Genomic DNA, 121949 nt, shown 5'->3' on the forward strand with positions numbered 1-121949 from the left:
ACTTACAGTCCTGCAGACTCCATTCATGATAAGTGTCCCATAGAGTGCACCATTTTATCTTTTATACTGTATTTCTACTGTACCTTTTCTATGTTTGGATGCACAAATACCATTGTGTTATAATTGCCTACAGTATTCAGCATATGAAGATGCTGTACAGGCTTGTAGCCTAGGAGCAATAGGCTATATCATGCAGCCCAGGTTTGTAGTAGGCTAGATTATCTAGGTGTGTGTAAGTGCCTCCATTATGTTCCCAGGATGATGCAGTCACCTAATGATGCATTTCTCAGATACATCTCTCCCTATCATTAAGCGGCACATAGCTCTACTGCCTTTTTCAAATGTGTATATTATGTATTTGGAGACAAAGAATGTGGTTTAACCATATCTTTTTTTAAAAAAAATCTCTGTTGACATATAATTATACCAGTAAGTTTCCACATAAATAAATAACCATTGCTCCATAATTTCAGGAAGTTTACTGAATGAATAAACCATAATTCAGTTTTGATCTCTCTCAATGCACTAGCAGTTTGTTCCAAATCTTTATTTTTTCTTTTATTTTATTTAAATTTTTCCCATTTATCCCCTCTCCACCTCCATCCAACCACCTCCCCCCAACAATCACCATACTCTTGTCTGTGTTCATGAGTTCTTCCTCTTTTTCACTTTTTGCTCAATTCCTCTGCCACCCCAGCTGTCAGCCCCTTTCCTTTCCTTTCCTTTTTTCTCTTTTTCCTTCTTTCTTTCTTTCCTTCCTTTTTAAAAAGATTTTATGAGTAATTCCAAAATATGGAATTGGCAGGGCCCAGTACTTGCCTTCCCTGAATCTTAGTCCATATTAAAACTTGTTTCCAAACTCCCATGCTGGGGAAGGGACTTCCTAGGGTCTCCCATCTCACTGGGAGCCAAGAGAGGAAGGTTTCCTTTGTTCTGGGCCTCTGGGCAGCGCTCTCTTCCTTGTCCTCTTCTAGGAGAAAGACAGTGTGCGGGACTCTGGACTACTTGCCCCCAGAAATGATTGAGCAGAAAACATACAGTGAGAAGGTGGATCTGTGGTGCATTGGGGTGCTCTGCTATGAGTTACTGGTGGGAAATCCACCTTTTGAGAGCACCTCCTATTCTGAGACCTACAGACGCATCCTCAAGGTGAGATGGCCACACTGTGATCATCCACAGGGAAACCAGTCAGTGGTGGCTATTGGGTGTGCACAGTCTGGGACACACACCAAGCTTGTCTCTTTAGATCCAGTGTGTTGCAGGAACTTAGAACAGATAGAACATGGACCAAAAAAATTAACCATACTTTTGTTTCTTTTCTGGTCTCATCAGGTTGACTTCAGGATTCCTTCATCAATACCTTTGGGAGCCCAAGACTTGATCAGCAAGCTTCTCAGATACCAGCCTTCAGAGCGGCTGCCATTGGCCCAGATCCTGCAGCACCCCTGGGTGCGGGCCCACTCTCAGAGGGTGATGCCTCCATCTGCTCAGATGGCTTCCTGAGCTCTGTCCTCCCCCGTTTCTGTGTGTTTGTTCGAGTTCTCCTGACCCCACTATCTCATCTGCCTTCAGTTTCTTCTCTTTTAAAATACAACATGTTAATAAAAGGTTAATCATTTTGTACCAGGTCTTTATGGTTGCATAAGTAAGGAGGTCAAAATGATGCCCCACCTGACCCCCAGACATGGTAAATTAACCACTGTCCTTGAAAATTAGTGACTGTTGCCCTGGCTGGTGTAGCTCTGTGGATTGAGTGCCCAAGGGTCACCAGTTTGATTTCCAGTCAGGACACATGCCTGGGTTGCAGGCCAGGTCCCCAGTGTGGGGTATGCAAGAAGCAACCACACATTGATGTCTCCCTCCCTTCTCTAAAAATAAATAAGTACAAATCTTTTTAATAAAAAAAATTAGCGACTGCTTTCTACAGGTAAACACTTTAGTGATATATAACTTACCACTTATAACAGTGACTCCTAGATTCAACTAACCCCCACATTTTCAGGACTAGTCAATACAGGTTCACTTTTCATACTGACATACAACATGCTACCATCTTCGCAATAAAATGTCTCGCTGCACATCAGTGCTACCCAGTTCTCAAATGAATTCACTGGCACCTCCCGGGTGTATCATTTTCTAATTGCTTCAGAATACCCCTAATGATAATAAATGTAACATCTCTTCAGAAACCACACCCTCCTCTTGCAGCAATTGAGGGAGTGTTTTTCCAAACTTCCCGTATTCCTCTCTAACAGTGTCATGTAGCAGTTGTTCTCTTTATCCACAATAAGGTGATGTCACCAGAGTAAACATCTAGACTCCTCAGCTGGGAGATCAAATCTACATTCTGTTCATTGCAGACATCGTTGTAATCACTGTCTCCTGACTAAATACACTGCATATGGTGTTTGCCTTGGTAATATTACTTCCACCACCACACTGTACGCATTCTCTGCCATGTGAAATGTCCAGCAGGTGCAGAAGATAGCCCTGTGATGACCAGACCCCTCATTAAACAAACAATTCAGCCACTCCACTCTCAGATGCACAGCCCCACTGTTGCAGATCTATCATTTAAATGCTCCCAGATATTAGCTCCAGGTTTTTCACCTCCACCTTCAGTGCTTACGTAACTCTGCACTTTCTAGTGTCATCCTCTCTTACCAGTTTTCTTGACTTAATATTTCAATTAAACACTTGGTAATTCCTAAAAATTAGCAGGTCTATAGTTAGGGATCCTGCAGTATTACTCATGTCTGGTGCTAGATAAATTTACATCACTGGGCACATTTTGAACAGTTGATTAGGATGGAAAAACCAACTACAGCCTCAATATTGACTACCAGATGATGTATGTGCCACACTTTACTGTAGGGATTTCTAAGCTCCCCAATAGCTACATAGCTTTCCTCACCAATGACTTCAGACATTCTGTCTCCTATCATAGCCCAATATCATTTAATTTAACAGTAAGGGTCACCCTCACATGAAAAGGAGAATTATGTCTTAGTATAGGCAAATTATTATCGCTGGTGATAGATAACAGGTTTTGAGTGCTAATTAAGTCACATTTCTCCATAACCTCCTTTTATAAATTTTATATTTTATATCTTTATTTTTCTTATAATTTTTCCATTACCATTGTACTCCCCTTGTACTCCCCCTCTCCCCAGCAATCACCACACTGTTGTCCATGTCCATGATATTTATTGATTTTAGAGAGAGGAAGAGAGAGATGTTGATTTGTTGTTTTATTTATTTATGCATTCATTGATTGATTCTTTTTTTTTCCTTTATTGAATTTATTGGGGTGACCCTGGCTATCCAAATTATACAGGTTTCAGGTGAACAGTTCTACAACACATAATCTATAACAATGTATTGTGTTTTCACCACCCCAAGTCAAGCCTCCATCATTGGTTAATTAAAAAAAATTTTTTTCGAGCTTTATTTATTTACTTTTAGAGACAGAGGAAAGAGGGGAGAAAGGCAGGGAGAGAAATATCATTTGGTTGCCTTCCCTATGCACGGGGCAGGGATGGAACCAGCAGCCCAGGTAGTGTGTTGTGGAAAATCCACCCACATGCGGGGAGATAAGGAAGCACAAACTTTATTACCCGGGGGCCCAGAGGGGGTGGTTAACATCCAAATCCTCTGAGCACCGATCCTCACTCTCCAGGGGTTTAAATAGTCCCGGGCTTCCTACCTACGTGGCGAAGCAAGGTTACAGAAGCCGAATGCGGAAGTTAGGTCCAGCTACCTTATATGGGAGACAAAGAGAAAACTCAGGAGGAATTTGCAGAAGCTACAGAGCACAGGAGCTTATCATGGGAGTCTGTGTACAACCTTGAGTAACTGGCCGTTGCTTTGGTTACGACTTGTCAGCTTCTACAGTCCTGTGTGAAACTTTGCAAGTGCTACAGTTATAGAGCATAAGAAACTTTTGGAGTTTTCTTTTCCTGCCACAGTGTCCTGACAGGGATTCGAACTTGCAATCCTTCGCCTTGCGGGACAATGCCTAACCAACTGAGCATCACGGGCCAGAGCATTGGTTGATTCTTGTGTATGTCCTCACGAAACACAACCTCAGCCTACCTGGACGACAGTCTAAACCGAGTTGCCCAGCCAGGGTGGGTGGGGTAAGTCCTAAACACCAGACACCGGCTGCAGCTCCAACTCCCGCTCCCCTGCTGGTGGCATGTAAAGAAAAACTCCTTCACCCAGGAAACTGTGCACCGAGTGTGCGCTCGATCGGCCGCTAGACCAATGATAGTCCAATGTTTCCCCTATGGGGCGGTCCTTCTGGGCGTGGTGCTTATGTCGTCATTTGCGAGCGACCATTCCGTCCACGCCAGCTGTGGGGAGGCGGTCACTGCTGTGGTCTATCCCAGTGGGGCGCTTTGAGAACGATCAGAAGGGAGGCTGCAACGCACCTCCGCCGTTTTGGACGAGCCGTGAAGCCGAGCCGTGGGCAGGGAGTGCGACAGTCAGCCGAGGTCACCCCGAAGGCAGGGGAAAGGAGACGGTCGCGTGAGCCCGCAGGACCCGCCTCGGTCATCGCCTCCCCGGGCCCCTCTCGCTGCACGGGGTCCCGTGATGGCGGCGGCGTGCGTGGATCCGGCGCAGGTGAGTGGACCGTGGTTTGGACATTGTAGCTTCTCTGTGAGTTCGGAGAGGGCTCCTGGGGAAGGGTGGAGGTCAAGTCGGCCATCGAATTTCTCTTTGTTCTTGTCGTTTATTTAAAGTGGAACGGGCTTGTCACTTTAATCTGCAGTCTTAGAGCGCGAGAGGCTGAATATACGAATGGACAGTAGACAGACAAGACAGGAAAATAGAACTTTGACCCACAACCTGCATCCACCTGCCCAGGAAACTAGGCTCTTACATGCAGTGAACAACGTAGGAAGCCAGATCTCCATCTTTAAAGAGTGACTTCGTTAACTGTCAGCCCCAGGTGGTCAGGACTTGATTGATAACAACCCCTTTTTCTAATTTTTTTTTAACCTACTTCCAACTTAAGACTAACCAAAGAAAGTTATATATGCACCCTAACCAGTCATACAGGATGCTCTGTGATTGCATGTCAGAAACTTCGTATTATTTAAACCTAGATCATCTGGTAGTCAGTGTGGAGGTTCTGTTTGGTTTTTCTCTTCTTGTCTACCCGTCCAAAATGTATTCAGCGATGTCAGTTCATCCAGCACCAGAAATGAGTACCATTGCAGGATCCCTGTGTACAGACCAGTTCATTTATTAGGAATTGCCAAGAGTTTAATTGAAATATTAAGTCAAAACTGATAGGGAGGAGGAGGAAGCTAGAAAGCACAGAGAGGTAAGCACTGAAGGCAGAGGTGTAAAACCATGGGCAATTGTCTGGGAGTATTTATATATATTTATTTCTTGTTTTTGTTTTAATAGTTCTGTTGTATTTTTTTTCCCATTACCAGTTATCTTCCTTATACACCCCTGATCTGGGAGCACTTAAATGATAGATCTGCAGTAGTAAGGCTGTGGGTCTGAGAGTGGAGCGGCTGAGTTAATTGTGCTTGATGAGGGGGTCTGGTCATCACAGGGCTGTGATCCTGTATCTGCAGGGCATTTCACATGGAGGAGAATGTGTAGAATGTGGTGGTGGGAGTAACATAAGGCAAACTCCATATGCAGTGTGTTTGGTCAGGAGTCAATGGTGAGAATGATGACTTGAGAGCTGGGGACTTGTCGTGTGGGTTTGGAATCTTTGGTTTTCCCTTTTATGAAATCTTAGCAATAAATTTATTCACTATAGATAAAAAAAGAGCTGGGAACTTTTAGTCACTTTAAGACATGATGCAACTAATATAAAATAAAATTGCATGTCAACTGTAATTGCGGGGTAAAGAAAAGACACAATGTGAAGCCCTCAGCGTGGGGCAGGCACCTAGCAGGACCAATGAGACTCAGGCACATCTGTTATTACCATTACTGATATTATTATTATTGTCATTATTTTCTCATTCTTCTGACATCCTGGAGCCCTTCTTACTGTCTGCATCTCACAATCCACATGCCATTTTCATTGTCTTGTCTCCCTTACCATGGCTTCTGCGTAGGAAGTTTTTCTCCTACACTGTTGTATTATGTCCAAAGCATTGCCCACCTCCCCCTGAACCCAGCACAGAGCTCAGCCCTCAGGAGGTGCTTGCAGCTCTGGGCCTTGATGTCTGCACCTTTACCATGATGCAGAGACGATCGCTGATTCCACCCAGCAGCCCCAGACTAACTCAGCTTCCTCTGTTTGACTTTCCAGTTGTCTGTGAGCTTTGATGATGTGGCCGTGACCTTCACTCAGGAGGAGTGGGGGCAGCTGGACCCAGCCCAGAGGACTCTGTACCAGGAGGTGATGCTGGAGACCTGCAGGCTCCTAGTGTCTCTGGGTGAGTCCTCCCCACCTCTGCCATGTGGGGGTCACCTGCCACTTCCTTATTCCACCCTCTGGCTCAAGACGCAGTGGTCAGGAAGGTTTCAGGAGCCCTCTTTCCTCCTCCCCACAGCCTCAGTCATTTCCTAAACTCACCTTTTGTTGCCTGGTTTCCATGTGTCTCTTGGGCAAGAAACATAGTGTCCCTTTTGATTCCAGAAAGCGGTGGAAGGAAAGGTGGTGTTGTGCGGGACCCAAAGGCAGGATATCCAGTCAGGCCCATGTGGGACTGGTGCAGGAACTGGGAACCACCAGATTCTGCCCAGGCTCTTGGGTCTCTTGTCCTGGCTTCTCTCTCTGGGTCTGCTCGTGCCACGCTATTCAGAATAGCTTTTCTGCTTAGGGAGTTTGTGACAGGGTTGGCCACCTCAGTCCCCGCTCTCTATGGCCCGTTGTCAAGAGTGCCAGGCTTGAGAAACACCAGTTTATGTGGTCTTGTGGTTGAAGATAATCTCAGGACCACTCAGCCCAAGAGAAAGGAGGGCTGAGAATCCAAGGCATGCCTGTTTTTACAGCACTGGAAGTATGATTTGTGTCAATGAGAAGAGATGAAAGAAAATGAAGTGTTTGATATATTTAGGCATTTTATAACAAAATTTTAAAAATTAAAAGGCCGGCATCTGTCCCTGCCGACCTCATCACTCACCTTCACTTACTGTCCTCCAGTTAAGCAGGCTCTTTACTGCTCCCCAAGCACATATCTGCCGCCCGGGGCTGCGCCCCCCCCCCCCCCGCCCCACTCCCGGCTCTGCATTGCTATTCTGTCTGCCTGGAGAGTGTCTTGGGATGTTCAGCCTTTTATAAGATTGTTCCATGTTGGCCCATTCACATCCTCCTCACCAGCTGTTACTTGCCGTGTCACACTTGCTTTCTCTACCACCCTGTTTATATTTCTAAGCCAGTGGTTCTCATTGAGGACAATATTGTTCCCCAGGGGAACTCGGCAGTGTCTGCAGCCATTTATGGTCACAACTGGAATGAGGTTGCTTTGCCCAATGAGTTGGTGGAGCTCTACAGTGCTGCTAAGCATTCTTATCATGCGCAGGACGCACACTCCCTCCCCACCTCCCGGAAGAACAGTTGCCTAGACCTGGGTGTCAGTTGTGCAGAGGGTGAGAAACCCCGTTTCAAGGGTGCATGGGCACTTCCTCAGGGGCATAGAGACACCCTATGGAAGTTGCTCCTTCATTTTATCTCTTTCCTGCCCCCTGCTGGTTGTCGAGAGAAAGTCTGGGTTCAGAGCTGAATCTTGTCCCCCACCTCCCACCTGTTCTAATTTTCCTTTTTCAAAGAGAGAGCCTGCATTGCTGATTTCACTGCTGTACTTATAGGTTGACTTGCCATCAGGGAACGTGACTCTGTTTCCCATTTACCAATGTGATACAGGAGTCCCTTTTTAAAGCAATGTAAGAAAAAGAAAAAGGCCACTTTTAAGAAAAGTGGTTAATAACAGTCACAGCTTGCTCAGGTCCTTGGAGCACTGGCTGCAGGTCAGGCCTGTTCCTGGTACTTCCTGCTCCAGCCACTTAATTCTCAGAGTGCCCAAGGCCTCAGCAAAGTCAAGAAGACTTGGTGGCTGCAGTGAGTCCTTCATATAGCTGAACTTACCCCATGTAAAGCACACATCTTTATTTTTTGAAGCTGTCTTCTGTATTACTTTTTGTAGTAATCCTTTTTTGTGAAATGCTGAAGATGATATTCAGTGTTTCTGTAAATTTCTGTACTGTTACTTAGTTGGATTCCCAATTTTATTATGTTTTAGTAGTTCATGAGTTGCTGAAGTCTCCTGTCACTGAGTCTGCTGCTCCCCCAGCCCCTGTTCCCCGAGGATGAATCTCCTTGCTCGGGTCCCTGCCTCACCACCACTTGGTTTCAGGCCGCTGCCCCACACAAGGGTATTTCCTGTTTCTTCCTTAGTGTGGAATGTTGGGAAGATAAGTGCCTGGAGCCAGAGCCCTGGTATTTCATCTAATTCTGCTGCTTAAAAACTGTGGCATTCATTGGGCAAGTTACTGAGCTTGTGTGTGCCTTAATGTGCTCGTTGGTAAAATGGGGTAATGTATCCACTCCTTAGGAGTGTGGCAAGGCTAAATGGGTGACTTAGGGAAAAGGCTCAGAGCAGTGCCTGGTGTGAGCAGATTATATGCAAGTTAGCAGTTGAAGACCCTGCTGCTATCACTAGTGTTGTACACTTATTGAGATTCTCATCGTCCTCAGGTCTGGACTCAGCACCTTCTGGAGCAGAGTCCTCTAGCTTTGTGGTAACACAGCACAGACAGCAGAGAAAGAAGGTTAGACTTGGGTTTCCATATTGGTTCCACCATTCTCCACTTCTCATGTCTTTGGCAAATCATATTATCTGATGGAGACTTGGGTTCTTCATCTATAAAACAGTGCTGATTATAGCACATACTTCTGGGGATGCTATGAGGAAATCCTGAGAGAGAATCCTTATTTTGCCTCTGGTCTATAGCAGAATCATATAAAACTTAGGGTCTAAAAAAGACCTAGATCAGTGAAAACACATACTTTATTTTCTTTTTTTGTTGTTTTTGCTTATTTTTTCATTGTATTTTTTTCCATTACCATTTATCCCCCCATACCCTCTTCCACCTCCACCTACCCCCTCCCCCTGCACATACCTTGTTATGAATGAAGAGTCAAGCCCTTACAGGTGTGGCTTAGCTGGTTGAGCATCATCCAGCAAAGTGAAAGGTCACCAGTTCGATTCCAGTCTGGGTACATGCCCGGGTTGCGGGTCTGGTGCACAGTTGGGACACATGCAAGAGGCAGCTGATCACTGTTTTCCTCCCTGTTCTCTCCCTCTCTTCCTTTCTCTCTGAAAATAAATAAATCTTTTGTTTTTTGAAAGAAGAAAGCCAATATTTTAAATGTCAGTTGTTTAAATTACTCCATAAATTCATTTTACTTTTGGAACAATATAATGCATTTAAGTTCCCTGTCACAATCCTTTAACTCTTTACATACTAAGTTTTTGACTGAGGATTAAAAACTCCATGTCAGTATGACCTATCTTTGATTCCAGGTCACATGTCATTTTTTGTTTGTGTGGATGGGAGTGGCTTCATTCTGAGGTCTTGTCCACATCCTCAAGGCCCAGACTAGACTGAGAGATTTTATTTCTTTTCACAAAAATCCTCATGTCCTCATTTTTCTCCGTGAACAGGGTATCATGTTCCCAGACATGAGCTGATCCACCAGCTAGAATATGGGCAGGAGCTGCAGATGGCGAAGAAGGATCTGTCCCAAAGCACTTATCCAGGTAGGAGCCAAGATGGGGGCAAACAGAAGACCCTGCAGCCTGGAGACCTTCAGGAAACACTGGCCATGGATTTGGGGAGACTCTTTATGCTACAGGCTTCAGTTTGCTGCTGCATAGTTGAGGATTTTTGCATCAGTGTTCATGAGGGATATTGGCCTGTAGCTTTGTTTTCCTGTAGTGCTTTGGCTTTGGTATCATGATAATGCTGGCCTCTGAGCGAGTTTAGAAGTGTTTTTATGCTTCAGTTTTTTGGAAGGATTTGAGGAGAACTGGTATTCTTTAAAAAAATTTGGTATAATTTGCAAGTGAAGCCATCAGGTCCAAGGTTTTATATTGTTGAGAGATTTTTTTTCAAGATTTTATTTATTAATTTTTAGAAAGAGAGGAAGGGAAGGAGAAAGAGAGGGAGAAAAACATCAGTGTGTGGTTCCTTCTCATACACCCCCAAACTGGGGACCTGGCCTGCAACCCAGTCATGTGCCCTAACTGGGAATCAAACTGGTGACCCTTCGGCAATCAATCCACTGAACTACATTAGCCAGGGCGGGAGATTTTTGATTAATAATTCAATCTCCTTTCCAATTATAGGTCTATTCAGATTTGTATTTCTTCATGAGTTAGTCTTGGTAGGTTTTATGTTTCTAGGAATTTTTCCATGTTATCTAGGCTTATTTGTTGATGTACACTTGTTCATAGTACTCTGTTACACTTATCATTATTATTATTATTATTGTTATTTTATTTCTGAAGAAGTAGAATTGACAGGACTGTCTCTACTTTCATTTCTCATTTTAGTTTTCGAATTTTTTCTTTTTTTTTTGTTAGTTAATCTGGCTAAAATTTTGTCCATTTGTTGATCTGGTCAAAGACCAACTTTTTGGCTTTTAAAACAGTTTTTTAATTGATTTTTTTTATTTTAGAGAGAGAGAAACACCAATCTCTTGTTCCACCTACTTATGCATTCATTGGTTGATTCTTGTGTGCAACCTGAGCGGGAATGGAACCCGCAACCTTGGTGTACAGGACCCTCTAATCAACTGAGCTGCAAATAGGGCTTGTTTTTTAATTTTCTCTATTTTTCTATTCTCCATATCATTATATTTAATATTCATTATTGCCTTCCTTCTGCTAATGAGCTTAGTTTGTTCTTTTCCTACTTCTCTAAATTGTGAAGTTAGATTGTTGATTTGAGTTGTTTCTTTTTAATGTAAGCATATGTAGTGATAAATTTACCTCTTACCACTATTTTCACTGCACCCTGCAAGTTTTGGTGTGTTTTTGTTTTCATTAGAAACAGGTTATATTTGTATATCTTTTTAAATTTATTGAGACTGGGAGTTGGGGGCTTGGTGGAACAGGGAAAATAAAGCACATCTGTAATAGTGTCGACAGTTAAAAATAAATAACAGAAATTTGTTGAGACTTAATCTGTGGCCTAAGATGTGGTCCACCCTGAAAAATGTCCCATGCACACCTGAGAACAATGTGTATGCTATTGTTGTTAGGTAGAATGTTATGCCTGTTTGCTTAAGTTGGTTTACTATGGTAAGCCTTTTATTTTTTTTCTTATCTTTTGTCCAGTTCTATTATTGAGAATGGGGTATTGAAGTCTTCATCTATTATTGTAGAAGTTTCTTTCTCCCTTCAATTCTGGCAGTTTTTGATTTATATATTTTGATTTGCTTTCCTTAAATACATATTTACAATTATGTCTTTTTGTTGTATTATACCTTTTATCAGTACAGTCATGTTCCACATAACATTTTGGTCAATGGTAGACTGTATATACAATGGTGATCTCATAAGATTGTAATCTCAGTTTAATCATTTATACTGTACCTTTTTTATTTTTAGATATGTTTAGGTACATACTTACCATTGTATTAAAATTGCCTACAGTATTCAGTATAGTAACATGCTGTATAGGCTTGAAGCCTAGGAGTAATCTGCTATACCGTGTAGCCTAGGTGCAAATAAAATAGGCTATAACTTCTAGGTTTGTGTAAGTACATGTTTTTGTACAATGACTAAATGGCCTAATGATGCATTTCTCAGAACAAATCCTTTTGGGTATAGAATCTCCTTCATTGTGTCCTGTTATCTCTTTTGATTTATCATCTATTTTTGGCTGATGTTAATACAACTACCACTGCTCTCTGTTGGTTAGTATTTGCATGGAATATCTTTTTACATCCTCTTACTTTCACTCTTTTTGTGTCTTTGGATATAAAGTGAGTCTCTTGTAGATAGCATCTACTTGGATCATGAATTTTTATCAATTCAGCCAATCTCTGCATTTCAATTGGAAAGTTCAATTGGTGTACATTTAAAGTAGTTACTGATATGGAGAGACTTCTGTCATCTTAATATTTGTTTTCTGCATGCATGATAGCTTTTTTGTCTCTCATTTCCTGAATTATTCTTTTCTCTTATGTTTAGTTGTGTTTTTTTGTAATAAAACATTTAAATTCTTTTCTCATTTCTTTTTGCTTATAGTCTCCTATTGCTATTTTCTTGGTGAGATTACATTTCATGTCTTAAAGTTGCAACACTGATTTGCTTTTATACCAACTAAACTTCAGTAACATAAAACAATACTCCTTTACAGCTCTTTTCTCACTCCTTTCAGTTGTTCAAGTCACAAAATTACATCTTTATTGTATGCCAAAAATCTTAAACTAATAACTCCTTTAAATGCAGTAGTCTCTTTATGTAGGAAACTAGATACGGGGTTATGATGTTACAATAATACTAGCTTTTAGATTTAAAAATGTAAAAAGAAAATCTTCTAAATCATGTAGAAAACAAAAAGTGGAGTTAAAAATCAGTTTTACAATGCTAGCTTTTTTTTTTTTAAGATTTTATTTATCTATCCCTAGAGAGGGAAGGGAGGGAGAAGGAGGGAGAGAGAAACATCAATGCGCGGTTGCTGGGGGCCATGGCCCGCAACCCAGACATGCACCCTGACTGGGAATAGAACCTACGATGCCCTGGTTTGCAACCCGCACTCAATCCACTGAGCCACGCCAGCCAGGGCACAATGCTAGCTTTTATAACTGCCTATGTATTTATCTTTGTATGGCTTTGAGTTCCTGTTTAGTGGCCTTTCATTTTCACCCCGCAAGTCTTCCATGAGAATTTCTTGCAAGGCAATTCTAGTGGTAACAATCACTGTCAGCTTTTTTTTTCAATATGTTTATTCATTTTAGAAAGAGGAAGGGGGAGGGAGAGTGACAGAAACATCAGTGTGAGAGAGAAACACTGATTGGTTGTCTCCCATACACACTCTAACTGGAGATTGAGCCTGCAACCTAAGCATGTGCCTGACCAGGAATCAACAGCTCCCAACCTTTTGGTGTATGGGATGACACTCCAACCAATTGAACCACAGCAGCCTGGGCTCCCTCAACTTTTATCTATGGGAATGTTTTAATTTTTCCCTCGCTCTTAAAGGACAGTTTTGCCAGGTGCATGATTCTTGGTTGACAGTTGTTTTCTTATACACTTGAATATATTCACCCACTCCCTTCTGATCTCTCAAGTTTCTGACCAGAACTTTGCTGATAAATTTATCGAAGATTCCTTCTATGTGAAGAGTTGTTTGTTTCATGCATGCTATCAAGATACTCTCTTTATTTTTGGTATTCAAACATTTAATTATAATTTTTCTTAAAGTGAGGCTATTTGAATTTATTTTTCTTGGAGTTCATTTGAGATTCTTGGATGTTTATATTGATACCTTTATTAAAATTTTGGAAGTTTTAAGCCCTTTCTTCAAGTATTCTCTCATAACTTTTCTCTCTTCTGGGAATCCCATCATGAGTTCTCATCCCAGTTCTCTTGATGGTGTGTCACAGGTCTGTTAAGCTCTGGTCACTTCAATCGTTTTTTTGGTTGTCATTGTTAAAGATTTTGTTTTTAAAGAGAGCAGAAGGGAGGGAGAAAGAGAGGGAGAAAAACATCAATGTACGAGAGACATTGATCAGTGGCCCCTCACATGCCCCCAGTTGGGGACCTGGCCTGCAGCCCAGGTATGTGACCTGACTGGGAATCGAACCTGTGACCTTATGGTTTGTGGGGTGACCTTCAACCTCCTGAGCCACACCAGTCAGGACTCTTCAGTCTCTTTTCTGTTCCTCAGATGTGATCATTTTCATTCTCTTGTCTTCAAGTTTGCTGATTTCTTCTTCTTCTTACTCAGAGTTTTCTTTGTGTCCCTCTTGTAATTTTTTTCTCATTTCACTTATTGTACTTTTTCAGAATTTTTTTTTAGGTTTTCTACCTCTTTATTGATATTTCCATTTTGTTTATACATCATTATTTTTACTTCATATCTTCCTTCAGCTCTTTGAACTTCCTTAAGATGGTTTTAAAAAAATCTTTGTCCAGTAGATCTGTATCAGATGTTTTTCAGAGTTTTTGGAGAGTTCCAAACATGAACCATGTCCTCAGGGACTCATTAAACTCCTTGCACGGATGTTGACAATACATGCATGAAATATTTCCAATTTAAGAATTTCACCTGGCATCAAGCTTCAGAGTTTTATCAGCTCCAATTTTATAAACACTGTTGATTGACTAATTACCTACATGACTAGTCTTCTGCCCTCCTTCCATTTTTTTCCAGAAGCCCAGTTACACAGCTCAGTGCCATAACACTGTAATCATATGGTTAGTCTTTCAAGTGTGGATAGGCCTTGAACATAGTGATCTCTTCAGCATAAACTATGTAGGGGCCCAGATGAGTTACCTATCTGCATAAATACCCAATCTGAAATTGACTGTGTCTCTTCTCCAGCACTTCTTCTATTAATCTAGCTACTTCCCTAGGTCTCCCATTCAAGGTGTCAGTGGTCCAAGGACTAGCAAAGAAAGAAAATTTGCCTTGGCTGGTGTGGCGTAGTGGATAGAGTGCCGGCCTGCAAACCAAACAGTTGCTGGTTTGATTCCCAATCAGGGCACATAACTGGGTGGAGGACCAGGTCCCCAGTCAGGGCTGTGCAAGAGATAACCAAACATTGATGTTTCTCTCCCTCTCTTCCCCTGTCTAAAAATAAATAAATAAAATCTTTAAAAAGGAAAGGAAGATATTTTAATCTTGGTATTCAGAGGTAACAAAATGTAACAGAGACACAAGCACTACTTTTGCCCTTTTTTAAATCACTGAAATGCATTTTTTTTTCAATTTGGCATTACTAACAGGCCCTATGTATTGGATTTCTTTAAGGTGAGAAAGGAAAACCCAAGATCACAGAATCTACTACTTTTGAAACTGCCGTGTCTGAGAGAGCCTCACTTCGGGAACTAGGACAAGGAGCTGAATCACCAGAAGACTTCCAGGTGGACCATGACAAGGATCAGAATGGGCCATTGGAATTGGAAGAAGGACAGTTGCAATCAGATACAGATCCACAGAAGGAGAGGCTTCCTAGGAAACAAAGCTCTGAACATGGTGGCTTAGGGACAGCTGATGATGTATGTTCAAGAATTGTGCAGCAGGCAGTTTCTCCAGGAGGTGCTCTACTTGACCGTGACTCACATGAATTTGATAAACATCCCATGGTTCAGGAAGAGGAAAATATCTTTAAATGCAATGAATGTGGGAAAGTGTTTAACAAGAAACGCCTCCTTGCTCGACATGAGAGAATTCACTCTGGAGTGAAGCCCTATGAATGCACAGAGTGTGGGAAAACATTTAGTAAGAGCACTTACCTCCTTCAACACCACATGGTCCACACAGGGGAGAAGCCATATAAGTGCATGGAGTGTGGCAAGGCCTTCAACCGCAAGTCACACCTTACCCAACACCAGCGGATTCACAGTGGTGAGAAGCCCTATAAATGCACTGAATGTGGAAAGGCCTTCACCCATCGCTCCACTTTTGTCTTGCATAACAGGAGCCATACTGGAGAAAAACCCTTTGTTTGCAAAGAATGTGGAAAAGCCTTCCGAGATAGGCCAGGTTTCATTCGACACTACATCATCCACAGTGGTGAGAATCCCTATGAGTGCTTCGAGTGTGGCAAGGTCTTCAAACACAGGTCATACCTCATGTGGCACCAGCAGACTCACACAGGGGAGAAGCCCTATGAGTGCAGTGAGTGTGGGAAGGCCTTCTGTGAGAGTGCAGCCCTCATTCACCACTATGTCATCCATACTGGGGAGAAGCCCTTTGAGTGCCTGGAATGTGGAAAGGCCTTCAACCACAGGTCATACCTCAAGAGGCACCAGCGCATCCACACTGGAGAGAAGCCGTATGTTTGTGGTGAGTGTGGAAAGGCCTTCACCCACTGCTCCACTTTTATCTTGCATAAGAGGGCCCACACTGGAGAGAAACCTTTTGAGTGTAAAGAATGTGGGAAAGCCTTTAGCAATCGGGCAGACCTCATTCGACATTTCAGCATCCACACTGGAGAGAAGCCCTATGAGTGCAGTGAGTGTGGGAAGGCCTTTAACCGCAGGTCAGGCCTCACACGGCACCAGCGGATTCACAGTGGAGAGAAGCCCTATGAGTGCATGGAGTGTGGGAAAACCTTCTGCTGGAGCACTAACCTCATTCGACACTCCATCATCCACACTGGAGAGAAGCCCTATGAATGCAGTGAGTGTGGAAAGGCATTTAGTCGTAGCTCATCCCTCAGTCAGCATCAAAGGGTTCATACTGGGAGAAACCCTGTCAGTGAAACAGAAGTGGGAAGACCCTTTACAAGTGCACAATCCTCAGTCAATCTCCAAGAACTCCTGTTGGGGAAAGACTTTTTGAATGTAAACACTGTGGAAAATGTTTTGCCAGAAGAAACATCTTACTCAGAATCTAATCATTCATACCAAAGAAAAGGCCCACAATATTCTTCCCTGTGAGAAAACTTATTACAAAATACCAGTTGTCATCTAATGAGTTATACTGAAAAATGACCCTACCTAGAGCCTTATTCTGCATCTGAGAATTCATCCAGGAGAGAGACCCAGTCATTATTAGGCACTTAGAAAACCTTCAGCTGTATCTTCTTAGTTTACACTGCAGTGTTATCTCAGGAATTTTTTTTCTCTAAAAAGAAGGGAGAGACTTAGAAGAGGAAATGAACTACAACCAGTTTCTTTCAGACTCCTTGCCATACCTATGACACTTTGTCATAGGTTTCTTAGTTTGGTTGTTAGGAGGAGAATTTTGTTTCCAAGGTAAAGGACCTAGGTTCTTTATGTGTCTTATACATATATTCATTGATGTCTAGTGTCCAGAGAGGTTGACAATGAAGGCAGGTCTGGAAACATTCATTGAACATCTTTGTTCTAAAACATTGTCTCTACTCTTAAGGAGCTTAATTTTTTTGTGAGAAATATGGAGGCATGAATCATCAAATACCCTTCTATGTGAGGTAAGAGTACACATATGAAGGGTCACATTTTATTGCACCAGTTCACATTGTTTAAGGCTTTGATTTTTAAAAAACAAGTCTTTTCACCATGTGTTTTTTTTTTAATTCATTAGTTGTTTTCTTTTTTTCTTTTTTTTAAAGATTTTATTTATTTATTTTTAGAGAGGGAGGGGAGGGAGAAAGAGAGAGAGAGAAAAACATCAATGTGTGGTTGCTTGGGGCCGTGGCCTGCAACCCTGGCATGTGCCCTGGCTGGGAATCGAACGTGCGACAGTTTGATTCGCAGCCCACGCTCACTCAATCCACTGAGCTACACCAGCCAGGGCTCCACCATGTGGTTTTAAAGACCTAATACTTCAGCATATTCTTGGTCCTGTACTGTTGGTTTACTTGATTGCTGTAGTTATATGTAAATTTTTAATTGGGTAAAGTGATTATTCTGTGCATATTTTTTTATTTAAAACTTATTTATCACTCCAAGTTACTTTGAATTTTAGATATGCTTGACTTTTTTTTTAACCAAAAAAATCTTTATCAAATTTTGATAGAAATTGAGTTAAATTGGCAGATCAATTTGTTGAGAATAGGCATCTTTATTTTGTTGGGTCTTCCATTTATATAAGATGGTATGTCTCTACATTTAAGTATCATTTCATTACTTTTTATAAGTTTCAATAACCATTCTTGTACAATTTTTGTAAATTTTTGGTAGTATACAAATATAATGGGTTTTGGATGTTATTTTTGGCATCCTGCAGATTTGCTGAACTATAACCATTTATTTTGATAGAATGCTTGAGATTTTATTGTAGAAGTATAATTTGCAAATAGTTTTATTTCTTTTGATCTGTATATCTTTTTTTTCCTTGTCTTATTGCACTAGTTAGGATTTCCAATATAATGTTGAATAGGAGTTGTGAGACAGATATCCTTACCTGGTTCCTGGTATTAGGGGAAAACATTCAGTTTTTCATCATTAATACGTTGTTAGTCTTAAGGTTTTCTTCATAAAGTTTTCTTACCAAGTTTAGAAGGTTTCCCATATTCCTAATTTGCTGAGTTTTTTTGTTAGTTTGAATTGGTGTTGAGATTTGTCAAATGCTTTTTCTCTGTCAGTCAATACGGCCTTTTTTATTTTTCTGTAGCCTATTGATATGTTTTTAATATTGTATGTATGCTTGGAATAAGCTCCACCTGGTTATAGAGTATAATTATTTTATATATTGCAGTATTCAATATTCTAGTATTTTTATTGAGGAATTTTTCCTTTATTTTCATGAAAGATAATATTTAGGGTTTTTTTATCTTAATTTCATTCTTTCATTTTGTTTGTTTGCTGGTTTTGTACTGTCAATGTCAGATTTTGATGTCTGTTTGATACTGGCCTCTCCCAACATGTGTTGAGAGTTGTTTCTTCTATTGTTTAGAAGACAATATGTAGAATTGGTTTTGTTTTTTTAATGTTTGGTAGCATTCTCCAGTGAACCATTTAGTCCTGGAGGTATCCTTTTGGATGTTTTTAATTATGTATTTATTTTATTTAATATGGATAGAACTATTGAGAGTATCTATTTCATATTGGATGAATTTTCATTGTTTTTTCCTAGAAATTATACCATTTCACCTAAATTTTCTCATTTGCTTTAAGTATTCCTTTATTATTCTTTTGATGGCAGCAGAATTTGTTTATGTACCCTGTTTTATTCCTGATATTGGAAATGTTTTAACTCTTTTTATCTTTGTCAGTCTTGTTAGTATTTATCAATGCTTTGATCATTTTGAAGAACTAGCACTTTATATCAGTTTTTGTTCCATTGTCTTTCTGTTCCTAATTACACTGATTTTCTGATCTTTATTATATTCTTTTTTTTTCTACTTGATTTGGTTGTCTTTTCCTCTGTAGTTTCTAGAGGGGGGTGCTTAGATTATTGACTTGAGATTTTCTTTTCTAACACAAGCATTAAATTGTATAATTCTTCCTCAAGCAAGGCACTGTTTTAGCTTCATCTCACAAGTTTTGATATGTTTTAATTACATTTCATTCAGTTCTAAATGTTTCTTCATTCATGACTGCCTCTCTAAACCAGTCTGGCATATTTCATGCCCTCTTTTTATTATTTGTTTCTAGTTTGTTGTATGTTTCATCCAGCTGTTTAAATTTGTTGTGGTTTGTTTTATTATCCATGATATAGTCTGTCTTGATGAATCTTGTATAAGGCTGCTTGAAAAAAAATATGTTCTACTGTTGTTGAATGGGGTTTCTATAGATGTGAGCACAGTGCTGTTGGTTGATGTTGTTATTCAGATTTTCTGTACCCTTGTTGATTTTCTGTGTTGTATTTCTATCAATAGCTGAAAGATGGCTATTGAAGTCCTGCGGTATATAATTGTGGAATTGTCTTTTCCTCCTTTATGTTCTATCAATTTTTGCTTCACATATTTCAAAGCTCTGTTGTTTGGTGCATACATATTTAGGATCACTATGCCATCTTGGTCTATTGACCCTTTCATCATTCTTTAATGTCACTTTTTGCCCTGTAAATTTTCTTTGCTTTGAATTATACTTTATCTGATGTTAATATAGTCACTATTGCATTTTTTTCATTATTATTTGCATGGTTTATATTTTTCCATAATTTCATTTTCAACCTTATCTATATCATTACATTTGAAATAAGTTTCTGTGAATAGCATATATACTTGGGTCGTGCTTTCTGTTTATCCATTTTACCAATTTCTGGTTTTAAATTTTTTTATTTAGACCACTTAAAATTATTTATGATATGTTAGGGCTTAAGTCTGCCATTTCATGATTTTTGTTTTTGTTCCCTATTTATTGTTCTCCTATTTCTGTTTTGGCTTCCTGTGGGTTACTTTAGTTTTTAGTATTCCATTTGTTATATCTATGATGTTTTTGTGTATGTTTCTTTGTATTTTAGTGATTACTCTAGGTGTTGTATTATACATACATAACTTATCACAACCTCCATCAACATTTTAGCACTTAGAAACCTTACTTTCATTGGGTCCCTTTACATTCTCCATACATTAATGTAATTATTTTCTGTTCATACACCAAGCACTGCATTTGGTGATTTGGTTTCTTTTGCTTCACCTTTTGAACAATTTTTATAAAACTCATGAGAAGTATAGTCTGTTCACCTTTACTTTTATGCATTCCATTGTTTGTTTTTTCTTCTTAAAGTCCCAAGGTTTCTCCCCTTAACATTTCCTTTCTTTTTCACTGACTCCTATACTCTTCTAGGGTAGGTCTTTCTGGTAAAAAAGTTTTGTTTCTCATTTAAAAATGTCTCTATGCCCCTTCATTCTTTCTTTTTTTATGTCCCCTTCATTCTTAAACGATATCATTGTGGGATATAAGATTTCGGAATTAGCCTTCCTGGGTTTCATATGAGAAATCTGCTGCCATTTGATCTGTTGTTTCCTATTAGTGATGCATCCTATAAGGCTGCTTTCGGAGTGTTGTCTTCTTTTTATACAAAGTTCAGAAGTTTGAGTAGAGTATAACCTGGCAGGAAATTTAGAAGGGGTTAATCCTCTTTGGTTAGCTTTTTTAATCTGTTGATTTAGGCCCTTTGCCAAATTTGGGAATGTATTAATTATTAATTCTTCAAATAGTTTTTTCAGCCCCACACTTTCTCCTCCCTTTCAGGGACTTCAGTAACATGAGGTAAATCTCTTGTTTTTGTTTTTCAGCTCCATCTGGCTCCCATCTGTATTTTCCCTCCAATCTATTTTTTGTTGCACAGACTAATTGATTTCAGTTTGTCTTTGTGTGAGCTCACTGATTTCCCTCTCATATCTAATCTGTTGAGATCACCCAGTGAGTTTGCAGTTTGGCTTTTGAATTTTTCCATTGTTTGATTTCTCTTGGGTTCTTTCATACAGCTTCAATTACTTTGCCTACTTTAATGCCAAAGGAGGTCTCAGAGAAAACAGACAAAACCATAGTAGTCCAAAGGCATGGTTCTCTGGAGGAATGGAAGGCCTGCAGTCTCTTATGTCAGTATCTAGAAATATTTCTAAGAACAAATATAACTGGGGATGATCTGCAGATTGTCCAGAGTTGTGTTCTCCAGGGAAGGTTTCTATGTGAAATTCCTTAGCTCTCTGAACCCTGGTACTGCCACACAGGAGAAGGGGTCAGCCCTTTTCCAGGATTAGCCTTCCTCTTTGGGGTCGAACACATACTCCCGTTCCCCAGCTTGTCTAGGATCTCTGTCTTTGTTTTATGCCCCCACTGCTTGGTCTCTAACTTTTCCCTCTTAATTCCCTTCTCTCCTCATAATCAATACCTGTGTTCAAGTTTCTAGTTTCACCTCCAGGCACTTTCTGCCCCACGTGCCCATTGAGCTCTACCCTTCTCTTTCCTCTCACAGACACATTCTGTGTTGCTGGTGTATCTGTTTCTCTTCCTTTCCCTCCATTGACAACCAAAGAATGGCCTTTACCACTGTCACCTGACTTAATTAGGTCTCACAAAGTTCTCTTCTGCCCCTTTCCCTCTCCCACTCCCTACCTCTGATATTGGACCTTTTTACTGCTGCCCCCCTCTCTGACTTAAAGGTCCTTACCTGATTTCTATGAGTTCCTTCCCTTCTCTTTCAGAGGATCTGTGTCTTCCATCCATTGAACCAATGTGCTTCTTAGGCTTCATCCGTGGTCATTGCTTTCTCAATGGTGTGTTCCACAGGTGAGTTAATTCCCTCAAGGTATTTTACTCACAATGATCCACACTTCCCCCAAATCCATATCTCCAGTTGAATGATTCTCATGTCTGTTACCTACTGGTCATCCTTCCACGCCTTCTCCATATTCACATACACTGAGTTTGTGTGTGTGTGTGTGTGTGTGTGTGTGTGTGTGTGTGTGATGTGGCCATGGTGTTAGGTGCATCATCATAATCATAAGAACAAGCAAACGTGGTATTACTTTGTATCAACCACTGATCTGAATGTTTTACACACATCACCTTTTAACAGTTTCAACAACTCTGTGTGGGAGGTAATGTCTCCATTTTATAGATGAGAAAACTTAAGGAACAAAAGCTGAGGAATTTGCCCAAAGTTGTACAATCAATGAGGAAGCATGAGATTAGGGAATGGAGGCCAGTTAGCCACAGAATCCATGCCCTTACCACTTTCTTGTATTCCTTCTCACAGGGTGAGTCTTTGTTTTCCTGGTCACCAATCATTTCTACTGAAACAGACAAACTAATGCTCATATAGCTGTAACTTCTTTTTCTCATTTGACAATACATCTTGGCCATTCCTTCATGTTGAGCGAGGTAAACCAAACTCACTCTTTAATAGCTGCTTAATCTGTTCTTGTATCTCTAGAAAATACAGATATCTGTGTTTGAGGTTGGGAGAAGGCAGGGAAGGGCCAAGGCACATGTTTGGTTTTAGATACTGTGTTTGAGGTACCTGAAAACCATCTCAGTGAATCAAATCCTATTATCTTATGTCTTGTCCAAGCCAGACAGACACCTCGCAGCCATTTTTTCCCATCACCCTGCATCCAGCCACTGTCCCATTTTGTTCATTTACCCTTTTATTTTCCTTAGTAGATACTCAATATGTGTGTTTTAGTGAATGGCCACACACAACACTATGTTTTTATTGTAATGCTTGGATTCCTCACAGAATGCTCATTATACAAAGCTGTGTGTATAGTCAGCACACTATATGATATGATTACCTCTAAGAGAAACTAAACTGGCTTTTATGGCCAGACCTATAAGACATTACAGGTCATAATGAATAATTGTGTTAGAGGGCCTCAAGACTACTCCAGGTTTGATGATTTACTACAAAGACTTCAAGGACTCAACATATTATCTTACTCAACAGCTATGATTTACTACAGCAAAAGAAGAAAAAGCAAACAGTCATGGAAAAAGTCTCAAGGACTGAAGTCCAGAGGAAATCAGGGACAAGCTTTAGGAGTTCTGAGTACTTAATTTAAGCTTCATCGATGAATTATGACAGTATGTGTGAAATGTCTACTAGGGAAGCTTATTAGAAACTGAGTGCCCCAGGATTTTATTGGGCAATCTTTGGCACATAGCCAAGATTCTAGACCTGCACAAGATAGCAGGTCCCTGGCATATACCACATTGTTTACCCAAACAATAGGCACACTGAGCCATTCACCCTTTCTGGGAATGGTGGGAAACCTAAGGCTCAAAACTCCACCCAGGGCAAACTGAACCTCAAAGGATAGCAGACTGGGGCCTGCTATGTTAACTCTTCATTGAGACTAGAATGGTACTAAAATGTTGAATAAATTCAGATGCCTAACAAGTATTAAATGCAGCTTGCTACAACAAAAAATAAGTCATAGCTTTGAGGCAAAGGCTTATATACGTGTAAACCATTATAGCTAAAACAATCAGTTAAGTCACAGTGGAAATTCTTACCAAGCAGTTAGGATTTAATTTATAGTGAAGACAAAGTACAGAGAATGGTGATGAAGGACCTTGTTTTTCATGTCTGCAAGTGATTCAACTAGCAAATATCCCCTTTGCCATTATTTCTACAAATATGTAATGGCCAGGTTAATGCTATATATGTTTCCATTGCAAAGACGTTAATGATTTCAGATTTACTCTTTGTTCCTGCTGTTGAAACTTGTTGCCTTTGCAAGAAAGAAAAAAAAATTAAAGACTATGGGGTCATAACAATTCCTGTATCATTAAATGTGCATAAATTGAGATTAAAGAGTGTGTTGTTGCAGGCTTAGTCACATTCATGGACATTGGTGTGAGTTTCACTAGGAGGGTCCTCTACAGAGAGAGACGTGGTGCTGAAGACCTATGGGAACCTGGCCTCTGGGTGCAGCTCCCCTTTGTAGTCACCCTCTCACCTACAGGTGGCCTTCTCTGTCTCCATTGTGGGAAGCTGGCATGCCTCCAGAGTGCTCACTGATGTCATCCTTGTGTTTTGAGAGTTAAAATTATGTAATGTTTGCTTAGGGGTGTGTTCCAAATCTTGTAATTGAATGGTCTCAGCTAAATTGTAAATGGCCAGTGACAAGAGCCTTGGCCCTCCATTCAGACTACCTGGCTATACATCCTGGCCTTGTTCTTGTTTTAGCACCTGGCGCCTTATTCATACTGGAGACTGCTCCTCACAGGCTAGATGATTGCTAGAGGTAGCAAAGACTTCCCCATGAACATGTCTTTTACATGCAAACCAACAATCCAGAGCCCACAGTCCTCACCTACCTCCTTTCATGATCTCACATGTGGAGCCACTATCCTTGCCCTAATCAATCCTGGGTCATGTATCAAGCAACTAGGGGACTCAGGTGGTCTTTCTGGGGCTGGTCAAGGTCAGTTTTTCCTTGGAATGTGTAACATTTGAGCAACTGAGGCCTGTTCAGTTAATACTTTAGTGCACAGTCTAACTCCCTGGCCCTTAGCCTAGACTCTGTTACAGCAAAACAATCATTTTGTAACCGGAAAAGACACCGGCGTTCAGGCTGCTTGTCACTACCAAATCCAATAAGCAGTGACAGCGATTGAATCTTCCACGGGCGCTTTATTCAGATGGCCTGCGATCCGAGAAGATGGCAGGTTCATACCCTAACAAACCATCTTGCCTTCTCTTTCCTGGCCAGATTTTTTTTTTTTAAGGGGAGTGGGGGAGGACAAGCAAGGTGCAGTGAGGGCTTTGAAATTCAGGGAGGATTAGGTGAGCCAAGCTGCAGCATTCCGGTTCTTGGCAGTTAGCTGTTCCCAAGGGGTGGGGTGGTTACACAAAAGGCCCGGATGCCTTCAACATGTCCCCAGGCAGTAATCTCTAGCCAGTGCCCCAGGAGGTCTCCTGTCTTCCCAGGAGCTAGGAAGGGCCTTATCTGTAGTTTCTGAAACAAAAGCTTTAACATAGGCATTACTTGCTAGACTTACAACTTTTTACCTTAAGCTAAAATTCTCTTAAGTCTTGAGTCCCCTATCACTTCCATGGGCTTTAATTACATGCAGCACCCAGAGTGCTCTTTTTAAAACAAATCAGATGACACTACCACGTGGCTCAAAGCCCTTTGATGGCTACTTGTTTCACATTTCTCATTTTAAATAATTTCTTGCCCTGGCTGGTGTAGCTCAGTGGATTGAGTGCAGGCCTGAGAACCAAAGGGTCCCAAGTTGATTCCCCATCTGGGCATCTGCCTGGGTTGCGGGCCAGGTTCCCAGTAGAGGCGAGCGGAAGGCAACCACCCACTGTTTCTCCTTCCCTTCTCTCTGTACATATAAAAACTAAAAAAAAGTAATAATTTCTTATCTTCAATTACAGTTGGCATGCAATACCGTTCATTTTAGTTGTACAGTATGAACTATTTTCTTCTGTTCGTGATTCTCTGCATTCAGGGCCTTGCTTGCGGGGGGTGGGGCAGGGGACACTGCTCTTCGCAGGGTAGCCAATTCTTAGAGACAACAAACTACTTAGGGGCTACAATGCCATCCTTCACATGGAATTTAAACAATCCAAAGTCCCTAACTGGAACCACTTCCTGCTTCGGACTCATAACACTTAAAGAGACAATATTCTTCGGTCCTGGTCCTTCCAGGGCCTGGTACCAGACAGATAGGGAAGACCCTATTCCCCAAAAGTCGGCGAAAGTATTCAACTACCCAGTTCTGTTTCCCCTGCCCTATTTTGCCTTTCTCGTAGGAAAACCCGACAAAGGTTCTGGACCAAGAGGTCAAGGTCTGAGAGTTTGGTGAAGTGTCGGGGCGGGACTTCTGGCGTTCGTTTGACTGTTACGTTCCAAGAGAATCGGGAGCCCAGGGTTGATTCCGGGGCTTTGCACCCGCCAGGGCTCCGGGAGAAGGTCTTTGCCTCCTGAGTCTCGATTGCTCTTCCCCTTGTTCCCCCAGAGTGCCCACAGTGAAGAGGCAGGTCTGACACGGCGATGCAGGCTTCGAAGGAGAAGATGTACTTAGTTAGCGACACACGGTGGTAAGACAAAACTACATAACCCAGGAGGCTGCTCGGCGCGTGTCTGCGCGGGCACTGGGCCAATCACGGCCCAAGAAAAGGCCGTTTCCTGTGGACCGCGCCGACTGGGGAGGGACCTCCTGTTCCTCTGATAAACGTCATCTTCCTGGGCCTAGTCGCTCTTTCCTGGCTGTGGGATCTGGAGCGATGGTTTCCTGGGCCGGCAGCGGGAAGGCGCGACCCGTGAGCGCCCGCCGGGACCCCCACCTCGGTCCCTGCAGCCCTGAAGCGACGCCGTGAGCCTCCTGTGCGTCATACACGGGGAAACTGGATTCCGAGTGCGTCCGTCAGCCGCCGTCACCCGCTCTTGACGGTTGCCTGAGGCGGTGGGAACTACCTAGGTCGCCGCCTCCCCGGACCCCGCTACGTCCACAGGGTCGCGTCATGGCGGCTGCGTGCTTAGACCCGGCGCCGGTGCGTGGGCGATGGTTTGGGCATTGCTGGTTCTTAAGGGGTTCTTGGGCAGGATGGACCCTAAGTCAGCCATTGGATTCCTCTTTGTCCTTTTCGTTTATTTATAACAGTGTCGCGTCTGTGACATGTTTTCAGTCAGTGGGCGGAGAACGAATGATAGTTCCTTTCCGGGGCTCCCATCACGTCCGTAAATCCTGACGCCACTTTAATCTGCAAGTCCGTACCCCGCCCCCAGCCGACCTCTGACCTTCCGGGTCGTTGTTTTGCGGGCACGCGATCCTCACCGTGGCCTCGTCATCTTCCATTCCCTGCCTATGACCGTGCACTGGCCTTTGCCTGGAGACTCTTCCAATGTCTCTGCAGGGCCTTGTGGCTTCTACCCAGATGTCACCTATTTTGAGAAGGCCCGTTCTGGCGAGGTGGCTCAGTTGGTTAGAGCGTTGTGGGAGCAAAGAGAGAACAACCAAAAAGCATTGAGTCCTTTATGTAGGCTGACAGGCAGGCATAATATGTCATCTCACTTCATCTTCAATCCTCAGAGCTGAGTTCTGTTATCACTGCTTCGGACAAGAACTACCTGAGGCCCAAATTCACCGTGGTCCTTAAGTGGCCGAAACTAATAACTAGTATGTGACTTCAGCAGTCTGTATTTTTACCCTCTTTTCTAGAAACAGTGTATAGGGAGGCCTGCAGCTAATACATAAAGTAAACTTTGCAAACCCAGCTAGATTCCTTCCCATAGATGCTCTTGAGCATGAATAGGGGGCATGCATTTCTGCAGGTGGAAGTGGGTGGACAGAAAGAAGGTATATTGCTAGTTTAAGGAGTTCTCAGAGGATCTGTGAGGGTACCACAGCCCCTGTGTGCTCTCCTCTTCACCATCTGCTCAGACATGCTCTGGGAGTGCCAGACTGTATGGTCATTTGCTGAATGTTCCATGCTCAGCCAGGGTAGATATCACCCTGTTCTGATTTCGTAGCTTCTGTACACAGTTTGCATTGTCTTCAGCAGCTCCTGTCCCTGGTCCTAAAGTATTCTTTCTTCAGGAATACAAGCTGTCAGGACTCAGGTAGAATAAAGAAATGATGGCTCGTTGAGGATGCTCCCTGGGATTCTGCAGGGTGCAGAATGGGAGCTGTTCCTGCCACTTCCCAATCAGGTACCACCACTTCAGGTAACTCTCCTGTGAGGTGGATGAGTGGTCATGAGTCTGTTCTTCTGTCCATGTCCACAGAAATATTTTTCATGGTGGCTGTGATGAATGGAACTGAGAAGTTTATTTGAAGTGGTTTCCATCTTCATCAACTGTGGTTTTACTTTGGTAATGGAGGAGTGTCAGGGTTATGACATTAGACTATGGACTAGAAGGACATGTGTTCAAATTTTGCCTCTGCTCATGACACATGTAAACTTTGGGTGAATGGTAGAGCTCCCTGGACTGCAGGTCTCTGACGGGCATGAAGATAATGATGGTATTGACTTCATAGGCTGTGACCAGTCACCCCATTGTTTCTTTTACAAATATACATATATTTTTAATTCTTTTTTTAAGATTTTATTTATTTTTAGAGAGAGGGGAAGGGAGGGAGAAAGAGAGGAAGAGAAACCTAGACATGTGAGAGAAACATCAATCTGTCGCCTCTCACATGCCCTGGACTGCAGCCCAGGCATGTGCCTTGATTGGGAAGTGAACTAGTATCCTTTTGGTTCACAAGCCAGGACTCAATCCACTGAACCATGCCAACCAGGGCTATATTTTAATTCTTATAACTTGTTGCTCAGTGAGAATTACTGTGTTGATCCAGAATCAAGGTTCTGAGAAATGAAGGGCAGTCCCATGTTCACTTTGGAGGCAAGTGTTGATTTTGAAAATGTTACATTTACATCTCAACATAATTTCAGAGTCAGGGACTTCCAGATACTTTAACGCACCAGAGAGAAAGCCCTCAGCACGAGGCAGGCACACAGTAAGGACCAGTGAGTGTTAAGTGCAGTTGCTGTAATTATTATTGGTATTTTTTTCGTTATTAATATCCATTTCCATTCCTTCGACATCTCAGAGTCCTCACCATTCTGTGCTTCACAGTCCACATAGGATGGTCCTGATCCAGTGTCCTTTCCATTGGCTCCACATAATATGCTTCTGTCTCCTATCCAGCTGTCAACAGTGCAAAGCAGTGTCTGCCTCCCTGAGCCCAGCACAGGGCTCCACCCTCAGGAGGTGTTTGGTCTCTCTGCACCTTTTACGTTGAGAGGTACATCTCTGAGCTAATCCAGTAGTCCCAAGACCAATACTGCTGCCTCTTTTTGATTTTCCAGGTGTCTGTGACCTTCGAGGATGTGGTTGTGACCTTCACCCGTGAGGAGTGGGGGCAGTTGGACCTGGCCCAGAGGACCCTGTACCAGGAGGTGATGCTGGAGACCTGCACGCTCCTGGTGTCTCTGGGTGAGTCCTCCCTAGCTCTGCCAAGTAGAGGACCTGTTACCTCCTTCATTTTGCCCTCTGTCTCCAGGCCTGGCTGGTCAAGAAGGCCTCTGTAGTCTGCCTACCCTCCAACCTCCAGCTTCAGTCATATTGGGCAAAAGACATAATTTGCCCTTTGGTCACAGCCAAAGGATAAGGATGTGTTGGGAGGAAGGGGGGTGCCTCACAGAATGCAAAGGCAGACGTTCCAGCTGGGCTCATTGAGGGACTGGCATAGGGACTTAGAGGAGCATGATCTTGTTCTGGCTTATCCCTGTGGGTCAGCTTCTGTCACTGTCTTTTCACAATGGCTTTTTCTGACCCAGCTGTTTTATAGAAGGAAGTGGTAACCCAGACATTTCTCGTCTCTGCTTCTTTCTGTATATTTTCATTGTTTCTCTCCACTCATTTAATTCTCCCAGCATGCTCCTCGGCAAGTAAGGAAAATAGGGCCATTGCAGTGAGTCTCTTGTAAAGCTTAATCTAGTCAATTTAAGAGGTACATCTTCACTGAAAAGCTCTGCATTTTTTGATATACAGTCTTTTTTTGTGTGTGAAATATTGATAATAGATGATATTTGACATTTGTGCAAATGTCTCAATTTGAACAAATCACTATGTGGAATTCCCAATTTTTATTTATTTATTTTTTAAATTACCTATTTATGTATGTATATATGTATTTTTAATCCTCACCTGAGTATATGGCCACTGATTTTAGAGGAAAGGAGAGAGAGAAACATTGATGTGAGAGAGAAACATCAGTCGCCTCCTGTACGTGCCATGACCAAGATTGAACTTGCAACCTAACCTTTTGGTGCATAGTACAATGCTCCGACCAATTGACCCACTTGGCCAGATCCCCAATTTTTATTTTTAGTGGTTCTTGAAATGCTGAAGTCTGACCTCCATAAGTCTGCCCTTTCCTCTGCACCCTGTGTCCTGAGAATTGAATTCTCTTGCTCACACTCTCCTCTTACCACCACAGCCTACTTGGTCTGAGCCTGCTGTCCCTATACAGGAGTGTTCTCCATTTCCTCCTTACCGTAGCACTTTGAAGATGAGGTTCTGGTACCCAACTTTTGGTGTCTAGTCCTGCTTTGCTACTTTTGAGCTGTGTGTTCCTGGGCAAGATACTGAAGCCTTCTGGGCTTCAGTTATCTCATAGGTAAAATGAGATAATACAGTATTGCTTCACAGGGTGTTGCGCGTGGGTCACCGGCTAGCAGTGACCACGGCACACTGTGGATGGCTCGACAATACGCGAGAAAAAACACACATGCACAGAGACAAACCAGTTTCTGTGGGGAAGTAGGGACAGAATGGCCACCCCCCCTAGTGGGGAGCGTGCCGATTTACAGTCCATACCTGCTTTTATTAGGCTCATTTTGCATAATAACTCAGGTAACGTACAATACTCATTAGGGGAAGTAAGGAATATAGAAAACAAAGAGCTCTGCCGGTCTATTGAGTTGGGGGTCAAAGAGCTGTAAGGCTGAGGAACAAACTAGCTTCCTCCTAAGACCCTCCTCATTCAACTGAGAGCATTCTTGAACAAAGAAGGTTTCACAGTAATTTACATGTTCTTTCTTAGGCCTGATCACCCCCGGGAAATCCGCACTTCCCAGTACCGAGCTGTACTTCCCCGTCATTGTTTCAGGCTTAGGTGGAGCGCAGGGAACTAAGGCCACCGAGAGATAAGGAGATTTTCTTCCGGACGCTGAGAACTCAGACTTTGTCAAAGCCGAGGAGTGAGGGTCCATCACCCCCCTTTTGCTGCAGCCCCCCCAAGTCCTTCTTTTGGGGGCCCTCCCAAAGTGATCGTGCCTGGCTTGGGTTGTTCCCCCGTGGGGAATCTTACCCGTCTTTGGCTAACCAACCAAGCTTTTTTGGGGTTCAGCAGCAGAAACAGCATTCCTGCCAGGAAGATAAGCTTTTGTCTCCTTGCCGGCTCACGGTTCCAAGGGCGTTCCCTTAGCCTTAGCCTAGGCGGGGGTTTCAGTTTCTGATACCAGTCAGGGCGGTTCCCAACAACAGGGCTGTTTTGAAAGTAAATGTCTTAGAACAATACCTGGTGATACCTTGCTGTGTGCAGGGTTAGCACTTGTGACCCCTGCTGCTCACTACTCTTAATGATCTCATCATTGTCCTCATTGTCATGGCCATCAATCTCACTTGGATTCAGCATTTTCTAGAACAGTGTTGTATGGCTTTGTATTTAAGTAGGCCAGATGCCACAGATGGCTAGACCCTGGTTTCCATCTCAGCTGTGGCATTTATTATTTCATGATTTCAACCAATCACTTTATCCGCCTGAGCCTTGGTTTCTTCATGTATAAAATGGTGCTGAGCACGTTATGTACTTCATGTGGATACTGTACAGAAAACCTAAAATGGAACTTTTCATGGAAGGAAGAATAATACAACATTTTGCTTATTACAGCCTGAAAAATTACATAGATCAATGAAGACTCCTTGTTTCTGAATGAAAAGACTTGATATTTTAAATGTCTTTTTTTTTTTCTAAATTAGTGCCTATATTAAATTCCATTTAAAATTTTTTTTTAATTTGCTTAGCGCAGACACTGGGATATGTTATATCCTATACATGGTAATTGTTTTTTAAAGGCTGTTTTTACAACTGTTTTACATTAACATTAAAATCAAGAGGAAGGTATAGAGATTTCTCATAAACCCTTTGCCTCCCCACATTATCAACATTCCCACGAGAGTGGTACATTTGTTAAAGCTGATGAACCTACACTGACACATTATAATCACCCAAAGTCCACAGTTTACGTTAGGGTTCACTCTTGCTATTTTACATTCTGTGGGTTTGGACAAATGTATAATGAATGACATGTATCCATCCTTACAATATCATACACAGTATTTTTGCTGCAGTAAACATCCTGTTTGCCCTGTATATTCGTATTTGCTCCTCCACCAACACCTGGCAACCAGTGATCTTTTTATTGACTCCATTTGTGTTTTCCAAATTGTAATATAGTTTCAGATTGGCTTCTTTCACTGAGTAATATGTATTTAAGATTCCTCCATGTCTTTTCATGGCTCGATAACTCATTTCTTTTCAGCTTTGAGTAGTATTCCATTGTGTGGATGTACAATATCCTTTATCCATTTACCTACTGAAGAACATGTCTGTTGCTTCCAAGTTTTAGCAGTTATGAATAAAGCTGCTATAAATGTCCATGTGCAGGTTTTTTTGTGCCTGGTAATGTGTTTTAAATTTCAAATTCCACTAGTTTATTATTGGTATATAGGAAAGCCATTGACTTTAAAAAACTATGGAACACTTCATGAATTTGTGTGTCATCCTTGCACAGGGGCCATGCCAACCTTCTGTGTGTCATTCCAGCAATTGACTTTTGTATGTTAATCTTGTATCCTGCAACTTTGCTATAATTGCTTATTAGTTCTAGAAGTCTTTCATTGATTATTTTGAATTTTCTGTGTATATGATCTTGTCATCTGCCAATAAAGACAGTTTTAGCCCTGGCTGGCGTAGCTCAGTGGATTGAGCGCAGGCTGTGAACCAAAGTGTCGCAGGTTTGATTCCCAGTAAGGCACATGTCTGGGTTGCAGGTCACAGCCCCCAGCAACCGCACATTGATGTTTCTCTCTCTCTCTTTCTCCCTCCCTTCCCTCTCTAAAAATAAATAAATAAAATTTAAAAAAAAGTTTTATTTCTTACTTTCCAATCTGAATACGTTTTATTCCATGTTCTTGTCTTACTTCATTAGCTGGTATTTTCAGTACAATGTTGAAAACCTGTGCTGATAAAAGATATCCTTGCCTTTTTCTTGATCTTAGTGGGACAGCTTCAAGTTTCTTACCTTTAAGTGGGATATTAGCTGTAGGGGTTTCTGTAGATGTTCTTTATCAATTTAAGGAATTTCCTCTCTATTCCTAGTTTGCTGAGAGTTGTTGTCTTTTTTTTTTAATGGAATAGATGTTGGGTTTTATCAAATGCTTTTCTGCATCTATTGATATGTTTGTATGATCTTTTTTTCACCTGTTGGTGTGATGGATTACATTAACTGATTTTCGAATGTTGAGCCAAGTTTGTATCTCCGGGATAAATTCTACTTGGTTGTGGTGTATAATGTTTTTATACATTGTTGGGTTTGAATTGCTAATATTTTTGTGGAGGATTTTTTTGCATCTATATTCATGAGAGATATTGCATTTTTCCTGAATGTCTTTATCTGGTTTTGGTATTAGAGTAATGCTGGCTTCCTAGATAGAGTCTGGAAATATCCCTTCTGCTTCTGTCTCTGGAAGAGATTCTAGGGAATTGGTATAGTTTCTTCCTTTAGTGTATTGTAGAATTCATCAGTGAACCCATCCGAGCTAGTACTTTTTCTTTTGGAAAGTTTTGATTATTCCATTTCCTTAGCAGATATAGCCCTATTAAGATTGTCTGTTTCTTCTTGTGTGAATTTTAGCAGATTGTGTCATTCATGTAATTGGTTTCATTTCATCTTGGTTATCAAATTTGTAAGCATGGAGTTGTTAATAGTATTTTAATATTCGTTTAATGTCCATATGACCTGTAGTGATGCCCCCTCTTTCGTCGCTGATATTAGGAATTTGTGTTCTCTTTCTTTTTTTTTTTCTTAGTCTCTCTAGAAGCTTACCAATGCTATTGATCTTTTCAGAGAACCAGCTTCTGGTTTTACTGATTTTTTTTTTCTATTAATTTCTTGTTTTCAATTTCACTGATTTCTGTTCTAATTCTTACTTTTCTGTACTGTTTACTTTGTATTTAATTTGTTCTTGCTTTTCTAAGGTAGAAATTTATATAATTGACTTTAGATTTTTCTTTTAAAAAATATGCATTTAGTACTATAAATTTTCCTCTAAGTATTGCTTTCAGTACATCTCAAAAGTTTTGCTAAGTTATATTTTCATTTAGTTCAAAATATTGTTTTACTTTCTTGAGATTGCTTCGTAGACTCATTTGTTATTTGGAAGCATGTTGCTTAATCTCCATGTATTTGGAGAATTTCAAGTTATCTTTCCCTTATTGATTTCTAATTAATTCCTTTGTGGTCTGAGAGAAGACATTGTGTGAGTTCTATTCTTTCAAAAATCTGTTAAGGTGTGTTTTATGGACCAGAATATGATCTGTCACGGTAAACATTTCATGTGAGCTTGAGATGAATGTATATTCTGCGGTTGGATAAAGTAGTCTGTAGCTGTCAGTTATATCCAATTAATTGATGTATTGATTACAACTGTGTCATTACTGATTTCATGTCTGTTGTATCTGTCCATTTCTGACAAGTACTGTCGTCTACAGCTGTGACGTGTGGATTCATTTGTTTCTCCTTGTTATTCTATTAGTTTTCGCCTCATATAATTTGATGCCGTGATTAGTTTTTAGGCACATACACATTAAGGATGTTTTTGTCTTTTGGAAAATTTGCCCCTTTATCATTATATAATGCCCTTCTTTACCTCTGATCACTTTCCTTGTTTTAATTCTGCTCTACTACTACATTCTTTGATTAGTGGTAGCATGATATGTTCTCCATCCATTTACTTTTAATCTATATGTGTCTTTATTTTTACAGTGGGTTTCTTGTAGAAAACATGCAGTTCTTGTTTTGTGATTGGAGCATTTAGACTTTTGATATTCCAAGTGATTATTGATAGTTACATTAATATCTACCAGATTTGTTATTGTTCTTTATTTGTTGTCCATGTTCTTTGTTCCTGTTTTGCTCTTCCACTCTTTCTCTGTCTTTTGTGGTTTCAGTTGAGTATTTTATATTATTCCATTTTCTCTTCTTTTCTAGTATATGACTTATACTTTTTTTTCCACTTTTTTTAGTAGTTGCCCTAGAGTTTGCAATATTCATTTAACTAATCTAAGTCCACTTTCATAGTATACCACTTCACAGGTAGCTTGAGTCCTTATAACAAAAATAATCCTAATTCCACTCTGACCAGTGTGGCTCTGTTGGTTGCGCATCATCCTCCAAAATGAAGGGTTGCCAGTTCCATTCTCAGTCAGGGCACATGCCTAGGTTGCAGGTTCAGTCAGGGTGCATATGAGAAGCAACTGATCAATGATTGTCTCTCACATCAATGTTTCTCTCTCTCTGTTTCTTTCCCATTTCCCCTCTCTCTAAAAACAAATAAAACCTTAAAAAAATCCTAATTTCTCCCTCCTGTTATTTGCATTATTGCTGTCATTTATTTTACTTATATTTAAGCATATATATGTACACACACACACATACATATAAGGATACATAATCCAATATATTGTTGGTATTATTTTGAACCCACTGTTTTTCTTGGTCAGTTAAGACAAGTAAACATTTTTATTTTACCTTCCTGTTCTCAGTCCTAATGTTCAGGCTGGTTCCCTAACAGGAGTTGTGAGGACAACAGGGGCTGCAGGTGCCTCCCTTGGCCCTTTCTGGAATAAAACTTTCTCTGCTCAGGGTGACTAGTATAGGTCATGTGCTGATCTCAGACCACCCGTGATTAGGAGTGCCATCTGTGAGATGACAGAGACCTCCCAGGTGGGCTACCTCCACCTGGCAAGTGTGTGGCATCTACTAGTGCCCAAGCCTTACCTCAGAGATATCTTTTTTTAAGATTTCATTTGTTTATTTTTAGAGAGATGGGAAGGAAGGGAGGAAGAGGGAGAGAAACAATGGTACAAGAGATGTCATTTGGTTGCCTCTTGCACTCCCCTAACTGGGGACCTGGCCCATAACCCAGGCATGTGCCCTGACTGGGAATTAAATCAGCAACCATTTGGTTTGCAGGCTAGTACTCAATCCACTGAGCCGCACCAACTGGGCAAGATTTTGTTTGAATTGCTCCGTGTGGTGGTAACCAGGTGCCCCCAAGGTTGCTGATGCACAGGGAGGTTGAGGCCTCTGACTTGGATTAACTAAAAAGGCTCTTCAGGAGATATGTCTGAATGGTGTTGAGGTACCATTTAGACATAGGATTGAAATCAAAGAGAATGGGTGCTGTATACGTAGCCAGCCCTGATGTCTACAGTGTGTGGGCCTAACAATGGTATTTTTGCAGTGGTTTCCAGGCTGCAGCATTTTGTTTGCATGGATGGGAGCAGCTTCATTCCAAGGTCTCCTCCACATCCTGAAGTCCCAGACTAGACTGAGATGTTTTCTTTATTCTTACCCAGATCACCATTTCTTCTTTCTTTCCTGTCAACAGGCTGTCCTTTGTCTAAACCGGAACTGATCTACCTTTTGGAGCACAGCCTGAAGTTACAGATGTTGAAGAGAGGACTCTCCCCAAGCTCCTGCCCAGGTGGGTGCCAACAGCTGGCCAGGTCAGGGGTCACAGCCACTTGCAGACAGTGAGGTCACCATTGCCTCTCCATTTGTGGTGATTCTCTTGTTGTAGCCTCTATGGAGGCTTGGGATCCATGGAACCTTTAATCTGTTGTCCTGTCTCCCACTCTACAGCCCTGTCACACTCTTTACCACTCCTGGGAGAAGTCCTGGGGTGTATGAGGTACCTTTGTTTTCTCAGCTCCAGTTGTCTGGCATAAAGCAAGCTGTAACACACAGTAGCCTTATGGCCCCAGGGAGGTTGTATGATCTTGCTGTATCATTGCTGTCTCAGCAGTTTCATGTCAAAAATGGAGTCTTACCCTGGCTGGTGTGGCTCAGTGGGTTGAGCACCAGCCTGTGAACTGAAAGGTCGCTGGTTTGATTCCCAGTCAGGGCACGTGCCTGGACTGCAGTCCAGGTCCCTGGCTGGGGGCATTTAAGAGGCAACCAGTCAATGTGTCTCTCACACATTTATGTTTCTCTCTCTTTCTTCCTTTCTTCTCCTCTCTCTAAAAATAAATAAATAAAATCTTTTAAAAAAAAAGAGGAAAATAAAACAGAGTCTTCTTCCTGTGTTGCTTCTAAATCTAAATGTCTTCTCTATGTAACTTCTCTTCTTACCTATCTGGGAAAGTCTCACTCTGATCACCACCAGTTCCTACCCCAGACTCTAGATCACACCTTCTCCGGGAAGCTCCCTCTTCACTTCTTTTCTCCCTCTTCTGTAACTTTATCCATTTTCTACACAGCGTAAAAATATGCTCAATGCCTCACATTTGAGGAAAGTCAATAAAGGGTGCTGATGCCTCTCTGATGGCTTGACACCAACATCAACTCTCCTTTCCCTGGACAATCGCTCTTCTTGCAGAAGTTGTCTGTTCTTACAAGAAATGTCTACACTTGCATATCACGCCTCCCATTTACTGTGAATTCTTGTACTATTTTTTTAAGATTTATTTATTTTTAGAGAGATGGGGAGGAAAGGAGAGAGAGAGAAATACCAGTATGTGACTAGCTCTCACATGCCCCCTGCTGGGGACCTGGCCCACAACCTAAGCATGTGCCCTGACTAGGAATTAAACCGGCAACCCTTTGGTTCACAGGCCGGCACTCAATCCACTAAGCCACACCAGCCAGAGGTATTTCTTGCACTTTTTAAAAATTGTGTGTTTATTTTATTTTAGAGGTGGGAAGGGAAGGAGAGAAACATCAGTGTGTGGTTGCCTCTCATGCACACCCTACCCGGGACCTGGCCTGCAACCCAGGCATGTGCCCTAGACTGGGAATCGAACTGGTAACCCTTTGATTTGCAGGCCAGCACTCAGTCCACTGAGCCACACCAGGTAGGGCTCTTGTAATTTTTAAAGGAGGTTTAACTCCTATGCCGCATTGTGCAAAAATCTGAAGAGGTCAACATGATAAACTTTTGCATATGTATGAACCTTTGTAATTACCATCTAGGTCAATACAGTATCTCCAGCACCTCATTGGGCTCACAACCTCCATAGCCTCTTCTGCTGAATAACCCCTGCCTAGAGGTAGAGAAACATCAATATGAGAGAAAAACATCTATCAGTTGCCTCTTGCATGTACCCCAACTGGGGACCAGACCCACAACCCCAACATGTGTCCTGACTAGGAATGGAACCTGTGACTTTTTGGTGTATAGGACAATGCTCCAACCAACTGAGCCACACCAGCCAGGGCCAGAGAATATTCTTGCCATGTTTTTTGGTACATGTAAGAACTGATTTCTATGAGAGGTACAGATTATGAGGTAGGAGTGCATTCAGCTTTCATGGAAACTCACAGACTGTTGAGCAGAGTGGCTGCTCCCTCATATTTCCACGACTCACAGGTGAGAAAATCCATCACTCCCCATCTTCACCAGCACTTGGTAAAGTCATTACCTTTGCTCTTTAAGGCCCTGATGGAGGTTCTTCTGCACCAACCAGAGCTTGGAAGCTGCTCCTTACATGTTCGCTACTCTGCTGCTAATTCTCAAATACAGCCTGGCCCATGACTTACTGAGCTCCTGCAGTTCAGTAATCTGATATTGTGCCAAAAGCTTAGAGGCATCTTCTCGCTTGATCCTCACAACAGCTTGGGAGACAGAGACGGAGAATCTCCTGTCTTCCAGGAAAGGAAGTTGGAACGGGAACAGCTGAAGAATCTGTCCAGTGTCAGCTGACTCTGTACACACAGAATTAAGATTTTATAAGATTTTTTATCTGTACAGGCAGAATTAGAGCTGAGGTGTTCTTGCTCCTGAGCCGACCCTTGTAACCCCCATGCACATGAGCTCACGAACACAACACAGACATCTAGGTGGTACTGTACTCAAGTGTTTGGACCCCTTAGATTCTCTGACCCTGTTCTCACTAGACCTTCATTCTCCTCTCACTCTGGTGACCACTCTAACATTGGTTCATCAAACATCTCACAACCCATTCTTTCTACTGTTAATACTCTCCAACGTTAGTTCACACATTCTTAAAATATTTCCCAGCTAGGTCCAGAAGTGCATTATGTGGCTAACCCATAATAAAGAATTAAAGTTAACATGCATTAATTTTTTTTGTTTGGTGTCTGACACTGTACAGAGCATGGTATATGCAATGTATAAAACTTCAGCCCACAGTTCTATAAGGCAGGCTCTATTTTTAGCTTTATTATTTAAAACAGAAAATGGGACTTCCGGCAAGATGGAGGCATAGTGGATGCACTGGACCTCCACGCACAACCAAGATTGGAACAACAACAATTTAGAGGCAGAATAACACCCAGAACTGACAGAAAATTTATCTGAATGGAAGTTGGACAGCCAAGAAGTTGAAATAGACGCGTTTATCCAGACCACTAGGAGGGGCGGAGACAAGCAGCCGGGCCCGGGTTGCGGCTCAGAGAACAGGGAGAATTGGGCGCATAAGGCATCTGGGGCACACAAGATCGCAGCGGGTGGACCCTGAGTACGCAAGCGGCAGCTGACAGACACAGTGAGGCGGCGATTGTGGAGCAGGGCAGAGCGCGCAACCAAGGATCCCAGGGAAGGGACTGAGGTCCCACGGAGAACGGAGCTACTGCCATTGTTCCCTCTTGACCCCACCCTCACATACAGTGTCACAGTCTAACGACTGGGGTGCCCAGCCCTGGTGAACACCTAAGGCTCCGCCCCTCACCCTAACAGGAGCAACCAGACCAAAAGAGAGAGAGAGAGAGAGATGGCTCAAACAGAAGCACAAATCAGTGCCCCAGAACTCATCCTTTTGAGCGAACAAGAGATAGCTAACCTATCAGATGCACAGTTCAAAACATTGGTGATCGGGAAGCTCACAGAATTAGTTGATTTTGGTGGCAAATTAGATGAACAAATGGAGGTTACCATAAAAGAGATGAAGGAAGATGCATGGGGAACGAATAGTGATGGGAAGGAAACTGGGACTCAGAACAATAGAGTGGACCAGAAGGAAGAAAAAAACAACCAAACAGGAAAGAATGGAGAAATAAGAATTCAAAAAAATGAGAAGCTTAGGAAACTCCAGGACATCTTTAAACGATCCAACATCCAAATTATAGGGGTACCAGAAGGGGAAGAGGTAGAGCAACAGATTGAAAACGTATTTGAACAAATAATAAAGGAGAACTTCCCCATTCTGGCAAAGGAAATAGACTTCCAGGAAGTCTAGGAAGCTCAGAGAGCCCCAAAGAAGTTGGACCCAAGGAGGAACACACAAACGCACATCATAATTACATTAGCCAAGGTAAAAATGGAGAGAATCCTAGAAGCAGCAAGAGATAAGGGAACAGTAACCTACAAAGGAGTTCCCATCAGACTGTCAGCTGATTTCTCAAAAGAGACCTTCCAGGCAAGAAGGGGCTGGAAAGAAGTATTCCAAGTCAAGAAAGACAAGGACCTATATCCCAGATTACTTTATCCAGCAAAGCTTTCATTTAGAATGGAAGGGCAGATAAAGTGCTTCTCAGATAAGGTCAAGCTAAAGGAGTTCATCATCACCTTATTTTATAAAATGTTAAAGGGACTTATCTAAGAAAAGAAGGTTAAAAAAAAAAACATGTATAGGAAAAGAACAGCAAACTCAAAATTATTAACAACCACACCTAAAGCAAAACCAAAAGATACTAAGCAAACAACTAGAACAGGAACAGAACCACAGAAATGCAGATCACATGGAGGTTTAGCAACAGGGGAGTGGGAGGAGGAGAGATGGGGAAAAGGTACAGAGAACAAATAGCATAGATTGTAGGTTGAAAATAGATAGGGGGAGGGTAAGAATAGTATGAGAAATGCGGAAGCTGAAGAACTTATATATGATACATGGACATGAACTAAAGGAGGGGGAAGTGGGTGGGAAAGGGTATACAGGGTGGAGGGGAGTGAAAGGAGAAAATGGGACAACTGTAATAGCATAATCAATCAACTATATTTAAAAAAAGAAGAAGAAGAAAAAGAGAAAATGAAGGCTTATGGAATTAGAGTAGCTTACCAGGTGCCACAAAGCTAATAGTGAGTTTTTCTGGAACTTGAACCTAGAGTTTTTGTGGTCAGAGACCATGATCTTAACCACAGTACCCATGTGCCCTCACCTTTTGTTAAGTGGAACTCAGGTTTATTGCTTTGAGTAATCGTAAACCTTAGTTTATGACACATTGCCATCCCTGATTCATGAAGGACCTTGACTGATTGATTATTAATTAAATTGTTTATTTGCGGATTCATTTCTTTTTGAAAGTAATGCACTTAACATCACCAGACTCAAGAATGCGAACATTACTCACACCCTACTATCTTAGTCTATCTGGGCTGTTGTAACAAGAATGCCACAGACAGTTCTGGAGACTAGGAAGTCCAAGATCAAGGTGTTGGCAGACCTGGTGAGGGCCCACTCCCTGGTTTGCAGGTGGTCATATTCTTGTTCTGTTCTCACGTGGCAGAGAGAAGAAGCAAGCTGTCCTGTCTCCTCTTGTAAGGACACTAATCCTGTTGGGGGCCCCACTTTCACCAACCCTGTACTCTTAGGCACTGTTGTTCCCTGATTCTGAGAAGACTGGTTTTTGTTTTTGCTCCCCCCCCCCCCATTCTATGTCCTAAGGCTGAGGTGGGCTTCCCACTTTCTCTGGCCACTTCTACCGCTCTCGTAGAACTCCGCTCATAAGGCACACACGCCATCAAGGAAGCCTTCCTGGCCTTCCTGACTCCCATCTCAGCTGTACAGGTGCCCCTGGTCCAGACCCTCTGCCCCACATCTGTCCTTTCCCTCTGGGTCTCCCCTCTCAAGGTTTCAAGAGTCTAAGAACTAAAAAAAGGAATTGCAAACCTGAGTTTCAGATCTGAAAACACAGCAGCTTCAAACAACCATTTTCCTCTCCTTGTTCTCACTGAAATGGTGATTTTGTTTCTTCTGCATTTCCATCATTAATAAACCCTTTTGTGTATTGAATTCCAAATTCCCTTCAGGTGACAGCACAAAACCCAAGACCACAGAGCCCTGCCCTTCCCACCAGGCCTTGTCTGAGGACATCTCACCCCAGGAGCGACTGACTCAGCAAGACTCAGGGAACAGTCAGGTGGGGCAAGGCAAATACCAAGATGGACCATCAGAAGTTCAGGAAGGCTACCGGAGACCAGGGACAGATCTCCCAAGGGAGAAGCTCCTTGTGAAACTGAGCCCTGAATGTGGCAGTTTAGGGAGAAACAGTGGTCTGCACTCCCTGACCATGCAGGAGCCTGTGTCTCCAGGAAGCCGTACAAGAGATGCTTTATCTGAACGAGAATCACACAGAACAGTGAAAGGTTCCTTAATTCATGAAGGAAAACAGACCTATACATGTGAGGAATGCGGGAAAGTGTTTAACAAGAAATATTTCCTGGTTCGACATATGCAAGTTCACACTGGAGTGAAGCCCTATGGATGCACAGAGTGTGGGAAAACCTTTAGCAAGAGCACCCATCTCCTGCAGCACCACTTGATACACACAGGGGAGAGGCCCTTTGAGTGCCTGGAGTGCGGAAAGGCCTTCAACCGCCGGTCACACCTCACGAGGCATCAGCGGATCCACACTGGAGAGAGGCCCTATGTGTGTAGTGAGTGCGGAAAGGCCTTCACCCACCGCTCCAATTTGGTCCTGCATAACAGGGGCCACACAGGAGAAAAACCCTTTGTGTGCAAAGAATGTGGGAAAGCCTTCCGTGATAAGACTGGTTTTCTTCGACACTACATCATCCACACAGGAGAAAAGCCCTTTGTGTGTGTGGAGTGTGGGAAAGCCTTCAACCGCAGGTCACACCTCACATGGCACCAGCAGACTCACAGCGGACTGAGACCTTTTGAGTGCAAGGAGTGTGGAAAAGCCTTTTGTGACAGCACAGACCTCATTCAGCACTACGTCATCCACACTGGAGAGAAGCCGTACACGTGCCTAGAATGTGACAAGGCCTTTTACCGCAGGTCACACCTCAAGCAGCACCAGCGAAGTCACACTGGGGAGAAACCCTATGTGTGTGGTGAATGTGGAAAGGCCTTCACCCACTGCTCCACGTTTATCTTGCATAAGAGGGCCCACACTGGAGAGAAACCCTATGAGTGCAAAGAGTGTGGGAAAGCCTTCAGCAATCGTTCAGACCTCATTCGACACTTCAGCATCCACACCGAAGAAAAACCCTATGAGTGCAGTGAGTGTGGAAAGGCCTTTAACCGCAGGTCATACCTCACGCGGCACCAGCAGATTCACAGTGGAGAGAAACCTTATGAGTGCATGGAGTGTGGAAAAACCTTTTGCCAGAGGGCAAACCTCATTCGACACTCCATCATCCACACTGGGGAGAAGCCTTTTGTGTGCAATGAATGTGGTAAGGCCTTCACCTACTGCTATACTTTTATCTTGCATAAGAGGGCCCATATTGGAGAGAAACCTTTTGAGTGTAAAGAATGTGAGAAAGCCTTCAGCACTAGAAAAGATCTCATTCGACATATCAGCATCCATGCCGGAGAGAAGCCCTATGAGTGCAGTGAGTGTGGGAAGGCCTTTAACCGCAGGTCAGGCCTCACACGGCACCAGCGGATTCACAGTGGAGAGAAGCCCTATGAGTGCATGGAGTGTGGGAAAACCTTCTGCTGGAGCACAAGCCTCATTCGACACTCCATTATCCACACTGGAGAGAAGCCCTATGGATGCAGTGAGTGTGGAAAGGCCTTTGGTCGCAGCTCATCTCTCAGTCAGCATCAAAGGGTTCATACTGGGAGAAACCCTGTCAAGTAGAATAGAAATAGGAAGACCCTTCACAGGTGGATATCCTCAATCTCCAAGAACCTCCTGTTGGGGAAAGATTTTTTTAATGTGATTCTTTTGTCAGAATGTGACTATTTATACCAAAGGGAACCCTCCCTGCCTCACCACTACCACCCCAGTTTTCTTCCTTGTGCAAAAACCTGTTGCAGGATATCACTTGTCTTCTAATGAGTCATACTAGAAATTGACTCAGCCTAGAATCCCATTCTGCATCTGAGAATTCATCCAGAACTTTGATCCAGCAAAACCTTCAAGCCACATCTTTCTCCTTAGTTTAAAACTGCAAAATTATCTCAGGGGTATTTAAACAAAGAAGGAGGAGACATAGAGGCAAAAAGACGAATGCAACCACAGCTTCTTTCACAGATCAGAGGGCCTTGTTCCCTTATTTTTTCTGTATATACATTCACTTCTGTCAATCAGGAGAGTCAGGCTTTTGAGGATGTTTGAAAACACTAATCAAAAGCCTTTGTTCTACAGCATTGTCTCTACCTGTGAGCAGCCTGAGTCTCTGAGAAATATGAAGGCTTAAATTATGAAATGCTTTTATATTCAGATAAAGATGTACATATGATACAGAAGAAGCCACTCAGACTATTAAATTTCTTTTTGAAAGTGACAAACATAAACACTAAAAAAGTACTCATGAATTCAGATTTTTAAAAATGTTTTTTCATGTCTTTAACCATCTAAACCTCAGTCTTCATCTTGAACTACTTGTTCATTTTTTTTCTTTTTTTTTCTTCTGTGGAGTGAGGATTACAGTGTCACTGTGTAACCTCCCCAGATGAATCCTGATTATACCCTCTGACTGATTTCTAAGCTTCAGTCTTCCTTAGAGAGACTTTCACTTCAGCAATTTTCTGGGGGTTGAATTAGAGTCAAAACAAAATAAAATGTAACTGAATTAAAAGAATAAGATCAAGTCAAAAAACACAGAGAATGCATTTCATTTTTTTATCCTCACCCAAGGACATGGCCATTGATTCTAGAGAGAGATGAAGGGAGGGAAAGAGGGAGAGAGAAACATTAATTACGAGAAAAACATCAATGAGTCGCCTCTTGTGTGTGCCCTGACCAGGAATCGAACCTGTGACCTTTTAGTTTATAGGACAATAGTCCAATGAACTCAGCCACACTGGCCAGGGCACATCTTATTTTTAATCTTAAAAAAGATTGTGTGAGGATTCATTGTCAAATTAACTTGAATTTTAACACGAAGTAGGCATACGTATATGTGGGCTTGTGTGAATTTTACTGTTGTCACCATGAAGTTAGCCCCAGTATAAAAACTAATGACTAGTATCTTTCCTTAGGGTATTTTGGAACTTCTCCTTTGCCTTTTTTTTTAAAGCTACATGTGATACTATTACCTCATAAAAATATACTGTACAAAAAATACATGTACTGCACAGAAGGATGATCATGTCTTCAATTTGAACCCTCCTAGGGGTTCAGATGACTTTTAAGTGACTGTGGACATTTGTATTGCCACTGTCGGCAAAGCCATTTCTGATGTATTAATTAATGGTACTGTTGTTAAGGTACCTCTTCATCCTCTTCAGCAGCCTCTAGGTCCCGAATATTTTCTAAAAGTTTTATATTTTTAACTTTTACATTTAAATCCCTAGTCTATATTGAGTTAATTTTTGTATTACCCTATGAAGTTTAGGTTGAGTTTCTTTCTTGTGTTTTTGCCTAAGTATATTCTGTTGTTCTGACTCTACTTCTTGAAAAGACTATTTGGCCTCCATTGAATTGTGTTTACTCCTTAGTCAAAAATCATTTGGGCGTATTTGTGATGGTTAGTTTCTGAGTGCTCTGTATTAACTCATTGGTCTTTGATAGTATAGGTATCACACTATCTTGGTTACTGTAGCCATTATTAGATCTTAAAATTGGGTAACATGATTCCTCTACCTTTATTCTGTTTTAAAAATTGATTTAATTTTCCATACCATCTTTACTTTTGACTTTCCATTAAAAATTTATTATGTTCTTGTCTATATTTACAAAACCACTTGCTGGGATTTTGCTAGAAAGTAATCTATAGGTCATTTTGGTGAGATTTGGAATCTTTATTATCTTGGTCTTTTAGTCCATGAACATGGTTCCATTTATTTAGATATTCTTTGATTTATTTCATCAGTGTTTTTCAGCCTGTGGATCCTGAACATATTGTTAGATTTTTTTGTAGGCACATTTTTTGTGTCATTGTATGTGGTATTGAGTTTTTAATTTGTTTGCACATGATCATTACTGTTACAGAGAAGTATTAATTTTTATATGTTAACCTTGTATCCTGTGACTTTTTTGAATTTGCTTAATAGTTACAGCAGCTGGGTGGGGGGTATATAGTTTCATGGTTTTCTTTATCTTATCAGCAAATAGTAAACATCTTATTTCTTTTCCTAATCTGTAGACTTTTCATATCCTTTTTACTGGCTTTATTGTACTGCATAGAACTTCTAGTGTAGTATTGAATAGAAGTAGTGGAAAAGAACACATTTGCCTTGTTCTTAATGTTAGGGAGAAAGGATTCAGTGTTGATCATTAAATATGATGGCTATGGGTTTTCATATAAATGTTCTTTAGTTTGGAAAGTTTCCCTCCTAGTTTTTTAAGAGCTTTCATTATGGACAAGTGTTGAATTTTGTCAAATGATTTTTTCCTTCAATTGATGTGATTATGTCATTTTTCAGATGTAGCCTATTGATATGATGTCTTGATTTGACTGATTTTTGCATTTGAACCAGCCTTGCATTCTTTCAGTAAACCCCGCCAAGTCATGGAATACAGTTCTTTTATTATATCTGTATTACAGCATTCAGGTTTTTTTTGTTTAAAGATTTTATTTATTTATTTTTAGAGCAAGGGGAAGGGAAGGAGAAAGAGGGAGAGAAACATCAACGTGTGGTTACCTCTTGTACGCCCCCTACTGGGGACCTGGCCTTCAACCCTGCCATGTGCCCCGACTGGGAATCAAACCAGCATCCCTTTGGCTTGCAGGTCCACCCTCAATCCACTGAGCTATATCAGCCAGGGCTGTATTACAGCATTCTGTTTGCTAGAATTTTGTTGAGGAATTCCGTGTCTGAAATCATGAGCATTTTGATATATAGTTTAATTTTTTTGTACTGATGTTGGTGTCCGAGTAATACTGTCCTTCCAAGATGACCTGGGAAATGTTTCTCTTTTTTTTCCTTTTTTTCTGGATGAGATTTTGTGGATTTGATGTTACTTCATCTATCTCTGTAACATTATGTCTTAGAAGTGTGACTTATAAACTGAATATTGCTAGATATTTTTTCAACCTACCAGGTTACTACTAATTCTCTATCTTGTATTTTTCTTTTAAAAATTTATATAGATTATTTACATTCTGAACTTTGTTTTTAGTTGGGAATTTATATACTCCTATTTTATTAATGTTTAAGCTAAAATTATAACACTTTAACATAAATGAGCATAGAGTTCATACCTTTACCTTCTTCTTGGACAATATAAGGAATATTACTGAGGATTGCATAATTCTATTTTACTCAAAAAGATAATATGCTTTATGCAGACAATGAGCAATTGTATTAATGCACAGCTGGATCCTTATCTTGGATCTTTATTACTGCTATTGATGCAGACCTTTCACCTAGATCACTTTCCTTTGACCTTAAATGAATAACCTGTGAGTTACTTTTCTATTACATTTTTCATTTTTGGCTACACATGCTCGCTCTTGAAAAACGCTGTTGAGAATAGAAATCTATATTGGAGATGATTTCTTCAGCATCTTCAGTGTGTTCTTCTGCTATACCCCTCAACCCCTATATATTGGGTATGGGTGGAGACAATTTATTTTGTGTTGATAATTTCCTGGTAGTAAGGAACAGTATTTGAACCTGATACAAAGGACTACATACCCTAGAGATTTTTCACAGTGAGACGAACTCAGTAATTATAGGGGTTTTGAGTTGTTGGGTGACAGTGTCAAATGCATAGGGGAGATAATAAAATACATATACTTGGTGAGCAAATTGATGGATTGTGACAAACTGGCTGGATGTTTACTAATCCCATTTTCTCTTTTTGGACATCTGTTAAGATAGCATGTCCCAGCTTTCCTCATACTTAATTTGGAATCATTTAAATGTATTGCAGACAATCAAATGTTGGTAGAAATGAGTGTGAATTGTGTCTTAATTGTTCTTGCCTTTGTGCACTACCCTGGGGATAGATATTCTCAGTGATTCTAGATTTTACACCTCCCCAGGATTTAGTACTTTTCTTGGGGGGCTGTAGGTTCAGGTGATACATGCTGATGGTGCATTGATGAGGAAAGGGCCTAATGATTACCTGAAGCCTCAGCTGGGCCATCCCATGATCACATGTTTGTACCACAGTCTACTTGCCCTGATGGTCAGAAGGGAAGGACAGGAAGGGGAGAGGAAGGTCCTGGTTACTATGAACTAGATGACATCCCGTGTCACAAGCTTAATACCATGTAATACAGGCCTGAGGGCAGTTAATCCCAATATCCCCAAGATCCAAGTTGTGTACCCTGCGATAATAATGTCTCTTGGGTAACAAGCCTGCCTATAATTTAAGAAACCCTACTGCTCTGTGGTTTAAGAAATAACTAAATAAGTCAGGTAATACAAATGTGTCCTCTTTACATGAAACTTTTAATCAAAACCTAGAAGGCTACTTGCTGATCAGGAAGTCATATTTTTTAAAAATAAAAAATGCCAAGCATTCTGCAAAGAAGCATCCCAGTTTTTACCTCTCACAGCAGTGTATGTGAAAGCATTATGATGTTAACACTAATGTCAGTAATTAGTTAACACTAAAACAGTAACAACCCCGCCCCCATCACAGAGAATACTTCCAAGACCCCCTTTGGATGCTGAAATCAAAAATAGCTTTGAACCCTATACAGTGTATGCTTTTTCCTACACACACGTGCGTATGTAGAGGACATGCTGGAAAACAGTGATTCATGTCCCAGGTGAGCTGGAGCAGGACAGGGCATGCTTTCATCGTGAAGTTTGTGAATAATTTCTGGACTTTCGCATTTAATATTTTTAGACGTTGGAGGACCAGGAGTAACAAACTGCGGGAAGCAAAACAACCCATAAGTATAGTTATTATTTATTGAGCACTAACCATATGATAAGCACTCTGAGGGCCTTCGTATTTCTCATTGTAGTCGGAGCAGCCCCTGAGGTGGTCATACTGGAGTGAGCACCACAGGATTCTTTAAAGCAGAGTGCTGCGACGTACCAAACCGTTCTGATTCACTAGGTCCGGGTGGGGCCATAGAGCTTGCATTTCTAACACATTCCTAAATCCCGCGGATAACTTCTGTCTGAGGGCAGGGAATACCCAAATATCTATTTGGGTATTTTTAAGAGAAAGTGAAACTTTGCCTCCGTCTTTGCAAATCAAAGTCTCTATTTCCGGTCTGTTTTTACACTGCCAATGGTGGGTTGCCATGGGAAAGGGAAGCAGTGCGTGAGCTCATAGGCTAGGTAGCTTGTCTTACGGAAAAGTGGCTGCTTGCGCTTTTGCCTTGTGCTGGGCCAATGAGTGCTCAGAGGAGGGGCACTTCCGAATGGGGTGGAACTTCCTGCTGATTCCAGGAGCATTTCCGTCAGCGTGCAGTTGGCGGTCAGAAGGGGACCACGTGGCTTCAACACGCGTGTAGGTGTCTCTAGGGGGCTAAGCAAGGGAGGCGAGTGACGTGGCTGGTGTGTCCTGCGCCTGTGCGATTTTGACACCAGCTCTAGCCCCGTCTCCGGTGCCCCAGCTACCAAAGGCTGCAGTTTGGATCTAGGGAGCTCTTTACGCCATTTTATACCAACGCTCGGAGTGCGGCACATAGCAGGTGTCCCTCCCGAGTCGCCCTCCAGGCAGCGCTGATGAATCCTGCGCAGGTGAGTGGAGAGTCCCTCAGGGTCTCAGCCTATCACATCTTTATGGTCATCGCTCCTTCTTGGTTTGATGGTGGTATCCTGGGCTCTACTTATCCTGGTATCTCGGTCATGGAGTCTCTGGGTTGGGGGGGGGGGGGCTCGCTTTAACCCAGGGTCCTGAATCTCGGCCATGGATTTATATGCACAAAATGACCCTGGGAAGGGTGTCCCAGTCACGGGAACAGGCATGTGCAAAGACTTGGAGGTGGGACTGAATTGGAAGTGATCAGGGTCTCAGTTGTGACTTAAGGGAATGTGCAGCAGCCGGGGGAAGTCGGGCCTGGATCGGCAGCCTAAAGAGCTAAGCTTTCCTTCTGAAAGTTTGGAGCAGGGAACGGGGGTGATTTAAAACACATTTCATTCAACGGGTCCCCTCTGGCTGCAGAGCGAAGACTGGGAGGGAGAGCCGGGAGGAGTGTGAACTGACAGCTTTAAGGACCTGGCACTGCAGCTTATGTGGAAGGCTGAGCCCAGGTTTGGGGGTGTCTGGAAGCCTGGTCTGAACGACACCAGAACTGGCTGGCAGGAGACTGTTTGGGGTCCTTCCTGCGAGACCCATGGTTTACATAGTACCTGTTGGACCCACCTGCGTGGGTCTGCTCAGGGCTAGATTCAGTGATCGAGGGATGTAAGGAGATCCAGGTACTAGCTGTCCAAGGCCTGGTGCCTCCACGTTGAGAGGCTTGGGGGACGGGGAGGGACCCAGGAGTGCTCATGTGAGCAGTGAGATGTGGGGAGAGGTGCTGTGCTGCCTGCGGGCTCAACTGTCCCCTTCACAGCAGGGCTGTGTGACCTTCGAGGACGTGTTTGTGTACTTCTCTCGGGAGGAGTGGGGGCTTCTTGATGAGGCTCAGAGGTGCCTGTACCGTGATGTGATGCTGGAGAACTTTGCCCTCGTGTCCTCACTGGGTAAGTCCCTGGTGGAGTTAGCTGTTATTACATGGCAAACTACCCAAAGCTAGTAGGCTGAAAACACACATTTATTATTTCACAGTATCTGTAGACCAAGAATTAGGCATGTTGCCCTGACCAATGTGGTTTAGTTGATTGGGTGTTGCCCCTAAATCTGAAGGGTTGCTGGTTTTATTCCCAGTCAGGGCACATGCCTGGTCCAGGTCAGGTCATGTAAAAGAGGCAACCAGTAGATGGTTCTCTTTCTCCCAGTAGATGGGTCTTTTTCTCCCTCCCTTCCCTTCTCTCTAAAAATAAGTAAATGAAGTCTTTAAAAAAAAAAAAAAAAAAAGGCCTGCAAACCAAAGGGTTGCTAATTCGATTCCCAAGCAGGGCACATGCCTAGGTTGCAGGCCAAGTCCCCAGTGGGGGCCACGTGAGAGGCAACCACACATTGATGTTTCTCTCTCTCTCCCTCCCTCTCTAAAAATAAATAAGTACAATCTTTTTTTTTAACATATGGCATTTGACTTTTTAATTTAGATTTTATTTATTTTTAGAGAGGAAAGGGAGGGAGAAAGAGAGAGAGAGAGAAACATCAATGTGCAGTTGCTGGGGGCTGTGGCCTGCATCCCAGGCATGTGCCCTGACTGGGAATCAAACCTGCGACACTTTGATTCGCAGCCCGTGCTCAATCCACTGAGCCACGCCAGCCAGGGCAGTACAATCTTTTTTTAAAAAGGCAAAAATGAGTCAGGCATACCCTGCTTGGGCACCTATAGCTCAAGGCACCATTTGTGACCTTGCTGTCACACTGTCCAGGGCTGCTATCTCACCTCCAGGCATGACCTTAAAAGGTAAATCTCCTTTCAAGGTCATGCATACAAGCAGGGGGCTCTTAGGTTAATTCATCCTTGCTGGGAATTGGTCAGAGCCCTTCCTCAGTTTCTTACCATGTTGTCTTCTTTGTAAGTAGGTGATAAGGCAGTTTATTTCTATGAACATGAGCAAGAGACAAGGTCTAAGACAGAATTTGGTATTTTTGTAACCTATTCTCAGAAGTGATGTCCCATCATTTTTGCCATATTTTGTTGATTAGAAAAGCATTTAGGTCCAACCTACACTCAGTTGGAGGTACTTGACATGGGCATGGATGCCAGGGGGTGGTGTGATTCCTAGTGTCCTGGGCTGGGTTTTTTCTCCCCCTTTTTTTTCCCAAGGGGCAGCTCTCTATCTCGGTTCTGTCAAGGTACTTCTCCCTGGGGTAGGTAGTGTGGGTGCCAATGCTGGGCAATGGGCACTATGTCCCCTTATCTCAGAAGAACCCCAACATCTACTGCCTAAAGCTTTGAAAGAAAGGATTTGGGTGTCATGAGTCTTGTGGTCTTCCCCACAGATACAAATGGCCTGGCTACACCTTGCGGGGTGACTATATATATCCCTGGTCTCTCTGTTCCTAGAGTCTTCTGCCTTCCTCTGACATTTCCTAGGGCCTGACTGTTCCAGGAATTGTAGGCCTTAAAGTAAACATTCCTTTTGAAGAACAGTGAGCTGTTCCTGCAAGGCCTTCTGCCAAGATTTTTTTTTTAATATTTAATATTCTCTGTGTAGAGGGTCGCTATGTGTTGCTGCTCACCACTCACTAGCTCTTCTTTCCCTTTAGGACTTGCAGTCTCTAGGTCCCACGTGGTTACACACAGGGAGCCAGAGGGGCGTCAGGGTTCCTGAGAAGGTAGACACAGCTCCACTTGCAGAAAGAAGACAAGAAGGAGGCCTGGCCCTGGTGAGAAGCTGTTTGAATGGTGACATCAGGACTGGCTTCACATTACCTGAGCATTCTGTGCTATGTCTAGTAGCAGTTTTCTGCCATGGTGCCTAACTTATCCCATTTTTTTAATACTTTGCTCACTTGTCATTTCTGACCTGACCTTAGTACCTGTTAGTCCCCCCACCCTTTCAGTCCTGCGTCTCATCTGTTGGTACTCAGTCCTCTGCCTTGTGACGTCTCCTCTGTTCTGTGATCTTGGAGGCCGAAGGCCCTTCCTTATCTTGATTCTGGTGTGCATGTTCTGTCCACAGTCCCATGGACCAATCCCTGGTTGCATCAGACCATGTCTGTTACCAGATGCCACTTGCCACCCATTAAACTTGTACTTCCCCAGCATTTGTCTCCTCCAGGCGGCTGGTGTGGAGCGAAGGATGAGGCTGCGTGCTCTGAGCAGGGTGTTCTGTAAGAGTGTCACTGATGAGAGCTCCCAAGACAGGTCCTTTCACCCAACAGGCTCACTCCTATGACATGCATGGTCCAGCATTGAAAGACATCTTTGCACATGGTTGAGCTACAAGGAACACCATCTGGTTAGCAACCATGCAGTGACATGCGTCATATAAGGGAAACTTCTGGTTCAGTGTAAAACTTGATCAGAGACAGCAGCAACAGTGTGGAAAGAAATTCTTTAGAAGTGAAACACCAGGCCTCATTTGTGAAGAGCTGCAGCTTCTCTGTGGTAGAGAAGGCCTGCGTTTGCAGGGAGGGTCAGAAGAACTTCGGGCCAGCTCTGGGTTTGTCCATCACCAGGTGTCTCAGTGGGGAGGAGCCACGCAGGAGCACAGTATGGGGAGGCCTTTCTGTTCAGGCATCACTAGTAAATCTGTATGTGTCTCAGATTCCTGTTAGGCAAGAATGCATAGCCTGGGGTGATAAAGCTTTCCTTTTTCTCAGCCACCTCTACTGGAAGGAGCCTCACTCTAGGGTCAGTTGACTTGGGCAGTGTCAAAGGACTCCCAGTGCAGGGATACAGGGAACAGTGAGGAACATTAGAAACACAGGAAGCCCAGAGACGATTTCCCAGCAGAGTCTCCCCAGGAAGATGACCTCTGAACACAATGGTGTGGGGACAGATAATAACCTGAACTCCACAGTCCATGCTGAAAAGGATCTCCACAAGTGGAAGGAACACAGGAAAAGGCTCAACAAATAATGGCATGTTTATACCATCAGCAGGTTGTGCTTGAGTGCAGCCCTCTGGCTAGTGAATGTGAGAAAGCCTTTCTTAGGGCAGAGCTCAGGTAGCATATGAGGATTTGTACTCAGAGAGACCATGTGGGTGCTTCTGGTGAGGAAGGGCCAGCAACCAGAGCTGGACTTCATGCAGTACCAGCAGGGTCTCACTGGGGAGAGGCCTCCTGAATGCAGAGAATGTGAGTCTCACAATTGTGACTGTTTAACACTCTGGACAAATTCTGTTTGAATGCAGAGTATGCGGGTGAGCCTTTTGTGACAGCTGTTTTCTCCCTCATCACATGAGGGTTCTCACAGGAGAGAAGCCCTGAGTGCACTAATGTGGAAAGGCCTTCCTTTGCTTTTCAGGGGTTTCTTTGTGGGATTATAGGATCCACACTGGAGAAAAATCCTTTAATGTAAAGAGTATTGGAGAGCCTTTTGTGACAGATCTTCCCTAAATCAACACATGAGGAGTCACACTAGGGAGACCTACTAATGTAGTGAATGTGGACTTGCCTTCTGCTTTTGTTCATTTCTCACCCAGCCTTGAAGTTTTCACATTGAGGGGAAACCCTATGAGTAGAGATATGTGGGAAAGCCTTTTGCAAGTGGAGTTACCTTAGTAAATTCAGAGAACTCATACTGGGGAAAGACCTTTCCAATGTAACTCCTGAGGAAAATCTTTTGACCAGAAGAGATGTATTACTCAGCATCTGAAAAATTTTACCCAAGAGAAACCCCAAAATTGTCATCACTGGGAGAAAATCTTCTGACACCAATCATCACCTATTGTCATCTAAAGAATTATTGGAAATTGACCAATATCTGAGAATTTATGGTTATTGTGTAATTACAAAAACCCTTCATCTATAGTTTTACCCTTAGCACTGAAAGGCAGTTACAGAAATGTTTACAAAACAAAAAACAGATATAAAGGAGGAGGAAAAGTAAATATAACCCCCCAAAATGCATTCCACCTACTTTTGGGTTTCCCTGATAAACCCATGGTTATTTGTTTTTGGTTGTTTAGTTGTTGGGTGATGGGGAGCAGCAGGGTTTAAGAAATGGTCCTGTCCCCATCACCTGTCATGAGCACTTCCCACTTGAGTGCAGCTCTGCAAGTATTTATTGAAATCCTTTATTGCAAGACATCATCTCAGTAATTGAGAAGCATAAGTCTTTGTGATAAATGTGAAGGCTTCATTTATGAAGCACTTAAAACTCAATGAAAATACTAAAAAGTTGTTGCCTGAAATTATTTTATTTCTAAGGAGGTAAGTACTCACCTAGGAGTGGGTATGTTTTACTGTACCATTTGACCATTCAAGGCCTCAGATTTATTTATTGTTTTTGAGATATAATTGACATAAAATTGTATAAGTTTATGTGTACAATATATTGATCTAATATATTTATATTGCACAGTGATTTCCAGTGGTTGGCATTAGCCAACACCTTTATCATATCTCAGATTTATCACTTCTAGTGGTGAGAATAAATATGATCTAGTCTCTTACCAAGTTTGATGTTTACAATACTGTTTGTGACCTCTAAATTGTATATTAGATCTCTAGGAACTATTTATGTACTAGTTGCAAGTATGTACCCTTAACAGTCTTTCCTACTCTCCCCACCCACCAGTCTTTGGTAACCATCAATTGCATTCTTTATTTTTACAACTTTGTTTGTTTTTATTTTCAGATTCCACATATAAGGGATATCATAGAGTATTTATCTTTCTCTGACCTGTCTCAGCATAATGTCCTCAAGGTCCATCCATGTTGTTGGAGATGGCAGTATTTCCATTGTGTGTTTGTGTATTACATATTTTTTCTTTTATGGTCTGACCAGGGATCAAACCCACAACCTTTTGACCTATGGGATGACTCTCCAACCAACTGAGCCACACGAGCCAGGGCTATCACATCTTTTTTTATCTATTCATCCATTGGTGGCATTTGGCTGTTGTAAACAATGCTATGATAAACATGGAAGTGCTTATGTCTCTTCAACAACCTATTTTCTTTTCTTTCCTTCTTTTTTTTTTGGATAAATATCCAGAAGTAGAATCACTGGGTATAAGGTAGTTGTATTTTTAATTCTTTGAAGAGCCTACATACTGTTCTCCAAAGTAACTGGACCAGGTATAATCCCATGTACAAGGTTCTCTCCACTTTTTTGTCAACACTATTATCTCTTGATGGTAGCAGTTTTTACAGGTGTGAGGTGATATGTTATTGTGGTTTTGATTTGCATTTTTCTGATGATTAGTGTTGTTAAACACCTTTTCATGTACCTGTTGGCTATTTTTATTTTTTATTGGTATATTTATTAAAAATATAGACTAATGGCCCTATGCTTAGATGTTGTGTCTATGTGCTGGCTTCCAAAGAACATAACTAATCATGAGAAGCTCTTCAACAAATATACTCCAGACAGAAGTATGAAGGTCAATAGAAATGACTGACAAGATAGGGCATAAGGACACACTGTGACCACAAAACATCTTTTCATACTTCTCAAATAGTTTTCTATTTTAGTTCTGAAGATCAGTTACCACAACCAAACTTGTTTTTAACAAGTGGAAGTACTATGTTCATTCAATTAAAGAGCCTATTATATCTTTCTGAACCTATTTGTAGAGTAGAAACGTTCCAAGTTCTTATGCATTCACATGAGATGTCCAATCTTCATATGCTGTCCAATTTTTTTAAGGTAAAAGGAGTGACTCGCCACAGGGCCACATAGATGAGAAAGGTTTGTGTGGAGGAGAGTACATCCTCATCTATCTTGCATTTCATCTCAGGCTCCTAGATACAAAACATTGTGGCTCTGCCTCACCAGTTTTCAGCTGCTGCACTCTGCTCCTTTTGTCCATTTTTTAATGCTTGTTTGGGTTTTGTTGTTATTTAGATGTTTCAGTTCTCTATATATTTTGTATATTAACCCCTGACCTGATACATGATTTATAAATACTGTTTACTATTTCATAGGTTGCCCTTTTGTTAATTATTTTTTTGCAATGCACAAAGTTTTAAGTTTCATATAGTCCCACTTGTTGATTTTTTCTTTTGTTTGTGCTTTTGGTATCATATCCCCAAAATACTGCCAAGACCAGTATGAAGGAGTTTTTCCCCCCTATGCTTTCTTCTAGGAGTTTTACGTTATCAGGGCTTATGTTTAAGTCTTTGATTCATTTTAAGTTAATTTTGTGAGTGGTGTAAGAAAGAGGTTCAATTTCATTTTTCTGAATGTGTTTATCCTGTTTTCCCACCATTTATTGAAGAAACTATTTCCCCATTGGATGTTCTTGGCGCCCTTGTGGAATATTAGTTGACTGAATATGTGGGCATTTAATTTTGGGCTCTCTGTTCTGCCCCGTTGTCCTGTCTGTTTTTATACCAATGCCATTACTGTTTTAATTACTGTTGCTTTGAAATAAGATAATTTGAAATCAGTTAAGTGTGATGCCTCTCATTTTGTTCTTTCCCATGATTGCTTTGGTTATTTAGGGACTTTTGTGGTTCCACACAAACTTTAGGATTGTTTCTTTAAACAAAATCTTGTAGTTTTCAGTATACAGGTCTTTCACTTCCTTAGTTAAATTTATTACTATGTATTTTATTGGTTTTGATGCTGTTTGAATGGAATAGTGTTCTTTATTTCTTTTTCAGATGTTTCATGGTTAGTACAGAGTAATGTAATTGATTTATGTGTAAGATCATATGATCTGCAATTAAAGACAACTTTTTTCTTTCCAATTTGGATGTGTTTTATTTCTTTGTCTTGACTGATTGCTGTGGCTAGGGCTTCTAGTATTATGTTAAATAAGAGTGGTGAGAGAGGGCTTTAATTTAAAAAAATACCACTGTATATGAAGCAAATATAATACTGTATATCAACTGTAATTTTAAAATGAATAAAATTTTAAAACACTGTTGAGAAACAAAACAAGCCTTTTTGTATGTCATTTTAACTATCCAGCATGCTCACTTTTTCTTGGTCCCCATCTACTCGTTTGTTTTTCTTTATTTTCTCTGAGACATGATGTCATCATTATGTACCTGTGCAATTTCTAGGTGAATTCTGAGTCTTCCCTCTGGCTGGGTTTTTTCACTTTTTAAAAATCTCTTGAAGTTCTTTTCCAAGTAAGTTCAGCTTAGTAAGTAGTTTTGTAGGAGTTGCATTAGGGCTAAAAACAAAAACAGTAAACCACATTCATGTTAAATAAATTCATGATAAACTTTAAAAAAAACTGGATTAGGAATCTCATTATTTAATCTTTTGAGAATGTCTCAAGTATTGCTCTTTTTTAAAAAAGTGATTGGAACTTACCAAAGGAATGAAGACATGCAAGTACACGTGGGTTTCACATTTACCCCTGTGGATGTATTTTATTGTTTGGTACTCAACTGGTGGGCATTTTGGAGTAAATGTTGACTGCATGAGGTGACCATTGTTACCTCATGTTAAATTGTTTTTTAATATGAAAATAATCACAACCTCACTCTGAGCCACCCTCAGAGCTTGGTCTACCAGCTCAGGTGTAGTTTCACATTACCATTGTGGGCCGGAATCATTCTGTGTACTTCTCAAGGGGTTGCCATACTTGTACATTTTTAGTGATGCCATGTATAGTTTTCTAACTGGGAGAGTTGCCTCTCAAGGGCCCCATTCTTTCCTACCCTGCCCTGTGCAGTGGCTATGACTGGATCAGAGCTCTTGGGTCCATAGAGTCACACCCTCTCCTACAGAGGGTGTTTCCACACCTGGAAGCTCATCATTATAACACAGGGCATTTATGTAAGCCAGTGTTTGTCTGAAAGCAGTTGTGACCTGTCCTCCAAAGGATGAAGGGCTTGGGTTGTTTCTCTCATTTCCCATTTCTCACCATTTATTCTTCATTTCTGTTGTGTTCAGTTGGAGGGGCTGGGTATGGCCTGCTTCTGTTTGGGCAAGAGTGATGTGACCCTATCCTTCCTTCATGTGGCACTGTGGAGATGGGGCATGTGGCTGGCTAGATGGGGGCCCTGCCCTTTGAGCTCTCACAGGGAGAGCACATTAAATGAAGCAGGTGCAAAAAAGTAACTATTGCTTTGACAAATGTTTGGGGACCCCAGAAGCACAAGAGGAAAGATTGACATGGGGTGGAGGGGGCAAAGTGACCTCGGTGCTAAGAGTTTGGAATTGAGATTCCAACCTGTGTTCCCTGTGCCTATCCCCAGCCATATGACCTTGGTTACATCCCTTATCTTTGGAGCTCAGTGTTCTCGTGTGTAAATTGAGAAGACAGACATTGCATTAAAGCACAGGAAAAACAGACGGAAGCTGGAAGTTGATAGACTCCTGAAGAATATGATACAGGATCCCCAGGCAGGATGGGAGGAGAAGCTCTCCAGCAAATGTAGCAGACAAGATTATGGTTTGTGGCAAGCGTCAGATGAAGGCCACTGTGGTGATAGTGGGCAGTGAGGTCCAGTGGGGTGGGGGGACGTAAACTTGAGTGTGTTTTTTAAAATACTGACTTTTTTTTAGGGAGGAAAAGGGGAGAGAAACATTGATGTGTGAGACAAACATCAATCAGTTGCCTTGTGCACACCCCAAATATAGACCTGGCCCTCAACCCAGGTACATGCCAGGAACTGGGAACCCAACCGGCAAACCTGCAGTATGCAGGCAGGTGTTCAATTCATTGAGCCACACCAGCCAGGACAGAACCTGGGTTTTGTACTCTGTAAGTTTGAGACATCCATCAGACATCTAGGGAAACGGATGAGCAAGTCAAGTTGAGGGGAGTTTCTGGGTCTGCAGAGAGGTGGAGCCAGTGCCTTCCAGCACCAGCATTGCTGGAGACGTGTGGTGGAGCAGTGAGGCTTATTGGTGCCCGGTGATACCGTACACGGTGGGGAATGCGGGGCGCTCAGTAAGAGGATGTTAGGAGAGGCATTTACCAGGCCCTGGAATTGTGTTCAGTGATTTGGAAGACACTAAGGAAACAGAGCATTGGTCAGAACTGGACACCATCAGGACACATGGTTGACTGTGATCAGATACTGTGAAATTTGTTACCCACAAGGCAGGAGAGGAAAGCGGCACTAGAGCAGTAGCCAGTAGAAGATAGCTGTCACTCAGTACCGAGAACAAGGAGGCTATCTGGTCTTTTCTGTTTGCACAGGGTTCTTGTTTTTGTCTGTGTTTAAGCTCAGTGATAGGGCCGTTTTTTCTTTGTCTCGTTCCATCACAGTCACAGAGGGGCCTTAACTGAGGTTTGTAGTCTACGAACTTGTTTATATTCAAGAGATCCCAGAGTTCAGAGGTAAGTACCAGACCCATAAGACCAGTACTTCCAGCAGTGACAAACTCTGACAGAAACCTTTCTCTATCCAGCCCTGACTAGCCACCATCTTAGGAACTAAGCCCCGCCTTCTCCATGACTGTTTGTCAGTCATGGCTACTATGCTTTGCAGGTCCCCAATTTCCAACCACAGGCAATCAAGGTACATTTTATTCTGAAAGCCTCCATTCAAGACAGCCCACATTTGCTAGCTCCACTCCTCCTGATGGACAGCCAATCAAAGCTTTTGAATTCTGCTTCTCCATCTCTGAGTCCCATCCTCTCGCTACAAACAACCAAACGCAGTTTGGGTGAGGTGGGAGTGTCAGCCAATCACAGCTGTTCAACAGTACCAACCATTTGGCACAGTCTTTAAGCCGATGCCCTAGCCTGCCCTGGGCAAACTGCCCATCATGTTCACCAAAGCAGAGCCCCAGCCAAAGAGAGACAAACTGCCAAAAACAACTTTTGGGCACTGTCAACTTTAAGCAGCCAACCGAGTTAGGATTCCTAAAGGAAACCTGATTGATTATCAGTTGCCTGCTCAGGAGACAGGCCATCTGGTCAAATGCTGATCCGCTTGTCCATGCTGAAGGGGTTGGGAGCCTTGTGCCAGCAGGAAGTTGTGGGCCAGAAGGAACCAGACAGAAAAGACACACTTCCCATACAAACTCAGGTGCCTTCTCTGCCCTGGTCCCTCACCCTTTCTACAGAAACTACCTCAGTCTGGATCTTCCCTCCATCAATATTTATTAGTCTATCAATTTCACTCACCTAAAGGAATAAATCATGTTTAATAATAAACAAGAATGCCTGGCCTCCAGATCCCCCAGAGCTCCTCTTTAGCCCTTGCAGTCACAACACCCACTGTGGCACATAATTTAAACCTGTGATATAGATGGGACTTAGCCTCACAGGATACATTCTGCGAAAAGGTGTGCATATGAGGGAGATCTTGGGCATTTGAGAAAATTTGAAACCGAGGGTCCTTATGACTTTGATTAAATTTAATTTTAAATAAACTCCAGTTCTAGAAATAATCTCTCCTTCCCTCTCCCATCTCTCAGAGACCTAGCCTTTCTCCCCTAGAGGGAGATTTCAACCCTCTATCCTTGGGGGTTGAAATAATCAGCAACCCCCGACCCCCGAGGCCACAGAAGATTGTAGTAGCCGGGAACTCACAAATGGTTACACAGTTTGCGCCTCTGGTTGGCTAAAGGTAACATCTTTTTTTTCTTTTTTTTTTTTTCAATGTGCAGTTGCTGGGGGTTATGGCCTGCAACCCAGAAATGTACCCTGGCTGGGAATCGAACCTCGGACACTTCGGTTCCCAGCCCGCGCTCAATCCACTGAGCTATGCCAGCCAGGGCTTAAAAGTAACATCTTAACCTAAGTTACATTTTAGTTCCTGAGCCCTAAAGTGGAAGGACCACCTGGCTACTTCCCCACGAGACTGGACAGAGGGGCGCAGGAGCAGACATCAGAAATACCCTCAAGACCTGAAGAAATTACTCATTGCCCTTACCTCGCCTATGACCAATTAACTCCCAGTACAACACTGAACCCCTTCCTGGTGTCCTATGATTTTGCCCTTTGCCATCAGGGAGTTAGGGCTTTTGAGCATTAAGCTTCCCGTCCCCTTGGTGGCGCCATTCATCAATAAAAAAACCAGTATTTCTCCACTACCATTCTTGGCGTTGAGTGTTCAGCTCTGCAAGGGCCCGGTGGACGAACTCCTCTAACAGTCCAGTGTGGGGGGCTCTGAAGCCAGGGCTTGGGGACCGTAGTGGTCCACCTGAGGGACTGGTCACAGAACTCACCGAGGACGTGCACTCTGAGTTCAGGAGAGATGCTGACACTGCCACAGCAGGGACCCAAATTTGGGAATCAATGGATTTGGGGTATATTTAACGTTGCTACTGCGCAAAGTCCTCAGGAGCGAGTTGTATTCCTTGTTTTATTTAACCTCAGTTCCCAAAGATGAAGCAGCTTTTCCAGGATGAAAAGAATGGATCACCAACTGGAGACCCGAAGGATGTGGCACTGTCCCAGGCGACCAGGGAAATCTGAGCGCGTCCCCTTTAAGACGCGCTTTGGCCCTTCAGGACGCTATTTCCCCATCTTTTCCCCATCACCGTCCTTAGCGCCGTCGTCGCCAGAATCTGAAATGTGCCCTTTGCCCGGTTGAGTGCAGCGAACAAACTACATTACCCCGAAGTCCGCGCCTGACGCGTCGTCGCTGCGTTGCACCGCCCAAAGATGGGCGTTTCCTGCTGCTGGGCGGGGAGAGACCGGATTTCCGGTGTCGCTGTCGTGACGTATTTATTCAGCGCCAGGACTGTCAGAGGTCTACTCTAGCCGCAGAGTTTCCATATTCCTGGAGGGGTCTGGTGGCCGCGCGGTTCTTCGGAATCGAGCCGGGAAGGACGGTTAAAAGGAAAGGACGTCCCCCTGCGCCTTTGTTACGAGCCATGATTCCCGTCGGGGGAGGGACGGCCCAGCGCCGAGGTGTGCATCGGGGCTGCGCTCTTTCTGCGGCCTTGGCGCCCGCGCCCTGTCCTCGACGGCCCCCGGAGACGGCTCCCTGAGCCTTGTGCGCATTTTTCCCTAGGGCTGGTAGGGGAGGGACGGGCTCGCCGAGTGACAGTCAGCCCGAGGCCACCCGGCCCAGAGGAGGTGTGGGATCTGGCTGAACCCCCGAGTCTGCTCTCGGGATTCCATGGCGGCCGCGGCGCTGATGGACCAGGCTGGGGTGAGTGGCAGGGTCCCCCAGGCCCTCAACGACTCGGATCTAGGGGCTATCGCTTTCCTCTCACCTTTCTCTCCTCTTGAGTCTAATGGCCATGGAGGGCGGTGGCTCCCGCCGGATATAAGGCGTGGTTCCTGTTCCCCGTGTCCGTGGCTTGAGGTATGCAAGAGTTTCCAAGGTACGAGAGCCAGCTGGTACAAATCCTTGGAGATGGGACTGAGTCAGGAGAGGTGCAGGAGCCTCGGGTCTCTGTTACGTCTTTCGAGAACAGGAGGTCAGGGCTCAGGCCAGGAGAGGCAGCCTGAGGAGCTGGGCCTCTGTTCTGATGATGGTGGGAGCCACAGAAGGTTTAGAACAGGGGAGGGAGGTGATCTGGCTTGCGTGTCAAAAGGCTCCCTCTGGCTGCAGAGTGGTAAAGCTAAAGTAGGGCAGACCAGATTGTTATTTTTATTTTTTAATCCCTACCCGAGGATATGTTTTAATTTTGAGAGAGAGAGAAACACTGATGTAAGAGAGAAACGTCAGTTGGTTGATCGGTTGCATCCAGTATGTGCTCTGATCAGGGATTGAACTTGCTACCTAGGCATGTGTGGTGACTGGGAATCAAACCAGTAACCTCTTGGTGTATGGGACAATGCTCTAACCATCTGAGCCACCCTGCCAGGGCAGGGCTGGCCAGATTTTCTAATGAGACATAGTACTATTCTGGAACTCTTAATTTGTTCCTTTTTCTGCACTTGAGTCTGGGGGCCCAGCATTCTGAATCTGGCCTAGAAGTTATATTGGAAAGGTTTCTACTTCTTTGACAGCCAAGAGGATGAGGACTAGAAGGGTGTATTAGGCCCAGTAATAGCAAATGCAGGTAAGAATGAATTAGGAGTCCTCAGAGAATCACAGACCTTCATTATGTCTGTTGGGAACAGGGCCAGGAGGCAGTCAGGAATGGCAGGCTCAGAGGCTGGGTCTCTATTCTGAGGGTGGTGACACTTGGAAGCGTTGGAGCAGAAGGAAAAGATGATCTGACTCAGATCTTAACAGGCTCCCTTTGGCTGCTGTCTGTTTGAACACAAAGTGTTGGCCTGAGTATTCCACAGGAGTGTTGACGGTGGCTGGTCCAGAGTGGGTGGCTGGGAAAATGAGAGAAATTGGTGGATTTTGGATCTGTTTTTTCAAGTAGGTTGACTGGATTTTCTGATGTGAAGGGTGAATGAGAAAAGGCAAAAAGTCATGGGCAACCACAGGGCGGGGGGTTGCTTTAGCAGGTGCCATCAACTGAGATAGAGAAGTTGGTGGCAGGAGTAATTTTCAGTGGCTATATGGGGGTTAGGCTTTTGCCATGTTTGGTTTAAGAAGTCCCAGAGACCCCTTAGTGGAGGCATCAAGCTGGACACAGGATTTTAATTCTGTTGAAGAAGTTCAAAATGTGGCAGCCAGTGTGGAATGGGTTAAATTTCGGAAGGAGTACTTCAGATCATGGTGGCTGTGCTGTTGATAATCAGAAACTCAAAACTTGGCACTGAGGACTGTGTGTCTTGCTTAGGCACCTGGGTGGCAGTAGTGGCTGTCATAAAGACATGGGAGCATTTGCTGGACCTTTTGTGCAGAGTAGGGTGGGGGTTCCCTTGGGGATACAAATGGTGTGGACCTGAGGTTGTGAGTGGTAGTAGAATGTGTTACCACAAGTGAGGACAGTGTGATTCAAAGAGTTGTGTTCATGTTGGGAGGAGTATGGACTGAGAGGCTTAAGGTTGTGTCTGGGAGGCCTGGTCTGGATGACATGAGGAGAACTGGCTGGCAGGGGACTGTTCAGCGTCCTTCCAGCCCGAACCGTGGTTTACATAGTCCCTGTTGCCCCACCTGCCTGAGTCTGCTCAGGGTGAGACTTAGTGACCCCAGGGATGTAAGGAAACAGCAGGCACTAAGTGGTCCAAGGCCTGGTACCTCTGCGTTGAGAGGCTTGGGGGACGGGGAGGGACCCAGGAGTGCTCATGTGAGTGGTGAGATGCTGTGCTGCCTGTGAGCTCAACTGTCCCCTTCACAGCAGGGCTGTGTGACCTTCGAGGACGTGTTCGTGTACTTCTCTCGGGAGGAGTGGGGGCTCCTTGATGTGGCTCAGAGATGCCTGTACCGTGATGTGATGCTGGAGAACTTTGCCCTCGTGTCCTCACTGGGTAAGTCCCTGGTTTAGCTATCTGTTAGTGTATGGCAGATTTCCCCCAAATTTATTGGCTTAACACAGTAAAAATTCATTATCTCAGTTTTGGTGCATCAGGAATTGTCGCGGCTTACCTGGTGCACCTGGTCATGATGTCCTGTGAGGTTTCAGTCAAGCTGTCAGCCAGAGCCTTGTTCTCCTTTGCAGGCTATGCTCAGAAAGACTCTACTTACAAACTCACTCACATCACTGTTCACAAGATTCACTTTCTTGCAGCTTGTTGAACTGCGAGCGTTGGCTTCTTGCTGGCTGTTGGCCAGAGGCTTCCTCAGTTCTGTGCCATGGTGGCCTTCCTGTCGCCTACCTCACATCAGGGAAGCTGCCTTCTCTTTGAGCCAGTGAGCAAGAGAGAATGCCTAGGACGCAAGCTGGTCTTTTTCTGGTCTGACCTTGAAAGTGACATCCATCATTTTTGCTGCATTCTATTCCTTAGAAACATTCTAGTCCCTTTTACAGTGAAAGCTTATATAAGGGCAAGAATACCAGGAGAAGAGACCTTTCTGGGGGCCCTCGATCTTCGAGGCTCCCTTCCATGTACACTTGCACCTACTCCAGGGTCCTTGGTGTTTGCGTATTCCCCATTCTTTACGGTCAGCTCTTTCTGTCAAGCCAGATCAATGACTCTTATCCCTCCCTTCTGTGGTTCCCACCCACTTAACATCTCTCTTCTGTCTCCATCCCTTGGCTGTTTCCTCACTTCTCTTGCCTCTGCTTGTCCCTCATGCTTCTGTACTCCCTCTGCAGTGCTCTGCAGCGTTGTGCACACATTTTTAAATAGTCCTTAACAACCAGCAGTTTCCTTGCAGTCAGACTTCCCTAGGCCAGGACCCAGCATTTTGCACATAGCTCACCAGACACCAGCAGCCAGAACCCTGCTGAAGCCCTTTTGTAGAGCCTGAGTTGGAGACCTCTCCTCTCCTTCCTGTCCTGGGCACCGTTGTTGCATCTTTACCCATCATTACAGTTCCTCCCTTCTGTGACTTGTAGAGGTCCAGCACTGACAGTGGGCCCTTCTTCACCCCTCCCCTGGCTCCCTCGTCCTGCCAACGAGTCAGTGGACTCATTTCTGGTGTGTCATATACTCGTATCTGATGAGGTTGCTGCCTCGCACCAAAGTCAATACATACTTCACCAGCATTTGTCTATTTTCAGGTTGCTGGCGTGAAGTAGACCATGAGGAGGCCCCTTCTGAGCAGAGTGCTTCTGCAGAAGTGTTACCAGTCAGGACTCTCGAGTCAGGTCTGTTTATCCAGAAAACCCACCTGTGTGAGCTGTGTGACCCACTCTTGAGAGACATTTTGCCCCTGGCTGGACACCAGGGGCCATTCCCCATACAGAAACCATGCATGTGTGGCCCATGTGGGAAAGGATTGGCATTCAGGGCAAACTTTGACCAGCACCAAGAGCAAAGTGGTGGAGAGAAGCCCATCCACGAGGACAATGGTGGGGCCTCATTGGTGAAGAGCTGTGCTATCCATACGTTGGGAAGACCCTTTCCTTGCAGGGAAGACGGGATGGACTTGCTAGACAACTCTAGCCTCCTCCAGCTCCAGACCCTTCACTGTGAGTCAAGTCCATGCAAGAGGACCAGGTTCACAGAGTCTTTCCCACCCAGCACCAACCTCAGGCAACTCCAGGGGGATCACGATGCACTGATGCTTTTCAGTTGCAATGATGATGGGAGAACCTTCCTGAGTACCTTTACTCTGCTTAACAAACAGATGACTTACACTGATGGGAAGCCTATGAGTTGCCTGCCGTACGGAAATGTGCCCAAGGAGAAATCAGCTCTTATTCAGTACAGAAAAGTTCACAATGGAGAAACATCCCATGTGTGTAAGGAGTGCGGGAAGGCCTTCATTCACCTGTCCCACCTAAAAGTGCACCAGAAACTTCACACTGGGAAGAGACATTATACATGCAGTGAGTGTGGCAAGGCCTTCAGCCGCAAAGACACACTCGTCCAGCACCGGAGAGTCCACACTGGAGAGAGGTCTTACGACTGCAGCGAGTGTGGGAAAGCCTACAGCAGAAGCTCCCACCTTGTCCAGCACCAGAGAATCCACACCGGAGAGAGGCCTTACCAGTGCAGTGAGTGTGGAAAAGCCTTCAGCCGCAAAGACACGCTCATTCAGCACCAGAGATTTCATACTGGAGAGAGACCATACGAGTGCAGCGAGTGCGGGAAATTCTTTAGCCAAAGCTCCCACCTTATTGAGCACTGGAGGATTCACACTGGGGCAAGGCCCTATGAATGCATTGAATGTGGGAAATTCTTTAGCCATAACTCCAGCCTTATTAAACATCGGAGAGTCCACACAGGAGCAAGATCTTACGTGTGCAGCAAATGTGGGAAGGCGTTTAGCTGCAAAGACACTCTTGTCCAGCACCAGATAATCCACACTGGAGCAAGGCCATATGAGTGCAGCGAGTGTGGGAAGGCCTTCAGCCGCAAGGACACCCTTGTGCAGCACCAGAAAATCCACACGGGGGAGAGGCCTTATGAGTGTGGTGAGTGTGGAAAATTCTTTAGCCACAGCTCCAACCTGATTGTGCACCAGAGAATCCACACTGGGGCGAAGCCTTATGAGTGCAGTGAGTGTGGGAAATGCTTCAGCCACAACTCCAGCCTAATCCTGCACCAGAGGGTTCACACCGGAGCAAGGCCTTATGTGTGCACTGAGTGTGGAAAAGCTTACATTAGCAGCTCCCACCTTGTTCAACACAAGAAAGTTCACACAGGAGCAAGGCCTTATGAGTGCAACGAGTGTGGGAAATTTTTTAGCCGCAACTCTAGCCTCATCCTGCACCAGAGGGTTCACACGGGAGAGAAACCTTATGTGTGTAGTGAGTGTGGGAAAGCCTACAGCCGGAGCTCCCATCTGGTGCGACACCAGAAAGTTCATACTGGAGAAAGGCCTTGTAATAACAACAGTTTGGGTAGCCCTTTAGCTGTGTCTCTTAAACTTCTTTAACACCAGAAAGTTCATGTTAGAAAAAAGCCTTATGCATGCAGAAAATGTGCTGTCTCTTCATTCAGCCTCAGGACTCACAGCAGAGAAAAACTTTGTGGTTACTGTGGTGCTGAGGTAGCCATAAACCAGCAGGTAGACCTTGTGCATTCATGCGTCAGCCTGGTTCCATTCCCAGGAAGTTCCATGTACATACATGGCACTTTCTGAACTGTCCAGGGCTCTTGACAGTTATATCAGTGCCAGTGCCTGTGGCAGAGGCCACCTCTGTTGCCAGCTGTCAGGGTCCTACAGTGTGTCAATCCAACATGCTCAGGGAAGGCAGACCCCTGCTGCTCTCTCTTAGTCCCTAGAAAGAATCATGAGCTTTCTGAGCCCATTGAAGGTCTTCACTTTCTCCCTAATGACTGGGTTCTGAGTGGTGTGATCTAGCTCTGGGCACAAGGATTTGAGCGGGAAACTGCTGGAATTTCCAGACAAGATTTTCCTTCCTCATGGACAATGTCAGCTGTGAACTCAAGAACCATGACTCTTCGTCCTGCTTTCCAACCACCCACCATTGGAACCACCTACCCGATGCTTCCCTGGTTCACACAGCGGTACAGGTCTGCTGTAGCTGTCTGGACTCTTGGGGAGCCTGTTCACTGTGTAATGTGGACTGAGAAAAAAATGGGTTCTGCCAGCATGAAGGGAGAAGTGGCTTTTGTTGGCACCAACTTTATGTGCCTGAGAAGGGAAAGCAGTATGGCAGCAGACAGATCTCTCTGTTGTGATCTGATTTGCACTGTTGTCCAAGCCTTGTTGGAAAAGACTGAAGAGTTTTGTGTGCCTAATCCTGTGGCCTGGAATCTGGATTTCCTGAAAGCCCAGAATTCATTCTGAGAAGAGTATAGTTAATGTGAAAAACCTCCAATGCTTCTGGAAGCAACATGAATTGGGTCCCTTTTTCTCAGGAAATCCACCCATATTCCCCAGCACTTTTGAGGGATTTCTGTCGCCTGTACCTGATGTCCTATCTCTGATGTCCAGAATCCCATGGGCAGATGTCATTGACTGGAAGGCCTACAGGGCAAGATGCGAATCATAATTTGTATAGAAATATTTAGATAACTGGGTGGAGATAACTGGCAAATGAGAAGGTATGTGTTTATCCTAAAGGAGTCATCTGCAAATGTCTGTGCAATTGTGCCTGTATGGGATGGGAGTGTATGGAAACTCTCAGGGCCTTCAGTGTTCTAAAGGTTTGTGGATTCCTCTACCTTCCTGGGCTGTTGATGTCATGGCCATCACTGCACCAGCACTGATAAAAGAGAAGTCCAGGGATAGGGTTTCTGGGACCCAACCAGTAGTCCTCGTGTACAAGGTAGAAATGGACTTCATTGCTTTCTAGTTCTTGCTGACATTGAGAAGGGCTCACCTTCCTAAATTGTGGGGCAAGGGCAGATGCGTCCTTCCAAGAGGGATGGTAAATATGCTTGTTTCTTATTGAGGTATGATTGACATGAAATAAACTGCACAAATGCAAAGTATAAAATGTTTCAGCATGTGTATGTGCCTGAGAAACTACCACCACAGTTAAGATAATGAATATGTCCAACAGCACAAGGGACTCTTTGTGTCTCCTTAGCACTCTTTCCTCCCAGTACTTTCTAAACTCATTTCCCATGATTCACACGCAGCAGCAAGCATTTTGTAGAATTTTATGTAATATGCTATCTGGGGAGTGGGGGCTTAGGTTTTTTAAATTAACTATGACTATTTTGAGACCAATCTATCTTGTTACATATATCAATAGTATATTTGTATTTTTGAGTGTTATTCCATTGTATGGATATACCACAGTTTTTTATCCATTCAGCTATTAGTGGATATTTGGGTTGTTTCCAGTTTTTGGCTATTACAAATAAAGCTGCTGTGAAGATTTGTGTTTGTTATCACTGAATAACATTCCATTGTCTGAATGTACCACATTTTATCCACATACCTACTGAAGGACATCTTGTTTGCTTCCAAGTTTTATTTATGAATACACCTTCAATATATATTTGTGGTTTTATGTGGATATAAGTTTTCAGTTTGTTTGAACTCAAGCCAACAAGCATGACTTGCTGGATCATATAGTAAAAGTATGTTCAGTCTGGTAAGAAATTGTCTTCCAGAGTGGTTGTACCATTTTGCATTCTTACCAGCAATAAATAAGAGTTCATTCCTGTTTCTCCATGTTCTTATCAACATTTGGTGTTCAGTGTTTTTGGATTTTAGTTATTTAAATAGATTTTTAGTGGTATGTCATTATTGCTTTAATTTGCAAGTCCATAATGACAGATGAGGAGTATCTTTTTAGATTATCTTTTGCACAGCACAAAGATTTTATTTTAATCAAGTCCAAATTATCCAGTTTTTTTTTTTCATGGATTATTTCTGGTGTATTTGAAAAGTTATTGCCAAATACAAGGTTACCTACATTTTCTATTGTTACCTTGTAGGTGTTCTATAATTCCGTATTATACATTTAGTTCTATTACCACACTCTCCCCCCCCCCTTATTTTTTATTTTATTTTTTTTTTTTAGAGAAAGAGGGAGGAAGGAACAGAGGGAGAAATAGAGGGAGAGAAATATTGATCAGTTGCCTCTCCTATATGTCTCCACTGGGGACAGAACTACAACACAGGCATATGTCTTGACTAGGAATTGAACCTTTGGCCTTTTGGTTTACAGGACAACGCCCAAACAACTGATCCACACCAGCCAGAGCTATTGTCCTTTTTTTTTGTTTTTTCTTTTATCCATTTTGAGAAAATATTTATGAAAGGTGTAAGATCCGTATCTAGATAATTTTTTTAACATGACAATGTTCAATAAGTAGTTTCAGCACCATTTTTTAAAAAATGTTTTTAAGAGTTTATTTGAGCCAAAACTGAGAACAATTGCCAGCAAGCAAGATCTCAAATGCTCCCCCAGCACCATTTGTTGAAAAGACTACCCTCTCTCCATTGAATTGCCTTTGCTCGTTTTTCAAAGATCAGTTGACTATGTAGTTGTGGATATATGTCTAGACTCAATTCCAGATTTTTACATCTATTGAGATAATCATTGTGTGGTTATGTTTTTCTTCTTGTCTTTTTACTTATACACTTCATTAATTGATACCCAGATGTTTAACCTTGCATTTCCTAGGACAAATCCCACTTGGTCATGATGAATAATCCTTTGTATATATTGCTGAATCCATTTTTGGATACTTTGTTAATTTCTGCATCTGTATTGAGAGCTAATGGGTTTGTAGATTTCTTTGATATCTTTCACTCTGCTGTCAGAGTAATTCTGGCCTCAGAGTAAGTTGGAAAGTATTTCCTCCTTTATTTTCTGAAAGAGTTTTGAGGGATTACTGATACTATTTTTTTAAATGGTTGCCAGAATTACTTAGTGAAGGTAGGTGAGCCTGGAATTTTCTTGTAGGAAGATTTTCAATAAAAATTACTCAGTATAGTTCTATATAGATTTTCTACTATGTCACCTTTGATAACTGGATAAAGATTATTTATAATACTCCCTTATGATAATGTTAATTTTTGTAGGATCAGTAGTTTCTTTTTCCTGATTTTATTAGGGGGAGGGGGAGGAGAGAGATAGAAATGTTGATTTTGTTGTCCCACTTATTTATGCATTCATTGGTTGATTCTTGTATGTGACCTGACCAGAGATTGAACCTGTAACCCTGGTGTACAGGGATGATACTCCAACCAACTGAGCTACATGGCCAGGGCATTAAAAAAATTTTAATTGATTTTTTAGAGAAAGAGAAAGGAAAGGGAAGAGAGAGAGCTTTTTAAAGAACTAAGTTTTTGTTTCGTTGATTTTTAAATGTTGTTTTTCTATTTTTTATTTCAATGAGTTTTGTTCTCACCTTTGTTATTTTCTGTCTTATCCATGCTTTGGGGCTGGTTTGGTCTTATCTTTCTGGTTTCTTAACAGGGAAGCTTAGGTTATTAACATTTGCTTCTTTTGTAATAAGCTGTTTAAGGCTATTAATTAATTTAGCTGTATCACATTGATTTTTTTACAGGTAGCATTTTTATTTTCATCTCGTTCAAAATATTAATGCTTTTAAAATTTCCTTTTTAATTTCTCCTTTTACCTAGAGGATATTTGTCAGTATGTGGTTTTGCCTAGGATCCTGGGGCTATCACTGATTGGCTGTCTTTTGGGACTGAACACTCAGTGACTGAATTTTAGAAGTTTGGGACTATCAGTGATTTACTAATTGTCAGAAGCTGAATTACTGGAATGAGCCTGTTAGTCATCTGAAGTTATCTCTAATCTTGGTTTCTTGTTCACAACATTGAATTTGGCCCAAGAGCAGCCTTTCCCATTCCTGGATATGAAAAATAAACACTTTGTTAGGCCCCTCTTTTGTTCTTCCTTAGCCAAACCTGCAGGAGAGACAGACCATAAGGCATATCCCCAAGGTTACTTATGTGGGTATGATTTTGAGCTACTATTACCACTAAGTGATTTAATTGTCAATGATAGAGCTAAGTGATCACCGAATGTCGATCAGTAAGTATACAACAGTACAACTTCGTTTTCACCTTTCTGGCAACTCTTTTTTAAAATATCATTTTGCCCTGGCTAGTATGACACAGTGGATTGAGCACCGGCCTGAGAACCAAAGGATCACCAGTTCAATTCCCAGTCAGGGCACATGCCTGGGTTGTAGGCCAATTCCCCGGTTTAGGGCGTGTGAGAGGCAACCACACATTGGTGTTTTTCTCCCTCTCTTTCTCCCTCCGTTTCTCTAAAAAATAAATAAAATCTAAAAACATACATCATTTTTACCTTTCTCTCCAAGCTGTTAATGTAAAATGTTTTCAAGTATTAAAAATAATCACATTTTTGGGTCAACACCCTGAGTGTGGCCAAGGTTTCTGCACGCCGCAGTCTCAGCTTCATTCTCTGACTTCACACTCAATGCCTCTTGCTCAAACATCACTGAAATCTTATCTTTTTTCCTCCAACTTGTTCCTGCTATATTTCTCTATAACCATTTTTGTCACTTTCCTTGAAAAACTACATTCATTTTTAATAACAGTAATATTTAGTAATATGCTTCTCACAAGTGTTTTGCCAGAAATAATCTTAACTCTGGCAGACACTGTCGCTGCAATTACAGATAAAATTATAAACTACTTCACAGCAAGCAGGTGCGATCACAAATATCCAAACTTTTATCACAGGGATAAGATACCCCGTTGCATACGTGGTCCAGCTGTCAGAAAGGCCTACACTGTCCCAACAGAAGATGGCATGTAATAAGTCTCTCTTCTTTTAGAGAGCTTTCAGATTCTTAAACGAAAACTAGCCATGGTTGATGTGGCTTACTGGGTTTGGTGTTGTCCTGCAAAGCAAAAGGTCTCCTGTTGAATTCCCCATCAGGGGACATGCCTGGGTTGCAGTTCCGTCCATAATCAGAGCGTGTGGGAGAGACAGCCAGTCTATGTTTCCTTCTCACATCCGAGTTTCTCTCCCTCTCGCCCGCCCTTTCTAAAATCAACAAGCATGTCCTTAGGTGAGGATAAAAAAACAATGGAAAATACCTCACATATAGAGTAAGAAATGTCTGAATAAAAATATGGCTCACTAGATTGGAACACAATCATTGACTATACAGGTAGGAAAGACGTTTTCTGTGGGAGCCAGAAACACAGTCACTCTGACTACTTATGCCGCCTGTCATCCTGCCTTCAGTTCTCCATCACAGCCCTGTCGGGAATTTCCTTATTGTCCCTGACGACCCTGTTGAAGCTCATAAAAACGACTCCAAAGCTTCAATATATCTTAGACAAACAAGATAGCCGACAGCGCTGAGGGAACAAGAGTGTCATCACCGTGTTGTGTGTCCCTTTCTACGAACAGCATTTGGAAACCGAGATTCCCCGAGTCTGAAATAACAGGTTTCTAAACATTTCTGGAGAAAAAGAAAAAAATTCTGCGACGTTCGTGGACTGCACGCCAAGGAAATCTGTGTGGAACCTCTTTAAGAGCCAGCCAAGTCCAACTCCGTTTGGATCCCGGAGCGCCGTTTCCAAGCGCCCCTCACAACACCTCTTCGTCAGTATCCACCCACCGCAGCGACCTGCGTTCTGAAGTCGCCCGGGTGACAGCGTGGAAACTACGTTACCCAGAAGGTAGTGCGGAGGCGGCGACTGACCAATGAGGGCTCAGCATGCGTGCGCAGCGCGTGGGGGAGGTGTTTCGGCAACTTGTTTTGACGCACCACTTGGGGGCGGGGCTTCAGAGTCTCTCTTGTGACACGAAGCGATTTAAGCGCGCTCTGCTCCGCTCATTGGATCCGAGCCGTGTCGGTCTTGGGTCGCAGTGAAGCGAATGGGGAGCGGGAGCAGAGGCTTCGCTCCCGCCGCACTGAGGTGTTCTTAAGACACGAAGGAGCGCTTTTATTACGGCGGCTCTTCCCGCATGCTGGTGGAGGGTCGCGCCGATGAGCCCGACTGAGGTGGGTGCTGTGTCCCCCTGGTCTCTCCCCACCACCTCCCGCGGCTCCCACCTCCGAGTCCAAGCCCAGATGGAGGGGTGCCTCTCCGGTCCGTGAGTCAGACCCTTGTCCTCCATGCGAGGACGGAGCAGCGTTCCCTCAGAGGCACCTGAGCCCTGGGGAACCGGGGTCTCTGTGTCCAGGGGACAGGGCGACGAGTGTCGCTTCAAGGGAAGACCTGAGTGGCTGGAAGCCGTGCGAGGTTCTGAAGGGACAGCGGTACAGAGGGGCGTGTTCCGTGTTTCCAGTTGGACGTTACAAGGGGGTCAAACCACGAGGCCGGGGAGGTTCGGCAGTTGACCCCAGGGGTACGATGGTAGGGACGGGACCAGGCTGGTAGCCGTCAGGGGCCTTGTGTTGAGATTCTGGAAACACTTCAATCTCCAGGGTTTCCTGAAACATCACTTGTAGCTGTGAGCAGAAGTAGGGCGGGAAGGACCTTCCCAAGTTTTGTTTATTTTGCCTGAACATCTGAAAGTATGAAGGCGGGAAGCGAGCACAGGAAGCCGGTTTCAGGGAGATTATGAGTTGGATTTTGGACGTGTGATCCCAGTGTTACCGGACAGGAACCGGCCCTGAGTGGGTCTGCTTAGGACCAGATGTAGATTTTGGGTTCTTGACTTCATATGGGAAAAATTTCACAACATGAGTCCAGGTAACTATGAGGGAACGTTTCTTAAAGCTGGGAACAATGAGGCAAGGAAGGGCTTAGGATAGAAGAAGCAACTGGAAAGAGCCTAGGCGGGGCTGCCTTAGCTCACTGGGAAGCCGGAGAAAAGGGGCTTTGGGGACAAGTTCAGAAAGTTAGTCTGGGCTAGCTGCTGCTGCCCATTGCACCCCTGGTTGCAAGTCCTGTAGGGATCATTAGAGTTAAGGAGACATGTATCTATGAAGAAAGAAATGGGGGAAGAAGGGAAAGGGAGTGGTAGATGCTACTCCCCAGAGGGAGAACAAGCTCTGGGTCCTTTTTTCTTGGGATTTTTATCTCTTCCTTGCAGGCTGGAATCTTAAGGGAGATCTCAGGGGAGGGTTTCAGTAGACTATTCCTCAGTTCTCCAGGTGTGCCCTTTTAGGGTCATGGTCTCCACTCATTGGTCAGTGGCAGAACAGGGGTTCTTTAGTCCTTGCAGTTGGTTCTGGCATCACCCACCTGGTTTTGCTACTTTTCTAGACCTGGAGCTGAAATACCACTGAGGCCTAGATGTTATCTCTAGGGTGATGATCTACTATATCTGGCTGTAAACTTCTTAGTCAGTGTGTTCAGCTGTCTGTCTCAGTTTGCCCATTCCACTTGCCAAGGAATTTTCTTCTTTCCTGTCTTACTAAGTTCTTACAAAGTCACATGAGTATGTGGACTTAAAGTTCTGGAGGTCTGGAAAGGGGCCTGGACTGGACCCTGTGTGCCCTGTGGATCTCACTTCTTTTTTAAATTTTAACTTATTGGTTTTTGAAGAGAAAAACATTGATTTGTTATTCCACTTATTTATGCATTCATTAGTGGATTCTTGGATGTGGCCTTACTGGGGATTGAATCTGAAACCTTGGTGTATCAGGATAATGCTCTAACCAACTGAGCTACCTGGCCAGGGCCTAAGGTCCTTCTTTCTGATGGACCCTATGGTGAGTGTCAGGAGACTGAATGCAGGGCATAGAGGTTTCAGCATCCCAGAAAGGAGCATCTTTAGCATGGGAGGTATTCTGGCTTGTGCCTGTAGAAGAGGACACCTGGATGTAGGAAGTTGCTAGTCAGGATGGAGGTGGAGGTGTAAGGTGGTGGTAGAGACTTAGTCCTGCAGATCAAGGGATCCTGGGGGACAATTTCTGTGGAACAAAGAAACAGCCAGTTTTGTGAAGCATATGGGTTCCAGACAAGGGCACTGCTGTATCCTCTACCCCTCAGGGCAAGAGGAATTAATGAGTGAGACAGTAAGGGACCTCTGAAGGTGCCCTTCAGAGGATCATGTAGTGGACAGGCTTCTTTGCTGAAAGGAAAAGAAGCTGACCTGCTTGTTTAGAGTCTTCCTTCCAACTTAGTAAATTTGGAATGTATGAAACATTTGTTGATTAAAACAACAGTTAACCAGTATTCTTCTAAATATGTATACATAGGTAAGCAATTAGAAATGAACACATTTGCCATGGCCGAGTGGCTTCAGTTAGTTGGAGTGTCATCCCAATGCACAGGGATTTCAGGTTTGATCCTTGATCAGGGACATGCAGGAATCAATAAGTGAATGCATGGATGGGTGGAACAACAAACTGATGTTTCTCCCTTCCTATCTTTCTCTAAAAAAATCAATAAAAATTTTTAAATGAACACATTCAATAAATTAATCATGGCAACACTACAAAAATTGAAACATTAATTTACCTGTAGTATTTGCTAACAACAGAATGTTATATATCACATCCTCTGAAAACCTTAAAAAGCGAGAAGAATGCAAACCCACATTTTCAAAATTCTATCCCTTCCCTCGCACTGAAAACATACAAAATTGTTAATCTCCTGCCTGGATAGTTAGAGCTGACAAGTACTGTGCGCAATTTATGTTATTTTTGATACTGTTATCAGCCCTATGAGGTGGGAACAATTGTTGTCCCCATTTTACATTAATGGAGTTGGGGCTCAGGACTGTTCGGTCCTAATGCAGAGTCACACAGCTGATCCTAGTGACACTGAGGTCAGAGGAACTGGGCAGGGCAGGGATGGTGGTCCAGCTCAGCTACAACAACCACCTACCATGGTTACCTGTCTTTCATGGCCCCCCTCTTCCCACAGGTTCCCATGACATTTGCAGAAAAGCTTATGGACCTGGCACAGGTGAGTGGAGTATGTACTCACCTTCATCCCCACTCTGTTATCAGCCCTGATGGTTTTGCCACTCTCTTAGAAAGAATGGAGGTGTCATGAGCTTCTTCACCTCTCTTTTTCCTTCCCTTGGGTCTGAAGTTCCTGTGGTTTCACCAAGGCTCAGGGTCTTGAACTCAGCCCCAAATTATATGGAGTGATTCCTATTTCTTTCTTTCTTTTTTTAATCATCACCCAAGGATATGTTTATTGAGAGACAGAAACATCAATCAGTTGCCTCCCATATGCTCACCAACTGGGAATTGAACCTGCAGTCTCTTGGTACATGGGATGATGCTCCAACTAACTGAGCCACCCAACTAGGAGTGGTTTTCATTTCTGACAGCTGATGGGGTAAGATGTGGAAGGTTGTCTTGGGCCCAGGGTCCAGAATTTTCAAATGATTGGAAGTGAGACTAAGCTGGAATATTATATCTGGTAGGATACAGAATGGTTAGGAGAGTGTTTGGGGCATAGGGACATAGTTACCAGGTCTAAAATTGCAACCTGAGGTCCAGGGTCTCAATTTGAGGAGAGTAGGAGCTAGGGAAAGTTTGGAGCAGAGGAGCCAGGTGATTTGACCCAGATTTTAACAGGCTGTGCCTAGGTGCAGGGTGGAGGAGATACTGTAGGGGTGGAGGTCGAGGTGGAGGGACCCGGGAGGAAGTTACTATGGTGGTGGCTGGGCACAGCAGGCTGTGGAGGGAGAGGAGAGGTTGCCTCCTGGATGTGTTCTGCATACAGCTGCCCCCATTTAGTGTCATGGAGAGTGAGGCAGCTGGAAGATGAAGTGGACGGGGGATTCAAGGATGGCCCGAAGGTTTTAGGCTTTCCCTGGAAGGATGGCTGTTCTGTCTGTTGAGATAGGGAAGTCAGCAGAAGGGATTTTGAGAGGGACTAGGAAGAGTTGGGATTTGTTTCAGATGTCCCGGAGAGTCTGAGTGGAGGTGCCCAGTTCGCAGGTAGACACAGGTCTGGAGGTCAGGGGATGTGTTCAGGTTGCAGGCAGCCCCAACATAGTTGGTGGTGTGTGGATGGAAATGTAGTTGTCCATCAGGTTTTGTTAGGTCATGGTGGCAGGGAGTGGATGGAGGAGGCCGAGATTTGTCTCTGTTTGAAGCCTGGATGGTGGTGGTGGGCTTCACAAAGACGGGTGAGGAAGCAGGGTTGGAGGTGCCTATGAGGGATAAGGGCAGGGGAGTCTGAAAGGTTTCTAAGGGAGTCAGGAATATGAGAGAGATGTCGCAGTATCTCCATGAAGGAGGTCAGGTGTTAGCTCAGTGCAGGGCTCTCTCTGTCTTTGGACTCCCATGTGTGGGAGTCACTCTTGGTGGGGCCTGTCTTGTTTCATTCAGGCTGGTAGATTAGTTGAGGTGAGAAAGGGTCAGCTAGGAGCATTGCATGGTGTGGGAGGGGGTGGGGAGTTTTGCTGTAGCTGGGCTTTGAATGAGGGTCAGGTGAAGAGAGGTTGTTCAAGACTGCTTGCAGGACAGCAGTACCATGGGAGAGGACTAAGAGCTGTGAGTTCCTCAGGTTTGGGGGGCTGAGTGTGACACAGGTGACCAGGCCAGGTGGGGAAAATACACAGAGACCCTGGTGCTCTCTGGGGCTAGGTATCTTGGGAGTTCTGGGACAAGATAGAGCAACACTGGATAGTGATTCCATTTGCAAAACACTGCCTGGATTTCACGTGCACAGTGGTGTGTCAGGAGGCCTGGAAATGCCTACAGCAGCAGGTGGGTGTTAGTAACTGAGTTGGGAATGTGGAGGGACCAGGTATGTAAAGATGTTCGAACAGGACTGATGTGCAGGTGAGGAGCGGTGTCAGTGTTTAGCCCCAGGCCCTGACACAGGCTGAGTAAGGGAGAAAGAAGGGTTCAAGTTTTATTGTCTGGGGGTTGAAATCTGGGGGACCGCAGGATAATTTACTGATAAAAGAGGAGTGGAGCCCCATTCCAGGCCCAGAGTTTAGATGAACTGCTCCCTCCACCACCTGTTTTCACATTTGTTTTCACATTATTAGTGGTGATAAGGAGAGAACAGGCACAAGACCTGTAGCTCTTCTACATTGGCAGTTAGTTGGAGGGCGAGAGGGATGGAAGGATGGGGGAAAGACTAAGATCCTGGAGACAGAAGCTGCACATTGATCAAACTGCCCCCATTTTCACAGGGCCATGTGGTCTTTGAGGATGTGGCTGTACACTTCTCTCAGGAGGAGTGGGGGCTTCTGAATGAGGCTCAGAGACGCCTATACCACAGTGTGATGCTGGAGAACTTGGCACTGCTGTCCTCCGTAGGTGAGGTCCTCACACCCACCCCAGAGTCCTGGGCTGGACTCCATTCTTGTCCTTTCCAGGGGCAGCTCTGTCCTTCCCACCATAAGACCATGGGTGCTTCATCCTCTTCTGGTATCTTCCAGTCTCCCGGTCCCCTGAATTTTGTGGCCTTTACCTCTCACCCATTCCATTCCACTGCTCCCTTTGCAGTGCTCTCAACATTTGACCTACACTTAAGGCATAGTAACATTTGCACGTGTCCTTAAATAGTCCTAGAACACCAGCCTCTGTGTCGTAGTCAAGCATGTATGGGTCTGGACATAAACTACTACACAGTACTCACCAGTCACCAGCAGCCATGCCCTTGTTGAAAGCCATTTGCAGAGCAGTGACCTGCATACCCTGCTTCTCCTCCCTGCCCAGTCCCTTCCTTGTGCCTTTCCCCATCATCGAGGCTCTCCCATCATGAGCTCCCAGGCCAGCAGGTTTCATCCCACTGTGTCTAGACCCCCTTGCCTATCAGCAGTCCCTTATTCCTGGGTGTCTGACACCCATTTCTCATGAGCTGCCCTCTCCCACCAAAGTCAACATGTATTTCACTGGCATTTGTCTGCTTATAGGTTGTTGGCCTGGAGCCCAGGAGGAGGAGGCCCCTTCAGGGCAAGGTGATTCTGCGCATGGGTCACAGGTCCGGGGCCCAAGTCAAGATCCATCCACCCAGAAGTCTCATTCTTGGGAGATGTGTGGCCTACTCTTGAAAGACATCTTGCACCTGGATAAGCAGGACAGAACGCACCCTGATCAAGGCCTGTACAGCTGTGGGGGAAAGAACCAACACCACAATCAGCAAACCGGAAAGAAACTCTCCAGACCGGACAAGGCGAGTCCTTCATTCGTGGAGAACTATGGAGTTCACATGACAGAGAGGACCTTGTCATGCAGGGAGACAGCCAGCACCAGCCATTTCCAACAACAGGCTTCCCACAGTATGGGAAAGCCACACAGGGACACTGCAGGTAGAGAGATCTTCCAAAATGAGCCAAATGATTACCAGTGTACTCATTGTGGGAACGCCTTCCTCTATAAACATGTACTTGTTGACCATGAGAAAGTCAACACTAGAGAGAAGCCTTATGAACATAGGGATTTTGGGGAGACTAGAAAATCCCACCTTGATCAGCACCAGAAAGTCCACACCGAAGCAAGTTTTTATGAACACTCAGAATATGGAGTATTCTTTACACAGGTATCGTGCCTCAATGACCACCAGAGAATTCACACCAAGCCGGGGCCTTTCGGGTGCAGCCAATGTGGGAAGGCCTTCCTTACACTGTCCCAACTCATTGGTCACCAGAAAGTCCACTCTGAAGAAAGGCCTTACATTTGCAGTGAATGTGGGAAGTTGTTTGGGAACCACTCCACACTCATTAGACACCAGAGAGGTCACACTGGAGAGAGGCCCTACGAATGCAGTGAATGTGGGAAATGCTTTGGGAACCATTCTACACTCATTCTACACCAGAGAGTTCACACTGGAGAGAGGCCCTATGAGTGTAGTGAATGTGGGAAAACCTTCACACGCAAACATATACTTGTGCAACACCTGAAAATCCACAGTGGAGAGAAGCCTTTTGAGTGCAGAGAATGTGGGAAAGCTTTTAGCCGCAAAGACAAAGCTGTTGAACACCAGAAAATCCACACTAGAAAGGAGTTACGAGTGCAGCGACTGTCGGAAATCCTTTCTGGACGGCTCCTCACTCATTATTCATCAGAGAGTTCAAACCTGAGAAAGGCCTTGTGAGTGTAACAAATGTAGGTTCTTTTAGTACTGCCTTACACTCATTAGACACCAAAAAATTCACACTGGAGAAAGGCCATGAGGTAGAACACCTTTTAGTTTCTGTGAGTGCAGCTAATATGAACAATTTTCATGGTTCAGCTCCAGACTCATACACACCAGCAAGTTCGCATAGCTGTGAGGTTGTATGAGAGCAGCAGATATGGGAATGACTTTGATTACAACTGTGGCCTCATTAAACATTGTTGAGTTTACATGGTAAAAATTCCTTCTGAGTGCAATGAATGCTGGAGAGTCTTTAGCCAAAACTCCCATCCACTTGACTCTGAAAAGTTCATACCAGAGAAAAAATTGATGAGAGCAATAAGTGGGGAAAAGACTTCAGCCGAAAGTCTGCTCCAATTGGCATTGTAAAGTATTATGTACTTACAGATTTTTATTGCATTAAAGTACATATACATGAAATTTGCTTAAGTATTTTAGTGTACTGTTCATTACTGTACAACGTTCCCATTGTTCAATGAATATCAAGAACTCTTCATCTTGTAAAAGTGAAACTGCACATTAAACAACTTTGATTCTTTTCTTCCTGCAGCCTTTGACAACCTTTTTATGCTACTCTGTCTCTTTGCATTTGACTGCCCTAGCTACCTCACATAAGAAGAATCATACAGTTTTTGTCTTTTTGTGAACAGCTTTCTTTACCTGCCATAATTTCAGAATTACCTTTCTTTTTAAGGCTGAATAAGACTTCATTATATAGCTTTATCATAATTTCTTTATCCATTCATTCACCTGTTGATGGACATTTCCCTTGCTTCCATATTTTGGCTGTTGCAAAGATTGCTGCTCTGAAAGTGCCTGCACAAAATCTCCTCAAGATCCTGCTTTCAATTCTTTTGGGTATATAGCCAGAAGAGGAATTGCAGGATCAAATGATAATTCTATTTTTAATATTTTGAGGGACCCAGGAACTGTTTCCTCAAGGTCCACAAGAATTCCAATATCTCCACATCCTCCTCAATCAATTTTTATTTTCTGTTTTGTGTTTAATAGTAGCTATCCTAATGAGTGTGAGGTAGTATTCTAATGTGGTTTTGTTTAATCTTTCTCTGATGATTAACAATTATGTACTTAGCCATTTGTGTATATTCTTTGTGTAAATGTCTAAATTTGTCCATTTTAAAATCAGGTTATTTTATTACTGTTGGGTTTAGCAGTCTTTATATAACCTAGAAACTAACCACTTAATGAAGATATGATTTATAAATGTTTTCATCTATTCAAAAGGTTGCCTGTTCACTCTGTGGATGTATATTTACTTATTTTTAGAGAGAGGGGAAGGGAGGGAGGGAAACACCAATCAGTTGCTTCTCACATGCACCCCAACCAGGAACTGACCTGCAACCCAGGCATGTACTCTGACAGGAAATCAAACCCATGACCTTTTGCTTTGTGAGATGATGCTCAACCAACTGAGTCACACCAGTCAGAGCTGATCGTATTCTTGAATGCAGGAGTCCCCAACCCTGATTCTGGTCCACGGCCTGTTAGGAACTGGACTGCACAGCAGAAGGTGAGTGGCGGGCCAGTGAGTGAAGCTTCATATGATTTACAGCATTCACCTATTGCTTGCGTTACCACCTGAGCTACACCTCCTGTCAGATCAGCTGTAGCATTAGATTCTCAGAGGAGTGCAAACCCTACTGTGAACTGAGCATGCGAGGGATCTAGGTTGCACATGCCTTATGAGAATCAAATGCCTGAGGATCTGAGGTAGAGCTGAGGCGGTGACGCTAGCGTGGAGGAGTGAATGCAAATACAGATTATCATTATCAGAGAGGTTTGACTGCACAGAGACCATAATCAACTGCTTTCAGATTCATATCAAAACCCTATGAGTGAGTGGTAAGTAACATATGTTCTGGATTAAAGTCAAGGCAGAATATCCTGAGATTGCCACAAAAGCACTGAAAAGCTGCCTTCCATTTCCAACATCTTACCTTTGCGAAGCAGGGTTTTCTGCAAAGACAGCAACCAGAACGAGATTATGGAGTAGACTGGACATAAGCAACACATATTGGTGTTACTGTCTCCCATTACCCCAAGATGGCACTGTCTGGTTGCAGGAAAATAAGCTCAGGGCTCCCACTGATTCTGCAGTATGGTGAATTGTATAATTATTTCAATGCATATTACAATGTAATAATGATAGAAATACAGTGCACAATAAATGTAGTATGCTTGAATTATCCTGAAACCATTCACACACATATACCCTGGTCCGTGGATAAATTGTCTTCCACGAAATAGTCCCTGGTGCCAAAAAAAATGGGGACCGCTGCTTTAATGTACAGAAGATTGTAATTTGATATAGTACAATTGCTCTTGTTTTTGCTTTTGTTTCCTGTGTATTTTGTGTCAATGCCAAGAAGTTAATTGTTGAAAAGATTGCCTTCTCCCATTGGATTCTTATAGCACTCTTGTCAATTTTCTGATCAAATATGCTGCCTTTCGTTTCTGGGTGGTTTGTTCTATATGTTGGTCTTTATGCCAGTAACACAGTGTTTTGATACATAGTTTTATGAAAATACTGCATTGATCCAGTTTTGACTTCCTGGCTTGATGTTGGTCATTTTCCCTTTTGGGGCAGCTGATTAAGTGCATACCCGAAACCACTTGTCTTTATGATGGACTCACACTCTGGACTGGTATATGCCATCCCTCTTGTGTCAGAGCCAGATACAGGCAACTAAGGACAGACCCTGTGCTCCTGAGCCCATGAAATTATTCAAATGAGGCCATCCTTAAAGAGCCTGGGAAACCTAGCTAGCCCCAGGTCACCTCCTCTACATAGGGTGCCCCCTACAGCTCCGAGCTACTTGCAGTGCCAGCCTGTACCACCTGCTGTATGGCCCTGCCTAATGCTCTTCTCTCATTCCAAGCCCTGAGTGTCCTAGTGTCATTATGTTGTGTCCAGCCATCAAGAATCTTTAAGTTCTATAAGACAACCACAAGACTATTATAATAGTCATTACTAGGTAAGGTCCTCACACCCACTCCAGTGTCCTGGGTTGGGCATTTTTTCTCCCTTCCCCCAGGATGCATCTGGATTTACTACATCCAGACAAGGGGTACTAATTCCTTTTTGGCATATTCTGGGTGCCAGGGCTTGGCTGTGTGCAGTGTACAGCTTGTCCCCAAGCACCCCATCCTCTGTTGATGAGAAGCCTTACAAGATACAGCTCAGGAACCAGGAACCTCAAAGTTTGTCAAAGAAATCCCAGTGGCCTCTTTTGTCTCCTGTCAGTTTAAGCTTCCTGCAGCCTGCCTGGCAAAACAAAATGAATGCCAAGGCAGCAATACCATGGAGTAGCTTAGCTACACTCTTGACACCCTATAAACGAGACGATGGGCACACCACAGAGGTCCACACAAAACTGTGTATGTACAGGGAAGAGCAGGTGGGGGAGTAACTGAGATTATGCTTTTATGACTAAAGTGCCTGGGAGTACCTAGGTGGGGACGTCCCCTATTCAGAAATAAAAACACACATCATGGTTTGTTCTTGGGGTGTTTGTAATATGAGTTTCGTGAGCCTGTGAAACTGACTTGCACATCTTTGACTTAGTTTGGCCTTGTAAGGTGAACCTGATAACCACTGCACTGTAGAAACACCTTAATTTGGCCTTATGATGAATGAATGCTAAATAGACAAATACCAAATCTGAGAAAACGACAGTCCTGTAAACACAGAGCAACTGGTAGCTACTGTAGTGCCTGAAACCCAGTAGGTGCTCACTGAACATTTTTTTTTGTGGGGGCTTTGAGATTTTATTGGATTATAATTGGATTTAAATTGGGTGGGGGTGTTGTTGTGTGGCCCCTGGGCTGTTGTTATCTTCCATCTGTGGCTGTAGGGAGTGGTTAGTTCTGTTCTTGCTTTCCAGTAATTTCCAGTCCTGGGATGACTGCCATGAACCACATGAACAAGCAAGGTACCAGGCTGTTTCTCCAAGGGCTTTTATTGGCTTTCAACGTCAATCTTAATTCCTTAAGGCTTTCTGGTGACATCCAGAGTCCAGACATGACTTTATTAAGAGTTGCTGAATTCTAGAGGGATTAGGTAGGGAGAAAATATATAGATGCTTCAAGATTGCTTGTGAGGGTAAAATTTACCGGTTGTTCTAGAGAGGAAAAAAAAAGTTTCTTTATATCAATCATTGGCCATGAAGATGAGTAAGGAGGAGGCTGTCTTCAGAGTCCAGAAAGATGGAGAAGGTTTAGAATCCTTTCTCCAAACCTCACAGACAGGGTTAGGGGGTTAGCCCCGGTCGAGCTTCCGCTGCCCACTGCTCCCCTAGTAGCAAATCTCAGGAGGCTGGAGGAGAGGGAGAAATAGAGGATGTCCCCATACTGGCCACTGAAATGTTAGGGTGGTTGGTGACACAGGCTGTGAAAGAATTCACAAAGAGAAGAAAATGTAGAGAATAAAGCTTATTCACTCTCCAAGGAGAGGGGCATGGTGTGGAGAGATACACCAGCTCACTGGACATTTCTTACATAAATACCACAGCACAGCTTCCCTGTTTTTTGTCACTTTTCTGTCAAGTCTTTTAAATATCATCTGCATCTCTTCAGTTCATTTTGAAGTATGAAGAAGAATCACATTTTGGAGATGAAAACCTTGTGCTGGACAAGGTTTCAGCACAGCCACAGGCTCAGCTTCATTCTCTGGCTTTTCAGACTTAAATTTCACTGAGGTTTTAACCTTTTTTTTTTTACTTGTCCATGTCACAGTTGTTTCCCTAGAATTATTTCTGCTACTTTCTTTTAATAATAAACATTATTAACACCTTTCACTAATTGCCATTCACAAGTGTTTTTGTGAAAAACATAACTCCCTATGAAGACATCACTTAAGCAGTTTGAGGTGAAATACTGAATCACTTCCCAGTGAGATGAGATCATAGCATCCCACACCTTTGTCTTGGGGACAAGGTGCTCCCTTTTTACACATGCTCTGACTATTTAAGAGCACATATTATCCTGACAGAAAAACGGCATGTGATAAGTCACCTTTTTCTCAAATTGGTTTCAAGTTCTTAAAAGAATTGCAAAAATTTCTGATATAGAGTAGTAAATATTTGAAAATATATGCTGCTCAATGAGTTCAAATAATCACTGACATATGCCCAGGAAAGACGTTTTTTGTGGGGGGAACCAGAGACACAGCATCACCCTGTTTACCAACTTATGTGCCTCCTGCCCTCCTTGTCTTCCCTATCCTGCCTATGTCTGAAGTCTTTTCCTGGGCCAAATATACTGAAAGATCTTTAAACTGATTCCAGAGCATGTGTATTTAAAAAGTAGTAAGATAGGTGACAGCTAAGAGTGGACGTAGCCTCATTATGCCATCGTTGTCCTCTCGGCTGTGTAGTCTTTAGGAACTTGCTGTGCTTCTGAAATACTTCCTGGACTGCTTTTCGGGAAATCTGGGTAAGTCCCCTTTAAGAGCAAGCGAAGCCTGCCTTCTTTTTGGAGCCCTTTAACTCAATTTCCAACGCCTAAGACCTAGTCACTTGGCCTTTATCATCCACTAAAGAGTTACTTAACTGAGACTTGAGAGGTGGCGGAGGTAGGGTAAACTACAATACCCAGAAGTCTTTATAGTGCGCCTCAGCAGAGGCGGCGGCCAGTGAGCCAATGAGGGCTTAGGAGAAGCGCATTTCTGTGCGTAGGGTGGGACTTCCGGCGTCCCTTCTGGTTGTCATTTTGGTTGCTCTTGGGTTGTTCACCGGGTCGGGTCGGCGCCGCAGAGGTGAGGGATAGGAAGGCAGCTGCAAGGAGGCCCCGTGAGGCTGGACGAGCCCGTTATTGACTTCGGTGCCCTGTTCCCGCCCCATTTGCCCGTCTCTTTCCACAGGCTGGTGGGGCTGCGCAGATGAGCCCGACTGAGGTGGGTGCTGTGTCCCTCCCCACCCGCCCCCAACCCCCGCCCCCGGCCTCCCCGCCCAGCTCCCACCTTCGAGTCCTGATGGAAGGGCACCGCTCTGCAGTGTGAGAAGCGGGCAGCGTTCCTTCGGGGGCGCCTGAGCCCTGGGGAACTGGGGTCTCTGTGTCCAGGGGACAGGGCAAGGAGTATCGCTTCAAGGAACGACCTGAGTGGCTAGAAGCCGTGGGAGGTTCTGAAGGGACGGTGGTGTGGAGGGGTGTGTCTCGAGCTGGACTTTCCAAGTGGGTCAAACCACAAGGCCTGGGAGGCAGTTGACCCCAGGGGAGTGACAGTGGAGGCCTGACCAAGTTGATGGCGGTCAGGGACCATGTGACGAGATTCTGGAAAAACTTCATAAAGCAGACTGAGTTGTCTGTTGCAAAAATACATATTTGCAATTCGAAGTAAGGAAACAAGGATAGCAGGTATTTTTTCCTGAACATCTGAAAGTGCGGAGATGAGCAAGTTAGAGGAAGGAGCAGGTTTGGGGCGGAGGGGGTCGGGCGTTGGCAGGGGAGAAAATGAGCTGGAGTTTGGACGTGATGATCTCAAGATGTATCAGGATGGAGATGTCACATCATGGCGGTGTCCTATGTGTAGGTGACCATAAAGGTCTGTAAGCTGAGGAAGGGGGCAGGGTTGGAGACATCAAAGGGGTAGAGGGTGCGGATTGGACCAGGTCGAGGCCTGGGGACCATATGCAGGAGGGAGAGTCTTAAGCTCCTTATTTCCCACCAGCCCTGTGGTGAGGGTGGGGAGGGCATGGGGAGTGGGTCTTGGCACCTCTGATGCTCCTCCCAGAAAAGAGCAGACCTGACATAGGAATCTGGCTTGTGTCTGTAGAACTGGCAGGGTTCCGTACAGTGGGGACTGCCATTGTGTGCTGAGGATTCTCCGTTAGGGGGCTCCACTAACTCCAGGGCCACTTCCTGTGAAACAAAGGCAATGTTCACCAGGCTGATGGAGCTGCTGGGTCCTAGACCAGAGGACTGCACCTCACCTCCACCCTCAGAGCAAGCGGAATGATGCGCTGCTTCAGTCAAGAGCCCCCAACAAACTCCTTTCAGAAGATCATGTAACAGGCAGGCCTGGTTACTGAATGGACTAACAGCTGACATGCCTGCTCAATCTGTCCCTGTAGCACATTAAGAATATATGAAAAGTTTTTGATTGAACACTAATGGTCCTGGCCAGGTGACTCAGTTGGTTGGACCATTATCCCGTATACCAGTGGTCTGCGGTTTCAGTTCCGATCAGGGCACATACCTAGGTTGCAGGTTCAATCCCCAGCCAGGGGGCATACGGGAGGCAACCTATCAGTGTTTCTCTCTCTCCCTACCTCTCTCTAAAATCAATGAACATATCCTTAGATGAGGATTAAAAAACATATAGCCTTGCCTGTGTGACTCAGTTGGTTGGAGCTTATGCATGTAAACCAAAAGGTAATGGTCTGATTCCCAGTCAGGGCACTTGCCTGGGTTGTGTTTCAGTCTTGTATAGGAGAGGCAACTGATTTCCCTTTCTCTACCTCTCTAAAGTCCCCAGGTGAGGATGGGTAGGCAGATGAACTTATTCAGCCCCTGGCCAGGTGGCTCAGTTGATTAGAGTGTCCACTTGATATGCCAAGGTTTTAGGTTTGACCTCAGTCTCCAGTCAGGGCACATACAAGAGTGAATGCATAAATAATTGGAACAACAAATTGATGTTTCTCTCTCTCCCCCTTCCCTTCTCTCTCTCTAAAATCAATAAGTAAAATTGTAAAAACATTAAAAAAATAAACCTATTCAATACACTCAATTTATGCAAACACCTCATAATTGGTTTGGCATTAATTTACCACTAAGTATTGGTGTACAATATAGTTTTAGATATGGATGCCCTGAAGTCTTAAAAAGCAGTAAAAATAAAGACTCCAAATTTCAAAACTCTACCACTTCATTTGCACTGAAAATATATAGAAACTGTTGACCCTATGACAATAATAGGGGGTCATCATATATAATCCTTATATTTGGTAGCAATGTGAGCCCTGTGGAGTTGGAAGCATTCTGACCCCGATAAGCATTTTATTTTCCCTGAGTCCTTCTCCAGGTCACCCAGCTGGTAAGAGACAGCACTGATTTCTGAGGAGCTGAGCTTAGACCATAAGGCTCAGATGGTCCAAGGCTCTAGGGCAGCACAGGGGTGGTGGTCCACCTCAGCTTGTAGGATCCTACCATGGTTACCCATCTCTCATGGCCTCCTTCTTCCCACAGGGTCCCAGGGCAGTGGCAGAAATGCTTATGGACCCTGCACAGGTGAGTGGAGGGTGCATCCACTTTCAGCCATCCCAATTACCACTCCAGTGGTTTTGGCATCACAATATGTATATATATATACCCTCAGAAAGTGGGGGTGCCCTGAAACTTCTCCCATCCTTCTCATTCTCTTGAATCTGAAGACCATGTGCTTTCACCAGGCTTAGAATTTTATATCTAGTCCCAGATTATATGGATCAGTTCCCATTTCTGACAACCAATGGCTTAAGATGTGGCAGGGAGTCCTGGGCACAAGATTTAGAGTGTGCAGATGCCAGGAGGTGAGGTTTAACTGTGATGTTAAGGGAACTGCGGGTTTCTGTTATATCCTGTGGGACCTGGGGAGCTGGATAAGGGTTGGGAAGGGGTGCATAAGTTTCTGGCCTTGAATGACAGCCTGAGGTCCTGGGCCTCTAATCTGAGGTTGGTGGGAAGTTTTGAAGCAGAAAAGGAAGGTGGTGTGACCCAGATTTTAACAAGCTCCCTCTGGCTGCAGAGTGAAAGACAGATTTGGTGTGTGCGTGAAGGCAGGGAGACCTGGCAGGAATCTCTTGCAATAGTCCAGGTGAGTGTCAGCGGTGGCTACACAAGAGTGGTAGCTGGTTTTTGGATGTGTTTTGAAGTAGAACTGCCCGTTGTTTTTTTTCATGTGGAGGACAAGGGAGATGAGGAGGTGAGAGAAGGAAGGAAGAACCAGGGATGGCCCCAGATTTTGACCTTGTTAGGAAGGAGAGGTGCTTCATCAGCTAAAAATGGGAGAAGTCAGTGAGATGAGGAATTTTCAGGTGGAACATGAATAGTCACTTTTTGTCCTTGTCACAAATGTTCCAGATACTGGAAGGGAAGGTGTCAGTGGGCACTTGCACACAGAAGTCTGGGGTCAGGGGAAGGATTCAGATTAGTGGTGGGCACAGCATAGTGGTTGGTATGTGGATTAGGATGAAGCATGTAGCTGTGGGCTGGATTTAGGAAGTAGTATCTCTACATTATGGTGGCAGGCCATCAGAACACAAGTGATGGAAATGAAAGGCCTGAATACTAGATCTCTTGACTGGGCACCTGGGTGGCGTGGTGGGCATCACAGACAGATGAGAAAGCAGAGCATGTGTGTGGGTGTGTGAGTGACAGTGGTGTGGAAGAGTGAGAAAGTCTTCCAAGGCCAGCCCTGACCAGTGAGTTGGGCATCATTCTGCAAAGCAAACGGTCCCCAGTTCAATTCCCAGTAAGGGCACATGCCTGGGTTGGTGGTTTGTTCCCTGGTCGAGCTATGTACAAGAAGCAACTAATGGATGTTTTTCTCTCACATCAATGTTTCTCTCCCAGTCTTTCTCCCTTCCTTCCCTTCTCTCTCTTAAAGAAAGAGCGAAAGAAATTTTCCCAAGTTCACTGCACATATGCGATGGATGCTGAGGGGAGAAATGGGCTCAGCTAGGAGAGCTAGGCCGAGTGTGGAGTGAGAATGTGGATAGGAGATCAGTGTAACTGGGCTCTCAATGAGGAGAGAAAAAGGTTCTGACTGCTGAGGGGGCAGCTATTGCAATGCAGAATGGGGAGAGGGCTGAGCTAAGTGATGTCCTCACATAGGAAGGGTGGCTGAGGCTGAAGCAAGGAACAGGGCCAGGTGAGGAGACCTTCAGGATTGGGTTAGCCCTGGCAGTAGGGGAGTTAAGCATTCAGGGCAGGAGTGGGGATGAGATGGATGCTGAATGTGTTTCCCATGCGCTGCCTGGATTCCACATGGTAAGTGGCATGTTTGGAGGTGAAGGAATGCCTGTGGGTCGACTTGGAGTTCTGGTGGAGTTGTCACCTTGGAGGAGTCAGAGCCATGAGGGTGGTGCTGTCCAATGAGTGATATGCAGGTGAAGGGAGTGTGAAGGATTGGCTCTCATCCCTGGCACTTGGCACTTATAGAAGGACAAGACTGAGTTTGGTTTTCTGAGAGGCAAGATCTGGGGAGACCCCAGGGAAGCTGGCTGGCAGGAAAGGGGTAGGGTCCCACATGTGTTCTGCTCTGTGCTGGACACAGTGATCAGTGGCCATGAGGAGAGAGCAGGCACCAGTGCCACCACACTTGTTAACTGTCACACTGGGAAGACGGGAAGGAGGAGAATGGACAGGGAAGGACTGGAGATCCCGGAGAGAGAAGTGGATGAGTGATTGTGTCCACAGGGTTTTAAAAAAGATTTTATTTATTAATTTTAGAGAAAGGGGAAGGGGAGGAAAAAGGGAGGGAGAGAAACATTGATGTGCTGTACAAGGAAAACAGATCAGTTGCCTCTCACACTCCTCCAACTGGGGACCTGTCCCACAACCCAGGCATGTGCCCTGACCAGAAATTGAACCCATGACATTTCAGTTTGTGTGTACCCACAGGATTTTGATTTATGGATGTGAATGAGTAAGTGACAACATGGAAAGACCAATGCATAGAAAGGAGGTTTTTATTATATTTCCTGAGCGGAGGAGGCACTGGGTCCACATGGGGAAGCAGGAGTGAAGGGAAACCTTAGGTCAGAGCCTTTATTGGATTGTCCTAGGGAAATGCAGGGAGTGTGGAGTGGCAGATTAGGGATGGCTAGTTTGTATAATCCTAGTGCCCTGGGGTACAGTGGCTGTCCCTAGCAGTCTGAGACTTCACCCTGGGCTGGTTTGGGGCAAGGGAAATATTCATTGTCCATCTGTGAGTTAGCTAAGGAGCTGGTTCAGACAATGGGCTCCGAATCACAGGGGTGATGTAAACAAATTTGGCCATTAGTTTAATCCATAATTAGTGGATAGCAAATAGGTAAGTACAGAATCCACAAAAACACAGTGAAAATAAGCTGCTTGTGAACCAAATTGTCTCCACTTTTACAGGGTTGTGTGGTCTTTGAGGATGTGGCCATATACTTCTCCCAGGAGGAATGGGGGCTCCTGAACGAGGCTCAGAGACGCCTGTACCATAATGTCATGCTGGAGAACTTGGCACTGTTGTCCTCCATAGGTGAGGCCCTCACATCCATCTCAGGGTCCTGGGCTGGGTCCTGTTCTTGTCCTCTCCAGGGGCAGCTCTGTCCTTCCCACCACAAGACTGCGGGCACTGCTTCCTCTCCTGGTTTTCTGGCACGTGTGTTGTTGGTGTCAGGGATGGGCTGTGTGCATTGTCCCCACTGTCCCCAAGCAGCCCATCTCTGCTGCTTTGAGTACTCACTAAACAAGGCTGAGGAGTCAGAAATCTTGAAGTTTGTATGAGAGGTCCCTCAGACCTGGCCTGTCCCTGGGTGGGTCACTCATTCCAGATGCTGGAATCTCAGTGCCCCAAGATACCCCCTCCTCTTGCTGACATTTCTTAGGGTCTGCCTATGCCAGGAATTTTAAGTACCAACATAATTACTAATTTTAGGGACTACCAGGTTGTTCTACTCTCTGTCCTGTGAAGTTCTTATAATTTTCAAACGATGGATGACCCATGTTGGATCACTCTGGGTGTGTACTGGCCACACTTTTTTCTGTTTTTCACCCGGAAGTGGCCTCTTTCAGGTGCCACATCATTGTTCACCTTGAGCAATGAAAGGACCCTGGGTGCCTGATAGGATAGACATTGATACCTCAATGGCAAGAGATGCTCAAAAGTACACGCTCTGATGCAAGGGAGCTGGGAACATGTACTTTGTTTATTGTTGTTGCCTGCCAGCTCCAGTGGCCACAGCTCATTTCTATGCTCTTATAATCCATTTCCGCCACACTCCAGCAAACTATGTGGCCTTCATGTCCCCCCATTCTGTTTCACTACAGTTCCCTTTGCATTCAACTACTTTTAAGATGTCATGAGGTTACATGCATCCTTAAATAGTCCTTGAAAAGCGGTATTTCTGTTGTAGTTGGGTATTTCTAGGTCTGGATACAACTTCTACACAGTGCTCTCTAATCACCAGAGGCCATGCCCTTAGTGACATGGAGACCCTGCCTCTCCTCCCTGCACAGTACCTTCTGTGGTCTGAATGTTTGTGTCCCCACAAAATTCGTATGTTGGAAGCGTCATGCCCAAAGTGATGGTATTAGGAGATAGAGCCTTTGGGATGATATAGGTCATGGAGACAGAGCCCTTATGAATGAGATTAGTGCTCTTATAAAAGAGACCCCATGGAGCTCCATAGGCCCTTCCACTATGTGAGGAACCAATGAGAAGTCTACAACCTGGAAGAGGGCCCTCACCTGGCTATGCTGGCACCCTGATCCTAGAATTCCAGCCTCCAGGACTGTGGAAAATACACTTCTGTTGCTTATAAGATTATTGTGGTTGTTAAAATACCACCAGTTGGTGGTATTTTGTTATAGTAACCTGAATTGACTAAGACACTACCTCTGTCTTCAGGCCTTCCTCTCACTGGCTCTAGGCCCCCCTTGCCTATCAGCAGTTTCATGGACTATATCGTGGGCATCTCTGATGCTCATTTCTGGTGGTCTTCCCCCTCCCACTAATGTTAAGGTGCACTTCACTGGTATTTCTCTGCTTGCAGGTTGTTGGTCTGGAGCCCAGGATGAGGAGGCACCTTTGGAGCAAGGTGATTCTGGTGGAGGTTCACAAGTCAGGACTCCAAAGTCAGCTCTGTCCACCCAGAAGACCCAACCCTGTGAGATAAAAGACATGTTGCAACAGGCTGAGCACTATGGAATGTACCCTGAGCAAGGGCTGCACATTCGTGGGACAGATCTTTACCAACCCCAGGTGGAACAGATAGGAGACAAGGTGTCTGGAAGAGATGAGGAGAGGCCTTCACTTGTGACAGATGGCAGCGTTCACATGTCACAGAGGCCCTTCATGTGCAGCGATGGTGGGGAGGACTTCCTATCCAGGGCAGGCCTCCTCCAGCACCTGGCTCCTCACCATGGGTGGAAGCCACCTGGAGACACCAAATGCAGAGAGGCCTTTGAAACTGGACAAAATGATTACAGTTGCACTCAGTGTGGGAAAAGCTTCAGCCGAAAACAGATACTTGTTCAGCACCAGAAAATCCACACTGGAGTAAGGCCTCATGAGTGCAGCAAGTGTGGGATGGCCTTCATTAGAAAGTTCCACCTTGTTCAGCACCAGAGGGTCCACACTGGAGAAAAGCCTTTTAAGTGCAGTGAATGTGGGAAATTCTTTAGGTACAAGTCCACACTCATTGGTCACCAGAGAGTCCACACTGTATCAAGCCCTTATGAGTGTAGCAAATGTGGTGAATTCTTTAAGTACAAAGCAAACTTCACAAAACATCAGAGAATTCACAATGGAGAATGGCCTTATGAATGCAGAGAATGTGGAAAATTCTTTAGGTACAACTATAGACTGATAAGACATGAGAGAGTTCACACTGGAGAAAGGCCATATAAGTGCAGCGAATGTGGGAAATTTTTCAGGTACAGCTCCACATTCATCAGACACCAGAGAGTTCACACTGCAGAAAGGCCTTACGGTTGCAGTGAATGTGGCAAGTTCTTTCGGTACAACTCCACACTCATCAAACATCAGAGAGTCCATACTGGAGAAAGGCCCTATGAATGCAGTGAGTGTGGGAAGTTCTTTAGGTACACTTCCACACTCATTAGACATCAAAGAGTTCACACTGTTGAAAGGCCTTATGAGTGCAGCTTATGTGGGGAATTCTTTAGGTACAAGTCCAAGCTCATTAAACATTGGCAAAATCACACTGGAGTAAGGCCTTATGAGTGTGGCGAATGTGGGAAAGCCTTTAGGTACCACTGCAGACTCATTAGACATAAGAGAGTTCACAGTGGAGAAAGGCCATATGAGTGCAGTCAATGTGGAAAGTTCTTTCGGTACAACTCCAACCTCATTAAACATTGGAGAAATCACACTGGAGAGAGGCCTTATGAGTGCAGTGAATGTGGGAAAGCTTTTAGCCACAAACATATACTTGTTGAGCATCAAAAAATCCACACTGGAGAAAGGCCTTATGAGTGCAACAAATGTCAGAAGGCCTTCATTAGAAAATCCCACCTTGTTCATCACCAGAAAATTCACAATCAGGACAGGCCTGTGAAATCCGTGAATGTGGGGAATTCTTCAGATATGACTCCAACCTCATTAAATACAGTTAACACTGGCAAAGACCTTATGAGTGCAGAGAATATGGTAAACCTTTTAGATACAACTCTAAAGTCATTACACTGGAGAAGCGCCTTATGAGTTCACATTGGATTAGGGCCTTCTGAGTACAGTGAATGTGAGAAAGTCTTTAGATGCAACTCCAGCCCCGTTACACATCAGAGTTCACACTGAAGAAAGACCATGTGAGTGTACCAAATATGGGCATTAATGTGTTCAGCCAAGACTCCAACCACATTGTGACACTAAAAAGTTCATGTTAGAGAGAGAATTGCAAATGATGAGCCATATGTCTGCTCTAATTTACCCCTAGGAACTACTGTAATATAGATTATTTTATATTTTGAATTGTGGTAAAATACATATAACAAAGCTTATCCTCCAGCATTTTTATTGTACAGTTTAGTAAAGTTAAGAAGTCACATATTTGTGTAACTAATCTTCAGCTTTTTATCTTACAAAACTGAAACTCTGTACTCATTTAACAACTCCTGCACTTACTCTACTGCACCAGGCAACCACCTACATTCTGTCTCTCTGAATTTGACTAGTCTGGATTCTTCATACAAGCGTAATTATACAGTATTTGTGTTATTGTGACTGGCTTACTTTGCTTAGCATAATATCCCCATGTTGATACATTTGTCAGCATTTCCTTCTATTTTGAGAAGGAATCAGAGTTGATTCACTTGCAACGTGGGGAACGGTGCCGATGGAGTCAGTACAGCTTTGCCAGATGTTAGGATATTTCTAGAGGAAGAGGAGATCTAGATTTTACATGGAATTTTAATTTAACAACTTTATTGACACATTGAAATAAATTACATTTATTAAAAGTGTAAACTATATTTTCATATATGTGTGCACAATGGGACTGTCACCAAAGTCAATGTAATGAATATATCCATAGCTTCTAAAATTTTCATTGGCATCTTTATATTCTCTCTTCCAGCCCTACCCAACTTGTTCTCCCCAAATACACACTATAGTTTGCATTTCTAGAATTTCGTATAAAAGAAGTCCTACAGTTACTCTTGTATGGCTGCTTTTACTAAGCACATCTATATATTTTTTTAGTATTATTCATGTTGTGTGTCCAAAAGCATGGCATCAAATAAGAATAAGCAAGGCTCTGTACTACTTATGAAAGTGATAATTGTGTATAAACCACAAAGGTGCTTTTACCTTCTGACAATCAGTCTGAGAAACAGTTGTTTAAAGTGGGAAAGTGAAGCTTAAACTGAACAAATTTAAGTTCAGTTTCATATGAATTCACTATCAATAAAAATGTTTTAATTACCTGCCTCATACACAAGCATATAGATTTGTGTCTTATTTGACTTCATTTTTCTACTGTCTTTAAGCTGTTAAATTCTTTAGAGGAAAGGAAAATGATCTAGGTTACATACTCATTTGCAATACAAAATCTTTATTTCTCCTATTCTCAATTAATGTGACAGATTACAGTTTGTCCAAGAAAATAGCAACAATATATTCAAGTATGTGTGTGAGTACATATATGAAATGAATAACAGCAATGATACAGGGACCAGACAGAGGAATTAGGATTATTTTGTTATGTTAAGGTGCACACAATACCTGTGCAGCAGTGGAGTGTTATTTAAAAGTGGATTTGGATTAGCTGTAGATGTATACTGTAAACTCTAGGGCGACCACTAAACAAAGTAACAATGGACGTGTAACTGATAGAGAACGAAGTTAAAAATAATTAAAACTACAAATGCAACTAAAGGGTAGCAGACAAAAACAGGAATAAAGTATAAGGACAACAAATACAAAATAGTAAATATGGTAGATATTAATCCACTTATATCAATAATCACTTTGTCTAAATGTATCATCAAAAGACAATGTCAAAGTGGATCAAAACACAAGAACCAACTACATGCTGTCTACAAAAAACAAAAAAATGGTTTTAATATATATAATATCTATAGATACAAGGGGGGACCCAAAAAAACCCTGGAATTATCTTCTGGAGGGTGGACCCCTTCTAGTACATGCTTCTCCCACTAAGTGAGTGTTTTAGGAACCCATCTGTATCAGTGTACTAGCTGGCATTGTGAGAAGCTGTGTGAAGTTCAATGAATTTTTTTTTTAAGACTCTTTCAACGTGTGTTTGCCCATTTCATGATGGGTGATTTACAAGTGCACCTGCCCACACTGCGCTGAGTGTTCAGTAGTTTTGGACCACAAATGGCATGACCCGTCTTCCCCATCTTCTGTATTCACCTGATCTTGCCCGGAGTGACTTTTTATTTGTTTCCCCAATGAAAAAAGTCCTCAAAGGGAAACGGTTTGCTAATATGGAAGAGGTGAAACAAAAAATGGCAAAAGCACTAAAAGGCATCAAAATTGACAATTTCAAAAACTTGAGCAGCGGAAAAAAGTCTTGATAGGTGTATTGCATCAAATGGAGAATACTTTAAAGGTGACTGAGTTTAAGAATGCAAAGATAAATACACAATTCTTTTATAAATTCCATATTTTGGGTCCCCCTTGTATATATTTAGTAAATGGATAGAGAAATATATACCATGATAATGCTAACCAAAAGAAAGCAGGGATACCAGGGTGCATTGTGTAATGATGAAAGGGTAAATTCTCTACAATTTCTTTCAGAAAATAGAAGCAGAGGGAATACTTCCCAACTCATTCTTTGAGACCAGCATTGCCTTAATATGAAAAAACAAAGACATTATAAGAAGAAAAAAATTACAGACCAATATGTTTCCTGAACATGGGTACAGAAATCTTCAAAACATTACCTTATTGCATCCAACAGTGTATAAAAAGAGAGGGAGGAGCAGGGAGAGAAGCATCAATCTGTTGTTCTACTTATTTATGCATTCACTTGTTGATTCTTGTATGTGCCCAGGCCAGGGATCAAACCTCCAACCTTGGGATAGTGGAAGGATGCTCTTACCAACTAAACTACCCAGACAGAGCCAAACTTCACTGAAATCTTAACTTTTCCCCATCCGTAACAGATATGTCTCTCTAAAACTATTTTGCCTATTTCTTTGGATAATTACATAACCATTATTACTAACTTTCTGTAACCTCCATTTCACAAGATTTTGTCAGAGATTATTTCAACTTTGTGTGCACTCACTGTCAACGCAATTTCATTTGAAACGATAAACCACTTCTGAGCAAGGAGATGAGATCACGGGAACACCACACCTTTATCTCAGGGATAAGAGGCCCCTTAGCACCTGTGCTTCAATGGTTAGAAAGGCGCACACTATCTTGGCAGGAAAGGGTATGCAGTAAGTAGCTCTCCTTTTCAGATTTTCAAAAGAAATGGAAAATATCTCAGATATGGAGTAATAATATCATCTCGATGAAAAAAAATTAAGAATATTCCAATAAAAGTATTGCTCTCTAGGTGGGAACACAAATCAGTCTGGCCGAAAAGATAAACCTCCTCCAACTTCACATCATATTCTCTCTGAGGGTTCTTTTCCTTCTTGTCTTTGACCGAGATTATTGAAGATAATTAACCAGTCCCCAGAACTTTAGCCGACAGCTATGAGTGGACGCTGAATGCCATTATGGTGTAGCGTGTCCCTTTGGCTGTGTAACCTTTGGCAATGTGCAGTGCGTCACAGAATCTGTAATAACAAACGTCTATTTCTGACACTTGTGCTAGACTGCACCACGAGGAAATGTAGGTCTATCCCATTTAAGAGCCACGAAGCTCAGTTGGGTCCTGGCAGACCGGGGACTCCACTTCCCAGCATCCCCTCACGCAGTCCGTTGGCCTTCTTCCCGAAACCCTAGCAACCGCCGCAGCCTCAGTGGGGAAGAACGGGAGAACTGCAGTACCCAGAAGGCTCTGCGACAACCAAAGACGGCGAGCAGAGCCAATGAGAGCTTAACGTGGCGCCGTTTACCTGCGTATGCGCATTGGAGGCGGGGCTTCCGGCCGCGTCCCCTCAGGATTAGCGTTCTTTCGGTTCTACGGATTGTACTCTGGTTCTACTCTTTTGCCTTGGGGTTGGGAGTCTGGGGCGGGGCGGAGGAGGTAAAACTCGCTCCGGGACGGCGTCTCCGCCGCACGGAGGCGGCTGTGAGGCCCGACTGAATCTGTTGGCGACAGCGGTGCCCTGTTCCCGACCTGTCGCCCTTGCGCTTCCTGCAGGCGGGTGGCGGGGCGGCGCCCACGAGCCCGACTGAGGTAGGTGCTGCGTCCTCCGGCTTTCCCGCCCGTCTCTCACCTCTGGATTGGAGCCGGGTGTAGGGGCGCTGTCGGGTCCCTCGGCGACCGCCGTGTGAGAAGGGGGCAGCGTTCTCTTAGGGGCATTAGAGCGCTGGGAAACCGACGTCTCTGTGCCCAGGGGCGACGAGTGTCGCCTCGAGGGACGACCTGAGCGGCTGGAATTCTTGAAAGGTTAGGGTGATGTGGTTTCTAAGAAATATGTACTTGGGCGCGCAGGTTACCAAAATGTTTTCCATACTTGGTCTTGTCACAGCTCTTCAACCCCTGGGAATTTCCCAGGTGTTGAGATTAGTAGCGGTATCGTTTGTTTTGGGAATGGATGACTTTTGGAAAGCATCTGAAGACGCGGACGGGCTGTCAGGAGAACCAGACTGTGATTGGAGGGTTGGAACTTTAAGTCCCACGCTCTGATTTCCGGGCGGGGAGAGGGGCTGGAGGTCAAATCCATCGCCTCTGGCTGTGATTGAATCTATCCTGTCTATGGTGTGAACCCTCCAAAAATCTCCTGAAGGACGGGGTTCAGAGAGCTCCTGGGTTGGGGAACACGTGTAGATTTCGAGAGAGTGGCACCTGGAGAGAGCGTGGAAACTCGGTGCTCACTCCTCACACCTTGCCCTATGCATCACTTCCATCTATTCCTGAGTTATGTTCTCTTACAATGAACTGTCAATTTAGTAAGTATTGTTACATGTTTCTCTGAGCCCTGTGAGCAGTCCTAGGAAATTAAGGAGGGATCTTGGGAACCTCTGATTTACAGCCCGTGGATCAGAAGTACAGGTAACAACCTGGGCTTGCGACTGGCATCTGAATTGAATTGCCAGTGAGGAGGGACGTTGGAACTTCCAGTCTGTAACCAGTTGGCCAGAAGTACAGATAACAGCCTGGGCTTTCAACTGGCATTTCGTGGTTAATGGGGGGCAATCTTGTAGGACTGAGCCCTACACCTGTGGAATCTGATGCTGCCTAGGTAAAATTGAGTTGAATATTTGGACATCCTTCTGATGTCTTGACAATTGCTTGGTGTTATGTGGAAAGCCACTTCCCTTCATATTGGAATTGAGTCCAGGAACCTAATTTAGGGACATATCCAGATTTGAAGTTTAAAGTTGTTAAGAAGTGGGTGGGAAATGGAGGTGGGGAGATGGGCAAGGAGGACCCCGAAGTAGATTTCAGGAGGATTATGGGAGGGCTGCACCAGAGGGGTCTCAGTAGAGGAGGGGTGTGACAAGAGTTTATATAGGTCATAAAGACAGAGCCAGCAGGATTTTCTGCTGTATCACGTGTGCTTTTGAGCAAAAGTAGGGAGTGAAGGACCATCCCAGGTGTTTTACCTGATTATTAAAGGAATGGAGATGAGGAAGTTAGTGCAGTGAACAGGAGTCAGTGAGAAGATCATGAGTTGTATTTGAACATGTGCTGTAAGGCGTTTCAACCTGACTCTGAGATGTCAGAACATGGAGACATTACCTAGGTAGATGTACAGAAATGTGTGGGGTCCCGGGAAGTGGTTGGGCTGGAGCTTCCGAAAGGGTGGAAGGTGTCGACTGGACCAGGCCATAGCCTAGTGACCACATTGAAGAAGGAAGACTTATGGTTATTCCAGATGGGCTCTGTGGTCAGGGAGGGAGGCAGGCCTAAGACTGGAGGGCAGGATGTAGAGGTGGGTGTGCATTCCTGATGCCTCTTCAGAGAGGAGTGGTCCAGGTGTAGGATGAATTCTGGTCTGTGTTTGCAGGAAGGAAGGTTCAGATGAGGTAAGGGGCTGACCTGGGGTAGAGGCTGAGGTGTGAGTTGGTATTAGATTCTCCCCACTGCAGGCTGAGCAGACCCTCAAGACCACTCCCTGTGGAACATGATAGAGGTCACCTGGGTTAGTGGAGCAGCTAGATCCCAGACCAGGGCACCTCCTCCAGTGCTCAGAGCAAGGGTGCGATCCACTGTCCAGTCAAGAGCTTCTTGCATGCTCCCTTCAGAGGATTACATTGCAGGCAGGCCTGGTTGCTGAAAGCGGTAGTATGCTCAGTGCCTCCATGCAACCTATTAACTGAAGAATACATAAAAATTACCGATTTAAACACTGATGAACCAACATCCCTCTAAATATGTACACAGGTAGGCAATTAGAAACTGAACATACTGGATTAGTTAAATTTATCCAAACACTTCATAATTGGTCTGAATGTTAACTCACCTTTAAGTATTTGTTTATGATGTAGGAGTTTTATGTATTACGTCCTTTAAAGACTCTAAAAAGTGGGAAAAATATATGCCCAAATTTCAAAACCTGAACACTTCATTTGCAATGAAAACATCCAAAACCATTGATCATGGGGACAGTACAGCTGATACATAGTGTGTACCCCTTATGTTTAATATCACTATCTGCCCTTTGAGTTGAAACCATTCTGAAGCCCATTTTACAGATGAAGGCACTGAGATTTATGGATGTCTGTTCTCCATGGTCACTCGGCTAATAAGAGGCAGCACTGATTTCTGAGGAACTGAACTCAGACCATTCTGAGGAGCTGGGCTTAGAGCACTTTGTTCCAAGGCAGGGCAAGGGTGGTGGTCCAGCTCAGCTTGTAGGATCCTACCATGGTTACCCATCTCTCACAGCATCCTTCTTCCCACAGGGTCCCTCAGAGCACTTTGCTCCAAGGCAGGGCAGGGCTGGTCCAGCTCAGCTTGTAGGATCCTACCATGGTTACCCATCTCTTACAGCCTCCTTCTTCCCACAGAGTCCCACAGCAGTGGCAGAAATGCTTATGGACCCTGCACAGGTGAGTGGAGGTTGGCTCAGGCTCCCACGGACCCTAATCTCCCTCATGGTTTAGGCATCCCAACATAGGGAACAGTGATATTCTGAAACTCCACCTATCCTCCTTCCTCTCTGGGACCTGAAGACCCTGTGGTTCCACATAGCCAAGGTCCTGAACTCAGTCCTGGGTTATATGTCTCTTTCAGTTCAGACACTGACAGGGTAAGATGTGACATGCATCCTGGGCACAGGATCTAGAATGTTCAAATGCCACAGGTGAGCCCTGGCCAGGTAGCTCAGTTGATTAGAGCATCATATGCTGTTTCCTTCTCTCTTTCTTTCTCTCAAATCAGTAAATTAAAAAAAAAAAAAAAAAGAACTTAACAAATGCTGGCACATGTGACTTAGCTGGGATGTTTAGGAAATTGCAAATCCCTGTTCTGTCTGATGGGATAGGGAGTAGGGTGGCAAGAGGTTGGCCATGCAGGGACCAGGCTTAGAATGGCAACTGATTGTTCCAGGCTTCCAGTCTGAGGACTGTGAGAGCTAGGGCAGGTGTGGAGCAGGGGAGAGAGGTGATCTGACCCAAGTTTTACCAGGCTCACTGTGACTGCAGAGTTGGAGGATAGATGTGGGGGCGAGGGTAGGGTGACTGCCCCAGTACAGGCGAGTGCTGGTGTCAGCTGGGCAGGAGTGGTTGGGTTTTGAATGTGTTTCATAGAGCTGCTGCATTTCCTGCTGTGGAGAGTGAGGTGGAAGTGGGGAGTCAGGGCCAGCCCCAAGATTTCTGGCCTTGTTTGGAAGAATGGATGTTCTATCAGTTAGGAAGTAGGAAGTCAGCAGTAGAAGGAATTTTCAAAGGGAAGATGAAGAATCAGGTTTTGGGCATGTCACAAGTGTTCTGGAGGCTCCGAGGGGACACACCTGGGGTTAAGAGGAGGAGCTCAGGCTGGAGACAGCGCAATACAGTGGCTGGTGTGTGCGCCCCAGTGGAGCTGCAACTCAAACTTCAGAGCGGTGTCCTTCTGTTATTGTGGTAATGATGTTAGGGACATGGGAGGGAGGGACAGGCCAGATCCACGTCTCAGGTGGTCACTTGGATGTGGTGGTGGGCGCCACAGACATAGAAACTAGAGTGTCTGTGGGTGTGTATGTCTGTGAGGGGAGAGTGGGGGTCAGAAAGCCTGAGGGGACAGTGGACCTGAGATGTATGCCGAGGCATCTCCGTGAAGGTCAGTTGTCAATGAGGCCAGCGCAGGACAGGGCTCATTACCCCTCTGGGGACTCAGCAGGGTTTTGTGGTGACCATTGCCTGGATTGTCTCATGCAGGCTGGTAGTTAGTTAAGGGGAAGTCTCGCTGGTTTGAGGCCCTGGGTGAGGGTGAGGTGGAGAGGGTCGAGATGGCTGTGAGACAGCATGCACAGTGGAAGTGGGTGAGGGCCAGGCACCTTGAGGTGCTCACATAGGTTTCTGCAGCTGAGTAGAAGTGGGAATCAGGGCTGGGGGAGGCCTTGCCTGGGGGCTTGGTGCTCTCTGGTTTGGGGGACGTTGGTGTTCAGGGCAAGACCAGGATGGTTAGGATGCTGGATGCTCTGCCTGGATTCCACATGCAAACAGGTATGTTAGAAGGCCAGAGGAAAGCCTATGGTTGGGCTGGGGGAGTCTCTGGGGTTGCCACCTTGTAGGAATCAGAGTCATGACAGAGGGAAGGAGAGAAGTGAGTCCAAAGACTGATGTGTAGGTGAGGGGAGTGTGAAGTGCTGGCCCCCGGCCCTGGGCACTTACAGGAGAAGGGTGAGTCTGAGTTTTGTTGTCTGGGAGATCCCAGGGTAATTGGTTGGCAGGAGAGGGGTGGGGCCCCACATTCCAGGCCAGAGTGTAGCTGGCACTTTTCTGCCACCTCCCCCACATGTGTTCTGCTCTGCTGCACACAGTGATCAGTGGCCATGGACAGAGAGCAGGCACCAGTACCACCATACCTGGTAATTTTCCCACACGGGGAAGTCAGGGAGGGAGGAAGATTTGTGGGAAGGGACTGAAGATCCTAGAGAGAGACATGGATGAGTGATTGTGTGAACAGGGTTTTTATTTGTGGATGTGAATGAGTAAATGACAACATGGAGAGGCCAATATCATTGAAAGAGATCTTTATTCCTTATATTTCCCTAGTGTACAGTGAACCCCATGCCACTCAGGGCCAGGTTAGTGAGCACCAGATTAGATCAGGAGGCAGGAGGAGTGAGGGGAAACCTTAGCCAGAGCATTTTCTGGGGTTTCCTTGGAAAAGATGAGGAGAGTAAGGTGAGTAGTTTAGGGTTGACTAGTCTAGAAAGTTCCAGTAGGTCTTCCAGCTTAGGGGCTGTCCCTAGCCATCTGAGACCTCACCCTGGACTGCTTTCAGGCAGGGGAAATATTCACTGGCTGTGTGGGAATTAGCTAAGAAGCTGGCTCATGCAATGGGCTCTGAATCACAGGGGTGTTATAAACAAATTTGGCCATTAGTTTAATCTGTGATTAATGGATGATAAATAGATAAATACAGAATCCACAAAAACACAGTGAAAAGAAGATGCTCGTGAACCAAACTCTCTGTTTTCACAGGGCCGTCTGGTACTTGAGGACGTGGCCATACACTTCTCTCAGGAGGAGTGGAGGCTCCTGGATGAGGCTCAGAGATGCCTGTACCACAGCGTGATGCTGGAGAACTTGGCACTGTTGTCCTCCGTAGGTGAGGCCCTCACATCCACCCCCAGGTCCTGGGCTGGACTCTGTTCTTGTCCTTTCCAGGGTCCTCGGTCCTTCCCACCCACAAGACTATGGGCACTGCTTCCTCTCCCAGTTTGCTGGCACATGTGTTGTTGGTGTCAGGGCCAGGCTGTGTGCACTGTCCTCACTTCCAATGTGGTCATTACTTGTGAATGGAGACCACTGGTTCTGCATGACCCTACTGTGAATTGCTCATGATCTTAGAATGTGGGGTATCATGAGCTGGATCAGTCTGCGACCGTGCTGGCTACCCTCTTTCCCTGTGTTTCACCCAGGCAGGCCTTTCTTAAGTCCCATGTCAGTGCTCACTCTGAGAAAGGGGGAAGGCCCCAGTTGCCTGTAGAGGTAGACAGCACTATTAGTGGCAACAAGGAATGGCTGTGGTGCTTGGGAGCTGGGAAAGGACGTGTCGTCAGAGCTGTGTCTGAATCACACTGGGCACCAGCCCTATACCCACCCTTGTGTGATGCCCAGGACAGAACCCACATACATTCTACCTTTTCTTTTCCATTGTCATTTCTAATCTTCCAGGCCCCAGCTTCCCTGAATTTTGTGGCTTCCACCTGTCACCTGTTCTCTCCCACTACTCCCTTTGCAGTGCTCTCGACATTTGGCCTACACTTAAGGCGCAGTGACATCTGCGCATGTTCTTAAATAGTCCTGGAACACCAGCTACTGTGCTCCAATCAGACATATCTGGGTCTGGACACAACCTACTACACAGTGCTCACCAGTCACCAGTAGCCATGCCCTTGTTGAAAGCCATTTGCAGAGCAGTGACCTGCATACCCTGCAACTCCCTCCAGCCCTGTCCCTTCCTCGTGTTTTTTCCCATGATCAGAGCACTCCCATCGTGAGCTCCCAGGCCAGCTCTGCACAGCAGGCTTCCTCCCACTGTGTCTAGGCTCCCCTACCTGTCAGCAGTCCCTTATTCCTGGGTGTCTGATGCACATTTCTGGTGAGTTGGCGCCTCCCACCAAAGCCAACATGTACTTCACTGGCATTTGTCTGCCTACAGGTTGTTGGCCTGGAGCCCAGGAAGAGGAGGTCCCTTTGGGGCAAGGTGATTCTGCGGGAGTATCACAGGTCCAGACCCCAAGTCAAGATCCATGTGCCCAGAGGTCTCGTTTTTGGGATATGTGTGGTCCAGTCTTGAAAGACATTTTGCATCCAGATAAGCAGGATGGAACGCACCCTCAGCAAGAGGTGAACACACATGTGGCCAATCTTTCTGGGTGCTATAGGGAGCAGAAAAGAAAGAAAGTGTCTGGATGGGTTGAACAGAGGCCTTCATTTGTAAAGAACTTCATTGTTCACCCTGCAGAGAGGACCTTGCCATGCAGGGAGGGTGGGAAGAACTCTCAGGCCAGCTCTGGCCTTTCCCTGCACCAGACCCCTCACAGTGCAGGGAAGCCACATAACACTGAAGGCAGGGAGACTCTGGAAAGTGGGCACAATAGCTACAAGTGTGACAAATGCGGAAAAGCCTTTAGCTACAAACACTTATGTGTTGAGCACCAGAAAGTGCACAATGAAACAAGGCTCAGTGAGCTCTTCGACTGTGGGGAACTCTTCAATCAAAAGTCTGGCTTCACTGAACACCAGAGAGTTCATACCAGGCCAATGCGTTATGAGTGCAACCAGTGTGGAAAGTGTGTTAAAGACAGCTCCACGCTCATTATTCATCAGAGAGTTCACACTGGAGAAAAGCCATATCAATGCAGTGATTGTGGGAAATCCTTTAGGTACAGCTTTACACTCAAAAGACATCAGAGAGTTCACACCAGAGAAAGGCCATATGTGTGCAGCGTATGTGGGAAGTCTTTCGTGGACATGTCTATGCTCATTATTCACCAGAGAGTTCATACTCGGGGAAGGCGTTTTGAGTGCAGCAAATGTGGGAAGTTCTTCAGGTACCGCTTCACACTTGAGAGACATCAGAAAGCGCACAGTGGAGAGAGGCCTTATGAATGCAGTGAATGTGGGAAACTCTTTAGGCACAACTCAAATCACATCAGACATCGGAGAAACCACACTGGGGAGAAGCCTTATGAGTGCCCTGTATGTGGCAGACTCTTCAGCCAAAACTCCCATCTCATTCGGCACCAGAATGTTCACACCAGAGAAAAAACTTACAAATGTAGTGAGTGTGGGAAATTCTTTATGGACAGCTCCACGCTCATTATTCATCAGAGAGTTCACACTGGAGAGAAGCCTTATGAATGTGGTGAATGTGGTAAAGTCTTTAGATACAACTCCAGCCTCATTAAACATCGGAGAATTCACACAGGGGAAAAGCCCTATGAGTGCCGCAACTGTGGGAGAGGCTTTAGGCAGAATTCCCACCTTGTTCGGCACCAAGAAGTTCACAGCAAAGAGTATTGCAAACCAGAATTGACTTCAAAGTAGTGTCTGCTGTAATTTAGCACTGGAAGCACCGCTATGCAGTTGTATGTTTTTTTAATCGTGTCTTAAATACTTGTAAGTTAAAATTTGCAATTTTAATCATTTAAGGTTAAGGTTCAGTAGTAATAATACATTCATGTTACTGTGCAACAAACATCCAGAAGTCTTTATTTTATAAAACTGAAACTATAGCTGTGGAGCAACAATTCTTTCCCTCCTCCCTAATCCCCTGACAGCCATCATTTTACTTTCTATCTGTGAGTTTGACCATCAATGGACACAAGTGGCTTCCACCTCTTGGCAATTGTGAATAATGTTATAATCACGATTGCACAAATACTGCTTCAAAATCCTGTTTTCGATGCTTTTCAGCTGTGCACCCAGAAGTGGACTTGTTGGATCATATGGTAATTTGCTCTTTAATATTTTTCGGGAACTGAGGGGCTGTATTTCTTTTTTTTTTTAATGTATTTTATTGATTATGCTATTACAGTTGTCCCATTTCCCCCCTTCTCTCCCCTCCACCCTGTACCCCCTCTCCCACCCACGTTCCCCCCCCTTTAGTTCATGTCCATGTGTCATTCTTATGAGTTCTTTAGCTTCTACATTTCCCGTACTATTCTTGCCCTCCCCCCTATCTATTTTCAACCTACATTCTATGCTATTTATTCTCTATACCTTTTCCCCCCTCTCCTCCTCCCACCCCCCCTGCTGCTAGCCCTCCATGTGCCCTCCATTTCTGTGGTTCTGTTCCTGTTCTAGTTGTTTACTTAGTTTCTTTTGGTTTTGCTTTAGGTGTGGTTGTTAATAATTGTGAGTTTGCTGTCCTTTTACTATACATGTCTTTTCTTTATCTTCTTTTCTTAGATAAGTCCCTTTAGCATTTCATAAAATAAGGGCTTGGTGATGATAAACTCCTTTAACTTGACCTTATCTGAAAAGCACTTTATCTGCCCTTCCATTCTAAATGAGAGCTTTGCTGGATAGAGCAATCTGGGATGTAGGTCCTTGTCTTTCATGACTTGGAATATTTCTTTCCAGCCCCTTCTTGCCTGTAAGGTCTCTTTTGAGAAATCAGCTGATAGTCTGATGGGAACTCCTTTGTAGGTGACTGTCCCCTTATCTCTTGCTGCTTCTAGGATTCTATCCTTCCTTTTTACCTTGGCTAATGTAATTATGGTGTGCCTTGGTGTGTTTCTTCTTGGGTCCAACTTCTTTGGGGCTCTCTGAGCTTCTTGGATTTCTTGGAAGACTGTTCCCTTTGCCAGATTGGGGAAGTTCTCCTTTATTATTTGTTCAAATACGTGCTCCATCTGTTGCTTTTCTCCTTCCTGTTCTGGTACCCCCTATAATTCGGATGTTGGAACGTTTAAAGGTGTCCTGGATGCTCTTAAGCTTTTCCTCAATTTTTTGAATTCTTATTTCATCATGCTTTCCTGCTTGGTTGATTCTATCTTCCTTCTGGTCCACTGTATTGTTGTGAGACTCAGATTCCTTCCTTTCACTATTGGCTCTCCTCCGCATATCTTACTGCATCTCTTTTATGGTAACCTGCATCCTTTCATCTAAATTGCGCCCAAAATCAACCAATTCCGTGAGCTTTCCGATCACCAGCGTTTTGAACTGTGCATCTGATAGATTGCCTATTTCTTGGTCGCTCAAAAGGATGAGTCCTGGGGGACTGATCTGTTCTGTTGGAAACATGTCTTATGTCTTTCCCTGTCTCTGGTCGCTCTAGTTACGGTGGGAGGCGGAGCCTTAGGTGTTCACTGGGGCTGGGCACCCTGGTCGCTAGATTGTGACGTTATATGTGTGGGCAGGAGCGGGCAGGGACAATGGCGGTGGTTCCGTTCTCCTGGGCTCAGGCCCTTCCTTGGGATCCTGGGCTGCGAGCTCTGCCCTGGTCCACAATCGCTGCCTCACAGGGTCCGCCAGCCACAGCTTGCGTACTCAGGGATCACCGCTGCGTTCTTGCACCCCGATGGCTGTCGCGCCGATTTCGTGCCAAATTTTCCCTGACCTCCGCGCACCGCCGACCCACGCCAGCCCCACGCCTGCCCGGCTCGTTGTCTCCTACCAGTCTGGATGTACGGGTCTACTTCAACTTCTTGTCTGTCCGACTTCCATTCAGATAAATCCTGTCAGTTCTGAGTGATATTCTATCTGTAAATTATTGTTGTTCTAATCTTGGTTGTGCGAGGAGGCACGGTGCGTCCATCTATTCCTCCATCTTGCTGGAAGTCCTCGGGGCTGTATTTCATAGTAGCTGCACCATTATTTAACATCCACACCAGCAGTGCTTAGGGGTTCCAATTTCTTTACACCCTTACTTGTTTTTCTTGTTTTATTTTTTATAGCACTATCCTAAGGAACATGAGGTGTTATTTCACTGTGGTTTCGATTTGCATTTCCTTGAGGATTAATGATGTTGAGCATCTTTTTATCTGCCTGTTGGCTCTTTGTATATATTCTCTGGAAAAGTTTATTCAGATTTTTGCCCACATTTTTATATTTTTATTTTTCTAAAGATTTTATTTATTTTTAGACAGAGGGGAAGGAAGGAAGCAAGAGAAGAAGAGAAACATCAATGTGTGGTTGCCTCTCATGCACCCCCCACTGGGGATCTGGCCCACAACCGAGGCATGTACCCCGACTGGGCATCGAACCAGTGACACTTTGGTTCACAGGCCGTCATTCAGTCCACTGAGCCACACCAGCCAGGGCAAGTTTTTGCCCACTTTTTAATCAGGGTTTTTGTTATTTAGATGTAGTAGTTCTTTTTTTAATTTACTGATTTTCTGTTTAAAATTTTCTTAATTTTTTTAACTTTTCAGCTACAGTTTGCATTAGTACCATTCCATACCAGTTTCAGATATAAAGCAAAGTGGCTGGAAAACCATGCACTCTACAGAGTGGTCACCCCACTGCCCCCAAAACACACCCAGCCCCATACCCTGTTATCTCAACATTATTGACTACATTCAATGAGGAGTTCTTTACATATTCTGGGTGCTAATTTCTTATTAGGTACATGACTTGCAAATATATTTTCCCATTCCGAGGGTTGCCTTTTCACTATGTTCATTTATTCCTTTTTCACACAGAAATTTTACATCTCAGCATCATCCAATTTATTTTTATTCTCTGTGCCTTTGGTGTCATGTCTAATAAATTATTGCTAGATCCATTGTCATGAGGCTTTTTTCATGTTTTCTTTTTTTAACATTTGTTTTTAGATGGAGGGGAGGGAAAAAGGGAGAGAAATATCAATGTGTGGCTGCCTGTTGTGTGCCCTTAACTGGGAACCTGCCTGACCTGCAACCCAGCCATGTGCCCAGACCAGGAATTGAACCAGTGACCCTTTGGTTCATAGGCTGGCACTCAATCCACTGAGCCATACCAGCCAGGGCCCTATGTTGTCTTTTAAGAGTATTATACTTTTTAAATATTTAACATTTAGATGTTTGATTCTTTTTGAGTTCATTTTTTTTTTTTTACATTGTGGATGGTAAGGGTAAAAGTGCATTCTTTTGCATGTGGATATCCAGTTCTCCCAATACCATCTGCTGAAAAGCTTCACTTCCCATTGGATGGTCTTTGCACCCTTGTCAAATTCTGAGCATATGTACGGATTATTCATCCTAAATGTATGCCTTTAAGTCAATACCACAGCATTTTGATAGATTCTTTTTTTATTTTTAAATAGTGATTTGACCCAGATTTGAAGTACTGGCAAGTGGACTGTCAGTTCCCCTTCCAGAGCAGCTGATTAAAGTGCCAGGTACGTGGGGAGCTTTTTGGGTGTTGCATTTTCATACCTGCCGGGGGGCCCTTGGCTGGAGTTCTGTCACTGCCAGTATCTGTCATAGAAGTTGTCTTGCCTCTCTTACCTGACAGGGAGCCTCTGTATTGCCTTGGCCTGTAAAATGCTCAGGGGGCGCAAAATACTATGCTCTCTCACTCTGGGATATTCAGCAGGCACTTGATTGAGCCCCTGTGGTGAGGCCTCATGCCCCCCCCCCGCCGCCCCAGCTGTTTTAGGTGTGAAGAACAGCCAGCTTGGACTAGAGGACTTCAGCTGGCTTTACCCGGCAGATTCCAGAGGTATTTCCTTTTTCAGGGCTTTACTTTCTCATAAGGATTTTCTAGTCACCATGTCCCCCTACACAGGAACTCCCCACTCACCCTGCTGGCTTTTTTAATAATAAAGGTCTTACTGGTTAAGTCACATGTAACTTCTTGGGCTTTTGTGCGCTGCACTGTGGGTATGAACAGAGCTTTACTCTGCCACGAGGAAGGGAGAGTGGGTATTGCTGGGCCCTGCACTTTGTCAGTTTTGGAGGGAATAGGGATATAGAACAGTTCTCAGTCCAGCTTTGCCTCCATTTGTGGTGTTGCACGAGGTCTGGCAAAATTCACAGGATTTCGCCCACATTTGGTGCCCTGGATGCAAAGATTAGTTTTGGTTCTGCAGTCAGCTGGAGGATGAGGCATTGGCCTGGATGATCTTCATCGCATTTGGCAGCAGCCTATGTTGGGTCATTTGTACTCAGAGGATGTGCCATAATCCCAAGATTGCTGAGGGATAGCGCTCTTCCCTGACCTAACTGGGAGCCTGTGTCCTGAAGTCAAAAGTCATGTAGTTATGTGTCCATGGACATAAGATTCGCAAGGCCCAGAGTGGGAACTCTATTCTGTACAGAAACTGGTTGGATTAGTAGCAAGTGGGGGAAGCTGCAGTAAACTAGAGTGGATGAACACCCCTAAAGGAGCATCCCTCTGTGTCCTAGGAACTGGCTGTGTGGGATGAGGGTATACCAAAGCCCTCAGGGTCCACAGGCCTGTGCATGTCATGGAGCCATTGTCACTGCCAGAGCCAGAGGTTTTATAGATTCCTGTAGCCTCCCTGGGCGTTTCCCTCAAACCAGAGCTGTACACTGAAGCAAACTAACTCCAAAAGATATAGAACCTATCAGATAAGTAAATTGTGATGGAATTGGGGGAATTGGATTGTTCTCCCTTTGGCTTTCCTGACATAAACAAAGCTGTTCAGTGTAGGAAATGGGTAAGCTAAAGAACCTAAGTTCAGTTACACATGAAATGGTTATCAAAAAATTAATGAGCCATCTACGTCCTACACAGGTTTCCACCAAAGTGTCTTTTGTTTTTTATATTTTGTATTTGAATACTTTTCCTAATAGTGTTTTCAGTGTGTGTGTGCTATGAAAATTTTTAAGGCATTTTTAAAAATTGTTAATTTTTTTATTGTGGTAGAATACACATAACATTAAAAAGTCTAACCACATTTCATCGCCACCATTGCTGATCCCGGTCAGAGCCACCACCCCACTCACCTTGATTCTAGTACTTGTTTTCTAGACGGTCTCCCAGCTTCTTGCATTTTGCAGCACAACAGTCATCATAATTTAATAACAAAATAGACAGGGCCTATTCTGTTCAATATTTTTTTTTCATGGCTCCCCAGTTCACACTTAGAGCAAAATGAAAACTCTTCCCCTGACTGGTGTGGCTCAATGAGTTGGGCATTGTACCGCAAACCAATAGGTAACCAGTATGATTCCCCATCAGAGTACATGCCTGGGTCACAGGCCTGGTCCCTGGTTGGGGGCGTGTGAGAGGCAACCAATGGATGTTTCTCACATTGGTGTTTCTCCCTCCCTCCCTTCTCTCTAAAAAAAGTAAAGTCTTTTTTTTATGATAACTTTTTAAATTTTATTTATTTATTTTTAGATATGATAAGGGAGGGAGAAAGAGAGAGAAACATCAATGTGTGGTTGCCTCTCATGTGGCCCCCATTGGGGGACCCAGCCTGCAACCCAGGCATGTGCCCTGACTGGGAATCGAACCTGCGATGCTTTGGTTCAAGCCCGCGCTCAATCCATTGAGCTATGCCAGCCAGGGCAAAGTAAAGTCTTTTAAAAAATGAAATTTCTTCAAGCCCTGGCTTGCTGTACGTCTGACCCCAGAATATCCCTCTTCCTACTCTCCTGCCTACACTGAATGTTGGGTCTTTGTTCTGACTTTCTCTGCCTGGAACTAATTCCCCAGAGTCTCCAAGAGGCTCAGATCTAAGTGAGGTCTTCCAAATGTTTGCAAGACTATAACCCCATTTAATAGCATCCTTAACTTCTGTTTTGTTTTGCCAATCACTTATAACTTGTAAAATCTTACATGATTGACTGTTGACATTAATGTTTACTGTCCATCTCCTTTGCCTGGAGTGACAGCCTCATGAAGGACTTTTTGACTCTGGACCCTGACATGTCCCATGCAGCCCCGATGTTGCCTAGAGTACAGCGAGCACATAACAATTATTTGTTTAGGAGGAGATGAGTGTAGTGCCGCAGATGCCCTGTTCTTAGCATTCTAGCTAAGCTCTCTGCTCTCTACATACTCCACCCCTTCAAGCTGGTGGTATTGCTTGGTGTACTCAAAAATGATTTAAGTAGCCCTGGCTGGTGTAGCTCAGTGGATTGAGCATGGGCCTGTGAACCAAAGGGTCGCTGGTTCGGTTCCTGGTCAGGGCACATGCCTGGGGGCCAGGTCCCTGGTCAGGGGTGTGCAAGAGGCAACCACACAGTGATGTTTCATTCCCTCTCTTTCTCCTTCCCTTCTCTTAAAAAATAAATAAAATCTTTAAAAATATATGATTTAAATAATAAGTCACAATTTAGAGAGTCATAACCTCAGGCTAGCTAAGTTCCCAGTGTTCTTATGTGCTCAGCTTCATTCCATCACTTCTTAGACTTGTGACCCTTCATACTCCACTGAGATCCCAACCTTGTTCACATGGGCAAGAGTTATTTTGTCACCAACTTCAAATAAGTAAGAAATCGCTGATTTCAGCAATGTCAACGTTTCGCAAATATTTCTCTGAGAGAGTCACAACTCCCCATGCATTGTCACTGCAGTTGCAGGTGAAATTGTATTTGCCTTCCTGCCAAGGAAGGAGGTCATGTCCTCCAATCCTGTATCTCAGGGTTCAGATGGCCTCTTTCTGCCCTTTCTGGATATTTTGATCACAGTGTCGCCTACCCTGGCAGAAAAACAGCATTAAATAAATCGCTCTCCTTTTAAAATAGGTCTTAGCTTGTAAAAAATTAAATAAATAAATAGTACATATGAAGGCATCAGGATATGGGGTGAGAAATACGGGTCTGTCCCCAGAGACACAGCGCAGAGCGCGCAGCGCCCCCACCCCACCCCGCCTAGTCTTTTCAGGACTGCTGCATCTCAGCTATCTGCTGTTTTGACGCAAATCTAACACAGTGAAACCCAGTCGATTCTAAGGTTTGTCTTCACGGATTTGAACAATACTAAAACAAAGCTAATCCTTCCCAGCTATGAGTGGGTGCACTTTGTGTCTGAGTGACACGTCCGTATATTTCTGCGACCAGGGCCAACTAAATTGCACAGAAATGCGGGTGCGTTCCCTTTAACAAGCGTGAAACCCCGCCCTATTCTCAGAGTTACAAGCACCGGTTTGTTTATAAGTTACGGCTACCTGACAGCCCCCCGCTGGGGCCCGAGGCTCTGAGAACTACGTTAGCCATTAGCCGTTAGCCATTAGCCGGAAGGCACTGCGTCTCGCCAAGGTGGCACTGGGCCCATAAAGGCTCAGCAGAGAGGTATTGTGCGGGTGTTGCGGTGTCGTCCTTCGGAGATAACCAATGAACTCTAATCTGTCCAAGATCTCCGCGTTGGTAGCGTTGGGCCGGCCCCAGGTAGCCGGATGGGAAGACGCCAGGCCGCTGCTCTGAGGCTGGTCTGGCGCTCGCCCCACAGGCTATGGAGGGGGCGATTCAAGTAATTACTGTGTTCCCCTGGCCCTCACCCAGCTGTTGCCTCTTCCTCATTAAAAATCCATAACTTGGGGCAGGGGGCGGAGACAAAGAGAGTAAAGGGGATCAAAGATACGGTGACGGAGGGAGACTAGGCTTGGGGTGGTGAGACATCATAATATGCAGACATCATAATATACGGTACACCTGAAATTTATATAATGTAATTAATGAATATCTCCCCAGTACATTTCATTAAAAAGATTAAAAAACAGGCAATTAACTCTGCTAACAAAATGCACGTGATCAAATAAAAGAGACAAAAATAATATTTTTCAAAAAAATTTTATTGATTTGAGAGAGAAATACAGTTTTTTAGTTCCATCTGTCCATGCATTCATTGGTTGATTCTTGCCTGTGCCCTGACTAGGGATTGAACGTGCAGCTTTGGAGTATCAGGATGATGCTCTAAGCAAATAAGCTGACTGGCCAGGGTGAGTTTTGTGAGGTTTTTGATGACTTTTAATTCCTTATAAGAATTTGTCCCCTCCTAGGTTGTTCAATTTGCTGGTATATTGGCTTTAACAGTATTTTTTTTAAGATCTTCTTTATTTATTTTTAGAGAGAGAGGAAGGGAAGGAGAAAGAGAGGGAGAGAAACATCAGTGTGTGGTTGCCTCTCGAGCATCCCCCTACTGGGGACCTGGCTTGCATCCCAGTCGTGTGCCCTGACCAGGAATCCAACTGGTGACCCCTTGGTTCACAGGCCTTCGCTCAGTCCACTGAGTCATACCAGCCAGGACAATACCTCACGTTTTCTTCTGTCTCAGCCGCATTAGTTTCATGGATGCTACTCAGCACACCAAGTGTGACTGACACAGGTGTTTATCACTTTTTTTTTTGCCAGTGAGCCACATGATATGGCACAACCCCATAAACATATTGTACTGTCTTAATGTGCTTTGTTTTCTCCTTCACCTAAAATACTGTGTTTCAATCACTTATCTTTTTTGTTTGCATTGCTGACAGGAATTAAAGTAAAGTGACACTGCTCTTCCCACAGGTTCCCCAGGTCGAGCTTTCAGCAAAAGCACTTATGGACCCTGCACTGGTGGGTATCAGGTGTCAGGAACTCCTTTGCCAACTCCCTCCCTGCCCTTGATGTCTGGCAGCCCTAGAGAAATCCTATCCTGGGGTTTCCTAGCTCAGGGCAGAGAGTGGGAGATCCCATTTTGGCACCCAGTGGAGTGAGCAGAATGGACACGGGTGCAGAGGTGAGACTGAGATGGGAGTGTTGTAGGTCTCTGTGTCTGGTGGTCTGAGAGTGAGGGCAGCCGTGGAATTTTTGGTACAGAGGAGAAAAGGGACCTGACCCGCACCTTCACACACTGAGCCATCAAGGAGGCTTTGGTTGCAGTTGGACCAGGGAGATGGGAGAAATATTTGGGATTTGGATTTTTTTTTTAGTAAAGTTCACCAAATTTTCTAATGTGGAGGGTAACAGAGAAGTCACAGAGGACTAAAAGTTTGGAAGTACCATCAACAGACAGGGAAGGTGGTAGTGCAAATACTACTTTTCAATGAGAGTATTAGGAATTAGGTTTGGGTTACATCAAGTCTCACATGTTTTGGAGACTCTCAAGTGCAGGTGAGTATAAACAGCTGGACATGAGGATCTAAAGCGCTGGGGAGGGAGGGCCTCTGGGTGGAGAGACCGAAGACATGGCATCCAGTGTATGAACCAACATAGAACTCCAGGCCTGCTGTACACAGGGGCATATTCAGGTCCTAGGGGCATTGCCACTGGGGACAAGGGAAAAGGGTATGGCGTCTGTAAGTATCACAAAGACAGATAAGGAAGAGTAGTGGTTGGTCCTCAGTAGGCAGGTAGGGGGAGGAGAAGGTCTAGCAGGTGACCCAGGTTTCCATGGGGGAATGGAGATGATAGTGAAGTTGAATTGGTGCTTCTAAAGCCTCCTAAGCCTGGTGGCTCTTGTGGGACTTGCTGTTAGAATGTCAGAGTAGCTTATCTCAGGTGTGTCAAGTGGGTACAGATTTTGAATGGGTGTTATATGGACAGAGATTGTTACTGCTAAGAGACATAACGTACCACCTAGGAGATGATCAGGGATGTATGGGTCTGCATATGGTTTTGGTGACTGAGGTTGGAGCCAGAGGACAAGGTGGGGAAGCCTCATGAAAAGGGCTGGAGGTTTGGAGTATATGGGATCCTATTGCACTGTATGTGAGGAGGCCAGAGAAATGCTTACTTTGTGGGTTAGGGGGTGAGGGGATCAGATGTATGCCAGGGGTCCAATGTGAGAACTAATTGTCCCGGGCCCTTGTACTAGGAACTTAAGAGAGAAGGGGACTTCAGGCTATTGTCTTGGGTCTGTCTGGCTACCTGTTGGATCCAATGATCAAGGCTTGAATGTGGGAAGTTACAGGGTCCTATGGAGAAGATGTTGCTTATAGGTGCAAGAGTCCTCTCATTACAGAGCTCTGTGACCTTTTGAGGATGTGGCTGTGTACTTTTCCTGAGAGGAATGGAGGCTCCTTGATGAGGCTCAGAGATGCCTGTACCACGATGTGATGCTGGAGGTCTGTGCATTTGTGGCATCTGTGGATAAGGCCCGCACTCACTCGCCTGCCCCAGGCTGGCTCCACCTTTCCCATATTTTACCAAAAGGTAGCTCTGTTCTCTTCAGAGCTAAACAATGTCAGTGTCCCTGGTCATATGTTCTTGTGCTGGTCATGTATACTGCCTCCTTCCACAAGTAGCCCCAGCACCAGCTGCCTTGAAGCTTTTTCAGAGAAGGCTTGTGGGTCAAAAGACATGGGGTTAGTCCTGTGGTTCCTCTCTGCCTTAGCTGCTTCCACATCATCTCAGTGCCCTAGGTACAGCCCCTTTTTAGTGGATATTTCCTGGGGGGCTGGAATTATACCAGGAATTATAGTTTCTGTGGGATGCTTCTCAGAGATGCAAATGTGGTTTTTTTTTTTCCTGAGGATTTTGAGTTGGATCACCCTGGGCTAGTGCTGACCACTCACCTGCCCTGATTTTCCCTTAGGACTTGCATCTTTTAGATCCCACATTGTTCAGGTGGAGCTGAGAGGAGAACCCTGGGTACAGGACAGAGTAGGCAGGACTGTAGGGACAGCAAGAGGGGCTCACAGTGGGCCTGGCCCTAGTGTTGGCATCAGGGGAGGATATGAGCTTGTGGCTGGGTTCAGCTCATATCGGAGACATGCCCTATGCCCAACACTGTTTTGCCAAGGTCAGTGGCTGTCTACCTCATTTCTCCAAACTCCCTGTTCTTAACACTTGTGTACCTGTCATTTCTGTTTTGACTTCTGACTCAGAGTGACCCCTTACCTCTCTCATCCTCCACTCCACTGTGCTCTCCAATATTGGCCTACACTCAGTGTGTCCTTATGTCTCTATCTATCCCTGAAATAGCCCTTGTATACCAGCTACTCAGTGGTACTCAGATTTTCCTGGCCTGGACATACTCTTCCCCATAGCACACAGGTGTCACGAGTAGCATTGGCTCTAGTGACGAGTGTACCCAGACGAGTTGTGGACCTGCCACCAACCTGTGTTCCTATCCTTGTGTTTTTTGCCTGCTGAGTCCCCCAATTCTGTCATGTTTAGAGGCCTGGTACTGCACATAATCCTTCTTCAACCCACCCAACTTCCTTGTTTGGGAATTCCCATGGACTTATCCTTGGATGTCAGACACACATTTGTGATGGGGCTGCCTCCTCCTAACCCCCATTTACATGAAATTCACTAGTATTTTCTCTGCTTTCAGATTGGCAGGGAGCAGAGGATGAAGATGCAGCTTCTGAGCAGAATATTTCTGAAACGTCACAGATAAATACTCTTAAGGCCGATCCCTGGAAGATATATGGCCTGGCCTTAGAAGGTGATTTGCATCTAACTGACAACCTAGAAAGAAGCCCCAAGAATCTCAAATGTAGAGCATCTGGGAAATCTTACCAGCTCTAGAAGCAGCTCAATAGAGAGAAACTCTTTAGAAGGACCACAGACAAGGCCTCCTGTGTGAAGAGCTGCATTGTCCACACATCAGATAAAGCATTCCCATGATGGGAGTCTGGGAAGGACTCCCCCTCTAACTTAGGCCTTCACCTGCTCCCTCACTGTGAAGGTACAGAGGCCTTTCATGCTGCACAGAAGCACTACACATGCAGTGAATGTGAGAAAGTCTTCTGCCAAAAGTACAGACTTGCTCAGCACCAGAGAGTCCACACTGGAGAGAGGCCGTATGAGTGCAGCGAATGTGGGAAAACCTTCAGCTACAAACGTACACTTGTTCAGCATCAGCTCATTCATACTGGAGAAAGACCTGACAAGTGCAGCAAGTGTGGGAAAACCTTTAACAACAAACCCACACTTGTTCGGCACCAGCAAATTCATACAGGAAAAAGGCCATATAAATGCAGTGATTGTGGGAAATTATTTAGCCAAAACTCCAGCCTTAGTGAACATCAGAGAATTCACACTGGGTCACGGCCTTATAAGTGCAGTGAATGTAGAAAATTCTTTACCTCTAATTCCAACCTGGTTAAACACCAGAGAGTTCACACAGGAACAAGGCCTTATACGTGTGGTGAATGTGGGAAATTTTTTAACCAGAGCCCCAGCCTCACTAAGCATCAGAGAATTCACACTGGGGAAAGACCCTATGAGTGTACTGAGTGTGGTAAGCTTTTCAGCCAAAGCTCTCTTCTCATTAAGCACCAGAGAATTCACACAGGAGCAAGGCCTTACAAGTATACTGAACGTGGGAAACTTTTTAGCCAAAGTTTTGGTCTCAGCACCAGAGTGTTCACATGAGACAAAGACCCTATGAGTGCAGTGAATGTGGAGAATTTATTAGCCGAAGCACCCAACTTAGCACCGAGAAGTTCACATCAGAGACACAAGCAGGCCTCAGGGGTACAGCAAATGTGGAAAGGTTTTTAGTCAAGGATCTGCTCTGATTGAACACCAGAAACTTTATGTCCCAGACAGACCTTATGACTGCCTCATATGTGGGAAAGCCTTCAGCTGGAGGTCTAACCTCACTCAGCATCAGAAAGTTCACAGTGGAGAAGGGCTTCACTCAGCATGAGATGGGATAGCAGGGAATGAGCTTTATGTCATACCACATATGACAACCTTGTGAGGGAGTCATCAACCTAAAGTTGACACCATATATTTCATAGGTGGCAAATACAAGGCCTGCGGGCTGAATCTGGCCCTCCACCTTGTTTTACCTGGCCTGGCATCTTGTTTCTACCCACCAGCAGTGCTGAGCTCTCACTTAACTGTTAAGGAATAGTTAACGTTTATACAGTCCTAAAATTATATTTGGCCCTTTGAAGGCAACCTCAAAGTTGATGTGGCCCCCAGTGAAAATGAGTTTGACACCCTTGATATATTTGAACATCCATAGTGTAGAGACTGCCTATAAGTAGTAGTTTCATGTCATATGAAACTATTTCTGTTAAAACTTTATTGGGTTATATTGGCACATCATGAAACAAGATAATTTTTAAAATCTACAGTTTTGGTAGCATTATGTAAACCCATGAAAACCATCATCACAACAAACTATCATCTTGTGATCTCCCCTGCATTCCCAGGCAACTTGATTTTTTAAAATTTATTTATTGATGTGAGATTTATTGATGTGAGAGAGAAGCATTGATTTATTCCACTTATTTATGCATTCATTGGTTGATTCTTGCATATGCCCTGACTAGGGATCAAACTCACAACCTTGCCATATCAGGACAATGCTCTCACCAGCAGAGCTACTTAGCCAGGGCAACTATTGATTTTTTGTTTTTTAGAATTTTATGTAATTAGAATCTTAAACATTTCCTCATATTTGTGTTTCTTTAGTGTGTGCACACACCACTATTACCCATTAATGGATGCTTTTTTTTTTTTAAGAGGGGAAGGAAAGAGGGGAGAGAGAAACATCAATGTGTGGTTGCCTCTCACATACCCACCACTGGGGACCTGGCCTGCAACCCGGGCATGTGCTCTGACTGGGAATCAAACCTGCAACTGATTGATTCACAGGTCGGCACTCAATCCACTGAGCTACACCAGCCAGGGCTAATGGATGCTTTTGTTTCCAGTTTGGCTCTCACAAATAAGCTTACATGATAACGCATGTATGTACACATATTTAAATTTGCCACCTGGGTGTCTTTTTTGATGAAATGTGAATAGAAATGTAACTTCATTATTTACCTTTACTCAGTGGAATAAATGTTTTTCAGTACT

General features: G+C 44.2%; 6 protein-coding genes and 1 pseudogene across 15 annotated transcripts in view; 6 read left to right on the forward strand and 1 right to left on the reverse strand.

The window, feature by feature from the left end:
• The window catches only part of AURKC (aurora kinase C), a 6490-nt gene extending 4987 nt beyond the window's left edge, over window positions 1-1503 (forward strand). For both annotated transcript variants that reach the window (XM_045850791.1, XM_045850782.1), the window contains 2 exons: window positions 975-1149; window positions 1333-1503. In XM_045850791.1, coding sequence (XP_045706747.1) covers window positions 975-1149; window positions 1333-1503 — 346 coding nt within the window. The remainder of the gene's footprint in view (window positions 1-974; window positions 1150-1332) is intronic.
• A 2862-nt stretch (window positions 1504-4365) lies between these two features.
• On the forward strand, window positions 4366-44608 carry LOC123826487 (zinc finger protein 805-like). 2 transcript variants are annotated; one of them, XM_045850480.1, is made up of 5 exons: window positions 4366-4626; window positions 6287-6413; window positions 9645-9740; window positions 14968-16415; window positions 42205-44608. In XM_045850480.1, exons 1-5 carry the CDS (start codon window positions 4597-4599, stop codon window positions 43642-43644), a joined length of 3141 nt encoding a protein of 1046 aa, XP_045706436.1. In that variant the 5' UTR covers window positions 4366-4596; the 3' UTR covers window positions 43645-44608. The 2 variants fall into 2 exon arrangements, with proteins under 2 accessions (XP_045706436.1, XP_045706435.1); XM_045850479.1 differs by lacking the exons at window positions 4366-4626; window positions 6287-6413; window positions 9645-9740; window positions 14968-16415 and adding exons at window positions 26254-26553; window positions 28873-28999; window positions 36245-36340 and having other exon boundaries at window positions 41843-44608.
• On the reverse strand, window positions 32320-32419 carry LOC123826956 (annotated as a pseudogene).
• A 17598-nt stretch (window positions 44609-62206) lies between the features above and the next one.
• ZNF304 (zinc finger protein 304) lies at window positions 62207-69715 on the forward strand. Of its 2 annotated transcripts, none has more exons than XM_045850490.1 (3): window positions 62207-62624; window positions 64663-64792; window positions 65989-69715. In XM_045850490.1, the coding sequence occupies exons 1-3, from the start codon at window positions 62592-62594 to the stop codon at window positions 67809-67811; spliced, it is 1986 nt and encodes a 661-aa protein (XP_045706446.1). In that variant the 5' UTR covers window positions 62207-62591; the 3' UTR covers window positions 67812-69715. The 2 variants fall into 2 exon arrangements, with proteins under 2 accessions (XP_045706446.1, XP_045706455.1); XM_045850499.1 differs by having other exon boundaries at window positions 64666-64792.
• Window positions 69716-74118: 4403 nt separating this feature from the next.
• On the forward strand, window positions 74119-119772 carry LOC123825679 (zinc finger protein 548-like). Of its 6 annotated transcripts, XM_045849335.1 has the most exons (8): window positions 74119-74323; window positions 77142-77183; window positions 79381-79507; window positions 106457-106644; window positions 108217-108251; window positions 111551-111625; window positions 116709-116756; window positions 119461-119772. In XM_045849335.1, exons 1-6 carry the CDS (start codon window positions 74309-74311, stop codon window positions 111567-111569), a joined length of 426 nt encoding a protein of 141 aa, XP_045705291.1. In that variant the 5' UTR covers window positions 74119-74308; the 3' UTR covers window positions 111570-111625; window positions 116709-116756; window positions 119461-119772. The 6 variants fall into 6 exon arrangements, with proteins under 6 accessions (XP_045705291.1, XP_045705247.1, XP_045705256.1 ...); XM_045849291.1 differs by having other exon boundaries at window positions 106457-108251; XM_045849308.1 differs by lacking the exons at window positions 74119-74323; window positions 77142-77183; window positions 79381-79507 and adding exons at window positions 99629-99871; window positions 102652-102693; window positions 105274-105400 and having other exon boundaries at window positions 106457-108251.
• LOC123825667 (zinc finger protein 548-like) lies at window positions 87068-96962 on the forward strand. Of its 2 annotated transcripts, XM_045849271.1 has the most exons (4): window positions 87068-87243; window positions 89535-89576; window positions 92433-92559; window positions 94076-96962. In XM_045849271.1, the coding sequence occupies exons 1-4, from the start codon at window positions 87229-87231 to the stop codon at window positions 95746-95748; spliced, it is 1857 nt and encodes a 618-aa protein (XP_045705227.1). In that variant the 5' UTR covers window positions 87068-87228; the 3' UTR covers window positions 95749-96962. The 2 variants fall into 2 exon arrangements, with proteins under 2 accessions (XP_045705227.1, XP_045705235.1); XM_045849279.1 differs by lacking the exon at window positions 89535-89576.
• On the forward strand, window positions 118894-120704 carry LOC123825965 (zinc finger protein 773-like). Its single transcript, XM_045849627.1, has 2 exons — window positions 118894-118923; window positions 119763-120704. The coding sequence occupies exons 1-2, from the start codon at window positions 118894-118896 to the stop codon at window positions 120504-120506; spliced, it is 774 nt and encodes a 257-aa protein (XP_045705583.1). The 3' UTR covers window positions 120507-120704.
• The last annotated feature ends 1245 nt before the right edge of the window (window positions 120705-121949 follow it).

The sequence above is a fragment of the Phyllostomus hastatus genome, unplaced genomic scaffold (genome assembly GCF_019186645.2).
Source record: "Phyllostomus hastatus isolate PE091 unplaced genomic scaffold, TTU_PhHast_1.1 phas_contig_133, whole genome shotgun sequence".
NCBI lineage: Eukaryota > Metazoa > Chordata > Mammalia > Chiroptera > Phyllostomidae > Phyllostomus > Phyllostomus hastatus.

What these genes read in the sequence shown, in the direction of transcription:
- LOC123826487 (XM_045850480.1), top strand. Translation starts at nt 4,597, where the DNA reads ATGGCGGCGGCGTGCGTGGATCCGGCGCAG. An exon ending in CGTGCGTGGATCCGGCGCAG is followed by an intron (nt 4,627 to 6,286) that starts GTGAGTGGACCG and finishes TTGACTTTCCAG; the next exon opens with TTGTCTGTGAGCTTTGATGA. An exon ending in GTCCCAAAGCACTTATCCAG is followed by an intron (nt 9,741 to 14,967) that starts GTAGGAGCCAAG and finishes GATTTCTTTAAG; the next exon opens with GTGAGAAAGGAAAACCCAAG.
- ZNF304 (XM_045850490.1), top strand. Translation starts at nt 62,592, where the DNA reads ATGGCGGCCGCGGCGCTGATGGACCAGGCTGGG. An exon ending in CGCTGATGGACCAGGCTGGG is followed by an intron (nt 62,625 to 64,662) that starts GTGAGTGGCAGG and finishes TCCCCTTCACAG; the next exon opens with CAGGGCTGTGTGACCTTCGA. An exon ending in TGCCCTCGTGTCCTCACTGG is followed by an intron (nt 64,793 to 65,988) that starts GTAAGTCCCTGG and finishes GTCTATTTTCAG; the next exon opens with GTTGCTGGCGTGAAGTAGAC.
- LOC123825679 (XM_045849291.1), top strand. An exon ending in AGCTTATGGACCTGGCACAG is followed by an intron (nt 77,184 to 79,380) that starts GTGAGTGGAGTA and finishes CCATTTTCACAG; the next exon opens with GGCCATGTGGTCTTTGAGGA. An exon ending in GGCACTGCTGTCCTCCGTAG is followed by an intron (nt 79,508 to 106,456) that starts GTGAGGTCCTCA and finishes GTCTGCCTACAG; the next exon opens with GTTGTTGGCCTGGAGCCCAG.
- LOC123825667 (XM_045849271.1), top strand. An exon ending in TGCTTATGGACCCTGCACAG is followed by an intron (nt 89,577 to 92,432) that starts GTGAGTGGAGGG and finishes CCACTTTTACAG; the next exon opens with GGTTGTGTGGTCTTTGAGGA. An exon ending in GGCACTGTTGTCCTCCATAG is followed by an intron (nt 92,560 to 94,075) that starts GTGAGGCCCTCA and finishes CTCTGCTTGCAG; the next exon opens with GTTGTTGGTCTGGAGCCCAG.
- LOC123825965 (XM_045849627.1), top strand. Translation starts at nt 118,894, where the DNA reads ATGCCCTATGCCCAACACTGTTTTGCCAAG. An exon ending in CCCAACACTGTTTTGCCAAG is followed by an intron (nt 118,924 to 119,762) that starts GTCAGTGGCTGT and finishes CCATGATGGGAG; the next exon opens with TCTGGGAAGGACTCCCCCTC.